Below are 144,179 nucleotides of genomic sequence, written 5' to 3' on the forward strand. Positions count from 1 at the left end.
GAACCAAAAAAAAACCAAACAAATTTAAGCCCACTGTTGCAAATCTGTATATGCATTTGCAGATCTGTGTACACATTTTTGGATTTGTGCATGCATTTACAGATCTGTACACTCATTTGTGGATTTTGCACACATTTGCAAATCTATCTATGCATTTGCAAATTTGGTACAGATCTGTGTATGCATTTGCAAATAGTTTTTCAACAATTACAGCTTCATCTTAATTCTGTTTAGAAGAACATCAGCCATTTCTATGAAGTTGTCACCCTGTGGTGTACAATGCAGACTTTGGGCTGTTTGTGTTTACATATAATTACAGCTGTGTTACAATAAGTTATCAAGCATTTATTAACTTTCTGTAATGATTTATCGGAGCAGTATGACTTCATAGTGTTTCAAAGACTGTTTTAAAACCACTAATTTATTGTTTTAAAGCCTGTATGAGTAAGGTTTAATTTGAATAATTCCTAAGAACTGTCTGAAACTGTCGCCAAAGAAAAGACGATGTCTGAAACCATGTCTGAACTGTAGTGGTACTGTAGGTATTTGGGTGTCAGAGTCGGTTAGACGTCAGCAGGTGAAAAAGGGAGATCATTATTCACATGTCACACTGACAGTTGTTTCAGAGATTCGCGCCGATAGCAGCTGATAATCATCCCCCGAGCGAAGCAACAATGAACTTGCCCTACCACTCCACTGTCTTCAGAACACTTCAAACATGCTCCACTTCAAACACAAAAGCAGCCGTCGCCTTTGATGTCATTGTCAAAAAATGAGTTTTGTTCCATCGCGTTTAAACTCCACCCCCTCTGCTGAAACCTAGACGGAGACGTGCGAGAAACAGATTTTTGAACATGAAAAGAGCAGCTGTGTTGTCTGATACGGCCCTTTATCCTCGGGCTGCCGTACTTCTCCCTTCACCTCCACAGAATAGGAAATACAGACGGCTGTGCATCACTATTCATGTTTATGTGAAAGATGCTCACTGCTCATATGGCACAGCGTACATTTTTATTAGTAATTCATTCAAATGTTATGCCCGGACTAGAAGAATCTACAGAAAACCAGGCAGTATTGTTGGAATATCCAGTCTTACATGGCTCCTTTACTAACAGGAGCTGGTTGCAGAGGCAGCTGGCTGAGCATGTCCGCTCCTGATGAAATCTCAGCACAGACACGGCCGCTTCATAATGACTATAATCACAGCAGATAAGCAACTAGTGCATGGGAAGGAGGGTGCAGATCAGAGGGCGAGAGAAATAGAAGGAGAGAAAAAGTAATTGAATCTTTTGGAGGCACATTCAGATGAAAGCCATTGGCTGTGTGGGAGATGCTTTTCAGGGAATGACATTTAGATTACAGAGGTGCCCTGTTCACCATCACGGTCAATACCTCCTTCTTCACAATAGCACTCCTAAGTCTCAGCAACACTGCTTTCAGAATAAAGGAGGGCTTTTTTACTCTTAGTGGACTGTGTGGAGATTCTTATGCTTTGGTGGGGAAATGCTGCAGAGTTTCCTTCATCATTTTTACTGGAGCTAATCTGTTATGATTCCTCATAATAGTTACTAAGAGTAGGACAAAATATGGATATAGTAATGCACTGAAGACTTGACTCTTGTGATGCAATTATCACATAACTTCTGCCAAATACTGTTTTTTTTTTTGTTTGTTTGTTTTAATTTAAAGCACTCTAATCAGATTTGTCTCACCACGTCTTTTCTTAATAACTCTTCATGATGGTGCTCATCACATGGATGAAAATAACATGGACAGAGTTTTACCAGCCAAAGACAACGCTAACAGCAGAATAAGAACAAGAGAAGATAGCAAGATACTGTCAGACAATTGCAATAAAATTTTAAAGGATAAAGTGCCAAAAAAACATCAATTAATGCCACACTTTACCTTTTCAGGGCATTTATATTATTCAGCTGGTTAAATACACACACGATTCTCTTGCAACTGACCAGTTTTTACAGCTGTGGTGTGTCATGTTGCATTGTTTAATATCATAATGTGTTGAACTGTATAATACCTTGTTATACCAGATTGTATTGTGCCAAATTATATCATAATGTATTTTATCTTTTTTATTTTCATTTAACCAGGAAAACCTCACTGAGATCAATAATCTCATTTACAAGAGTGTCCTGGCCAAGACAGGCAGCAGCACAATGAACAGAGTTATAGACATGAAATATAACAGTTTAAAACACAGATCAAACAAATCCTGATTCACAGAGCTCAAAGTCATTGGTCAAAACATCTACAACTTGAAGCATCATCCTCCAGTGCCTCCATTCTACTTTTAAAAAGATTTAAAGAGACTGGCTCCCCAAGACAAAGAGTCTACTGTAGCAGATTCCAGGCTGCAGGAGCAACGTACCTGAAACTCCTTTTACCCATTTCAAGACGGACTTTGGGAACAGAGAGTAAAAATAGGTCTTGTGACTGAGTCACAGAGCGAAGACTGTAACTTCCAGAACTTTTCACATGAATAAGATCACACGAGTATGATGGAAGCAGATTTAGTAAAGCCTTATAAATAAGGACAAGCCAATGATTTAGCCTTAGCTTTGATAAAGAAGGCCAACCAACTTGATCTTACAGAGTACAATGATATGTTAAGGGCCTAAGGTTCGTTATAAACCTCAGCACCCCATGGTACACAGTATCTAAAGATTTAAGGCATTGAGAAGATTGTTTTGTATTGTACCATGTTTAGTATTGCAATGTATAATACCATATTTTACTCTATCGTATTGAATGGTGTTCTATCTTATCATATGATGTTATGGTTTCTGTGTGTATTGTGTTGTACAGTATTGTAACATATGGTTACACAATGGTTCCTGGGTTGTGTCCCATCAGGCCCTGTGAGGAATCCTTTGAGCCCTACATGCCTAAATGCATGCACATGACTGTGCTATACTGTATTTGTGATTCAAATTATATTGTGTCGTATCATATCAAGGATTTTTATATAACTTAATGTCTGTATGTTTTGTTTCTCAGTATTTTCCTTGATAACCAAGTGGGTAGACTCATACCATTTATAAATTATATTGTCATCACAATCATTATTAAGAAATATTATGCTACATTGAATTGTAACCTATCATGTGTTGTGCTGCAATGTATCATTCTATGTCGTGCCATATTATATTGCATCTTATCATATCATGCTGTATTGTAATGTCCTGTATCAAATTAGTTTGCTTGTCATTTTATATTGTGTCATATCATCATGTATTGTACTGTAAAATGTGTTGTACTGAATCTTATCCTGATGTCCACCATAAACCTTATAGTCTCCTTTCTGTAAATTCAGTTGAAATATTTATCTACTGTAGAAGTAATGTATCCTTCTGAATGGTATTCTATGGTATGGTATCATAAGTTCCCCTACAATTTCCTAATCATTATCATCCTAATAATGGTGTTACAGCACCATCCCAAACTGTTCATATCCCTTCTGTGTATGGTCAGCTGAAATATTCATTGCCTTGCCTTATCAAAATGTAACCCACGGCAACTTTCCCCCACCAGCTTTTATCCTCCCTATCTGCCGTATTGACACAGACCAGCATATTCCAAATATTAGAGGGATCACATATCGCTCCTGTGACACACTTCAAATGTATCTCAGATTAATGATATATCACGGCGAGGGATCTACAAAAACCATTAGTAAGGCTGACACTTTGACATGAGATTTTAAAAAATTTCCAAGTAATCTTTTTGATTTATGAAAGTGTGTCCAGGTTCATCGGGAGTGATTCCAGATTTATCACATCCTGGTTAGAATTATTAATGATTTTCAATTTGTAAATCTGATGCTGCCACGTTCACAGGAGCTCCGTGGAATCACCAAAGGCTGATATCGGAGTCCGAGCTTTGCTCCTGAAGCGTGATTACTTTATCAAAATATTGCTACCTGTGACTTACATTTCACTTATTTTCCACTCTTGCAGAGCCTTTTTCCCCCCGTCGCCTTCATTTCTCTCACCTCACGTACGAGTGCCACACACATTTTTCAAGCTCGGCTCCTAAACACCACAGCAGCCAGAGCTTATGTCGTTGCTTGGCTAATCTTCTGAAGTTGGACGTTGCACTATTAGTTCCGAGTTCCTGACACATGCACTTTTAAGGGCCTACTGTGTCAACATGTCAAATGGGTGCAGCGTGCAGACAGCTGTACATTGCAATCTTTCTCAGGGTTGATGAGAGGCACAGCTAAGATCATCATCACTTTCCAAAGATAGCCAGCGATGTGTTGATGTTTGCTTTGATGTCATGTCAATGCATCAGTACGACTACTTTACTTCCACTTACAGAGAGCACTCAGTCACAAGAACCCACTTGATGTGGGGTGGCCTTTGTGTGGCATATGCCCACTCAGACATGAATAAGAATGGCACTTTGCAACTAAGCACTATGACCACATAACAAGATGTATGAGGTGACACCTTCTGCTGAAATGCACATTTCCATTGAGGCCCTTCAAAACAAACTAGTTGATGTGGACAATAAATTCATGAAAACCTCACAGCCTTGTTTGTGGGCTCACCTTAGTAATTACTTAATTTCTCTATTCCATGAATAATTACAGGATGACCACTTTCAGCGTTTCTTGCTAACCGCTGCTCCTGTTCTTACATTTGTATGGGGAGTTTGACTACATGTGCCAGACTGTTACTAACCTTCTGTACTCCTTCTGCTGTTCTTAAACTATACAATCCTTCACTGCATTTATAAATAAATGATTTTAGTGTCAGCATGAATGTGGTAAAAAAAACAAAAAAAAGTGTCTTACTTTTTCAAGAGGCTCAGTTGTGTTCTCAACTGTAAACCACAAACACTGCGCTAAATGTGATCAAATGCAAATTATAATTGTGTTTAGGCAACGAGTCAAAAGTCATGAAAACACTTCCTGTAAACCCAATTACCACTGTAATGTAAAGATATAAAAAAATGAGTTTTTACCCATCCTGCTCCCTTCTAACAGTAAAACATACGATATGTACACAAAGTATTCAGCCGCCTGACCATTACACCAGCAGGGACTGCAATGACGTAGTATTTAAATACATGTACTTTAATATGGAGTTGGCCCCCTTTTGCAGCTATAAAAAGCCTCTGCTCTTTTTGGAAGGCTTTCCACAAGATTTTGAGTGTTTCTGTGGGAATTTATACCCATTCATTCTGTAGAGCATTCATGAGGTCTGGCGCTGCTGTTGGACGAGAAGGCCTGGCTCACATTCTCCATTCCAGTTCATCCCAAAGGTGGTTGATTTGGTTGAGGTCAGCGCTCTGTCAAGTTCTTTTACACAGAACTCATCAAACCATGTCTTTATAGTCCTTGCACTGGGCCACATTCATGTTGGAACAGAACAGGCCTTCCCCAAACTGTTACCACACAGTTGGAAGCATGGTATTATCCAAAATGTCTTGGCATGCTGAGGCATTAAGACTGGCCTTCACTGGAAATAGGGGTCCTAGCCCAGACCCTGAAAAAGCCTCATACCATTATCCCTCCTCCACCAAACTTCACAGTTTGCACAAAGCAGTCAAGCAGGTAACTTTCTCCCGGCATCCGTCAAAGAAGCATGATTTGTTGCTCCACATAACATGTTTCCACTGCTCCACAGTCTAGTGTCTGTCCTATTTAAACATCCAACACTTGGCATTGGCATTCCATGAATCTCCTGCTGCACAGGTTTAACTTACATTTATGCCAGTAGAAACTCAGAACTCTTTAGCTATGGAATCAGCAGAGCGTAGATGATTTATAGGCACCATGTGCCTTAGCAGTTGTTGACCCCGCTCTGTGAGTTTGCATGGTCCTCTGCTTCATTGCTGAGTTGCTGTTGTTCCTAAACGCTTCCATTTCCTAATAATATCACTTAAAGCTGACTGTGGAATATCCCACTAGGATAAAATTTCATGAATCCTTGTATTGCAAAGGTGGCATCAATCACAGTACCACACTTGAAGTCCCTGAGCTCTTCAGAACAATTTATATTTGTATCACAAATGTTTGCAAACTGAGACTGCATGGCTAGGTTGTTTTATACACCTGTGGTCTGACTGAAACACCTGAATTCAATAATCAACACCTGTGGACAAATACTTTTGTCTATATAGTATATCATCAACTTTGAATCTTCGTTGTAGAAAGTCTAGAACAAGTCAGTAGCTGTTAATCGTCTCAGTGGCAGTGGGTACTACCGTTGATATAAAAATGTTCGTTCAGCCACTGATAGTCTTGTTTGTCTTCGTAGGTCACATAGTCACATCAGTATTAATTCAGTCTGTCTCATAATCACTTAAAAACTCTTAATACAGCTACTAGTAGAGAAACCTTTTAACATTTGGACAGAGCCAGGCTACATGTTTCCCCCTGTTAGCTTGTAGCCAGCCAAAGGCTAACTCCAGCTCAGCTTTTATAATAAAGATTTTAACTTAATATCAATTCTGTTACCTGTCTCAGAGTAGGAGAGAGAGACTTCCGGACTTTTTTTTTTTATAGTGTCTGTGGGATAGTTGTACAAAGTACACAACAATTTTTGCTCCAGCTTTAAACAAACCAAACAGCCCTTTCTTAAAGTGTTTTATTATCATCACGGAACTGTTAGAGGACATTATGCCCCTCCATGACTCCATTTTGACCTGAAATTTTCACAGCTCTCACCAACAATTGTCATATTTTTTGGTTAACTGGAATGAAAATGTGAGGACATAAGTGCTAACTTGTAAACAGACAACTTGGCATCCATTTCTCTGCTACAGTGCAACCACAGGAAACTCAGCCAGAGCTTTGTGTGCTTCACATTGAAGTTGGACCAAATTCACTTACAGACTGAAGTACACAATATTCTCTGTATTAGTCCCCCACGCTGCCTGCTGGGCAGCTGGCTGTGTTTTGAAATGATAGAAAACAATGAAGAAAATAGACAGTTTACTTTCTGCCAAAATCCAGCTCTTCTAGCTCAGCTTTAACATGTCTGCTTTTCTGCTTCATTTCTTTGGTAATATGAATGCAGCTGCATTTGTTGACAAAATTGAGTAAATCCTGAGTGATTTTCAAATATATAAAACAATAATTCAACAATTAAAGGTAGACTGAATGTGTGATATTGTTCAGGAAACCATTTTCTCTGTAATGTAATAAATGCTTTGTGAGATTTTGCACACTGTGAGTCAGAGAGCTGAATTATGTTGTGCTCTGTAAAAATGAACCCCATGTTTTAGCTCTCTATTGCTTCTTTATTAAATCACCTAAATCTGAGACAAAACAGATCCTGAATAATTTAAAACTCACTGTTTAAAAAGCTCAGCATAGAAAAGATGAAAATTGCCCTCTACAGACTTTAGATTGGGTTACATGCCAAATAGGTTAGCTTCTTTTTGCTAATGTGCTACTAAAGATAAAAGGAGTCACTGAGTGTAAAGAAAGGGCCTTCATATTGAGGATTAACTGCACAGTGCATTGGGATGAATAATGATTCTGAAATATTTATACAGGCAATAATCGGAAGTGTCAAAAGTATTCACATTCATTACTCAGGTAGAAGTATAGATACTAGGGTCTAAAAAGACTCCTGTAGAAGTTGAAGTATCAACTCAAGCTTTTTACTCAAGTAAAAGTATAAAGGTACTAGTTTCAAAACTACTTAAAGTATAAAAGTAAAAGTAATGTAAGGGGGGAAAAGCCATTAAGGACAAAAGCTTAGGCCATGCCTCAGGGGTCTATAGTGCACTACCCCACCTCCACAAAAAAACATTTTTCTAAAGGCCATAATGACTATATAACGTTATATTAAAATGTTAATGTTGAAAAATTTGGGATGCCCCTGTTTCAGCCGCATTTATGCCCATTGAAAATGAACACATTTTAGTACAATGCAAATACATTCAAGAACCGTATATGTGCACTGCCAACCTCCTCGCTGGTGCTTGGTTGGGACATTTCACTCCAGTTCTCTTGTGTCTCTGCCACGGACATCTTCATACTAGGCTATATCAAGCGGCAACCTCCGGTCCTGAAAAATGAAGCCAATGCGGAAGTGCAAAAAATTGCTAGTATAATTTAGTATACTTTAGTCTCAACTTTCAGTCCAAGCATTTATGCTCTTGCCTAGATCTGATACCAAATCATGTTCGCAGCAAACCTGGGGTCTTTCTACAGCTGAGTGGCAGAATAGCTACAAATGAGTTGTACTTTGAAAGATTTACACATAGTGGAGAAATACCATAGATTTTGAATGTCTGACAAAAACTGAATTTTATTTTAGTCTGGTTTTAGTCATCTTGACAAAAATCTAAACTTACTTTTAGTCAGTTTTAGTCATCAAAGATCTATTTTTGGCTCATCTTAGTCTAGTTTTTCTCATGAAAAAAAGGCAGTCGATGAACATTTTTAGTCATAGTTTTAGCCGACAAAGTTAACACTGCTGGCAATGACACTTAACAGGACACAGGGCAGCTGTAAGCTCTTAAACTCATCGGTACCAAAGCTAAGTTAAAGCAATTATGAATACTTCCATCAAGTTTTTCACAATAAAAGTCTGTTGTTATTTTTTCAGATGTTTTTATTGTGAATGCCCACTTCAGAAAATGGGCTCAAGCAGCTTAACACACCTCAACAGGATAGAGATGACACTTAAAACTATGAGAACACAGAGAGACTTAAAAATCTTTGTATTTTTTGTTACTGTCATATAATACCATTACTGAGAAGGGCAAGATAAATACAGTGATATGTAGGCCATATTGCCCAGAGCCCATATTAACTCATTGAGTGCCAACCCTTTTATAAAATGGAAAGTGGCTTGTGCCAGCATTTTTGGCCATTTTGAGTCATCTTTCAAGACCCACAGAATATTTTGTACTATGACTCCAAAAACACCAAATAGCTCAAATGAAAGAAGAAACTCTCTATTTCATCATGGAAAAAGACATTTGTTTGCACCTTGTTTTGTTCTTGATTTATCTTAAGTTGAATAGAGGCTAGTTTCACCAAAAAGACCACTTTTTTCTAGAAAGCTGAGAAAGACAGTCTGTCGAGCAAAACAGTGATTTGAATGTTATAATTTTGCCTTCAATGACATAAAAGACATGTGAAAATTGTATTAAAAATGTGATTTAATTGTAAAATGAATACAATGCTTCCAGTCACTGTCATGCCATCCACACTCTGGAACTGGACAGCCTCCACAGGACCCCCCTATACACCCACATCCTCCCCTGCTTGCGTGTCCCCTGGCACTGCCTGTAAATTATAGAAGTAATATAATAGCTATATAATATGTTTTTATATATAATATATAATCTATAATATAGGTTTTTTCTTGTTCTTACCTCTTTCTCTGCCAACAGACGGTGTTGCAGAACTGCATGGGGCTTGCTCTTCTCTCAAGTCTGCTTCTGAAATCACGGGAGCATGAGTGGTGGTTTCATTGGATAAATTTGGCTGAATAATCAGTGGGTTCCTAACGCTAACTTACCTCCATCGCTCTGGGACGGAGAACAAGATCCGGTCCGCTCACTTGGCAGCCATTCCTCAGAGTCTGGGTCGGACATGTCCATCTCTGAAGTGTCGTCGCTGTGTACATCCTGCTGGTGAGAGGCTGCCTTATTTCTACAATGCATGAGGGGGACTTCACAGCATTCTTTAGTCTTTTGGCCGGCCGAGGCAGATGAATGAAAGCGCTGATCCCTCCAATTGCTGTCATTAAGTTCAGTGTCAGTTTCAGTGAGTAAGTGATTGCTCAGGCAAAAGTTTAAAGTTTCTTCCAGCGTATATTTTAGAACTTTTAGCTCAGATTACCTCCGTAATGATCACTCTGCTCTTTGACCCCAGAGTCTCCACCTCTTATCTCTGTGGCTTTGATCTACCGTCTCTTCCGACTGTAGTGTTCCGACTACGTATCCCAGAAGCCTCAAAATTACTCACAGGGAGCGTGAGAGCGCCCTCTTGTGCCAGCCGTCAAAAAAACACTTTGACATATATATACATCAATGGCACTCAAGCATTGGTTTTTAAATGACGTATATATACCCAATTGGCACTCAATAAGTTAATATGTACAGATTTTCTATAAAATTCCAAAATGTTGTGCAGACTCATCATTCTTCCGTTGTGTTCCACTTACCTAGGAAGTCAGAGCTGGGAGTGGCGTAACACTGCATTCCATTCAGTTTTGGAACTAGTAAATTCTAAGTTAATGTAATCAAAAATGCGCCCTGAACTTGAAATTCCAACTTGAAAAGTTGAAGCAACCCAAGTTATGAGCTTGTTTTACATTAGTTTTGGTTATAATAACACATTTTGATCATTGCCTGCATGCACTGCATTGCAATGATGATATTATATTAAAATAAACTTCAAATAAATGCATGTGTGATTTTTGAGTGTGAGTTGCAAGAGAGTTTGTATTTAGTTTGTTAGATTTAAATACATATCTGAATTGGACCTCCAGTCATGTTAAGCTGCATGTAACTAGCCAATCACAGAGGTTCAGTAAAATAATATTTGAGTCATGTTGCCCTCTGACACTTGTTTCTTTAACTTCATTTTTTAAATTACTCTTAAAATGTGAAAAACTTTGATTTAACCAACATGCTGATTCTGAAAAGTTTTAGCATTGCCGATCAGAGCCATGGTTTTATGGTTGTTTTTTAACTGTTTCTTTCTGTTCTTGTGTTTGTTGCAGTCGTTTGCCCACTGGTGAACCAGTGTGATCCAGTGTTTATTGCTTTTTGGTAAAGAGCCTGCGGGAAGTTGTGTTTTGCTGTGGAAGTAATTAACAGAGATGGAGGGGTGGCAGCAGGAGAATTTCAAGAAAAAGGCAACAAACTCTCCACTCTCAGACATTTGAATTTTTCTTCTCTGCTGCTATTTTTCTGCTGTTTCCTCTTAATGCTGTTATTTTTGTGTGGACTATTTTTAGATCCCATATGACTACAGTTTACAATTCCATAGAAGCATCCAGTGTGTCAGTTGTTTGGCCAGAATAAAGAGGGGGTGCTTTCTGTTCCCTCTCATCCATTAGCCATGATGCCTGTGTGACTTGGACCTCTTAACCCTGAAAAGCTGAAAGTCTATTAAACTCTGTATGTAAAGAGGATCGCCATGCTTAAAGAATGTAGAAATACTTTTAACTTCTGCAAAAGACAAATAAGTTACACCTAAATCTGTGCATTTTTACTAAAGCGTAATCACAACTCTTTTTTAATATCATTTCGCGTTTTAACCCCTTCTTCTGTTTTACTTTGTGTTTAAGTTGTTTGAACAGCGATGTGCTGTAAGAGCCAGATGCTCCGAGAAAAAACAGAGACAGGTTGATTCCTCCAGGGGAGGAAAATGGAGAGGGGGAATATGTTCACACTATTAGTAAAGCCTGTTCTGAAACATAGAGGCAAATGTTACAATTGTATTTTGCCCTTTTGAATTTTTTCCTTATAGGTAAAATGTTTGTGAGTGGAAATAAAAAGTATATCCTTAGACTATATTACCTTTTAGTTTCATCAGAGTTCAGGAGAATACAGGCAGGATTAGAGTGTGGAAATCACATCGTTCCTGCTCACTCTGCCCTTCCACACCGTCCTGACAGCTTTGACAAAGGGAACTGCGAGCTAACAGACTTGACAACAAGTGCCGGCGACAACCATACAAATTAAGGATGACTTATGATGAAGCATTGTGGTCGGAGAGGAAGGACAGGAAGTAGCAGGACTTCATTTGTGTCAGAGTAGCAATGATGCTAATGAATTCCTGTGGTTTGGTGGGACTCTGTGCCAACAGCTTAAATTCATGCAGTGAAGAGTCACTAAAGATTCTAAGTATGCAGCAAATGCATTTTTTAATACCATGTTCACCTCTTTGTAGGAACCAATTCTCAAATTTGCCATTCTTGTTGTAAATAAGGATGCAAAGATACACTCAACTCCCATTACAATACAGAACCACAATACTGGATTCACATTATGATGAAGTCCTGATTTTTATTTATTTATTTTTATTTTTTTGCTAATTTTTATGAAGGCATGAGATTGAATTCAAAGTATGAATAAAGATGATTCTTTAATTGAAACTCTCAGACAAAAAAAGATCGAGTTAGCATAGTTTTCAAATATATATATATATATTGAAATGAAACATACAAAAAGTGGCACAAATCATATCATGTCACATATCCTACAAAGGAACAGTTTTAAAACTTTGGTTAATAATAAATGAATAATTTTGAACACATCACAAGTTGAATAAGAAGATGTAAAGAACAAAGATGGAAAATCTTTTAAGAGCTGCTGCCGGTGTTCCTGACAAGATTTTAAGAGACACTGAATTTCCTCTATTTTTTTGCCAACTTTTAAAGCTTTCATTAGAGTTCCGATTCCGATACCAGTATCAGAAATACGTCTGATACTGCTTAAAATGCAGGTATAGGTATCGGCGAGTACACAAGTTTATTCACTGATCCGATACCATTTGGTTTAGCTTTATATTTTGCTTGATTTAGCCGTACTAAATGTTAGCGCTATAAACCAGAAATCAATTCTTCTTCGCTGTCGGGTTTTAGAGCACCGAAGAAGAACAAAAGACCCCCTGCAGCAGCAGAGAATGGTGGCTGCGTGATGGTTTGTCTCTGAATGTGATCGTTAAAAAGCCTTCCAGACCAACATTGTTGTACAAGACACTAAGTGACACAGTTTATCAAAAGGTAAATAACTTTTGAACCTTTAATCATTGCCTCTTTCTTGATTTTCCTCTTGAATCTAGCCATTGTGCCTTCCCATTGATGCTACTGATGCCCTTTAATCCTGTGGGCAGCATGTTATCAGTGAGCCTGGAACTCCTGAGAGCCTGAGACTTTTCTGGACTGTAATGATTAAATCCACACCAGTTAACCCGATATTGAACGTCTTTTACCCATTTTAATCTGATTCAGATCATTTTTTACCGCTGGCTTGAATGCCAACCGTCATATTGTTTACACTTTGTGAGGGTCTGTCAGCCAGTTGCAGGCTGTTCTATAATCACGTCATCCTGCCCAAATAGAGCATAATGGAGAGAGAAATAGAGAGAGCCTGTGGAGCAGCCCCCTGTATTATTATTTCAATATTTAGCAGTAAAACTCAATAATCAGCAGAAAAAACAACTTAAGGGTCACAGAGATGCTGTATATTATGATTCTATTTGTTGAGCCATGTTCTGAGTCATATATAGGTCTAAAATAATTTGCTAGTCTGCACAGTCAGTCCAGAAAGTTCACACCAGTATCGGATCAGTACTCGGCATCAGCTAATACCCAACATCTTGATATCAGAATAGACATCAGGAAGGACAAAACGGTATTGAGAACATCTCTAGTTTCCATTAAAGATTTTGAAAAGTTTGTTCATAACAGTAACCTGTAATGTTAACCATCTACTATGATCTCTAAAACACCAGTGCAAAAAGTCATTTCCAAGGCTTTTGTTCTCTTTTCCACAAGCCCTCTGCTGTATTATGTTTGTTTTGTTATTTGTGTATTTCATCAGTCTCCTTCAGTGTGGCACTTTCTGTCTTGTTTCAGTGCACATTACAGGGTAAAGAAATACTGCACCCTCTGCATTTGAAGATTGCACAATCACATATTGCGATTGAATCCAATTTTTGGTTAAACCTTCAATTTCCACATACACTGGCTGTGCCGCAATCCACTCTAAAAGCCCACCGCCAAGCAAACTTCCCCCTTTGTAGTCAACCTTTGAAATTCCACTGCCTGCACTCCAGTCATTCTCCAGTGCGCCCAAGAAGTGCCACTATGCACTGCTTTGCTGAACATACCAGTCTATTTTCAAATAGCTGCTGTGATGGGAAAACATGTGTACCCTTGTATTTACAGAAGTTTTACATTCTGTGAATACAAGGGCGCACATGCTTTCTCATCACACTGCCAAACTACGTCAGTCCACACAGACCAGATTGATCAAAGGAGCTGGAAAAACATGCAACGTGTCCTGTCAACCTCCAAATACAACACTATGACTCCTGATGGTATATCATCACTATGTCAACATCATGTATCATCCTGCGGCACAAGTGAGATGAAGAACAGTTAACTTATGAGGAGAAAAACCACAGAATTCTACATAAAACCACTCATCCTTTATAGAAAAACATAGACCTTTTAACTTCATAATGTGTTCAGCCTTGGCAGAAGCAGTAAAATCATGGAATCATGTCAAAATGAAAAGCAAATCCACCTCAGGAGGGCAAAACAATCCACTGTTTTTCTGTTTCCATGTGAACTCGTAGTTCTCCTGATCTTGAGATCTTGAGTCTTGAGCTGCTCAGGGCTGCACAGCGTTCCAGAAACACTTCCTGTGTGCGAGATTGCTTGCCTTTGGTTGGAGCAAATCCACTGCAGCCAGTGTATGAGGAAAATTGGAGGTTAAGATCAAAATCATTCTGTAACCTGACTGTGAATGTTAACTTCCTACTGTAAAAATCACCATTTATCATGGGATGTGTCTGTGACAAAAGCAGGTAGTTAAATTGTCCATATTTCTATCTATTTTTACTTGTGTTGTAGGTATTGTTACCTTCTGGTAAACAGTGTGCTATATTTAGTCGTTGCTTTGACCACAACAGTCCAGTCCATTTGTGCGATGAGGTTCTGAGGCAATGGAGGGTGATCATTTTATCCATACAGTAAATGACCTTTATTGAGAATGTCAATAGGAGGATCTGGTTACCTATGTTGAGGCCGAGGGAGGAACTTAATTGCTCCCAGCGAGTGCAGTCTGAGGACTTGATTAGACCTTGAACCACTTCTCATGTTTTTCATTTGTGTGGTGACGACCTTCCTCCTGACTGAAATCAGCCTCGGCTCATTCCATGTCCGCCGCTCTCTGGAGATTCATGCCCCAGTGACTCCGACTGACTGCTGACTTCATTCTGGGGGAGGAAAAAAATCAGTTCACTCTTTAGAAAGCATAGACTTCATTATAACCACTATGGGAAAAAATAAGTTTTATTATTTAGCTCATGACCAGCAGGATAAAAAACACAATCTAAGTAAGACTTAGACACCTAAATTAGCCAATCTAACCTGGTTTTGCCTCTTTGCTTTTGTGCATTCTAGTTTGGTATAAAAGGCTTTATCATGAATCAAAAAAACAGTTCAACCAAACATATCACCTGAAAACGTTAAACTCTTAATGCTGACAGTTTGATTCTTTCTTTTAACTGAAAACACAATTGAATTTGCATATCCACAGAATGATTTGGCAAAGCGACAGCATTAACATGTCTTTAAAAACTGGTTCTGCTATTTTTATTAGATCAAGGCGCTACAGCGAAGAGAGGGAGAAAGAGGAAATCACAATTATAGCGCTCAACTGACCCACCTGCCATTAGCAAGATGAATTAGCCAGGTCCTCACTAGTGACAACAGCTACAGAGGGAAAATGATCCCGGTGCCGCACAGACCTGGGCTCCCAGACACCACCAGGAAGCAGACAGGGGCCACACGGACCCCAGAGACCCCAGGAGAGAGAGGAAGAGAGAGAGAGAGGGAGGAATAAACAAGATAAACACATTTACAGAGGCTGTGATTGTGCAGAAGAGTGATCGGGCTTTACTTCTCATGCAATAAAATAAATTATGCATCAGTGGTGCAGATTGTAGCACAGATCGCTCTGGTTCAGATGCTTTCTGAGGGGATTTTTAAGATTCTTATTGCTGATTTTGAGAGCACAATAACTTCTGTGTTATTTTCTCTTATTGATCATGAACAGCCATGTTTCTCGGTCAATATTCTTCATTTCTATGTTGTTTTGAAGATAAATCTGATGTCTGTGAGTGCAAATGATGTTAAATATGCATATAAGACCTCTACTAGGCTTGCTATGAAACAGAATTTTAATCTTTAATGGGAAACTAATAAAAATCACACAATACTATTAACTGTTTCAGTACCACACACACATGAATAAAGATCTGAGGCACCCATTTTTGAGAAATCCATTGTTTTTACCACTTTAAATTACAGGAGACCTCCTGCATACTGTCTAAATTGCACAAATTTATCAGCGATGCCTCTATACTAGAAGATAGCCAATCTACTGCTTTCACAGTCTATGCTCACTGTTTTTAAGTGACCTAAACTAACCTTTGTACCACTCTCTCTCTCTCTCAATGTGAACAAAGATATGTAGTATAATCTTTTTTGGTACTTTTTACTGCTATCAATTTTAAAAAATTGGATTGTTTTCATTTTAAAACATATGACAACCCAAGTTTCTAGCCATAAATGTGAATTTCATTGAAGTATTAGATGCACTGATTGTGAAATTAGGGCTTATACTGGAAGTGATCTTTAAAATGTCAATTCATCTGATCTGTGATCTTTTGTGTTTGACCATGAAAACTGACCAGTTTGTCCAACAGGTGACTTCCTCTGCCAAATAAAAATATCTCTCATTTGATACGGCAGCTAGACGTAATAGATGGCAGCATTAAACTGATTTAACACAGATAAAAATTCTACTGATATCAGCTCATGCAGCATTATTTGCAGATGGCTGATGTTTGTCAGCAAGGCCGATACCGATGTTAAACTGATGCATCCCTAAAAAATATGTTTTATCAGAAAGTAATATATGTTCGATTCATTATGTGACAAAATATGTACCTGTTTAACATCCAAAAATTATGCATAACACAGTTCAAGCATGAAATACTTTGTCGTATCAGAAGTGTTAGAGACTTCATTTACCATGACGCAACCCGAATCATACACATCTTTTATCAAATCAACATTTTGTGAAGAAACAATATGAACATTTGAACCTTTTTGTCTCCAAAGCCCAAGAAAAAATAATCCTGATGATTTCATTGGCTACTTAATCTGACTTCAGACAAACCTGAGTGTGCTTTAAAAGGTTTACAGTGTAATATCAGCCCACATCTTTACACAAGAGCAAAACCGCCCATAAGGGGGATAAAGAGGAGGGCTTTCTGGGGCCCAGCCAAATCAGGGGTCCATGGAGGTCAGGAAAACCATGGTTCATTGTAAAGTTAATCTGCGATAACCATATTTGACATTTAACCTGAATAATCACCACTCCTATCAAAGCAACAAAAAATGACTTATATTTATTTATGCTGTATGACAAAATAGACTTTTTTACATTGTAAATCTATTTTTTTGAAACAGAATTACCTTTTTGTTGGTCATATTAACAATGTGGATGGACACATTGCTAAACCATTAAACTAAACCATTGGGAAAGTAATGTCAGACCTCAGGACTAAGCTATTATGTGCACAAACATCAGTACACAAGAGAAAAAAGTAGAAGAATGTAAAATAAACAAAAACTGGTAGACATAAGTGGTGAAAGTGTTCAAAGACTGACAATAGTTGGTTAAAAGTGGCAAAAAAGGGATAGAGCAGCAATAGGTTAAGAAATGAAAAAGTGGCAAAGATGGGTGGGAACAATGGTGGAAGTGATAAAAATGTGGTAAAAATGTTCTACAAGTAGCAAATATGGGTTAAAAGTGGAAAAAAATGGCTTTAAAGTGACAGAACATAGGCTGAAATGGAAAAAATGGGCCGTAGAAATGGTGAAAAGCTGTTAAAAAGTTGCATAAATGGCATTTAAAGTAGTGAAAAGGGTTAAAAGAAGCAAAAATTTGCTACAAGAGGCAAAAATTGGTTCTCTGTAAAAAATGTAGCAAAATAGGTGTAAACAGTGATGAAAAGGGGTTAAAAAGTGTCATGAATAAGTAATCTAAACATCAGAACCCAATAATGGTTTGACACTTTCAGCTCCAAAATAAGGTTGTTGTCAGGACGCTAGCACCAATGCTACTGATCCAACACACATGCACTGATATCATCAATGGATTACAGCTGGGGAGGGCCCATTTACTGGGTTTTCAGGGGCTCAGCCAAATCTGTGGGCAGGCCTGACCTAAGATGGTTATAAATAGTGACAGTAACATAATTGTTAAGCAACAGAGGCAGTAGAATTGGGGGTAAAAAAAAGGGAAATTAACTCCCTTTTAGGGTGAATACTATTGTTAATAATATTAGCTGATAACTAGCAAAATATTTGCTATGTCCCAATTCAGGGGCTGCATTCTTTATAGGACATACGTTAAAACTGACTATGTCGCAGTGGCATGTTGAAGGCTGTCGCAGTTCGAAGCCCTCTTCGGTTGCTGCCCATAAAAGTGTCCTCTTTCCCCCAGCCGATGAAGGATGCATCAAGTGCACAATATATTCCAAGATTTATAAGACAACAATTAAAAGCTGTCTGACTCTCAACTGCAGGGTAATACATTTCTCTATGTAAGTGATTGGTTTAAACTCATTTTAGAAACTTTCTTTACTATTATTCAAAAGAGAGGCTTGAACTTGGAATTACCATGAAATATTCAGAGTTATATAATGCCATGTTAGCTAACAGTGGTGTAGCTTTTCAGGTTGCAACGCAACAGGGGCGGTGCCTAGAAATGAAAGGGTATGGCCAGTGACATCTGGTTATGCAAGTGCTCTGCAGACTGTAGGTTTGATTCATTTGAGATTGGCTTGAGTGGTGAGTGCAGTCTACAAAGGTCAAGTCCCTCAAAAGATTCTTTCCCTGAATTAAGACACAGCTTATATGCTTAGCTGAAATGGGCAGAGCTTTACATATAACCTGGTTGAATAATTTGACTTTTTTAGTGAAATAACTATGCAAAGGCACATCAGTAACAGATGTTTTAGGTGTGGTCCACCGTGTCAAATGTTTAAACACTGCTTTATTTTTGGCTCATTATGTTTAAAATCCGTTTACATGCCTGTTACTTCACTGCTGTGTATGAGAGGTTGTTATGAAGGCCAGATGTGCACTAACAGTGTGTTGGACGATGTTGCCCAGGGCTTGATTTTTGCACATCATTGCATTAACAGTGACAAGAAGCCTAAAAGTGATGATCGTAAATCTGTTGTAATGAAACAATAAAAGCGAGCTCTCTTTAACACGCTTCCTCATTGCTATCTCAAGTGGTCAATATCTTTATGCTCGTCAGGTTTGATGGCCAGAGGTGCTGGGATGACTGATGGCATGTTAAATATGACATCATGCCACTGGGCAGCTTTTTTGTAGCGCTGCACCAGTGAGGTCACCGGTCTCCTAATGACTTCCTCGGGGTCCAGAGCCGGCCTCTTTTCTTTGCAGCCCCGAGTTCCCCCATCCTCCCAGAGTACAGGGCTGTCGACACTTAGCCACTGCCTCTCTCCTCCATGTCCACAATCAATACCCCTATAATCGATAAAATAAAAGAATAACAGTTTATATTTATGAAGGAATACATTTTTTATTCCAGATTCAAAATTTCACATCACAGAAAGCAAGGTATGTTTATTTATAGAGTATTATTCTTTATAGAACAAGTACAAAAAGAACACTTAGAGCTCCATAAACCAAAAAATAAGACATTAAAATCCAAATATATCAAATTGAAGACCAAACATAATCATTTTTTACAACATTATGACTTTAATGAATGCAAACTGTACTTTTCCTCCCATGGTAGCTTTATCACACAACATCCTTTTTGAGTCAACTCATCTTGCACTTATCTGCCTGTAAGAACCTCAAACCCTTTGGTTGTATCTTATACAAGTCTTTATTAACCTTTAACTCTAATACATTCTCTAGAAACATGAATCCAAAGTGCGAGGCTGTCAGAACTTTCAATAATTTAATTCTTGATTGATATCACGTGTATTAAAATAATGCAACATCCAACAATCAAGATAGAATCAAAAAGTTGCAAAGCTTTGAAAAAAAAAACCTATCTGATTAATTAGACTCTGTCTAAAGTGCACACATATGTGGCAAATACATTGTCATCAATGCAACTGAAAGACTTTTGGTGTATTTATTCCGTTTAGAAAGCCTGCATGAGTTGGTCTGCAAGTTTCAAAAATTAAAAACAGAATTTTTCGTACTATTTGATATCCAGAAATTCTGTCGTTTTGTTGCCGAAATATCAAACACATGTAATTTTTACTAGTGTCATATAATAGTTTAAATTGTGCAATCATGAATCCTATTACTTCTCAAAAATACAAATTGGATTAAAATAAAGATTGATTTGAAATAAATTAAATGAAATTACATTTAAAAAAGTATATATTAATAATGATTATAACAAAAGGTTTTGCACCATTTGCCAGCTAAAAGGTCAAAGTTGGATCCCTCTTTAGTCAGCACCAGAATTTCTAGTCAGATAAAGTATTCATATATTTTCTAAGTTCAGGTCCACAATCCTTGTCAAACTGTCTAATCTGTAACAAAGCCACCCGCCACTTGTTGCCCCTGTAGCTGTTCTTAATGGCTACCACCACGCTGCTACAATGTCCTTAAATCCAGTGTAAACAACGGCAAAGTAATAGCAGTGATAGCATCTTGTAGAATTAAAAAAACAAAAGAACTATCATGAACAAAATGCTGTGCAAAAATGCAGAAACCTCTGGGAAATAGAGATGTTGTTTTTGGTGGCATTACATTGAACAGATGTGTCTAATGAGGTAGTCAATGAGTGTATTTACAAACTATTTACAAACTATGATTTTTTTTTATCATCTGTGGGTAATGGATAAGTAGATATTTATTTATTTATTTATTTATTTATGGTTGCACAAGAAAAGAATTACAATTTGTGTATACAGCTTTCACAAGGAAAGTACATATGTGAATTTGTGCAGGTGAGGCAAGGAAACCCAAGAAGGGCTTATAAGTAAACCTCAACATTTTAAGTGATCATCATTACCAACCAGTAGTGATAAGGGTTGATATTAAAAAAATAATGGAAAACAAGCAAGCAAAGTAAAACAGGGTAAGAAGCGAAGTAGTGCTGTGTACAAGCCATTATTTTCTTTAATGAGAGATAAGCACTGTCATAAAACTCACTGGTAAAACATCAATTCAGAAGCTCTTCTCTGATGTTCTCAACATGCGTTCACATTTTCTCTCTGTTAAGCTAGGTTATCCTAACTTTAGCTTGCTACCATAAACAGATAAGCATGACCAACACAACGAGGAACGTCATGATTCATGGACAGGTGGGTTGAATTGAAACAGGAAACTTATGGAATTATTGTTTACTTCACAAACTAGTAACACAAACTGAGGCAAAATGTTTGATGCTCTGAGCTCTTGTTCACGCTGATGTAAGAAGGTGAATATGGAGCGTGTGACATGAAAAGACTTTAAGTTTCCTCTTCTGGATAAATAAAGAACACAGACATTATGTTTAAGCAAAACCAAGGCATATTCCCTGAACTTTACCAGTGGAAATACAAGTGTTAACATCAGCCAACTTTTGGTTGGTTAACAATTATTTTTAATGAGATACAATCGCCCAATTTGGCCGACGGATTTATCAGTCAGGCCCTACTTTAGACAAGCTCCCTAAACTCTGTTATAATCTAGGATGTGAAATTATTCACTCAAAGGCACAGTACAATAGTTAAAATATCAACGCAAACAAACATGGTAACATTACACACAGGTCAAATGAACAACAACTTATCAACTGCAAAATGTATGCACAACACAAAACCTTGGCTGTGGTTTAAATATGGATGGGTCAGTTCAGTTTAATGAAGCAATTTTTACATTTTAAATTGTAAAAATCTTCAACACTGGAATTAATTTTTATTCTTTCTGTTTAAATAATCTCCTTTTTTGTAATTATCAATAGACCTAAAAAGACCCAGAGCTTTAACAATTTATCAGATTTCAGTCATTTTAAGTCAAAAGCTACAAGACAAAGAAACCATCTAAACTTAGCACAATTATGTTGACAGCACTTTTGTGCTATCTAAGCATTGTGCAGTGGTTTAGTCGCTTTTTTTGTATTAAAAACAATAAATTAGGCAAGGCAAGTTTTTTTATAGAGCATTACTCAAAAGCAGCGCAATTTAATGTGAGTTCAAGAGTTGAAAGAGCGGAAATACATCAAAATTCAACCTTAAAAAACAGTTAAGAGGAATGAAAGGAAATTACATTCTGCAAAAATAAGAAAAAAAAATGAATGAAGATGATCAAAATATTAGATCAATTAAAAAATAAATATACATAAATCAATTCTAAGAGTTTTTTTCAAAAGAGCTAAGAGGAGATTGAACTAATGGAAATGCAGCAGTAAATAAAGATGGTTTAAGACCTGTTTTAATTGCGCTAACTGATGTAGAAAGCCTCAGGTTGTTCGGAAGTTTATACAATTACTTAATTACCCAATTGATAACCACATATAGTTGGCCTAGAAGTCTTGTGTATATTGTCATGGTATCTTAAAAGGTAACATCATTTGATTGAATAAAAATGTTAATAAAATCAGAAATCTGGTATGATGATATCCCTGAAAGGATCAATTAAAGGGTAGATGGATGATGGAATTAACAGGATTTAATAGAAAATTAATATCTAAAGAAAATTGATTGAAAAAATGTGTTTGTGCTGTGTAGTAGGTGATGTAAATATGGAAGGTTTTTTATCTTGGACTTAGACAATGATAACTAATAATAATTTTTTAAAAACTGCTTCTCTGTGTTTTGTTCTCTTGAGGTGAACGTCAGTCTAGCTGCAGAGGTTTTCAGGGTCCTAGATGCAAGAGGAAGTGTAAAGAAATAGACAGCATGTTTTAATTCTTTTAAGTATGCATTGATTATGCATCCTGGTGGCCTATTAAGGACAAGTAGAAGCTCCTACTAGAGAAAACTGTGATGGTTTCCCTGCTCAAAGTGTGGTTGCTGGACAAATATGTCCTCGGCACAAGCGCCTCACATCTGTATTTGTTCTGCTCTGAATCATAGGTGGCCCAAAGCTGTCTTGATAAATAGCTACTCCAGGCAAGTATGGTGTATGCTCCCTGACACTATAGGTCACATAACCTTGTTGTCGGGACTAAGACTAATGCAATGTGAAGTGTCAAGTTATTATACTGAAACTAGACTGTGGAGCGGAACCTGAGCCACTGCCGTGATAGCAAGTAGGTGAAACAAGGCAAGGTGAATGTAAAAAGGTCATAAAGGGAGGAGACAGTGAGCAAATGAGAGGCTGAGGGAGGGAGAATATGCGACACTAAGTGGGTCTTGTTGGTAGTGAAAAGGGGCACTGAGGATCTTCTCCGTGTAGTCGACGCAAATCATAATTGGCTGCTCCGAGCCGGAGCGATGCAACACAACACAATGCTGACGTGGTGTAGTCGCACATGATGCCAGGATGGGAATGTGTTTGTTTATTTCAGGAGAACTAAATAATGCAGTAATAATCCTCCTCGCCGTGTCTCCCGAGCAAATGCCTCAGCACCTGTCAAGAATTTGCAGTATGTTGTCTATTGAGAGAGCAGCAAGAAGAAAACATGTTATTATTACAAAGCCGAGTAAACTAAAGTAATTGTCTGCAGATGGCAAAAACAAGCCACAGCTGTTAATACAGTGTGAAACATAAGATATGAAATATAAATGCAGCAGCGAGGGACTCAGAACAAACTGCATCAGACCAAAAGCTAATGACTTCCCATTACACAGTGTAGCCTATAGCCACACTGCAGCACACAGTGCATGGAGGAGGAGCGAAAATGATTTCAAGTGATTACCACAATCAAGGCAGATGGCTGCGAAATTTTAGCTGTGGAGATATTTTAGGGGAATACAGCAGCTTCATCCTGTATTTTTTAACTTTATTTTCTCTGAGAAATCACAATGAACATCAGACGCTATTATGTTGAAATCACTTAAATATCTCTCCTTTATTCATAGATTCCAGGCATGTGACTGACATGAAGAACAAAAAGACTTTAAGGCAATGGAAGCTACCATTGACCACTATGTGGAGCTGCAGCACCAGGCATTTCATTCTCCATCTCTTTAAAATGATGCTTTTTTTAAATCGCCTGTCACAAGCAGATATTACTGTATAATTTGAGATTGTTCTGAACCCTTAAACAGCAGCCTGGCTGTTATTTCAACCACAAAACAGCCAAGTCCTCACCAAAACTTCACTGATGTTTCCATAACAGTACTATTTAGTGGACTTACCTCACTGCCAGGATGAAAGCTAAAAAAGTAATAGACAGTTTTATGTATTATTGATGTTTTCAGGTGAATAATGCTGCTGTTTAAAAAGTAAAGGACAAGAAATTATTTACCATCATAGGAGTGGTGCTAATAAGCTACATTAGCTAGCATCGTGCTAACATTACCCAGTGATAGTATCAGGACTGTCAGTGTTCTGGGGGTGTAATGTTATTTATAATACAGACATATTTTACTCAGGTTGACACAATATTTAATGTCAAAAACAGGGGCTGTTTAGCTTAGATTAGCTTAGCATAAGGAAAGTGAGTAGAAAGAAATGCTACACTTTGTCTATCACAAATTTAAGAAAATATTTGGTGTCTGAAATTATGTTTAAATATGTTATATGGATAAAAGTATTTGGCCCCACCTGTTAATTATTGAATCCAGGTGTTTCAGTCAGACTTGTTACAACAGGTGTCAAGCACCCAGTCATAAAGTCTCCGTTAGCAAATATTTGTGACACAAATTGGGTCGTTCTGAAGAGCTCAGTGGCTTCCAGCGTGGCACTGTGATGGATGCCACCTTTGCAATAAGATGGTTTGTGAAATTACATTCCTGTTGTAAACTCTACAATCAACTGTAAGTGATATTATTAGAAAGTGGAAGAGTTTAGGAACAACAGCAACTCAGCCATGAAACAGAAGACCGTGTAAAGACACTGAGCGGGGTCAATGACTGCTCAGGTGCATGGTGTGTAAAAGTCATCAACACTTTGATTCCATAGCTGAAGAGTTCTGAACTTCCACTGGCATTAATATATGAACAAAAACTGTGCGGCAGGAGCTTCATGGAATGGGTTTCCATGGCCAAGCAGCTGCATATAAGCTTCACATAGATGGAGTGATGTAAAGCACACCAACACTGGACTGTGGAGCAGTTGAAACGAGTTTTGTGGAAAGTCGAATCACCCATTTCTGTTTGGCAGTCAGATGGATGAGTCTGGGTTTGATGGATGCTAGGAGAATGTTATCTGCCTGACTGTACTGGGCCAACTGTGAAGACTGGTGAAGAAGGGATAATATTATAGGGCTGTTTTTCAGGGTTTGGGCGAGGCCCCTTATCTCTAGTAAAGACCAGTCTTAATGCTTCAGCATTCCAGGACATTTTGGGCAATGCTATGCTTCCAACTTTGTGGCAACAGTTTTGGGAGCTTGTCTGGCCTGCACAGAGCCCTGACCTCAACCCGACTGAGCACTTTTGGAATGAACTGGAACAGAGATTGTGAGCCAGGCTTTCTTATCCAACATCAGTGCCTGACCTCATAAATGCTCTACAGAATGAATGGGCATAAATTCCCAGAGAAGGAGGCTGTTATAGCTGTTAAAGGGGGCTTTTACCATTTTGCTGATTTTGTTTTATACATATCTAGCATATACTGCATGAGTTCATCCTGCTGTCTTGTACCAGGCACGTATCAGTTCTCAAGAAACTACAAATTTAGATACATGTTTAGAGAAAACCATGGCATGTTTTTATGATGAATATATGGGGAACACTTCATACTCTACATACTACAGCTGATTTCTTCCTTTACAGCTCTTTGTACCTAAGATGATAAAAGTTGTAATGTCTTCCCAGATGACTTACTGCAAGTCTACGAAACAAAAACCAAACCCAACCAATATAATATGTTTATAAGACAGAAATAATGTTGAGCAGGCATACATAAATACTTACACGTCTACATATGTACATCGAGTACATTCAGCATCTTAGTTCACTTAAAGCAGTGATCTGTATCTTCACAGCTGAAAAAGGCTCTGAGATAAACAAAAACTGCTCCTCTCTGTGACTCCTGGAGGCTTTTGACTATTGAAGCAGTAAACAGTGATGAGGATTTACAATCAGGTTCATGCAGGTTATAAATCCTCAGATATGCCTGAGACTGTACCGAGTCTTTTAGCTCTAAACTTCTCTACTTCTTGAAGCTTTTGATAATCTCTCTCAGCGTGTAGTCGTCTTTCTTTGAATCCTCCCACCTCCAGCACTAGAAAGTGTAGGGGAATCATATAAAAGAAGCCACTTTATGTTTAGTCAGGAAAAAGAACATCAGAGGAATCTATTCTCAAACATGTTGTCACTTTAGGACGACCTGTCACTTTATACCTTCTCTAAAGGCTGTAAATGAATTTAGACTGTTGTCTGAGATACTTATTCAATGACCCACTTGCCTAATCTTGGATAACAAATTGGTTCAGCCGCTTTATCTTTTTTCCAGAAGTTGACAACAGGATCATTTGTTTTTGGGTGTCAGGATATATATCCTGAAAGAGACAGGGAGACAGACGAGACACAGCGGGGGAGAGAAGGGAGGTAGAGACAGAGGCTGGCTTTTGAACATTGGACATTTGATTTACATATTATATTTAGTCACTTGTTATTGATTTAAGCCAGAAGTTACATTATTATATCTATTAATGAACATGGAAACAAATTCAAATATGATTCCTGATATGTTGTATAAGGGGAAAAATGTTTGCATGACTCAAGAGGGCAGAATCTAAATTTCCTAAAAATATTATTCTTACAGTCCTTTACTTACCCATCATAAACGACCTAAATCCATGTTGCAACCTATCATTGCTCAGCCACCATCCAAGCAAAGTTTTAGGGTGTACCCATGATTCAGTATTAAAATATCACCCATGGGCACAGCCAGCTTCTTTTTGACTGTTAAACAACTACATTTTGTTAGCAATCTCTACAACAAATGTCCTTAACTTGTCCTTTGCAATGAACAAAGATGTGTTTTAATAAAACTCACACATTCTGCACGTCTGTGGTTTGTAGAATCAGATTTATAAGGGTTTTTTTATAAACTTGTTTCCCCTCATGCTTACAAAAAGAAACGGTACGTATCTTCAGTATGACTTTACAGAATGTATTGTTTGTAGATGATATGATAAGCTTACATGATAAATGTAGCTCACAAGAAAAACAAGAAATTATATTATTTATTTAGTTTATTTCTTTCTAAATGCACTGTGTATGTGTTGGAATCATCCCTTTTTTCATGAAAACAACTGAAAGTCTTTATAACATTTTAAACTTGAGTTGTTTACATCCTTGTTTGCTAACTTTTTTTCCTCTTTTTAATTGCCCTCTATCATTTATCATGTTCTCAAAGATGTGCATCCTCATAAGTAAGGTAGGTGATCAAACCTGGCTTCTTAGGGGGGCAGTTCTACTTTTCTGAGGACCTGAAAACAAAAGATAATTAGTTTATAGATGTGTCTATAGATGTGACATTGCGTAATTTTATTGGAGCACAAGTGCAAAAATTAACATCAGTTCTTGCAAGGGGGAACATGCACTCATTATCAATGAAACACATCAGCTTTGTTCATGAAATACAAACCAAAAAGCTGACAGACGGTCTTATACAGTGCATTCAGAGAGAGTTCCAACACCTTCACTTGTTTTTGGCTTTGAGACAGAATTTTAGAAAGTTTTGCAAATTTATGAAAAATAAAAAACTGAAATATCACATTGACATAAGTATTCAGACCCTTTGCAAAAAACACTTGAAATTTTGCTCAAATGCCTCCCATTTCTCTGGATTTTTGCTGAGATGTTTCACCTTGAGTCCACCTGTAAATTGAATTGATGATTTGGAAAGGCATACACCTCTCTATAGAAGGCCTCACAGCTGACAATGCATATCAGAGGAACTGTCTGCAGAGCTCAGAGACAGAATTGTTGCAACTCACAGATCTGGGCTGCATTGAAAGTTCCCAAAAGCACAGTGGCCTCCATAATTCTCAAATGAAAGAAGTCTGGCACAACCAGGACTCTTCCAAGAGCTGGTCATCTAAATGAGTGATCAGAGGAGAAGTGCCTTAGTAAGAGAGGTGACCAAGAACCTGAGGGTCACTCTGACTGAGCTCCAGAGATCCTGTGTGGAGATGGGACAACCGTCACTGCAGCCTTACACTGATCTGGGCTTTATGGCAGAGTGGCAAGACTGAAGACTTTCCTCAGTGCAAAATACATAAAAGCCCGATTGGCTTTCATGTGGAGTTTTTTGCAAACTCTAAGTGGGCTTTCATGTGTTTTGTTCTGAAGAGAGGCTTACGACAGGATCTCTGTAGCTCAGTCAGTGATCATTGAGTTCTTGGTCACCTCTCTTACTAAAGCCCTTCTCCCCCAATTCACACACTTTCTTTTCCTCCCCCCATGGCAAGCTTTACACATGATACAAGTGAATTCAAGTTTCCAAAGTTGTGAACCGTTTATAATGGAACTTGAAGGTTTTCAAATTAATGTTCTTGTCCAAGCTAGATGCATTTTGTAAATTCTACCACCAGGGGGCTTTCAATCAAAACAATAACAAAAGATAACAAGTAGAGACGTGCTGCTCTGCTCCAGTCACCTCCGTTGCTTACTTCTTGGTGGCATCTTTTCAATAAAATAGAACTTCAAAAGCGGTATTTCCTAAATAGTGAATCAGCATTCTGTGTTCAAGGGATGAACCTCAGAGTGAGGGAGAAAAGCTGTTAAAAGTGTTTTTTTCTTGTTTGTGCTACTTGCAAAGCATTTGCAAACAAAAAATGACCTAAAAGACCCTGTGATTCCAGACACAGCAGGATGCAAACTTTAGTCTGAGCTTTAGTGTAACTGGTACCTGTGGCACCTTATAGATACAGTCGGCATAAAGAGGAACGCCCACAAAACGTCACATCCGGTTTGCGCCGAGGGGCAAAACAAACCGCTTTCCACAATGTCGAGGAACTGTTTTGTGCCCTTTTGCATAAAAAAAAAATAAGTTAAAAAATCCAAATCTGAAGTTTTATATCTTACCAAATCGAAGCACAGAGCCGATTAAAAGAACGTGGTGCTTCAAGCGATGCGGCTGGTGGATGAGTTTGGTCGCCTGTGGGATCCAAAATCCAAACATGTACGTCTGTAGTCAGCACTTTATTACGGGTATGACAGCGTTATGTTCACCTTATTTAAACAGTGTTGGATTGTTTCGTAGTTAACATGAATGTTCAATTACTAGTTTTAAGAGAAGTTAACTAACTACTATGCTATGCAGGCTACCTTGCCTCATTACGAAAGCTAACAAGTATACAGTGTAATTAGTGTGTGATGAAGCACAACTCAGACAAAGCCACTTGTAAAAAAGCTCTGTGCCTCCAGGGACCGATAGTTTTTGAGGCTGTTGTGTGTGTAAATCCCTTTGTGATATACCGAGTCGTCAATAACCAATATGCACCTCATGATGGCTATTGTGCAAAAACAACCATTGTGTGGTGCACAAATTCACTAAAACATGCTAATTTCCTTGTCAGACACTGAAATTATGTGAAGTTTAATTCATCAGTAAACATGATTTTGCCTCTTACTGGGTGATTCAACCAGGTAGCAGAAGATGTCAGGGAATAAAACATCAGGCCATTGAGTAGGATCATTCGTCCACTCTTTAATAAGATACGGACAAGAACTGGATCCTGTTAGAGTAATTTTTTAATGTATCTACTGTATCTCTGTCAATTGGCTGTAAGGGATCAATGTATGACATATTAGCGGTTAGCATGTATATCAGAATTTAAAATCCGTGGGCTGACAATGCTGCGGGCGAGGGGGAAAGGATTGTTATCCCCTTGAAATGCCCCGCCCCCATCTATGACGCAACTGTGACGCGACTCGGACTGTATCTATCAGAGTTCCAGGTGTCAGATGTACATTGTGATAATGTATAATCCGACGTCCACAGAAAAACACCTCTATTATTTGTATATTCATAGTTATGATAAATGTAATCTAATTTCTCCAAAACAGAAAAGATGAAGTAGAAATTGTTCCAGATTGGACACATTTTCTCTACAGTAGTTCTATAGAGGGACAGCAGTTTAAATGTGTCATCACAGTTCACCTTATATTATTAAACCTTTTGGTCTTAATGCTAATCTATGCTGTATATCATAAACTATGTCAGTGATCAGCTTTGGGTGTCTTTCACACACTGTTATTTGAACTGGCTGGATTATAAGGTCTAAATGTGAAGGGCTAACATCTGTAATAATTGCACTAATTGACTTAACATAGAACGATGTAAATATTTATTCTGGAGTTCTGTGTGTAAAAGAGAAGCAGAAAATATAAAGAGAAGTGACATTTACAGTTTCTTTTTGTGTGTTTTTCCTGTTTTTGTCAGATTCAGTGTCACTATATCTGAGCAGCACAAAGGCAGCCCTTGCTTGCTGACACGCGTCTGCTAAGAGGTAAGGCAAACATCTGTCTCCTGTCACAAGCCTTCACATGCCAGCCTCTGCCCAACAAGCTATGATCCGCCAGCGCCGTTGAGGCTACGCTGTGATCCTAAAGCAATCTTCCTGCACCAAAATGAAGAGGAATGAAATTGAAAATGAACTTGTTAAGATGTAAGGAGAGCTAGGATCAAATGTTAATTAACTCCACTGTTTTAAGCTCAAAGGCCACTCAGGACTTATCTCTTAATAGAAGTGAGAGCTGCTGCAGAGATCAGTGCAGGAAGTCTCTGTTCCATTATACTCCTGCTCAGTAAATCAAACTACTGTAGTCCACTCTCTCTCAGGCTCGGCTCTCTGCCTTTATGAGCACTCGTGAAGAGAGCTCTAACAAAGCAAAATCATTATCTGAACGGGATAATGCAGGAGAGGAGAAGGTGTGTTAACCAGCACTGTTATGTTTGTCTAAAGCAGGACGGTCCAACTTTAAATACCAAGGGTCAACTGTGGCCCTTTGGTTGATTTTTAATGTGCCTACATCAGATGGAATAATTGGGCCAACAACAGAGCATGAAACCTGTGCTTGACTGTGGTGTAGTTCTTAGTTTCTACACTAGGTGGTGCTGTGTTAATTCTGTAAACAAACACTTTGACAATACTAATATGTTGCTACCTTCTGATTAAATTGAGACAACAACAAAAATAATTCTGATATCTGGATTTCTAACACTCAGATAAATAAAGACGAAAATATTAGCAGCAAAAACTAGCATGAATTATGCTCTTTTGCTCAGCTATCTGCTCTGTACCAAGGTTTGATTTACAAAACAGATCGTGCTAATCCTCTTAAAGCTCCAACACTTCTCTAATGTTCAGCAACTTTGTGCACTTTGCTCTCGTTTTGTGTCTAAATGAGGAGATGAGCGGTCAGCGTCTCTCCTCTTTGCTGCTGTTGTTCTCCTCCTGACTGGTTCCAGAGGTAAACTGGGCCCGGGGCGCCCTGAAATCTGCAGATGGCTGGCTATTTGCTTTATTGGGCCAATTGCAAGTCATACATAGACACGTAGTTTTCTGTATGTCGGCCGTTGTGAATAAAGTTTGGAAACCCCTGGTGTAAAACCTGGAACAGGCAGATCAGCCCTATTTTAATCCATTTAATATTGTGTTGGTCATAACATAAAATGATTTATTGCTTGTGTTTGTTGAAAAATAAGAAAGATCAGGAACTTAAAAAATAATTGCATATTAAATCAACAATTGCAATATTGGAAAAAAAAAATAAATGCAATTAGATTATTTATCCAAACTGTTCAGCCCTACTGTAGATCAACACTGAAGGTAGAATCTGAACTCTAACCCCTATTTAGACTCTGTATAATCAAATAGATGAGTTTGTTTTAGATTTGACTGAAAACAGAAATTAATATTCTCTTCCCCTAGATTTTATCCATGTAGATTTTCATCAACATGTAAATGACAAAGTTATATATTTTTAAAACACTGTTAGAATTAAGATATCACAGGTCTTTATGTACCTTCTGAAAAGTGCCTTTATGAAATGCTTAAACTGGGGTAAAACAAAAGCTAAAAAGGGGAAATTAGAGCGAAAAGTAACCAGATTTTTGACTAGTGGGAACTGCGTTTCTTTTCAGTGATCTGGGTCATTTGGCTTGACTCTTTCGACTTTCTAACAGCTCTGCATCTGGGTGCAACTTTGACTTGACCTACCAAGTTTAGCAAAGTCATGACACATGATTGATATTTGTGCTGGTATTTCACTCCAATTATGCTTATTTCTTTAATTAATGAAAATATAATGTAAGTATTTTTCAAAATGAACTGTTTCCTGAAAATGCATTGTGGGTCAGATGAAATCTGCTGTAGCTGGACTGAATGAAACACCGGATATAAAACAATGTTACAACATCAAGCTGGGGTTCCTAATGCATGCCATGCCTGCGGTAGAGCAGTGTGGGGAACAAATCATTCCTGCTAGTTAATCAAATAACACACAGACACACACAAAATATATAATAAGTAGAGGGGTAAAAAGAAGAAGAATAATAAAAAACAGAATTCTAACAGGATCTAGATCTTGTTGTTCACATAAAATAGCTGGCTTTCTGAACCGGCTCGGTCATGAATGACACACTCTTGTTATTTTGATTTTGCCTTAATGTCATGAATTCATGGAAATTCCTTGATAATGTGTGGCCCCTAACTAAATGTTACTATCATTTCTGAATGTAAAACAACAAAAGACTTGTACTTATTAGAAAATTGCACAAAGTGTATCACTATTATCATGGCATTGGGCCATTTTGAACCCTGTTGAAGTTTTCTGAAACTGCCATTTGATACTACCGTTTTGGTAGAAAGCATAATAGTCATGATCTGACACCACATTTTCGCTTTTTGAGTGTCTCTGATGTTCTGTACAAGTTTTGATGTTATTAATATTGTTATCCAAAGCACATTGTGTGTTATAGTATGAGTTAAAGATACTGCTCGTGATATGTGTTGTTCGCTCTGAGTTCATACATAAAACACAGATTCAACTCTAGCCTTCTATCTTGAATATTTCCCAAAATGCTTTTCTCCCTTTTGTTGTGCTAAGAAAGTGCAGAAACAGGAACAATAATTTAAAAAAGACAGGATGATGCAGGAAGATCTTGACCAATGACATGAGGTGACGCAAAAGCAATAAAGAAAGCAGCACCAATGACAAAGACTAAAATGACGATGACAAATTCAAACCACTCCTAGCAACTAAAGATCTATTTTCAACATATCCTCATGCTTTGAATACCCTAATATCTAAATGTTAATTACAGCTGCATATAACTCGTTGAATATTGTCTTAAACTCCAATCATATGAGCTCATTTTAATCTTTTTTTACATTGCTTCAGCTTTCAGACATGAGAATGATTTAACTCATCCCTGAAGTGAAGAGCAAAGTAATTCCAGACTGTAATAATGCTTTAAGGGCTTTATGTGTGCACAATTGTATATTGAATCATATTTAAGAATGAGTTAGAAATACATATGTGCTTATGAATATGTGTTTGAACCCCTTTATAATTTAATTGAGCTGCAGTGTGATGCAATTACAGCATTTTATACTTTAATATAAAGAGTCTCTGTATTGAAACACAGTATAACACGGGTCTGTGAACAATGCACTATAAGCTATAAATCAAACTGTGAAAAAATTACATTTTCTACTTAATTCAATATGAACTCTACCTTAATAATATAAATGATATCTTTCTCTAACTTAATTGGCACTAGCTCTGTGCATATTGCTAATATAACTGTGGATTTCCATATTTAATGATGCATGCTTTTCATGGTGAATTTTACTTAGAAAATGTCGTCCTTAATGAACCACAGAAAAATCTCTAATAGGCATAATCTCAGAAAATGTAACTTCTTTATTTAAAAGGTTCGGAGGCCAATTCTGCTGAGTACAGTGCTTAAAATCCAGCCGTTGAAGTCTTGAGGAGGCAAATGTATCTATTTGTAAAGGTAGAGTGAGCAAATAGATTGTAATCCAAATGGCAGAGCAGTGCAGTGCAGGGCTACTTTCTCAAGTCCTGTTACAGGAAATAAGTATGTGTATGCTCAGTGCATTTTTATTAGAAAAGGCTGGCTTAAACAGTGGCTATGAGGTTAGATGGTTTGAACATCTAGATATAAAGCACTGTAAAATGTAGAAATATCACTCTTGATTCAATTATTGTTAATTATAGTAACACACAGTGGTATGAAACTGTAATAATGCACTTTAAATCTAAATATGCATAGGAGAAATGGCTTCTATGCCTGTGCAATTCTTAAGCATGGATGTGTAAAATCAGGATGAAGATATGATGTACAGTAGAAGGTGTTCAATGAATTTCTGCATTGGTTGAGTGGACAAATCTGCTCTCCTGAGACACCGTCTGTGCTTTGTGCTTGAATTAAACTCGTGCAACATCTCTTTTTCCTTCCTATCTTACCTCACATGTTTATATAAAGAGAAACAACCCTTTAAATAAGCACACACACAACCTTAAGTTTAAAATTATCCCCACATCATGAAATAAGATATTCTCCATTTCCTGTTGTGGCGCTGTGATATTTCCTAAAGTCCAGGAGGGAGCGTGAGTGGGAGACATAGACAGTGGACGTGAGAGCAGGAGGAAGACAGGAATGAAGAACTCTGCAGAGAAAATGAGGATAAATGGATGTCAATCTCTGTGTGGAATTGGTAACCAATGATCCATTAAGGCAGCCTTTCCACAACAGACAGACGAAATAGCCTGAATTAGAAGTGCCTGACATTTCAGTTAATTGCACTAACCATGTCAGCTCGACAGTAGCTGCAAACCAGGTTAAGACTTTACCTTCAGCTCAGTGTGGATCAGGAGCTTGTATATGCAACATGGAGACAAAGATGTGCAGAACAATTGATACATTATAGAACCCTCGATGCATTACATAACCCTAAATACATTCTATAACACTTAGATGGCTCTAGAACTATCTATCCGGTAAATAAATACTGCATGCTTTTTAATATATGCCTGTTATGGACACATCACTAAATTGAACAAGTGCTCCTGCTAAATGTTATCTTTATACATTAATACACAAAAACAATCTATATTATCCAATGTTTTGTAGGCTATATGATGCTAAAGTGTCATCACAGAGAAACTGATGACCATTCAACAGTCACAGAGTAACTCTGATAACCATTCAACAGTCTCAGAGTTACTCTGATGACCACTCAACAGTCTAAGAGTTACTCTGATGACCATTCAATAGTCTCAGAGTTACTCTGATGACCACTCAACAGTCTCAGAGTAACTCTGATGACCACTCAACAGTCTCAGAGTTGCTATGATGACCACTCAACAGTCTCAGAGAAACTCTGATAACCATTCAACAGTCTCAGAGTTACTCTGATGACCATTCAACATTCTCAGTTACTCTGATGACCATTCAACAGTCACAGAGTAACTATGATGACCATTCAACAGTCTCAGAGTTACTATGATAGCCATTCAACAGTCTCAGAGTAACTATGATGACCATTCAACAGTCTCAGAGTTGCTATGATGACCACTCAACAGTCTCAGAGAAACTCTGATAACCATTCAACAGTCTCAGAGTTACTCTGATGACCATTCAACATTCTCAGTTACTCTGATGACCATTCAACAGTCACAGAGTTACTCTGATGACCAACAGTCTCACAGTAACTATGATGACCATTCAACATTCTCAGTTACTCTGATGACCATTCAACAGTCTCAGAGTTACTCTGATAACCAACAGTCTCACAGTAACTCTGATGACCATTCAACAGTCTCAGAGTTACTCTGATGACCATTCAACAGTCACAGAGTAACACTGATGACCATTCAACAGTCTCAGAGTTACTCTTTTGACCATCAATCTCCTTCCTAACCCCTGAGCCCTTATGGACTTTTCTGACTGCACCTGGAAAGTGAATGCTGAGGCTGCAAGGGCTCGAATTGTCATTAACAGGATTAGGACATAAAAAAAAAGATAAAATAAGTGTGCCTCACCTATAGGGCTGTTTCCTCCGTAGATGAAGACTGTTTTATCTAATGTTTCTCACAGAAAAACTTCCTTTGTTGTAGAATCAACGCTGATTTACCTTCCGCTCTTTTTTGTTTACATTTCTCTCTTTTTACTTCGCTCTTACAGAGTTCACTTGTGGGCTTCCCAAGGAAATCCCTGCCATATGTCACAATGCTATGAACTATGGGTAATTCCCTCATGCTAAGTCTGCAGACATGCACACTCACAGAAAGGGTATATAAAGGGCTCAAAAAGTCTGCAAGACCCCTCTTGCACTTAACAATCTGACAGTGGGACACTCCTAAGCCCTCATGGACTTAACGGGAATGCGCCTTGAAAAGACTGTGTGACTGCAGACATTGAGACTGGGCCACAGAGTTACCCTGATGACCACTAAAAAGTCACAGAGTGCCAAAAAATAGAACTTGCCTTAATGTACAATATCCTGCACTGTATCTTACTGCTTTACTGTTTCTCAAATAATGTAAGAAGCTCGCTGTGGTAAAATGCCTCACCTTACATGCATATTTGCACTCAAATATTAACTGTAACTTAAATCACTGTGGTAAAATGCATCACCTCATATTTGCACTGCACATTCTATTATCTGTGATTAAAATCACTGCTGTAAAGTGACTCGCCTTATATGCATATTTGCACTTAATCTATTAACTGTAAATTAAATCACTGCAGTAAAATGCCTCACCTTATATGCATTTTTGCACTGAACACTCTATTTTCTGTGATTTAAATCACTACAGTAAAATGATTCACCTGATATGCATATTTTCACTGAATATTCTATTGTCTGTGATTAAAATCACTGCAGTAAAATGCCTCACTTTATATACATTTTTGCACTAAATCCATTAACTGTAACTTCAATCACTGTGGTAAATGCCTCACCTTATATGCATTTTTGCACTAAATCTATTAACTCTAACTTGAAACACTGCGTTAAAATGCCCTACCTTATGTGCATATTTGCACCAATAAGTCTATTTACTAAGTACTAATTTTATCTATGTACTCAAATGCCGTAAGTAATCTATCTATCTATCTATCTATCTATCTATCTATCTATCTATCTATCTATCTATCTATCTAGTGAAGGAATCTGCATTTTTATAAAGGAGAAAGATAAGCATCGATGAAAAACATCACAATCTGCTGTCATGAAAGCAAAAGGTTTATTCATGTTTGAAATTACACAACTACCACAAGGAAGACTTTTCAGTCCAGGGTGTAGTCTGGTTAGAAAGTAACACTAAACATCTTTAATACATTAGAATCACTGCCACAAATCATTTGTCATGACTTTTTCAGTTTCAGAATCACATACAATAGAAAAAAGAGAAAAGAAGTTGGCCACCCTGTTGAACAGAGCTGAAAATGTACAGTTCTGAATACTGAAACCTCTATGCATTACACTTTTTATAGTCACTTTTTTCATTTCTTTTTTTGCATGATTTAGTAACAAGATGAGCAACATTCAAAATGTTTTTTTTTTCTTCTTCAGTATTTACAACAGTTTTACTGTTTGGTGTTAATTTATCAACAATGTTCATCGCGACCCCCCTTCGTAAAATTCAGACCGACAACATCCTCCCTGGCCCCTCCCTCCCTCCCCCCTGTCCATTTGTCATGGTATTAATATTGTTATCAGTTTTTTATTTTTGTCATTTTACGTCGCCGTGTGCAGCCACGGCATTTTATTAAAAGATTAAAATATACATTAGATTACATAGAGAATGAAGAGTTTACAGTGTTACAAGATGGAGTCAAAGTAACTACAGAAAAACATTAAATCAGAGCAAAACAAAGTGTGGTGGTGATGCTGTTTAGAGGTAGTAAGTGAGCACTCTAAGCTACAGAAATGTTGGAAATTATCGGTGTGTATGAACTGGAATGAGGTAATAAAGCTGCGTATTGATTGGTGGGATGTATAATTACTCTTAAGCTATATTATGTACAACTTTTCCTGTGTAACGGGGGCCGGCTCCTGCGTGCCGTGCATGACGGGATGATCTACTGTTGTTGGGGGGTTTGTTTGATAAGCAGTACAAAAAAAATGTTTACATATGTACATACTAAACATCAAATTATAAAATATGGAACGATGTCATGTTAAAGTCAAGCAATCAATTACACTCTTTTATGTTGCAGACTTTGAATAGTGATTTCCATGGACTAATGTATACAGCTGTAAGGCAAAAATAAATCTTGAAAGGAACTACAAAGCTGCCATGAAGCTGTCAGCCGTAGCATTGTTGAGTTGCTGGACAAGATTGCGAGCGCATTACAGTCAAAGAAACAGCTGCTTTAATCTATGTGTGGTATGACCTGAAAGAGAATGCAATTATCAAAGTGGAAAGCAGTAATTAAATCAAGAATTAAGCAAATAAAAGTGCCATGAATGACTCTGAAAGGAGCGTCATCTTGTGTTCAAAGTCCAGATCTGTAAAGTTAGCTGTTTGTTGTTTGTACATGTGTGTGTGCTTACCCCTACAACAAACAAACAGAGCGTGATGATTTTTGAAGACAGAAAAAAATCACTGAACAATCAGGAAACACTTAATGATGGATGATGTCAAACTGTAATTGTATGAACTTTTGAAGGTACAGGGAAACAAATCCGTCTTGAAAAGTCTTTTTTTTTTTTTTTGTTAAAAGAGTCCATTTGCCCATCTGGAGGCGCAGATGCATTAATAGCGGATCAATTCGAGGTATCGGAGTGCACACTTCCTGGTCCTTCTGTTGGAGATATCACAGAAGACGGAGTCGTTGCATCTTGCCACCCTCCATTAGCCTGCGACACAAATAGGAAAAGGGTTGAGATTACAATCACGTACAATCTCTGCAATCTGATCTTGCCACATTTTCCCTCCCAAAATGTAACACAACACTCCAAAGATGGAAACGAGACATGGAAGCCGGTTGTGTCAGCTGACATTAAAATGTTCCTCACACACACTGACGCTGTGTGATGACTCCTTTGCGTTACAGTAGCATCAGCAAAGACACCCTTGGAAACAAATTTGTCTCGTGTCCCGACCAATGGGAGCTCTCCCCCTGAAATCGGCGTCTAAGCAGATTTCTGCAACGGCCGACAGCTTGTCGCTACATATTCTGCTGTCAGTCAGGAGGAGGGAGGGCTCGGGCCGGGTGAGGTGGGGAGAGCTGAGTGGAAGTGACAGGGCAGGGCCTCTCCCAGAGAGCCAGTCTTAGCCAGCCTGACTCTGCCTCGCTCCAGGCGTGACCTAGCCTTTACTGGATCCTTCTACGTCACCGCCAACAGAGCTAAAGGTTAGGCTATGCTAATACATCTATAAGGCACATTCAGGTTTCTCTCCAACAAAACAGGAGCTTAAGAATGATTCAGATTTTGTTAACACAGTCTTCCTCTTGTTTTCTCTCTTTTCATGTGTCGGGGCTGTTCAGTGCCGTCAGTTGCTGTTTTAGTGAGGATCATACTGAGCCGAGCTGAGCCAGTGGGCACAGGTCTACACTGCGCATGGAAGTGAGAAACCTTGTGAGAAAGTGAAAAACACTTGATCCTGGTAGGAGTTGACATGTCTAAAGAGCTTATAGCAACGCGGCTTCAGCAAAGCCAAAATGACACCAAAAGCAGTGAACGCTGGCATCAGCCCCCGCCATTTGTTTACATAGAATGTGTTAATTTCTCTTCTTCATTTCCAGTAACACTGCTGTGAAACTTACGCCTTATTTTTGATGCTAAAGCTTTAAATAATATTAGACTGTGAATATGCGCGTATTATACCCAACAGGCATGACAATATGAAGAGAGCAAACACTGAGCTTCTGATACAGTGCGGAGAAAGCTGTCTGATATTATTCCTCTCTCCCTCGCTCCTCATCCTCTCTCATCAACCAAATTAATCTTTACCCTGATAGCTGCAGATTATGTGCTGCTGTACAAAAAGGCGCCATATCAAACCTCATCAAGGAAGATGGAATTCATGTCTGGAAGGAGCTGCGGGCGATCACATGTTCATATTTTATCATGGAGATAAGGCTATGGAAAATTCTGTGAAGCATTTCTAAACAGCTAAATGCAACAGATAGAGCAACGGAGAGCATTTTTTCTTTCATCCCAATTTAAGGCCTGAGTCAAACTAAGTATTAAAAGATGTTTATTTGAGTAAAGCTGGAGATTTCATTCACCTGAGGTGGTTTATTTAAAAATTAAACTTTGATTCATATCAGGCAATAAGATAAAATACTTTTCTTTAATAATAGCACATTCTTGGTTATTGATCTGCATCTATTTAGTATAATTAACGAATATTACTCTAGAGGGAGTGATATAATGAATATCAGCACTGCTGTGATTTGTTGGAGCTGCAGTGCATATATTTAGCACAACAGCTCGATCTCATGTGCTTTTACTGAACCAATGGTTCTCAAGTGGCAGGTTGGGACCCAAAAGTAGGCCGTGAAGCAGTTTTTAGTAGGCTGCAAGATGTGCCAGGAGAATAAATGTGGCAAAAGTCTATGATGTGCAAGAAGTACTAAGTGGACGTGCAGCACATCTATGCATTTTTTAGGTTTCCTGTAATTAAAGCAAATTTTGGTAATTTTCTCCAGATTTGAACTTATCTTTCTCATTTTCTCCAGATAAAGAACATGGTTTTCCCAAGATGATTAGGATTTTTCCTGAGAAATTACCAAATTTCCCTGCTGTCTTAGGAAAAAGGAATAAATCATATGTATGCACACAGGTTCTTCTGTGCTGTAACTTATTAACATGTTTTTTTGCCCCATCTTTATGTTCAAACATGTTTTGTTCTATTTACAGTCCAATCTGAAAAAATATCTCGAAATTAATTTGAGTGGTGGGTCCAGATGCCTGAAAAGTTGAGAACCATTAGTCTAAACTCTGAAACAGTAAGATTCAGCAATATCATTTAAGAGGGAGTGATGTTGTACTAAATATTAGCACTGCTGTGATTAAATCATAGGCACAAGGCTACAGAAGATAATCACAGCAGTGCTGATAGAATAAAATAAAGGTACTGTATGTTTAGTGATCCAGAGGTACCAGCTAGATAAATGAGGACAAATTTGTCTGCTCTAATAATAGCACACTGTCTTCAGAATTGATGCACTTTTTGATGTCCAATCAGAATACTTGGTTTGAATTAACTGTTGTATAATACAAAATAATGCCCATCTTCTTCACTGACTTTAATCAAATTAGGAGCAGAATTACATAATTTAACAGCTTTCATTTCACTATTATCCAGCTGTGATAAATAAACAAGCACTGTACTTACATTTAAGCCATGTGGACTGTACATGGTGTTGCCCCCCAGAGCATCATTGTATCCTGCCGTCTGACTGATAACATGGTGCAGGGTATCCACCTGAGGGGACAGACAAAGGTGGACAAGACGGTCAACTCAGTGTCTTCGAGCCGGCCGACACTAACTGTGAACATGCTGTGTGAAGCAACAGATACTGACTAGTGTGAAATCACAGAGGGAGTCCTGCAGCTAATGCACTAACAAGGCCAATAGATTTACTGACAAAGCAAGGCTTACTGACTCTACTAGCATGCTCAAATCTGATACATTTCTACAGTATGGAAAAAAATCTTACTAATGACCAAAGTCACAATGATGGCTGTTTAAAACCTGTGTTTATTTGACCTTAAAGCTCCTGTGAGGAGAGTTTAGCTGGCTGTGAAACAGACTGAAATTAATACTGATGTCTGTTTATGACCTAAGTCAGCAAATGTGACTATCAGAAACCAGAGTGATTTTTCCTAGATCCTTAATTTTTATACTTTAAGAAAAGCTGGCGCAGGGTAGGTGTCAGACAAAGTGAAAAACTATTACACAAGGGGTTAAATGACAACTAACAATACACTACATATCTGGGCTCATAAAATTGAGTTAATTTAAACTTTGATATGATAAGAGTAACAATTAAGCATTGTTGACTTCTGCAATAAAAAAAGAAGTAATGGATAACCAGAATTTTTTTTGAACCATTACTTTGATTTTTTTTTTTTTTGTGCAACTTAGACAAGTGCAGAATTTCGGATTTGTCCATTTTCTACGCACCTGTATAATGAAATAATTAATTTTTAAATGTATCAAATTGAATTGAAATTGAAATAACAGACTATTGTTTTCCGACATGTAATATTGAAGTATTGAAGTTATGACAAATTTACTGATGATACAACTTTATCGAAAGTTTTCTAATTTAACAAAGACATGATATTACTTTAAATTTATGAATAAACATTATAGTTTAATTTATATTTTCTGACAGTGAAAATCAATATTTCCTATTTTTCCCTATTTTTCTTGATTACTATAATAATTAAGAAAAAAAATTCATTACTGGTAGTAGAGCTGTCATGTGATAAAAAAATAATTGTAATTAACTAAGAATTATATAGCTAATTGCAATTAATCTCCTTTTTTGTGGCATTTTTAAGTTCCACTTTTTTACGTTTAAAACTGTTTTTGTTGCATTTTGGATTTTGTACTGTTTGAACTAACTGACTTCCTGTTTGACCTAATTTTATTCTGAAAGAAAGGGAAATTCAGGTGAATTGAAGATTATCACATTTACTTTGGAAAAAGGAACTTGTTATGGATTGTAAAGGAAAATAAGGGAGGAGAAAAAAGCTAAATGTTTAAGAACATCAGGTGCAGATGACTTTTGACTTGTCCACTGAGCTGTCTCTGAGTTTTTTAAAGTAAAATGAGACATTAAGGAGCATTTGGGTACTTAAATTAAATTAAAAAGGAGAATGCACTAATTATGGACCTTAAACGCATAGCAATTAATGCATTAATGCTGACAGCCCTGATTGATGGTTTTAAAAAGTGTAGAATTTATGCTCAAAAAAAGTAATACAGTTAAATGCTACCGTTTCACCGAATCACATCAAACCAAGAGCAAATGGCGCCCTCTACTGGTTTAAAAAGAATATCCCTGTATATATTATATATGTATTGGAATCTATCTATATATGATATATTGATTTAAAGCACCTGTATTTGTATCCATTTGTAATGCTGTTGTGAGGTATTGTAACATCCCTCATTTACATACAGGACAAAATCGTCAAAGACCGTTCTGTCCACAGTCCACAAAATCGAACAGACCATAAGTTTCTCACAGGAGCTTTAATCGTGACTGAGCTTTGTTATTTTTTTCCCTAAGTGCGTAGTTGTTATAGTGTTTATTGTGCAGCTGCATTAAACTAGCAGAATGGAAGACATCAACAACACACAATAACAAGATGAGACAGAAAGATAGCAATATAAAAATACAGACAAAAAGGGGGGAAAACACAGTACCAAAAACCCAATACCAACCCAAGAGTTCAAGTCAAAGCCAAATGCATTCACTAAATGTTTACTTTAGGTGTTTGGAATAGAAACCAGTGAATTGCTTTGTGGCGTGGGATCATATTTTGGCTGCCAAAATATTCCATCCAAAGCGAAATAGTCGGTAAACACTCAAATCGATCGGTGGTTTTAAGAGGCCTTGATGTTTATATTTTGAAGTGTGTTTTTTTCTTAATCATCTATTTTTGGATGTGCTTCAGACTGCACTGTGGATGGCTCAGTCAGTACACAGGCAAGACAAGGACAGCTCTCTGCACTGCTAGAGTCAGGAACTGTCCCCGATCGTGGATCCTACCTGTGACTGTACATTGGCTCCGACTTGTGCCCCTTGGTAAGAATCCCCATTCAGACTCTGCATGCTCAAGAACATGTCCCCAGAGTTTGGGAGGTTAAAAGAACCTGAAGAACCTGGAAAGGGAGGATGTAAGTAGCTGAATACATGAGAAGGCTATAAAGGGGGAAAAGCACAGACACACACCACGCACACAGAAAAATACACTGAAGAATGAATCCCATAAAGCAAGCAACTACAGGGAGGTGAAAAGAAACAGAAGAAATGCAGAAAGACTCTAGAGGATCTATTTTTTCATAAATGCGATGGACACAAATGAAATGAAATCACACAACACAAGGGGGACCAGTTCTATATGCGGGCTTTGGTCGCTTAAGCTCCCAATTGTTCCACATCACCTACTTCCAATCTAAAAGGTTTGGCAGGGAGGTATCACATGGTAAATGACAAGGACAATAAGAAGCTTATGAAAAGAGCAGTACCAGTAAACATGTTGGTTAAAAGAGTGTTTTTGCTCTCGGCAGAATCCAGCTGAAACTCTTCATCTTTCATCTGGAAGCCTGGGTGCAAGAAAAAGGGACCACTTCATAAGCTTACCACACCTGGACGCAGGTCAACCAAGTCCAAACTCAGCATTACATCACTCATATGCATGCCCTTTTAGGCCTCTATATATAACTCTAGTCAAAATAAAGTGCACAAATCATTTTGATATTCTGCTATTACTGTAGGTAAAATGCTCCCAGCAATCATGTTCCACTTTATTTAACAGAAAAACAACACGACTATTCAGTGGGGCTACATACCATTACATTACAAATGACATGAAGTTGACAGAAAGTCAAGGGGAAAACAAATCCCATGGCATCCCTCTGATTTTTTTATATTTTGCCAAAAATACATATGTTCTCAGTTCACAAGTCAGGAACGCTGTCTTTATGCATGAGTTTGCTCTGCATCAACTGTCTTATAGACAGGAGACACTGTGATCCCTAAGCTGGGAGCAGAGCCTGTCACTCTTCTCTGTGTGAGCAGTGCATGAGAGACTGAGGCAGGTAGGCAGCAGGTTAACAGCTGAGGTAGAGGGCACATCTTTTATTTTTATTTTTTTGTCTAGATGCAGAAAGGCCTACCGGAGTTGGGTGTGGTAGGGGAGTTGGCCTGGCTGTTCTGCACTGCAGCGGCTGCAGCATGCGCCGCGTTTACGGCGGTCTTGGCGGCGTACAGGTTGGCTTCTTCCTGAAACTTGCCGATATTTTTCTTGTACCGGATCCTTTTGTTGCCAAACCAGTTGGATACCTGTGGGCGAGAGCAGAGGGAGGAGGAGCAGACGAGTCAGACGTCAAGCAGCCACAGCAGCGTGCACTCAGCAGTGTGATTGTTTCAAGATGTCATGTTTGGGTCCATCAAGTACCCAATTCCCAGCCCCTGCAGTAATGTCCGCCGGGTACACGAGCTAATTAAGCCGTAATCAGGAGCCACTTGTGTCTTCTCATGGATGGGAGCATGACATGCTCTCAGATGTGTCTCCTGACAAAACTAAAACACAAGGGGCTCCTGCTGCACACACACACTAAAGTCATGTGATATATACAGGAGAGTTCTCCTATCAGGGCTGATTGTTAAGGATGCAAATCCCTCAGTGAGATATGTGAATGCTCTTATTTTAGCCTCTGAGGAATTCTCACTGATTCCAGATCAGTGCGTCTACATGACTGACACCTTATGTAAATGTGAGATTATGAAATATTATTGATAAAATACAGCCATAGTAGTGTACAGGAACATCATCTGGGTGGGAAATTATAAATAATCCAAAAACATTGCATGTCTATTTTTATAAAGCTTAAAAAATGGATGCACATCCAATGATAATGGAATAAACGCTTATTTTCTTTGGCTACCTTGGGCAGTTATATGCTTAAGTGTGTGCTAAAGCACACTAAATAATTGTAGAAGCAGTTTTTGTTGTTTGTACTTAATAAAAAATTGACTTAATGACACAGACCTGCACACATTTTGAGAATCAACACTGATTATCAGGGCAGTCAGTGTTAATATATGTGTGAAAATAAAAATAAACACTTAACCAAAGCTAAATGGAACACTAAAGGCACTCTGGATGTAGCATGGGGTTTAATGTTATGTCTGTAAGTGGGTACATTCGGATTTCTTGCAGCTGGAAATGCTAATTCTGTTGGATTGTAACGATGACATCCAGCATCAGTCAGACTGAAAACTTGTACCGGGGTGAACCTTATGTGTGAATGCTGGCTCTGCAATAACTGTGGAATAATAATGAGGTGATGCTTGTTTTTAATGGTTCTATAAATTAGAGTGTCTTGTCGTTGTGCCGCTGCCCCCCACCCCACCCCCTCCTCTCAGGCCCTGCAGCCCACGGCTGGACCAGCCAAAGAGCAGCTGCCCCTAATGACGCTTTATTTAATTTCCACCCATGTGCTTAAATTTTAATATCCCCAGCAGCCCGCCGATGCTGCGGCGTGAAAACTGACTGGATTTGCAGGACATCAGATCATTTCTATCCTGCACGTCTCTGTGCTCTAAATCTTTAATATCTAGGCAATTAAAATTAATGACCATTCAGCCGAGGCCCACTGTTGGCAGGGTTTCCTTGACATCAATTGTTTGATGGGTTTACCTAGAGGTTAAACTAACAAGCAAGGTTTAATTGGAAGCAATGAAAGCCCTGGCCATCATCCTTTTTACTTAACCTGCTTAGAGTGGATTGTGGAGCCAAAGACCAGGCAATATTCTCCCCTTTTAGACAGCTCACAAAGTGCTGTAAAGAAACCCTGGGAATCATAGAAACCAGGTTCTAAAGCTCATTCGTCTGTTTAATATACAAAATGTTTGTGCAAACAGTGGTTTAAACAGAACTACATTTATTAAAATGGTGCTTTGGTGCTTGCACATAAAAACATATTCGATTAAAGTTGACAGTGGTAGATTAGTTTACTTTTTACCATGCAGCAGTAAGGCCCTGATGCATGCTGATTCTACAGATTAAGATTAAAATGATCTCATTTTATGTGCTAGATTCCTCCTGTTTTCTACCACTACACAGTGCTACAAGCCTGGAGAGACTTTCCTGCTCTTTTCTGGACTTTACACCACCCTTCTCCGTCCTCCACCCGCTTCTCTCCTGCCCACTGAACTCTGGCTTTAGTGATTCTGGGGTTCAGCTAAATATTGAACAAATGCATTGCTCTGGAAGGTGTGGAGCACAACCCAATCTACAGAACTAATTCCCTTTTATCTTGTGGCAGGCCATGCATTCAATTGACTCCTATGTGTGGTGAGAAGCAGGTTGTGAGATTGAATTACCTGACATCAGCAGCCTCAGAGGCAGCGATTGTATAATGACCATGCAGACTCCGTGCAAGAACACGATATCCGCTGCCTACACTCCTGCTGCCCACGAGAGAGGCCGCCGAGCTGTGGTTAATAATTCAAACTATTTCACCCTATTTCAGGTCAATACTGCTCACTAGCCATTGTAAGGCAATGCATGATCTGTGTATGATCTCAATATATCCGAGGTTACAGCGCCCTGTGCCTTAAATACACATACAAAGGTGGTCTCACTGGCTGTGATACCATCAATTATACAGGCCGCATTAATAATGAATGAGAACTCAAGTCTTAGCTCCTCTATATTCACTGTGTTCTGAAATATTGAAAAGCGCCACTCTGGAGAAAAATGTCAGAAAACTTTACACTGAATCTGTCTTAATATTGAACAATTCCCATAAACCGTAACAAACATGACCTCTGCAAACCCTGACACAAAGCGTCCAATCACAGGCCTTCATTCAAGGGACTCAAATGCAACATCCTGCATTTAAACCACCTTTATGGTGATTTTAACAGATCACTGCACTCAAGCTGCTTTCTAGAGGTGGGACTCAGTTTAAATGACATCAGACACACAGATAGGACTATGGGGGGAAATAGCAATAGAGCAGAGGATTAAGATATTTTGTTTGACAATATTGTGGCAATAAATAGATGTCAGGTATCAGTCTTTTATAAACCAATTATCCAGTCATTATTTTAGATCCTTCTGAAACTTTTGACAGTAGAATAGTAGAGGCTGCTTTAGTTAACATCATAAATCAAAAATTTATCTGTTGCTGAAGGCATTGTACAACTTTTTATGTACAACTTGCATCTTTAAAAATACCTATAAGACCACACACGTTAGCATCCACTTGGGTTGGGCTATGTGGACCTCAGTGTGTTTTACAATCATCAGGTGCATGTAACATTTCTGAACACATTTATGACAGTGATAGTTTATTTGCTTTGTTTGCAAAGCTGCAATCAGATATATCAAAGTGAGATTAACTGACCATTATTAGATGTTTGCACTTTTTTCTTTTCTGATAATGTTCTCACAGAAACTTCTGACTGAAAAAATATTATTTGTGACAAAATAATTATTTTATTGTAAAGTATTGCATTGACAGGGTTCTAGCTATTTCCTCCCCTTACTCAAACATTGCTGAATTTTAAACCTGCAATACTCTTGTGTCTAATAGTATTTCATCGTATTATGCTGAATTAGTATGCTGTATATCACATTACAATGTCAAGGCAGATGATTTCCAATCTTCACTTTTTACTGCTAAATTGTAGAACTCTTTTTTTTTTTATAGCAGGGGTTCTCAAACTTTTCAGCCCACAACCCCCAAAACAGCAGTGCCAGAGACCGGGGACCCCCACTGTACCTATGGGTGGTTGAAGAATTGTTGAGCACAATCGTGCATATTTAAGAATAGTTTAAGTGTAGACCTACACTTTAAGGATTTTTTTAAACATTACTTTGATTAAATCTCACCAAATGACCATGTTTTTATTTTACAATTAACACATTTTATGCATGTGTTGTTTTAGGACTGGTTAAAATACACAATTTGAAATCATTTAAAGATATTCTCTATTTTTTGGGAGGCATCTGTTGACCTCCTCTCAGTGTCTCGTGGCCCACTGAGGACCACAATTTATAGTATTGTATGGTACTATACCGTATTACATCATATTATAATGTCAAGTCTATTTTACTCATATTAAGTATAATTTAAGTATAATTTTACTATAACTACAGTATCATATTATATCGTATGGTGTGGTATCATACAATATCCTTTATCATATTGGTACTGAACCGTATTGTATCATAAATCATATTGACTATCACAGTGCATATTATATTGTATATTGTAACCATGTAGTACTGTACTGTTCTGTATTGTATTGTATTGCATATCATATTGTTTCATATATTGTATTGTGCAGTACAGCATACCATAGCATATTGTATTGTACCATATCGTAAGTAATGTATATTGTTGTATATTGTATACTGTATGGTTTACAGAATCACACTCTCCATATTGGTATTATAATTTGTATTGTATATTGTATTGCGTATAGTACCATACTGTACTGTATGGTATTGTTTATCATATATTGTCACATACTGTGCACTATATCGCACCATACCATACCGAACCATATTGTTTGCTATGGTATATCGTATGGCTTATTGTATATTGAACAGTGTTTCCTATCGAGCCATATTATATCATTTATTTTCATATATTATACAATATATTGAACCATATCTTATACCATTATAGTACCATATCTTACAGTATCGTATATTGTAATGTACATTTTATACTGTTTCCTAGTATGCCCTATTGTATCATATCAGATATTGTCAGGAAATCTTACTGTGCCATACCCTACCAAATCATATTGTATCGTGTATTATAATGGTTTATAATATTGTATTTTATACCCATTAATCGTATCGTATCATCACATCAAACCTTTGATCCCTTATTAGACTGATTATTTAGCATTGATAGTTTATTCAAATGTAAATTACACTTGATTTGAACTTCAGTAATGTGTTTCGTTGAAGTCTCTCTTTCAAGGAAAGATGCCCGTGCATCACTTGTGCATTTGATGATCCCTGTTTCTACACTGATGCAGGGGGTTTCATCACTGATGATGTATTGAGCGTTTCTGCAGACTGATATTGACATAACGTTCACTGCTGATGGTTTTTACTTAATGAACTGAGCGTGCAATAAACAAAGCACACAAAAGAATTTTGGGGGAGTGTTTGAAAAATGACTTAGCAGATCCCACAGAGTGTCTCTGTGAGTCTGAAGGGGATGGGGCCCGATGAGGGATAACACACTTACAACCATCATGTTGAGCCTCTGACTTTGTTGCTCACTTAAAATGAGCCAAAGCACTAAGAATAAGTCAATAAGAATGTCTGCCATCGAGGAGAACGCCACTAATGGGGCCTGAGATGAGTTCAAGTGCATTTTTAAAAGCTCTCTAATTTCTGTTCGGACTGATTTGTTCTCATGGGAAATGGTACAGTGGCCCTCGGAAAACAGAGCGGAGCTCCATTTGTGAGGTCGGAGCCATTTTTTAAACAGCTACAAAGCACACAGTGATCACAAGCCTGGATAAGATAACTAAGAGTGAAGTTTGCAGGTTGAAAAGACCACAAAATTGGTTATAGCTCTACAACAAACAAAGAAAAAATCATGTCAACAATAGCCAAAAATAAACATTTGTACACACATAATACGGTGATAACATGAGTGTAGTTCAAAAATATGAATCAACCAATAATATTCCAATAGTGTTCTTGTGTGACTTAAAAGGTGGATGTAAATGCTAAAAATCTTCTTTTTTTAAGAAATATAAATCTAAAGTTTGATTGTTGCAACATATAATAGCATTAGCATTGTTCCAGTGGTGTGCGGGAGGGAGGGTCTGTGCAGTGCAAAACTGTGAGGCTAATACATCATACATCAACAAAAAGAAAAAAAATGAAAACAGTGGATCAGGAGAAGTTATGACATACCTGTGATACTGTGATGGTGCTTCCCACCCCCTGAAGGCAAAAAAGAATGGGCTTTTACAGTATCTGACTCTTCATGACTACACTCAATATACCCCTCAACACCCCCTCCCCACACAGAACAAAAAACACTGCAGATTATTGTATAGATTCATGTTTCTCTCATACCGTGTCTCATGAGGACAACCACAGAACAATAGAGTATGAAGGGAAAATCTAGTCACAATCATAGCAAGAAAAAGAAAGCACAGGACAGTAATGCTGTGGATGTGGGGGTTTGGTGTGAGAGATATTGCCTTCAGGTTTAGAAGCTAATCTATAGATAGAGTGGGAAAGTCTAAATCTAAAATATATCTGTGAATTAGCGGAGTCTTGCAAGGTCACTTGGACAGAAAACATCCTAATAAAAATCATCCAGTGTTTTTTGAAGCAGGAGACTTTAACTGCTTTTCTTAAAGTAATGGATGATGCTATTTTTCTTCCCCGCTTATGACCTGCGTGACTGACCAGGCACCGCAGAGAGAGCACACATGGTGGATGGGAATGAGGGGGAAAAATGGCAGGGGACCCTGCGTTAAGGAAGGACAGCATAGTGCTTTGATTGAGGCCAAGATGATATAGGCCTCCCCTCCCTGTGGCCCTGCTCTGACTGACTGGGACCAGCCTTGACTGAAGCATCATTAGGCAGCCACAATGTCAAGGTTAGCTAAGGACATTGTGTCTTGTCGGCAGTGCGACCTACGGTAACTATCCCTCTAGGCTTTCCCCACCCTGATTACCCACCAGCTACTGTTAAGAGGAGCAACTACCCACCTGGGAAACTGTGATGCTGCACTTCTTAGCCAGCTCCTCTTTGGCCTCCTCGCTCGGGTACGGGTTGCTGAGGTGTGAGTAGAAATATTCGTTCAAAATTTCCGTCGCCTGCTTGCTGAAGTTTCTCCTTTTCCGCCTGAGTTGGGAAAGAAAAAAAAAGAGAAAAAGGCCGAGCGAGCCCTATTAGCGGGGACCAGCATTAACTCATCCATTTGGATCGCACAAATTGCACAATCAATCTCACACATAAATGGTGAAAATAATGAGGAATGGGCTCCGAGGGCCCTCAGGAGCTGGATATCGTGTCCTGCTCCAAGAGTCTCGTCAACACACGGAAGACCAACCAGACTCAGACCAATAACAAGCACACGAGCTCAGCCACACAAACAAACACAGTCACAAAACACATACAATGTTTAATTTGGTCTGTTGGTTTGCAATCTCCAGTCCAAGCGTGTAATGTGCAGAGTTTAGTGCAGCGGATGGGTGGGCTTTGTGATGGAGCGCAAAGCCCAGTCGGAGTGCATCTCGGTGCATTATAGAAATCACGGCATGCACAGTTGAGCATTGTTCCTGAAGTGCCACAGCCCCAGGGATCTGCAGCAGAAACAAGCTAACTCTAACTAGATCTGGGTCCCCTTCTCTCCCAAGGGCACTACTTATCATGTTGTTGAGCATTTGCTTATTTTGCCTTGTTTGCTGCGCTTCACACAGGCAGCGGGCAGCCAATGTGCTTCCACTTGGCTTGTTTGGCCCCCAACTTGTGCCGCGTTTCTCTGCAGAGCTCCTCACTGCATCACGCTGTTAGTGATTAGATTAATCCCAAACACCTGCTGATGACCTCCCCTCCATCCATTACACACCGCTCGCCCCCCTGTTTCATTTGGCCCTAACTGCTATCAGGTGTGGGGGCATGATTGTCTTGAAAATGGATAATGCACAGGGCATGGGCACACTTGAAATCATACATCCCTGCAGTGCTCAAACTGTGTTCTGCGCCAAAAAAGTTAGAAGAAGAACAAAGTTCAGACCAGCTTTCAGTCTAAAAATGACCTCGCTCACTGGATTCTACTTATATGGGTCACAGAAAGCAATACAAGCTTCTAGATCCAAACACACACTATCAACTGACCTGGCATCAAGGAATCTGGAGCGCAGGATCATGACAGCCTCACAGGTGCTCTGTTTCAGCTGCATCTGGATGGAGCTGAACTTACGGTGGATGATTCCCACCATACGCTCGATCTCTTTGGGGGAGATGGGCCGCGTGCGGGACTGTTCCCTCAGCAGGTTCATCACGTGGGTTGTGAATTCGTTACACGCCTGCAGAGTGAAAAAGACACAATAGCAGCCAAAGTGAGTTCTAAAAGTATCTCTAATCAACTCAGAAAACAGCAACTCAGAAAAGCACTTGTAAGATATTCTAAAGTTATCCACCTTTAAAGAGGAAGTAGGTTAATCAAATGCAGGGTCTTTTTAGCTGAAGTGTGCCTTTTATATATTACTTTGATGACATAATCGGTGAAGTCATCCTTGAATATAAATGCAGATATGCAATTTGGCCAGTCCCTTAATGCAGAGCGAACTCAAACAGCTATTTTTTTTCGGTAAACCAGTAGTTCATACATGATTAATTAGAATAACTCATTTACGTAGTGCACACTTTAGCTCATTACTCTGAGTAAAATTCGTTAAGTATTTACATTTAGATAATTAAAACCTGGAAACACCCTTAAGAAAGATGCATTTACTCCCAGTGAAGTGTTGTGTGCCCCCACGTCCCCACCTCCTCTCTCAGAGAGCTGCGAGTAAATTAGTCTAATTTACCTCAGTGGCTTGCTGAGGCATCACTGTTACACCTTCTATTTTCACCCATAATGCCTCTGTGTTTAATGGCAGGCTCAAAGTGCTAAGTGAAGGAGACGATCATACTTTGGTTTAACATGAATGACGAAGGTGCCGCTTGGATATCTATAATCAGCTACAACACAGTGAATAATACTGCAATTTTTCTCCATGCCGCTAACACATGCATGCTCTCTGTAATTTCCCGCTAATGCACTGAAAGAGCTGTTTGTGGAGTTCAGCAGCAAAGTGGAGAAAAATGTACCACTCACTACCATGGGAGTTAAAATAGCTGGGTGAACTTTTTGGTGGTGAAACACCAGTAAAGCTATGTGATTCTTCTTTTCTTTGAGGGGAAGAAGAAGTGCATTAGAGGTGTCTAATTTACCCCTAAAAATTCTGGGTGAAATGAGTCACTCCTACCCAGGTATACTCACATTCAATTGGATGCTGTGTTTCAATGATTTGGAGTTCAAACAAGGTGTCTTTAGAAAGGTAACAATCTTCCAAGATTGTCAGACTCACTGTATCTGACGCTGGTGTTGAGTAATACAACAAAAAAATAACATATTTTTTTCTGTCTAGATTTGTATTGTGAAACAGAGGCCTGTAGATGACTATAGCTGGGAGGTATTAGCTGGAAAACTACTGGACCGAAGCATGAAGCCTTGGCTAGTTCAGGTTGATAACAGAACAGAAAATGAGGATTTTACACTTGTTTTTATGAGGAAAAGTCCAGGTGCTAATAGGTGCCTGGAAAAAGACACTAATACAGCAAATACAGTGGACAACCGAGAAGAACAGCAACTTTGAAATTCTTCAAAACCAGTCCATGGATCTTTATGGATACAGTCCTACTTTTGGACTAAAACTTTGACTGGATTTAGGTTGTGACTTTTGTTTGTTTGTTTGTTTTCTGACAAATAGGGGAGACCGGGTATGGTTGTAATACTGAAAGAGTTGTAACCAAGCGGCACTCTCCGGTCCTGAAAAATAAAGCCGATGTGGAAGTGCAAAAAACTGCACTTGAGGCCAGCTCGAGAAACACCAACAATCACATGTACAACACATGTTAAAAAGCGTTTTGTTGTTGTATTTTTTACACTAGAAATAAACTGGTTTACAGCCTGGTAAAAAAAAAAAAAAGAAAAACCTGTCTCATTAGCTAATGTCTTCATTAGCACACACAGTACAGGGGTTGAATATCTTTGTATCATAATTGTTTTGATTACATTTAGGAAATGCACTGATTTGCACATCTCATTTGATTGACAGGCAAATGCTACCTATCTGTCAACCAGAAGGCAGGCTCTTGTCTGCTGTTAGGTTGATCCAAAGTTGGGCTGAGACAGCGATTTCAATAAAGAAGCCGCCACAGATTGGCTTCAAAAGCTGTTTGAGTCCGCCTATTGTAATCAAACAGCCGGCGTCACACAGGTTTTGCCTAATTCTTTCTACAGTCTATGGTTTCAACATTATTTCCAAAAATCAGGGATAAGTTAGATGCGTAATTAGTTTAGTGTTTTCCCACTTTCTAGTCCCTCATGGTAATTTTCAAGGCTGGGAACAGTTGCATGTGGATTATCCAGGACAGATTAAGTCTGTTTCAGGCAAAAATGTTGTACATTTTTCCCACACTTATTTTAAAGCCATCATGTTGTTACAGCTAGCAGAAAACCGGTTGACAGGGGTAGGGTTGGGTTGTAACGCAAGTCTTAGGTGTTACAAGCATACCCTGACATACCACTATTAGCAAGTTTCTGATATTTATCATTTACAGGATCCTTAGGAAGTGGAAACAAAACACAGACACAAAGCAGAAAAAAACAGTCATTTGTACAATAAATACATCTGAGACTCACTTTTCTGTGTAAGAAAAGTGTGTACATCCTCATGAAAACATTTGTCTTATTTGCTATCTGGGAGCACACAGATGGCCTAGCAGTCCAAGGCCCAAAAATAAATCTTTATTTGTTATCTGGGACCTTGAAGACATAGGAAGTGGGTAAAATGTACCCAATGCATTCCCTAAGTCTACTAGGCCTACGCTCCAGGGTTACCAGTGTTACCACTATGATTTAGAGTACACACATAATGCTCTTAAACACAAAGTGGCATAGGTTCCTATTGGACCAGCAAGTTCTACTCAGGTTCATAGTGTGAACATTAGATCATAAGGCTTGAAAAACTGTTCATTAACTCTGTTCTTTTATACTAATTAACACACATGTGAGCTTATTTTGGTTCGACTTGTAGTAAACAAATGTGTGTACCCAATATAAAAGTTTGAGTGTTCTAGCTCAAATATTCGAAGCATAAAGTGTTACAACCATACCCGGTCTCCCCTATATTAATTGTGGCTGCTGTGGCGGTTTGCCACTGATATGGTTTACATGGTATAGAAGGATACTGAGAATCAGAGCTTTCCGGTGGTGCATGACATGTTATATTCATATTTTGTAAATAACTGAATAGCTGTAAAAACATCTGCTGGCCTACCAGTGGGCCCTCGGATTTTAATGGGGTTAAAGGAATTTCCCAAACATCCTCACCTGCTCATATTTCTCTAGCTCTGTGTGGTAGATCTGTCTGATCTGGGTGAGTTTGGCTCTGTAGTCGGAATGTTCAATGGAGTTATCGCCCGCCCCGCCAGCGGCTGCTGCTGCAGCTGCTGCGGCCGCCGATCCGCCACCTTTTTCTGGCCCCGCCACGCCCTCTGCCAGCAGCATGTTGTCTAAACGCATGAGCTGGGGGTCCGGAGGGTCCTCTTCCTGGGCTCCACGGATGCTGAGACCTGCAGGGACACATAACCGAGTCAAAAGGTCAGGATATGTCACAAAAAAACTCAAATATAACAGATAAATCAGATCATACAGTTCCAGACTGACTTTTTTGTTGCCATTAAAAGCATTATGTCTGCATAGTCTGCTATTGTGCGATGTTTCCCCTGAAGGTATGAACTGGGTGCCTCCTGTGCATGTGCTGTGTTCCTGTCGCCCCATGTCTATGCCTGTTCTCTTTTATTTACACACTGCGCTGCACACTGTGTGTACGGGAAGGCTGACATGACAGCAACATCCATAAACTGACAAATGCTCAATGGTGAAGTGGCACTTCTAGTCTGTGAGAGGATGCTAAACAGAAAACTATACCTCGAGTAAGTGTCTCTGTCTTTGACACAGTGAATGCTGGGAGCCCCAAAAAGTAACGACTGCCTTCCTGCTTTCTATTGGCTTAGGAAGACTGAGTCTTGTATTATTTTACAGTCCTGGTTTTGCAGTGTTCTGAGAAGTCATAAAAATGTGCTGGAGAAATAAAATGGCAAATGAGTTCAGAGTCAATTTTATGTAAAGTGCTCATTCATGTAATCAGTTTTTGCTCTCAGACCCTGCTGTTTTTCTGTCTCGCCAGTCTGTCAGCAGGTTGTAATCACCCAGCAGACACACACCTTGATGCACTGGCAATGCCAGCACAAAAAAAATACACAAACAAAAAAACCACACTGCGGGTCAGAATTACAACAAAAACAAGCCGGAGCAATCCGCTCCAATAAGTGGATATAAATGTGGCTCAATGGGCAGTAAATACTGAGTGGCTACTCGAACGTTATGATTACCAGAGTTGTTTCAATTCAATAATCCCTCCCGCAATTCAGGGATTTTCAACAGCTCATTACAGCTTCATTAAGATATGGCCAGCCTCTGGATTCTAAATAAGAAGATTAGTGGCTCTATTGTGTCAGCCAGTAGGCATGCAATCAGAGGAGCCCTTTTAGCACGCTTTGACCGACTGACCCTGCACAACATCCACAGGAGTAAACACCAGAGAGGGAGAAAATACTCCTGAATAAAAACAAATTAGGAAGCACATCATATTGTAGCCGCCCCTCTGATGTTTTCATCTCTGTTGGTGTTTTTGTTCGGCTGCAGAGCAGCTGAAAAACAAATTTGACTCTATTTATGGATGGGCTGGCTTTGAGTCTTTTAGGTGTAATGGTGTGAGAGGAGTGGATGAATGTGGCTATTTGTGTTGGAGACATTGAGATGCTGGACGAGGCTCCATCAGGCTTGCACAGAGCCAAGCCCATCCATGTGGACAATATGCCACTGCTCCACTAACCCTTATCCACATCACACTGCATCTGCAACCTAACTCCACCCAAAGCTCTCGTTCTGGAGCGACTCGGCTGTTTCTTTTCCAGTTTGTGCAGCGGGAAGCAAAATGATTCAAATGTTGGCTGCTTGGAGTCCTGGCTACAAATCTCAATGTGCTCCAATAGCTGGTGGTTTGTCTGCCACTAAGGTTCATTTTTTCCTAATTCACTACTTACTCCCTCTCTCTGATTCCACACAGGCGCAGCAGGCTGCACCCTCTTTGTGCTGTGGGTGGTGGTAAGTAGGTAGACATGTTTTTCATGTCAGGTATATTAAATATAACTCTGGGACGCAGCGTACATTTCCACACCAAACCCAGTTGTCACTTTCACTCCACTCACTCTGTATCCAGGGGAAATGCAGCTAGGGGAATTTACAGGGCTTTTCAGCTAAATGGGCATAAATCACCGGTTTCATTCAAACTAAATAATCACAGACCATAAACAGCTACCAGTCTCTTACCATATATAACCACCAAGTTCCTGTGTGCAATAATGTGCCCATTCACAGCGAAGGAAAAGCCAGAGCGAGACATTAGAAAGCGACATGTAATTCTGTTAGTCTGGTGACATGTGGAGTGGCCGTGACATTTTTATCATACGTGTCCATTTCTATTTGGGAAATCAGCGGGATAAAAATGATTACCGCACTGCCCCGAGAAGCAGACGGCCCTGCAGGAGTCCACCAGGGTGTATTTGTGCCACTGCAGCTGCAGCTGGCCATTCATAACGCACATGTAGGGAGGGATGACGTGCCCGTCTCAAGCGGATAAATACTAAAAATTAAAAAAAAAAAAAGGGAAGAAAGAATACAGACAGGAAAAAAAAAACAGGTGGAGCATATCTCAGTCTGGCTGTCTGTTTCCCTGCACCTTTGTTAGAGCGGCTAAAGATTGTGGATTCACTGTCTAAGCTCAGCATCATCACACAACTTCCACAAAATAGGCTCAGGCGAGATAATATCTTTAATTTGCTGTGTGGTTGACAAATCTGTATAGTAACTTGCAAAGCCACAGTCACATTCTAGCACTACGATGCTGCTCGCCTGCTCAAATCCTTATCCTGTTTTTGTCTGATGATATGGGTATTAAAACAAGTTTGGGCACCCGAGTTGAGCTCTAATCCACCTCCACAGTCAAAGTGGGATTAATCTCAGTGCAAAGGGAGAGTGCGGGAGTCGTGTCACCTTGGTAAAGCCTGCGAGCAATAGGAACTTAAGAATGAAAAATCTATATATGGTGTGGTATTTTAACAAAGCTCTGATGAAACTGGCTCACTTAATTACCAGCGTTTAATGATGTAAAAGGAGAAAAAAGTGAAATTGTAATAATAATGTAACATGTCCTTAATCAGCCTCATTTGTCACTCAACAATGCAGGTGGAGGAGCTGAGGAGAAAGCACTTGCCTATATGATTGTTCCTCATTCCTCCTGTGTGACTGAGACAAAAGGAGACGCTGTGATTAATCCATCGCTATCAGTCAGGGGTGGTTCTTCTTTTCATTTTTTACAGGTTTCAACGTCGCTATCAGATCCACGGAAGTAACAAATTTGACAGATAAAGACAATGCGGCCCCTTTTCTCTCATATACTCTCCCCTGTTCTCTGTTTATAATCATTTCCGGTCCTGGGCTGTTGTCTCGTACATCATTCCCTGCTTGAAGCCCTGACAGTGATCTGAGCACCGCCTCGGGCCGCTCTCCTTTTTCCTCCCACCTCTTTTCCCCCCTGTGCCCTCTTTTATTCCGTGGGCTTAGCTGACCTTTGGCCCGCTGCTTGTTTACTCTCATCACTGAAGTGTGAGCAGGAGAGCCATAAAGGCAGAGCCCTGCTGGGTTAATGTGGCCTGCTGAAGAGGGAAGGGCTGGCTCTGGGCTTCTGCAGCTCATTCTGCTGCACTGACTGCACCGTCAGATGCCAGACAATACACTGGAAGAGAAACACTTTTACAGATACAGCCAGAGTTTTTCTTTAGATGTTACTCTTTTATGTACCAACTTTTTAGGTTTTCCGACAATTGTTCAGTGCTTACGAATGTGCACTGCATAAGAGTGAAGCCAATGACTATTTTTCCTTCTCTGAACTGATCCTGATATTTAGACTAATATAATTACCAAAGCCAAACATTAGAAAATGAACATATGTAACATTGGTGGAAAAGGGATTGATAACATTTGCTGAGTGCTATGCTAGTGTTGGAAACTATTCAACTTTTCAACATAACAATGTACCAAAAATTAACTTATATGTATTTTTCTTAAGGATAATCAAAGTCTAGACTGGAACCAATACCCAATGTTAGCTGCTGTAGGTTCAGATATTGATATCTGTGTTGATATCTTCCAATATTGATGTCAGTATTGATATCTGCCTACACTGATACCATTGCAGATTTATTGCCTGTACTCATACCAGTACAGATAATTTTGCCCATACCAATAACATTGCAAATAACTGCCTGATACCAATATTTGCTTTTACCAGTACCATTACCAATAATCCTGAATACCAATAACAATATGTGCTTATACCAATTCCAGCATCAGTTATTCTCCTTATACAAATACCAGTACTGGTAATCGGCCTATTATTATGATATCAGTGCTAATATCTGCCTGTACTGACACAAGTATTTGCCATTACCAATACCAGTACCTCTAATCTGCCCATTACAGTACCAGTACTGTACAGTAATGTCTAATGTGCTAAGTCCAGTATACCAATGGCGATATCAACCTACTGACATCCAGCCCACAGAATTGTAACTTATTTTGACTGTCCATTTTTGCCACTTTTAACCCATTTTTGCCACTTATCAGCCTTTCATCATTTTACACCCAATTTTAACCCTTTTTTCTTTCTTAACCCATTTCTGCTACTTATATCCCAATTTTGCCTCTCTGTAACCTTTTTCTGCATTTTTTTTGCCATTTTTTAACCCTTTTTTGTTACCAGTGTTCACCTGTTTTTGCCCCTTTTTGTATTTTTTTACGATTTATTTTACCTAAAAGCCTTTTTAAGTTCCTTTTACTTTATTCTCTGGCATCCTGCAATTTTTGTACATCACTGCTTAGCTATGAAATCTGACAATGCTTGCCAAATGGTTAAGCCATGTGCAAATCCACATTCCTTATGTTATAAAAAAAAATCTGTTTTAAAGGGGGAAAAGGGGTTTACATTCTGAAAAAGGCTATATTGTACTACAGCATAGATTAAAAATATGTTGGGTTTTTTTTTGTTTCTTTGATAAGAGTGATCAATATTCAGGTAAAAAATAAAATGATAACATATGGTTATCACGATTAACTTTAAAATGGACCATGATTATGCTGACCACCATGGGCCCCCTGTTTAGCTGGGCCCCTGAAAACTCTCCCCTTTATCCCCCCTTATGGACTACCTTCCCTTCTGATACAGCGATTAATTAGCCTATACTGATTAAAGTATCAATAAAAGCCAGTAAATATACCAGCTCTTTTTAATTCTTTTATTGGTGGGAAATGAGTCAAAACCCACTGGCATACATGTAAACTACACTGAAACTAGTACCAATAATTTGTCTATACTGATACCAGTAATGGTACCTGCCTATAGTAGCAGGCTTGACAGATACCAGAGATGACACTGGACTATCGGAATACAGCACTGGTATGTGCCCAGACAGATACCAGTGATGACACTGGACTATCGTGATACAGCACTGGTATCTGCCCAGACAGATACCAGTGATGACACTGGACTATCGGGATACAGTACTGGTATATGCCCAGACAGATACCAGTGATGACACTGGACTATCAGGATACAGTACTGGTATATGCCCAGACAGATACCAGTGATGACACTGGACTATCGGGATACAGTACTGGTATAATTTGTATATGTGGTTATTTGTACCTTGCCTCTCTCTGTAAAGCACTTTGGTCAGCTAGTGCTGTTTTTAAATGTGCTATATAGGCCTAAATAAATTTGACTTGACTTGACTTGACTGTATGCCTGAACAGATACCAGGGATGATACCTGCTTATAGTAATACAGTACCAGTATAAGCCTGGACAGTTACTGGTGTTTTATACCTGCCTATAGTGATACAGTAGCAGTATATGCCTAGACAGATACCTGTGTTGATACCTGCCCATCGTGATAAAGTACCAGTACGACTGATACCAGTTCCAATATCTGCCTATATTGTTAGGCCCCTACTGGCCTATGCTGATGCCATCATAAATTTCTTTTTATAGGAATACCAGTATTAATAACTTCCAGTACTGATACCTGTAAAAAACTGATCAACATTGCACTAAGGTGGTCTGGCCTTGTATTTTATTTGACAACACACACCACGACTCTGTTACTTCCGCCACTGTTTCCAAAACACCCTGTTCATTACATGTAACCCTGACCTCCTGCTGCTCCTCTCCTACCTCTAGTGCCTCTAGCGAACAGCCCCAGCCACGTATCGACACTCTGTTCATCTAATTGCATTGATCCGCAAAGGTCTCCCAAAGCTAACCAATCGAAACAGAATTTATTTTCTGTCAATATTTGCAAAGGTCATCTCTCTTAAAGCCGTGGAGTAGACCGTGTGAGCAGAAAGGAGGAGGAAGAGGAGGAGGAGGAGGACCGTGGCATCTAGCCTGTTACTGAGGCTCGTCCAAGGTGAGCTTTAACTCCGGTTTGGCACTCATGATCCAAGGCTTCTAATCCACCGTGTTATTAAAACCCGCTGCCAAAGCAACACACTAGAGACTACAGAGGGCTTAGAGTATCCATTTCACAAAGAGGCCAGTGTCACTACAGCCGCGTTCCACGTCTCCTTTGACTTCATATCATCTCCTTTGTCGTGGCGCCTGGATCAGACTGACTTTCAGCTGCAGAAGCGGGGGAGTGGGATCAAATTACCATTGAAAATCTTTTGTTCTGACAAATGAAACATAAGGATCCTCTTTCATCGACATTCTTAAAGGCTTTTTTAAGCTTGGCCTACATCCACATGGCACAAAGAATCTGAGAGAATGCCTGCGGGCTCTCTCTTGCATGTACAGTAATTAACATGCCATTAACACATTAATACACATTAACTATTCCCAGTGTTAATGGCAGAGTAATTACCATACCTGATACCACACTGTGGGGAAGCCAAAGCACATTTGCCACTTTGTGTTTCACTTTCTTTGTTGAGTGAGATGAAGAGAGGAATATGGGAAGATGGCTTATGTTGTTCTCTAACCACAGAATATCAATGTCTGTCTATAATGACTGAGTACAAGTTAAAATCCTCATTGAGTGGTGGGACGTAGCCACACTGCACCTGTTGGTTTACCTCCCACCTTATTTGAAGCTTTGAATTCACTTATTTTCATATCGGCAAAAAGTTTGTCTTATTATGATACCAGGAAGTCACCGATCCTTGTTGACAGATACCACATAGCATTCACTGGCCATAGGAATTCAGATTTTTTCTCCCAAGTTTAATGTGTAATAAAGGTAATAATATGAGACTTTTGACCCTGTAGATGTAGCACTTTGGCAACAGTCTCTAAGACTAAAACAAACTCCTTAAGTGTGCTGCCTCCTCTTCTCCCCCTGCCGCTCCCTCAGTGTTTGTAGGACTAATATCCACTGAGTTATGATCCCAAAGTTGATTCAGTTTTTATTTTGCTTAAGTATTTTCAACCAAGAAAGTCTTTTCCTTCCACCATGGTTCAAAAAAGGTATATGAAACATGTTTGAGCCTTTGTACACTGAGTCCATTGTTTTCATCAGAAATTTCCGCATGTAGGAAAAGAAAATCAATCTCATGTTGTTCTAATCATGTTTGCACAGTGACGCAGAAACTCGTTATCTTTTGGGAACAGGTTGGATCACATGCAAACTTTTGCATCAGTCCAAGTTCTATAGATGGTGATTAATATGTCAAAACCGCGTCTGCTGCTTTCTCTTGCTCGCTCACCCCTTTCTCTCTCCCTCTCTTGCACCAAATCTTCACTTTAAACGCTGTCATTTGCCCATGTATTATGTGGATGTTAACCATGGAAATATAGTAGATAAAGTCATAAGTTTGTTTTCACAGCCACCTAACAGAGACTGAATTTAAAGCTGCTCCCCATCTCTCCAGTTTGGCACAGGTGTGATGTACGAGCTGGTGCTGTGAAGCTCTCAGTCAGGATGCAAGGATCAGGTGGGATTTTTATGGAGTGACAGAGCCACAGGCTCATTTTCACTGCTTATTTGCCCCTATCCCACAAAGTTTTGCTGTGAATACAAATGAAACACAACGGACTCAGTGTGCATAGTTCAAGTGCGTGACATTATTTATGGATAAGAAACAAAAAAACACAAAATGCATCTGAAAGAACCCGACTCAGTGTGCAAAGCCCCCCGCTCCTCCGAAGGGTTTTGAACCCCGGGTTGGAAACCAATGCTCTGAATGAATCATAGACAAGCTAAAGGCAGTACTTTTCTGTCCGTGTAAACACAGAGCTGAGAACAACAAACCCAGCAGGATTCTTAAAAAAATCCTAATTTTTAATTGCAATCAATCACAGAATTTCTGAGTCAATTAGAATTAATCTCCCCATTTTGAAATTCCACTGCTTTACATTTAAAACTGTTCTGTTTCATTTTGGATTTTCGTATCATCTGAGATTAAGATATCTAACTTCCTGTTTGGACACGGACCTGCTTTTATTTTTGAAAGAAAATAAGGAACCTCAGGTAGATCTAAGATTATGATATTAACTTAACCACAGAAAGCAGAGCTTGCTATGGATTGAAAATTAAAATAAAGGAACTTTAAAAAGGTTGTTTTTTCATAAATTAAGGTGCAAGTGTACTGAGAGGGACAATGAAACATGCCAATTATCACAATTTTTAAAAACAGTATGAACCTTAAGTAATTGTGATTAATGCATTAATGCTGACAGCCCTAGTTGGGATATATACGGTATTTGACAAGTACATTATCAATGTTTCAAATACCCCACATATCACATTTGATACAAGCCAACTTGCAGCCAGTCAACTTGTTGCAGATGTAAGGCACTTCTGTATCAGCTTCAATTATAAAACCAGCCTTAACCCACTTATTATTTACGAACTAAAACCTCAACACATAACAAAGCTGTCTCCCTTTATGGAATTTTCCATTACAGAAAAGTTAACTAGTACTTATCTCCCTCTTCATTTATCATTCGTTCCCTTGCAGCCATTCAGATAGTTTTCCTTGTCTAATGGTTCTTTCATAGGTTAACCATTCATCAGATTTTACTAAACATTTGACATAAATAAAGTCATGTTTGTGAAGCCCTAGCTGTTGGCTTTAAAGTTGTGTCTGCATACAGGAGGGGACAGAGTCTGGTGATTAAATGCAGAGCAAAAGCAGACAGGGAATAGGCCTAAACTGGGGAATCCCTGTCTAGAACGATGATGTATTTCCTCCCAGTGCGGTGAGTGATAAGCTAATCAGCCGCGCTGACAGTGAAGTGTTACAGCCCCTCAGTGCTGGGTCAAGACTTCTCCCATCATACACCACCAGCACACACTAAACAGACAGCGCATGGAGGTAGTCGTGGGAGGACGGGTGGGGGGGGCAAAAAGTGGCTCTGGTCAGAAAAGAAGATCTCTGTCAGTTCAGGTAGCCTTTGTCCCTCGATGATGATGATGATGAGCCCCCCTCCCCTCAAAGGAGGAGGCTGTGACAGCAGGGGGTGAGGGGCGTGATGGGAAGGGAGGCGGAGGAGGAGGGCTTGCCACTCTCGACCCACGACTCCAAGACATGCGGGGGAGCGGGGGTGGGCGAAGGGGGTGGGAAAAGACAACCCAAACAAACATCTTGAAGACATTTTGCCAAGCACACCAAAATTAATCACTGTCCCATGGTGGCACTGACATTTGTGGGAAGTGACACACAACATGACAGACTAGAGGGAGAGGATGAAAGGAGGGTGAGTGCGGAGGGGTAGGGAGGGGGGTGCTGGGTAAACAAGGGCCACTGTCACTCGCTGTGATCATGTGTTTATATGTGGACTTGTGAGAGCTCGCTTTGTTTCCTGCCCTCTAAGACTCGATGTGGGCAAACGGCCAAGTGGTGCAGTGATGGCTGACCAGGCCTGGCGGTGGCGGCCGCACGCAGCGGTTGGGGGAGACCGGCCAAATGAGTGGACAGGACCTCCGCTACAGATCAGCACACTGACTGACCCTACAGGACACATACAGCATGGGGCTGCGACGTTCGGGCTCACATGGTTCACATGGTCTACTAGTCACAGAATGAGCCGCCATCGCTGAGACACCAAGGCTGTCGTCAAATGTGAGAACATAAATGAAGTCAAAGAATATTTACATCTCTGTGCTGTAGGTAGAAATAGGGCTCAGACCGCCTCAGACGTTCATTGTGACTTGTGTTCCAATATTTCATTTCATCCTCCTATATTGTGTTAGCATGCTTTGCTTATTCCTTTTCTTCACTTTCATTTTATATTTCATGTATTGATGGTCTAGCTGCTAGCCTCAATTTGCTGCAAAGGTAGCCTGATTTGTTATTCAGACCCCAAGCAAATAATGCAAATGTGGCACTGAAAGCCACTTATGAAATACCCAAAGGCAACTAATCACTCCTCCTCTCGTTCCAGCCTTTCTGCAGCCTCCTAATTAGAAGATGGAGATTGCATGAAACCAGGTCACACAGCAGGTCTTATACACACCGATAACCAGGCAAACACACGGACAAAAACTTCATCCAGACACCAAACCAAGCATGCATTATTTTAAAGGCTAGAGGTGAAGAAATAATGCTATTCAGGTTATTAATCCCATATATTTCACTGTATGCTCCCAAAGAAAGGCTTTAGGCTTGAAGCAGTTTGTGTATGTGCTCTGTATTTGCATGTTTCTCCATGCCTATGTGTATGTCTGTGCATACGCTCACGTCTGCATGTGTGCGTGTGAAGGCTACACGCTCGCATAAACAAAGAAACGGCATTGGTAGCATACAGCCAACCATGATCCACTGCCAGAGAGATTATTCTTTGCAGTGGCATTTCTGCAAGAGAGTTGACAGTCCATCATTTAGATTTTGCAGTGTATCCACGAAAAGGCTGCATTGCCTGGAGCAGAAGGAGCTGCTCTTTCCTTCAGTGTCTTTTATAAAAGAGAATCCAGCTCCAAATTGTAGAGCCAGAATCCTTTGCTAGCCTTACTAGCGTGTAAGGACTCTGCTACGAGGCAACTGAGGTTACGAGACCGGAATAAGACTGCGCTTGACGTGCCGATTCTCAGAAACATCTCTGGGTGAGGACTGATAAAGCTCACAAAAATGAAAAAAAAAACACACATCCACCTCCAGTGTCTTCTTTTTTGCACGCACCTGAACAAGAGTGCTGCCTCTGCAAGCATCCTGATGTTGCAGGTTAGTGCTAGGTCTGCAGAGTGCATTGCAAGGAGTGGCTGGGCAGATCAGGTCCAGGCCAAACAACAGCTTGTGACAGAAGCAGGCCAAAGAGGATGTTGAGACACGCAGAGACTGAACAGGCAGCCGGCCTGCCATCCACTCTTTTTCAGCTCTCCTTATACTCAACACATCACTTCGGATCCGTCGCAAGTGTCTCTCAAAGAACACAGCAGGAAGAATTTCACATTACCCTAAGAAAGGAGTGATAGAACTATGCACTTTCAGAAGCACAGGAGTGAATTTCATCTGCCTCAGTTTTAGGGATGGACATTTTTCAGTTTTTTTAATATGGATACTCCTCTATTGTTTGGTGGAAAGACAAAATTATTATAATACATTTACAACCAGTGGTACAAGCTTGACTTAAAAGTTTAAAAAAGCTTTGATTCAATCTTTGAAATCTATTTTATATCCGGAAAAACACAAAATTCATCTTCACAGCTGTATTTATTAGAGCCTCTCATTAAAAACTTAATTTTTAAAAATTATTTTTTAGGCATTTTTTCCTTCATTAGATAGGTCAGCTGAAGAGAGAACATGGGAAGTCATGCACCAAACATGCATTGAAATCAGGAATCAATCCTGCAAGCAGTGCATTGAGGACCACAGCCTCTGCTTAGGGGTGCCTGCACCACCCACTTAGCCAAACTGGTGCCCACATTCATATCACTTACTGAGTGGCCCTGAATGCATCATACTATCTCAGCTTGATAATTTGGCTAATAACTGTAATTCTGACGATCCTATCATGGATGTCTAGACTGGATCAGTTTTTTTTACTAACAGGAATTGCTCTAACCTGACTCGCCAGATAGACTGTTTTAAATCTCTGCACCGCTGTATTTCATATTTATAAGGGAAACCTCCCCTAAAGCGTTTGGGAAGGGCAGGTCTTTTAAAAAAATTCTTGAAAAGTGATTGCAGGATTATTCTGTCTTTCAAATTCATGACGGACCAATCAGAGCAAGACAAAAAGACAAATGCATGCGCTTCTCCAGTGCTGACAGGCTACCGCTGCTGTAGCTTTTTGAATGGCGAAGCATCAAGGTGAAAAAAATTTATGCCAAGGCCGATCAGGAGATGTGCATTAACATCCTCTCTAACAACCTAAGCTTTCAGTGTGAGTCTTTGCTCTTGTGTTAATAAAGAGATGTGGTCCAGTTATGACTAAACTTTTGCAGTGGCTACATCCGTGCTAATCACCCCACTAGCAGCCATTGTATATACCCACTCTCAATTAACAATTAACCCCTACATTCCTGTAAGCTTTCAGTCTTTATTTCATACAGAAACATGGTTCAGTTCTGGTAAAGCTGCTCTATACTATAGCTAAATCTGAGCTAATCACCACACTAGTAGTAGCCATTGTTATCTGCTTTCAGTACAACTAATCCCCGCCCTTAGCTACCACCTCATTCTCCTTAAACAATGCAGATTGGTCCAAACAGTGCCCAGGTTGGCACAAACTTTGTGGATTGGAAGTTTTCAAGATGGATTTGCCTGATGCCAGAGATGGAGTCTAGCCAGTGTCATAATTGCATACTTTAAGCTGATATTTGAAGGTCCTGCATTTTGGTTTAATTTGATGCACAATGCTGATGTGCTGTAGCTCATGTTCTCCTTGCAGGAACTAATCTATGTTTGCACCATTAATACCACAAAATGATGTTGCGTCACAGAACTAATACAATTCAAAACCAGTCAAAACCATTTGATTTTCAGGGTTCTGAAGATTACAGACCTTGGTTTCGATCTCCATCTCTCCTAACTGTACCATCTGATTCGCTATTGTTCACCTTCTGATGATCCTCCACCTTCTTTTGTTGTCTGATACCCCCGTGAACAACGTAGCAAAAAAGGTTATTTGGCGCTAATTATTCCCAGCATGTACTTTACACACCATTTAATGAGTCAGACTGGAGGCATGGCCATTGGCTGTGACTCCCTCGCCCAGTTATCCAAGATGAACCATGCAATCTCCCTCACGTCACCCCTGTCATAAGCGCCGAGCCCCCCTTTGCAACCAATTCCCAGCTAGAGCTCCACTGGAGCAGAGACGAGACGCCGCTGAAGCAACACAACAGCTCCCATAGCGTCTCAACTCAGCGGTGAGGGAGGGGTTAGAGCTGGGAGCTCGCTCTCATAATTACAATAATTAACAGTTGCAGATTTAATTGGAAGGGATGGCATTAACAGGAGGAACATTGTGGCGGCGCGTGCAGAGGGAACCTTTGCTGCGAGAAGCTTTTGTCTCTTCCGTACCTAATGGTGCCTCGGCTGATGGTTGGCGAGTGCTGACACAACACAACGCGACCGAGCTGAGGGTTCAGTCGAAGGGGGCTTGTCAGGACTCAGAGTGGAGGCAGATAATTAGGTGCCAGGTTAATGAGAGCACAGGCTCTTGATGGCATTTGGTTACTGTATGTGGGCAATTAATGACTTTGTTTTTGTGTTTTTATTGCCCACTTGAGTGGAAAACATAATGCATTATTCACCTCAGGCTTGAGTGTGGCGTTTGATGGAGTGGCGGCGACTCTGGCTGAAGAATCAGTTCCATTCATTGTGGTGAATGGTCGACTCAAAACAATGCTGTTCGCTATGTGGAGTTAGCGAAATGAAATCTCAGTTCACTCATGGCTGCTGCACCGTGTGACCTTTTCACAGCGTATTGCCTCACGGTGGATGTCAGGCAAACAGTCAAGTTTCAGGTCATGCGCAGGACAACTCAGCCACGGTGGAACAAAGAAACCGAAGCCTGTCGCCATAAGTGTTCACTTAATTCAGCGTATCAGGTTTCATAATGTATTTGTGAAACTCCATACCCCTCCTAGAAAAGCCCTGTTTTCATTCCAGGGGATTTATTGGCAATGAATCCACTGAGAGGTCTTTAGACATCCTCTTCTTTAGCCCAACCGCTAGACGCCTCCTATTTTGGACTTAGTTGTTCTCCTGCCTGTGGTGGCCAATTAGAGCGCTATAAGATAAATGGGCGCCCACAACTTTGATGTCCATCTTTTTAATAAGCTTTGGTTAAGATGACATCTGTGTGAAAGAGTTCAATATCTTCACAGTGGGAGAGAAAAGAGGTTTATTCTAAAATGAAATATCATCTAAATACTGCTGGAGGTTTAGGCTGGGTGGGGGGGATCAGAGCGTCGGCTGTGACTCGAGTGTAGCATTCATTATCTTCCGCCGCAGTTGTGCAGATTAGTCAGCGAAAGATGATTTTTAGAGCTTCGTGAAATCTCTGCTTTTATACCTCCGAATCAGCTTGGGAATAAACAGGAAGAAAATATTCCTTCATGCAGTCTTCAAACAGAATTTATCAAGGAGTTTGCTACTTTTCTGGGCAAAACACAGGAAGGTATAGGCTAAATATGAAGCATTCAAATGTAGATATAGGAAGCTGTAATAGGAGGAAAGCATCTAAAATGGTGGGTAATAAAATGGTGCACCAGTGTGTATGAATGTAAGCGAGAAACAGAGCATATATCTAAAGTAGCCCGCGGACGTGCTGCTTTATACGTGTGTGTAACTCAGTCAGGAATAATGTAAATGTCTGGAGAGTCTTAAGACGGAGCAGGCCTCCGTATAAAAGCACCCTGTTTCAGGCTAGTAAAACAAGTCAATAAATACAGAGGAGAAGCCGGTGCTGTCTGCTGCACTCGGCTGAATGAAAACAGAGGTGAACTGCTTATTTTCAGTCAGGCACCGGAGGTTGACAGGCAGCATAATGTGCGCTCGTACATTCTGACTATCACTCGTCACGAGCTATATCTGTCAATAATGTTCTCTGCTGCTTTTCCATGTAAAACAAAGCACTCCAAAGAAGGAGTATTTACGACTTTATGTGGTTAGATGCTGAATAAACTCAACGGTTCCCACACTGACCACACTCCTGACTTCTCTGTCAGTGTTGTTGATCCTCTCACACAGAGCAAACACAGCCTTCGTAAGCCGGCGCTGGCTCTGTGAAAAAGGCAGATCCGTCCCGGCCCCGGCCTGCAAATGGGAAGTGGATGACACAGACTCACACAAAATGGAAACACCATTATGTAGGCAAACACTTCACCGCGATAACTGCTACCTGATTACAGCGGGAAAGTGCAGCCCGTGCTTCTCCTTTTTTTTTTTTTTCATACTGTGTCAACACTTTGGGAAAGCAAATATTTCAGTGACTCCCCTCCTTGCGCTTTAATCCATATGGTGCGTTCTGTTTGTCACTGCAGATGTTGCACTTTCAGAAAAAAAAGGACTCTTCTACACGCTGCGGGCTCACCTGCTCCTCGCTGCACAATGAATACACAGAGGTCACACACAATATCACAGCAGGGCCAGCGTCAATCCTTTATTAAATTACCTAGCTATCTTCTTTTCTGTCACCGCGCTGATATGAGGGTTATCTTTTTCATTTACGTACCGGATTTTCGGGGGGATTATGCATGAAAGATTAAGGGTGTGTATACCTAACACCTCAGCACAACAAAATGCAATAGCTGAGACGTGTGTGAGGCAGAGGGGAGGTGCTATAAAACAAATCTTCAGCAGCCAGAAGCGGACAGGGTTTATTCTCCTCAGACAATACAAGCTGTGACTATACAGAATGTTTCAGCCCCTAAAATACTGTGGTAAGCAATACAAATCCCTTGGACAAAATGAAATGTATTAAACATGTGGATTTCATAAATCTCCCTCTCGTCGGGCTGGGTCAGAGGTATATTCACTGTAGAGCTCAGCAGGCACTTTTCCCTCAGCATTGTTACCCGGAGTCGCGAGTGCTTTGGAAATGAATGTCAGCAAAAGCTGCACGTGTTCGGCAAACAGCAGATCCTCACAGTAAAACGGTTCAAATCACTTACCCTGGCTACTTTATAAGAGCATTACAGCGGTGTGGGGATTTAAAGGTCTGCTATAGAAATATTACAGCTGGAGTGGTGACCTAGGAGCTACATGGTGGATGTAAAACAGGCTCTGAAGATGAACAGTTCTCCACTGCTCAGATGGTGTCAGAAAAAAAAAGACATTCAGACTGTTAAACACCCAACTGGGATCCTTTAACCTTGAGTAGCAAACCAAAGGTAGAGGCAGCCTGGGGCAATGGGGGGGACTGGCTACCACAACTCCCAGTGCCATGCTGCTCCACAGTGGGGGCCCAACATGGCCAGATTGCCAGAGAGGCTAGCAGAGGTGGAGTAACAGAGCTAGCAGGAACGAATCATTCATCTGATGCAACATTCATTCAGGTTCATCCATTATCTGTTTGTTGTTTTCGCTCCAAATGAGCCCTGTATTGGCCACTTGCTCAGTCCCTCCAGGATTTCTGAGGGGTTGTTTTGTAACTATTCCCCTAAAACTCCAGATTTTGCAAATTTTTTAAAAATAGCAGTTTAAGTTGCAATGGTTTGATTTTTGAGAAGACTGAATTTGCTGAAACAGTTGCAACCATTGTGAGTAGTCTAAGCAGGCTTACAAACTAGGCTCCATGATACAATAATTCTAATAAAATTTGATTTACTTGCATGACATCATGATAAATGTCTGTATCATTAACAGAAATGTTATTTTAGTACTCAAACATTCATCTATTTATATCAAAAGATTACACACTTGCATCTCATTATTTTCACATGCACCTTAATAACTTGACTTAAACATTTACATCATGATTAATAATTTTAAAGTAATAAACTTGTCAGCTTTTTTCTTTATCTTTCTCTACCTGCATGTATGCACACACAAAAAGATGTATCACCATCCATGTAGGCCATCCTCCTGGTGTTTTCTAGAGCCCGACTGATATGGGATTTTTGGGGCCGATGCCGACACCGATATGGGGGGGCTAAAATAAGCCGATATCCAATATATCGGCTGATATCCAATATATTGGCCCATAACCAATATATATCAGCCGATATATGAAATAAGAACATTGATATACACAGGATATATACTGTACATGAACACAGATTTTTATATTTTTATTATCTTTGTTTATTTCACAAAGATGCAACTTAGACGATGTTAAAACACTGTAAAATAGACTTATATTAGGTAATGGTGGACATGTGAATTAACAGTTGCATTTATCATTGTTTATTCTCTACTCCTGCGTCTCTACTCCTCTACGCAGTAGAGACGCAACTGGTCAACTACAACTCCCACAATGCTTTCCATGTCAAACAAATATGGCTGCCCACTGAAGAAAGTCAAAGTACATGATCGAAAATGGATTAAAAATGGATAAAAAGATGCTTTTTATTGGATGTAACGCTGTGGATTTAATCTCCAAAGACCCCAAAAAGTCAACAAAGTTCCAGGCTCGCTACAACGGCATCCTTTAGCTACGGAGACATCGATGGTAGCAAACGAATGCCAAAATGGTCAGCTTTCAGAGGTACAAAAGAGTAAGTTTCTATGACTTACAGTTCAAAAGTTATCAACATTTTTATAAACTGTGTTACGTATTGTATAGGACAACACTGTCCTCAGAGACTCTAGAAAGTCAGCCAAGTTCCAGGCTCACTAGAAAATGTTCTGTAAGAGCTACGAATGCTTGGAAGACATGATCGGAAAGGCACAAGGGATCCGTGCCGCGTGAGCTCTAAGGGTTAATATATCGGCTACATATAGGCCGGTGTTGATTAATCTGTGATACGCTATAATCGGCCCAATTAATCAGCCCACCAATCGATCGGTCGGGCTCTAGTGTTTTTTGCACCACAAATGAAAAATTACCATCATGTCACACATCTCAGCTAATAACACAGAAAAAAGTCGGCTGAAGTTCATGTCCCATAAGGCAGGGTGAGGGGCAGAGGGATAAGACAGTGGGTCATAGTTGCAGAAAAGTTGTGTTGAATGGACAAAATTGAAAAGATGCTGAGAACTTGAGGGGATTGGTTTTCCATGGATTGCTCCACTATCAATGTTGCACAAAAGAACCGTCTATTCTGTAAGCATACATCCATGCATTGGTGTAACACTGATACTGGCTAGAGTTGTTCCGAATCTGAAACCAGTGGTGGAAATGCGTACGATACTGCTGAAAATGCAGTATTGGTATCAGCGAATACAGGTCTTCATGCACTGTTTTGCTTAACTTTATATTTTGCTTTATTTAGTCATGCTATGTTAGCGTTATAGACTGGAAATCCATTCTCCTTCTCCTTCTTCAAACACGAGATATCGTTCATAGAGCAGCGAAGAAGAACCAAACAAGGGAGAAAACAGGACCCACTGCAGCAGCAAAATCTGGAGGCAGCATGACATTCATTATTCTCTGTATGTATTCATTAAAAAAAAAAAAAAAAACCTCTTGTAGACTGGCGTTGTCAAATACGACAGAAAGTGACCCAGGTTATTAAATAACTTTTGAACCATAAATCATAGCCTTGTACTTTTATTTTCCTCTTGGAGACATTCCATTGATGCTATCCATGGCTTTGCAGCCCTTATGGAAACTTTTCTACTGAGCCTGGAACTAGGGCAAATTTTTGGGGAATTTAAAGATCAAATCAACACACTGATTTTTTAATCCACTTTCAAACCATTTTTGATCATTTATTTTCACTAGCCTGAATGCTAACGAATGCTAACAGCCATATTGTTGTATTTTGAGGCGTTGTAAACCAATGGCAGGCTGTTCTGTTATCAGGTTATGCTTTGTCAAACTGTGCATGCATAAACATGCAGTTCATTATGGAGCAGGCCAAAATAGAGATTAATAGAGAGAAAGAGAGAAAAAGAGCCTGTGATGTGGCCCTCTTCGTCATTGTTATTTTAAAATTTAGCAGTCAAACTCACAATAATTAGCAGGAAAAAGAAATTTGAGTATCACAGAGAGGCTGTAGTCAGTCCAATCAGCCAGCCATGAAAGTTTACACTGACACTGGGATCGGTACTCTGTATCAGAAAATATCAAACGGTATCTGAATCAGTATCGGGAAGGAAAAACGGTACTGGGACATCTCTAGTATCAGCTAATATCAGCCCTGCTGGCAAACATCGACCATCTGTAACTAACGTAGCATGAACTGATGGCAGTAGCTAGTGTTTATCTGTGCTGTCAAATCAATTTAATTCAGATATCTAGCACACCTAACTGCTGATTCAACAAAGAGATTTCAACCGGGCACAAGACATCACATGGACTGATTAGTTTCATTGTCAAACAGAGAAAATGCGGCGTAGAGGACATCTTACACCAGAGATAGAAATAAAAAGAAATGAGTATCTGTACGGCAGTTGGCTAAATTGTTATTTTAATTATCAATACTGGTCCTAATTTTCACAGCTGGTGCATCTCTACTATAATGACAATGTTAGTAAGACCTCCCGCCATCATTTAGCTACATTTAAGCGTTATACACCTATGCATATATCAGCATATAACATTTCTGTGGATAGAGATGGCACTGGTCCTACATTAAACTCACCATTATTCACTTCATAATCTGAAGCATTGTGTTTGTGAAGTTTTAAGCAGTGCTGAAGTTAGTTTTCTTCTTTCATCCTCATTCCTTAAACTTTAAAGTGGTTCTTAGGACTGAAGTTTTATGTCTGAACTCCAGCTGGTTTGATGTTCTGTTCCTGAGCAGAAGCTGCTTTTTGTGTTATTTTAAGCACTTTGTTAGGATTGTCTCAGGGAACCACCCTGCAAAGCTGTCATTAAATAAAGGGAAGTAATTTTAATTTGAAAGTGTAAGCGCTATAAAAAAGGAGTACCATCTTTATTTTGTGCTCTGTAGAGCTCACTGGCTGTCAGCAGGTTTGCAGCTCTTAAAATGGAAAATGAAACTTGATTTATTGTTACACATTTTGCCCGGTATGTACTGTACATGCAATCCAAGAAGACTCCCACTATATACCCGCATTTTCTCTCTTATTTGACCACGGAAACAGATCAAAGTTTATCTAATGGATAAAAAAACTCTTTGAGTCAGTCATTAAGTGTACTAAATGTTAGCATTTATTTGATAAGATGCAACACATAAAACACTGGCAGCCATCATCGGTCCATGCTCCATTAGTTACTGATGGCTGACATTCAATGGACACTCTGTAATGTTATGACAGCCGTAGAACAACAGAGAGGGAAGGAGGGGTGAAAGAGAGCTGCTGTCCTGATTAAAATGAGCTTGGACAGCTTATATTTTTATTATAAAACTAACATGAGATGGTGGACTACAATCAGTTTATCAAGAAGGCACGAAGTTGCAGCCTTTTCTCTCTGTTTATCTGTAGAGCCTGAATCAGACACCACTCACAAGGGGAGAGTGGTTTTTATCAGTAGACGATCTCATAAGGTGGTAGTTTATGAATAAAAAATGCAGACAAAGTTTGCAAAATAAGGTGAGATCCCCGGCCTTCATTAGTGTTGGTCCGCAATCTGTCCACACACTCTTTAACTCAGCTGCTAACTGTTAGTGACTGCCACTACCGGTAGCTTAAGGACATATAAGGGGGGTACAAACTGTCAACGAGTGTGCAGGAGGAATTTCAAAATAAAAGCGTAGCTGAAAGGTGATGGTGTAGACTTTTTATTGACCTGAGTGGATAATTAATCAACCAGTCAATGTACCGATATACAATGGATCATTACACCTCTACTGATGAGCATATAGTCCCATTTCATAGAGGAAGATTTCACCAATATCCCTTGTTACTGTTTATCAAGGGGTGAGGGGGCACTCATAACCAAAGGGTAAGGGCAGAAGCTGGAAATGGAACAAAGACTTTTACAGTTTTAAAGTGTATGCATTGGTATCAGCAGAGGTAATTTTGGAAAAATTTCCAATTCAGTTACTGACAAACCTTATGTTGTGTATCCTTAACAAAATGTGACTACTAAAGATCAGAAAAATGAAGACAAGATTTGGACCAATTAGCACTGCTTTCCAAAAAGTGAGGGGGCTTTAGAAACTAGCATGGATCCACAATTAAAAGAGCTTTCTTTTAAATACTCTCCCAGCAGTGCTCTTGTATTTTGATCTCCCTGAAAATAAAGGTGAGTAAACAAAGTATGAATGATGTATGAGTGTTACACTCAGTTCTGCTCTGTGTGGGGGGCCTGGGAGGAAAGATGAATAAAGATGGAAGATAAATTAGTGTGTGAAAGGATATTCTTACCCTCAAGCTAAGGCAAAACAAATACCGAAGCCTACAACCTACGAGTCACTTCAGTCCCATTGTAGAATTCAATCATTTCAGTGACAGCTGACGATTACTTCATCATCGCATAAAGACAGATTAAAAAGTTGTCAGATTAAATATTAAAGAGGGTCTGCAGGCAGCGGTGAATTTTTAAAGGAATAACACAGATTGGAGATGAAATGAGGCACCTATATGCATATTTTATGCCATAGGGAACGAATGCATATATTTTCCTCCAGGCCACCTACTTTGTAATAAAGAACAGTGAGTGTATAGATGTGGTAATGCAGCACAGCGGAAATGATACGAAAGAGAAATTGGTTTTACATAATGATGTCAAAAGGAATATGGCTCTGCATGGTCATGCGGAATAAAGATAAGATTCTCTTTCTCCGTGTGAGTGAATATTTCGCTAATGGTTTCTTCATTTCCCCTTAAAGAATAAAGAAGTCGGCTTTGAATGAACCTTGAATGAGGTTTCCAATGAATGAAGTTAACATTTATCTTTCAATAGCGCGGGAGGGATCTGTTGGAAACAGCCATGCGTGGAGCAGAATACTGAATGTAAAAGCTTTGTCATGTGTTGAAATAAAGAGAAAGTGACAAGTGACAGTAATGCTATCACATTTTGAGCTGGAGGAAGGTTTGAAGAGGAGAACAAAGCGATGCAAAGAAGAGGGTTAAATCTCTATGAAGAAGAAGAGAGAGGAGGGAGCGTTTCACAAAGTCAGCATCGATTGGAGTAAACAATGACTGATCAATACACACATAAAAGAATCCTCCTAACAAAGGCCTGCATGTAGATTTCATACATCATATCTCACAAACACATCATGTTTACTGCAGCCTGTTGAATTAGCAGCACTGCCTCTCCTTCTCCTTCTTTTATTAACACTGTTTGCTGTTTTTCCCTCAGCACAGATACGCCGCGGTGTCCGTACACACTTACTCATGCAATAAGCATCATTGTCACAGAGGCTTCCTCTCCAAACGGTTCAGCCTCCACCATCTGCAGGCGTTCCCAGACACACCGCTCTGAGTCTGCCATAATGATGCATGACTAAGTACAGTTAAAGTGTTGCAGTCTGTTGGCAAAAAGCAGTCAAGCACTTTGCTATAGTGTCACTCCGGATAAAGCGCACAGCTGAAGGTTGACGATGGATAAAAGGCAGTGACAGGCCTAGTGATGTGACTCTGTGTGTGTGTGTGTGTGTGTTACTGTGGATTCTCGTCTCTGACTGTGGGTGTGTGTGTGAGGTTAGAAACCATGGCACAGCAGATTTGTAAGTGTACTTAACTAGGATGGGAAATAGGGTTGGACACAGTGACATAAAATGCTGTGCAGGAGTCTGTTGAAAACTGGGACACGCTTTTAAAAGTTATTCCCGCTGCCAATAAGCAGAAATTTCCCTCTGCTAGTGTGGGTTTAAGGGAAGCACAACCTCATGGATTTACTTAGAATGTCTGCCACACTCATTTTGGGAAATTTTAGTAAGCAAAACATGAAAACTTCAAAATAAATACCCACGTTTTCTTTCTGTCTGCATTTGGGTTCAGCCATCTAAAACTACCTTTATTTTAGATCTTTATTACAGATTATTACAATTGTATAACTATTATTACACATCTTTTCTCAAGCCGTAGTTCCCTTGCAGACTGAATAAGATTGTCCCGGATTTTCCTAGATTTTGCTGCATTCATTTTACTGTCTTCCTTTACATGCCTTCCAGGCAGGTTGCCGAGAAGCTTCCCCACAGCATGATGCTGCCACCACTGTGTTTCACAGTGGGGATGGTGTGTTTGTGGTGATGTGCAGTGTTTGGTTTCTGCTGAACATAGCGTCTTGTTTCGTGGCCAAAAAAGCACCATTTTGGTCTCATCAGACCAAAGAACTTTCTTCTACTTGACCATGGAGGCTCCCACATGCTTTTTTCAGACTCTAGTTGAGATTTAATGAGTTTTCTTCAACAGTGGCTTTCTCTTTGCTACTCTCCCATGAAGTTTTTAACTGGTAAAGAATCCAACTAATTTACAAAATCAATAAAAGGGTAAAGCATCCAAGGGGGTGAATACTCAGTATAGGCACTGTATAGTTTAACTTGGCTCTGCTCAAAAGATGCTCCCTTAGTTAGAAGCATGCTTTGACTTTCCAGGGAGTGAATTGCTAGAAACCCCTGTATAGATATATATACAGTGCTTAACAAATTTATTGGACCACCTGTCATATTTGTCTCAGAGACCATCCAGCATCATGAAGTGCGTTAATACGGACTCCTTCATTTTCAGTGAGCTCTCCACGTTTTATCATTTTGAACAGGAATGAGGAATTTCAAACTGAATTCACCTTTTTATATCCAAATTTGAGCTGGCTCACTGGGCTTCTCTGAGAAGTCAAAAATGAATCAAGCATAACATTCAACCACTAAAACGATTTTTTTTCTTCAGGAATGCAAGTACATAACTATAATTTGACTAATTAATCAAGAAATAATAATGTGCTTTACTATTTTTTCTTTTTTTTTTTGTAAATCAGTAAATTAGAAAATTCACCATACTTAGAGTACTCTCACTTGAAAACAGTTCCAACTTTTGGAGCAGCACTGCACTTGTCAATGTCAGTTCTCCCTCACTGGCCAATCAAAATTATTTTATACTTCTGATTATGGCTGAAACTGAAACAGTGCCGAAACCATATGTCAAGATCCTGAGGCTCTATGGAAGCCCTAAGAGGACATGCATCCATACATTTTAATGCACCCTTTATTCCAGAACAATGGGAAAATTTGGGTTATTCTTTCAAATGTAATTGAATAATCTTGGTATCTCAGGGTAATCAGGCTGATATGATAGCGATTTTATTTTGCCTGTTTTCTCAAGCTTTTGCTAAATGAACCTGCCATCATGGAAAAACCATTGTTGATTACTCAAGATAACTAAGGGTTTACAGTATTGGAGCTTTGCCAACATCTGCTGATATGAACATTTATTTTAGCCAATACCAGTGTCGATAGCCATATTTGAATATAGTTGTGGCCTAAAAATTTAGTCATTAAAAGGCACAATTTAAAGTTTGAGGATGAACAAATTAACAAATTTCTGTCCTTATAAAATGCTTTAAAGTTTAAGGAATAAGGGTGAAAAAAGTAAAAGATTTCAGCTGATGTAGGTCTGTCTGTCCAGCCTAGAACTCCACAGATTTATCAGTGCATATGGCCAATATTTATAGCTTATACAGGAGCTTATTATAGCAAATATATTTTGGTTGAAATATCCAGAAAGATTTTCTTATCTGCCGATACTGATGTCTAGCTTTTGAAGCTATTATCTGCCAATACAGACATCTTTGCAAATAATATTGTGCATCTTTAAAGATAACCACCAAAATATGTCAAAATCCTATGGTTCTGTGGAAGCCTTAAGAGGGCATTTTAATTCACCCTTCATTTTTCCTAGGAAATTTGGCTTGTTTGCTCAAATTTAATTCAGTGTGGTTTCTGCAGGGTAGCAATGCTGATTTGATAGCGAGTACATTTCACCTTTTTTCTCAAGATCTGAAGAAATGAACCTGCTATCATGGAAAAACAAGAGCTGATTACCCAAGATAACAGCCAAGATATGTCAAGATTCAACGTAGTCCCCATTATTAAGAGAAAATGGGGTAGAATTAAATTCATGTGTGCATGTCTGCTTGGGGCTTCTGTAGAAGTGTAGCTTGGAAAAAGAAGCAATTTGAAGACACTTTTCAAAATCAAGACATAAGCACATAAAAGCAACAAATCCTCATGTATAACCAGCTGGAACCAGCATCAAATCAGTTTGAGATTAGTTTTGTTAATGCATTAACAGATTAGCAGCTGAAGCTGTGAATGTTTACCCTGTCCAGCCTCAGAACAACCCTCTTTCTTTGCCATCCTGGGCCTCGTACACCAAACTCTTTTGGTTGAACTTAGCAATAAGGGACTCAAGCCTGGCTCTCAGCTCTAACAGCGTCTCTCTCCTCATTTCTCTGTCTCCTCGGGTACTCTTCAGGCTACATTTCCAGCGCACAGTGAATTCAGAGGAGACAAAGAACACTCCATTCTACTGTACTCTGTTTGCCAAAGTCTTTAGTGTCAAAAACGCTCTGCAGACTTTGCCGCTGCTTTGTCGAGGTTCACCGCTGCAGCCGCTTTCATGTAAATGATCTTGAGTGTTTTTTTTTTCCTAAAGAATTCATTTTAAAGAAAAGTCCTCATTTCTGCCTCTGCATCTTGTCACAAACCCTTTTCTCTCCTATCTCCTCCCCTCCTCTCCCCTCCCAGCCGCAGCCGCAGACTGCATAATTGATGCAAATACTGTCACATGTGTCAGGAGTGGAGGCTCTTCTGGTTTACTTCTGTGCAACACTTTATCGCCGAACATTAAGTGGAGAAAGCAGCCTCATGCCGCGGGTGGAAAATCAGCTTGTCAGTGGTCTCATTCATGCAGCCATTGCTTCAGGATTGTTTCATCAAGGTGATTGAGAACAAAAAGTGCGGCGGCAAATTCCAGCTTATGTTTGGAAGCCTTGGCACATACATTATTTATATTTGTTGCCCACCCCAGTCTCTACAGTCATCTGAATACATCATCCCCTAATTCTCAAATATTTCTTCAGATTTCTGCTTTATCCTTTCCACATCAACCATTAAGCTTGTGGAAAATGCTTCTTGCGTGTGACACGGACCTGAAATTATAGATGGCTGCTTTCAAAAGGGGGGCCAGGGCATGATGGGAAAGGCTGTAACGGCTGTGGAGTGACTGGAGTGCAGTCAGGATTTCATTTACAACAACGATACAGGAGGAATTATGTAAAATGGTAACATTCCATGCCATTTAATGAGCCATATTCACTAATGTCTAAGTCTAACGGTAATAAAACGCACCGCCTGCTACACTGTTTCTGTCTATTTCCAGCTCTGCATGAAACAATGGTGCATAACAGAACAGGCAGACATTTGCAGTTCTTTACCCCGCGAGTGAATGCTCTGCCCTCAGACAGAGTGAGCCGCTTGTCTGCCTGCCTCCCACCCTCCCCCCCCTCCTCCCTCTCCTCTCCTCCGTTTTTTTTTTTTTTCTGGCCCGAGTCTGAGCTACAGATTAAGTGACTTGATCCTGCAAACATCTGAAGAATTCAGCTCCACAAAGGGGTCAGACAAAGGCCAGGGGATAGCCTTACAGGTCCTCCTCCATTAGCAGATCCACGGAGGTGTCATCAGCACAGCTCTGCAGGCAACAAAGACGCCTCAAAAAAAAGAGCAAATTGCCAACTGATGTTTATCTCTGGGCTCATTATTAAAACGCCTGTTCTGTTGGACAGTGAAGCTCCAGAAGTAATAAGAAAAATTGATTAGCCTGGCACTTTAGGAAGAATTTTCTCAAAGTCATAAATTGAATGCTACATATTTGTTGCATTTCAAGTCACCCCTTTCTGCAAAAACAGTTTTTTTTTTTTGCACAAACAAGATCTCGCTTGTGAACCGCAACGCTCACGCCAAGTAAGCTGCAAATGCTGACTGTCTCTTTGTTCACATGTCTCTTGATATACACAAACAAAATAAAAAAAAAAATACCCCATATTTTCCAGCATTCACAAAGAATATCTGGGGCTCCTAGAAAAACATTTCAACTGTAATAAGCTTTCTCCATGAGAGTCTGAAGCGTTTCAGAGGGCTCCTTTGAAGCTCTCACTGTGTTGACTCTTCATATATAAGACAGTGCTTAGAAAGCCGGAGTGCCATATCGCTGTAACCTCTCAGTGCTTCTGCATTAATAATTAATTGCCAATGTGAGTAAACACCAGTGTAGATACAAGAATGCCCCTAACAACACAAACTCTGCTGCTCCCACTTAAAGCTGTACGCACAACGAGGGAAGCATGCTAATGCTGCACACAAATCCAAAAATCATGCAAAGTTTTCCTGCTCCATCGTTCATCCTGCAAACTCTCAGACCTGCTCAGGAGGACATATGGAGGCGTTTCTAGTGTGCAGTTACCCTTTAGCTTACAGGCAACATGCTGTGAGTTTACAGCTAACACAGCCTCATTTATATTACTTATAGTGAGGAATGTATGTGTAGAACATGCTGACCTTGTCACTGTTAGCAGCATCTCGCCGTGCTGGTGAGGAGCCTCGCCGGTGTTCAGGTACTGTTACCCAAACACTCGCTGCACGCCCTCCTCCTGTTCTACATAAAGGAGAAACTACGAGCTTATTGAATGGCTGAACAACATAACATGCCCACTGAGCTCTGATTAAAAGATTTTATTACACCCATGCATATCATAGCAAAAGCAATATCTGCTTTTGAACGCATCTGGTGCTTGTTATTGAACCTAATAATAAGAGGCAATGCAATATTTAATATAATGCAAACACTAATCTTATTACTACAGCTGTGTATGCATCAGCAATGAGTTTTATTTAGCTTCCAGTGCTGGAATATGAGCAGCTATTCAGAAATCCAAGTGCAAGGAGAGCGTCTTTTATCTTACTATAAATCCTCATTATTTCTAATAGCACTTGTGAAGGCTAAAGAGTAGAGCAGAGCATGTTCTCTTTATTCTGCACTCACTGACAGACATGGCCAAGCACTATGGGTTAATGTAATATCACAGTTGGATGCATCCTCAACTCACTTACATTCCCTGTTAGCTTAAAAGTCCTTCTGTGAGGGGGAAAAAAGGAAAAGTCTGCAATGCATGAGAGGAGGTGGCGACTGTGGGAGCACAGGCCTGCAAAAGTCCAAGTATTACTCCACAATATTCCAGAAAATAAGACTTACAGATTACAATAAAGCAGATTTTAAGGTGTAAATAATGCCTAAAATGCTTCCCATCTGTGACATCCTTTCTCCCATTTTGCCATGGAGAAACGTTGGTCTAAGAATAGAAAAATGGACTGTAAAAAGTCCATGGTTCATCTACTGAGACTGGCATATCAATTAGGATTGTGAATAAGAGTGTAATTGAAAGCAACAGGAGCAGAAAGAAGCGGAAATTCATCAAGGCAAGCATGGAAAAGCACAAATGAGTTCCGAGGCAGACACACAGAGCCTCGTCCCCATTCTTGTGCTCGCTCCGTGCTCAGAACAGATCGCCTCTCTGTCCATTAGCAAACAATGAACTCAGCCAGCAAACAACTCTGCCCGCTGTAGTTTCCTTTAATAATTCTAAGCAAGGCTAATTGTTTTACCAGAGGTGCAAATAAATATTTCTTGGACTGTCCTCTCCTCGCAGCCACGGCGGATTCATAAACTTGGTGTTAACAGCACATTGGGTGCTAAAGTGTGCAGCCTCGGGGACCCCAATAAGTGGTAAATCTAGTTGTATAAAAGTGAGAAAAAGGAGTTCGATGTGTAACCAATTACTGTAAGCTCATCAGTCACTAGCAACACTTCTTTGAGTGTAATTTTGTGCAAACTAAGAAATGTAGGTGATTGTGAGCTCAGAGGTCAACTTGCTGGGACTTTTATTGGTGACTTTTATTGTGTATGTGCGCCTGTGATTGCTTTCCAGGCCTGAAACCCTCACCGGCCAGCAGCATCTGTGTCTTCCTGCACTCTTATCTCTCCTGGCAAGCGGGCGCACCGGTGCAGGCCCACCACACAATCACCGTAGCACGGCTCTGCTGTCACTAAATGGCACGTTCTCTCAGCCCCAGTCCTCCTTTTCCTCGGCACGGGCTTCTCCAGCTGCAGCCTAATTTCCTGTGACTTGCCTAATTACTGTAATTAAGGATTAATTGCCATTAATTATTCACACATAAGCTCATCGCAAATCATGGGGTAAATGTCTTATGAAAGCTGCCATACAAGCCATGTATAAACACACTAGGATGCTCCAGGCTGCTGAATCGATCACTCAGCCCTCCAGCAAATCTCCACGCCACACTTAGGAAAACAGCGATAACTCTCCCCAAAATCAACAGCCTATCCAGGTGATGGAGGAATCAATTCGCATGCTTTATTTGTCTCAGAAACAGTAGTGCTTCCAGAAGACGTGAAGCAGAGGAAGATAAATGCTTACAGAATGTGCTGTAAAGTTGTTCTAAAAGGGGGGCAAGCTCTTGAAAAGCAAGATAATGGAAGGGATAAGGCTAATTTTCCTCATAGCAAATGGATCAGTTTGATCTACTATCAAAGAAACGGGCTGAGGAACATAAAACTCTGCTGACATTTGTCAGATTTTGTCATATTTGTCATCATTACCCCAAAGAATGCTTTAAAATATAAAAATATGGGTCTTTGTTTCTCTAAATTCTTAAAAGTCCACTTAATCAAGATTAATCTTAAGTCATGGAGATAAATCTCATTAAGCTCCGCCCCCTGGGAAAGCTTTTATCTCTATTTATGATGATGTCTGAGCTCGGGTTCCTTCTTCTTTTGGTGTGAATAACCTCAGTCAGACACAGCGTTTGCAAATATTTACTCTCGCCAATATGATTCCCAGGCGTTTTGGGGTTAAGTTGCTAAGGCTTGAGCATCATAAAATCATAATAATGGCCCTAATGTAAATCCGCTGAGTATGAAATGCCTTCCAGGGGGGCTTGCACGCAAACAGTATTTAAAAAAGAGACGTTTTTACAAGTCTGTAAAACAGTGGTGGAGCCGTGTGTTGATAGAGAGCGAAAGAAGAAGAAGTAAACCATCTGCCGGGTCAAATCAGGTCTGATACCACAAAGTCTATCATCATATACAAGAGTGACAATTATTCTTTGAATCCTGGTGAAGCTGCAGCCTCAGCAGTGGCCACATATCTGCCTCTGCGTGTTTCCTCTCGCATAAACACTGGTCACTGAGTGAGAGGTGTTTGGGACAGGGAGGGGACTAATTGTTGGCGGTGGCAGATTAATGCAGGAAACATCTTCATTTTGGGCGCATAAGTCTGTGTGTCTGATTTAAACATTTATGTAAATGGGCCTTCTGGCAGCTCTTTAATGCTCTACACTCTCTTGTAAACAGCCTCTTTGCAAATCCATCACTGGGCCATCCTGCAGGAAAAAAATCCTCGCTGCACAAGGAGAAGGGAACAGATAACACCATTCCACATCAAGACAAGAGGATAACAAGACTTCAGACGTACTCAGAGTCGGCCTGAGCCAATGCTGGCAGAATTTCTCCTGATCAGCATTATTGCAGCCAGAGTTTAATTTATAGAGCTGAGCCAGTCCCATTTTATGTGTTTGTTAGATTAATGTGCAGAGCTATACTTTTTTACAGCTATAGTCTTTGATCAAGTTCAATTTATTGGGATTAACCCGAGGTTCAAGCATCGTCTATGAAGCCTCTATTTTCTCCAGCTGTTAGTGAAACTTCTAATGAAAGTTTAAACTGTCAAAGCTGTCCTCAAACTATGACGGTTCCTTCCCCCATAAGGTATTAATTTCTTCTTATTTTGAACCAACTTTTAATACCTTTTGCCTTTAGCGACATGCCCCTTAAATTAGCATGTGTTAATTGTTACCTTAGCGCTGTGATAAATGCTACTATTCACCGACACATGAGTGAATTGTTGTGGTGTTAATGCTGAAACGTGTTGTACAGTCAACGTGTCACCGCGCCACATGTCAGCGTGTGAGTTACAAGACCCCACAGCCGGTGCAACTTTCCGTGGACCCTGCTGCCCCCACGCATTTCACACTCCCACCTCCCTCCGTGCGACACCTCCCTGCACACGCGCATGCATCATCGCGTCACTGATGCCTAATTGATACTTCTCTATTTATTGTCACCTTCCCTCTCCGTCAGCTGACGCGGTTCTCCGTGTCGCTTTGCATTTATGGACTCCCGGCTGCCTTGATCTCGGTAATTAGAGTTTATGTGCTAATTGGTGTAAATACAAAGATGGGAGTTGCAGGCGAACACTTCACACCGTGGCTATAAATTGTGGCTCTGATAAGTGTGGGTGGTAGTGCTGAGGGGAGAGCAGGAGTGTCTCCAGGAAACTGAGAGTTCTGCCACCAGCGCTCGTTTCTTCTTTACACATTCAAAAAGAAGTACAGCTTGGATAATTTTTGGACAGCTGAAGACATCATTGCATGTTGTGGCTTTGAGAGTCTCATTAACCAATGGATGTCAAAGGTCGAACAAACTATTTCTAGAACAACGTCACCTTCTGGATAAGTCTGCAGCCCCTTATAGTGAAACTGTGGATGTGACAACCCAACTTTACTTTGGTTAAGTGTAATAATTTCAGTAGAAAAGATCCAGCTCTCACATAAACACATTCTATTGATGATGCTGGTAATATTAATGGGTTGATATTGATTAGTTTCAACACAATAACATTATGCAACATGTTTCTCTTCAACCAAAAGATAAACATAAAGCTGTTTTTTCACCACTTAATTGGCACAAATAAATGTGAGAGTAGCTGTTAGCTTGCTTTAGCATCATCTTACTGCATCAAAGTAGCACAAAGGAACACGAAGCTCAGGTTTCCCTTTAATACGTCAAACTAGGGCTGTGAATCTTTAAATGTCTTACAGTTCGAGGGTCATGATTTCATTCAAAATCAGTTTTTGGTTCAAACACATCTTGATTCACTATAGACACATTCTATACTTGTCTTAAAGGAGGGGATATTTCAGGATGTTGCGCTCTTAAAAGCTTCAAATTATCATTTGACTTCAAAAGGAAGAAATAAATATGTTATGAGATAATACAGCTGATTGCCATGGTGCAAATACACAAAAGAAAACCATAAACATATATATCTGTGCTTAAAATGCATAATAGTTTAACATAAATAAAACGTGTGTGCTTGAGCCAGTCAGTTAATAACCAGAAACAATGAGAGGATTGTAAATCTAACGCCTTCATTGTTGTGGACTCTGTTGGAGAGCAGGTCTTTAAAATGAAACCAGTGTTGGAACTTGTTATTTAAACTGTCCATTCATTACTGGCTGATTGATCCCTAAAGTGATGGTCGGAAGTAGTAACCTGTTTTGCTTATTTTGACTCATATTACATGGGCTTGTTCAAGTGAATCGTCCGTTAATCATTTTCATTTAGCAAACTTGGCGTACACGCAGTGTCAGGCTTCCTCTCATTTCAGAATCCACAAATGTGCACTAATGCTTTTTCTTAAATGAAACCAGGATGGGCTGAATATCCAACATCAGTGAGTCAGCTCTACTTTACATTACTGATGCTGAGAGTTAGCACTGCTAATGTTAGCAGCATGGCTAACAAGTCAGGACCAACACACACAATGCTGCATTATTGTACTTAATGGCAGAGAGCGAGCTGAGAAGAAGGGACAGCAGTGTGTCTGCTGGATTTAAAGCAGCTGCTGGTGAGAGTTTACTTAGGAGAAAAGGTCTTTTAAAATTAACAGTACTTAAATGCTGTGAAAAGTAGTATTTGCTATTCTGGCTTAATTCAACTATGAATAAAATATATAACTGCTGAGTGACAAAGTCTTACTTGTTTACAAAAAAAGACATTCTGATGAATTTTACAGCCCTGCAACAAACTGTTGATTGCTGAGAAGAAACCTGATATTATCTTCATAATGACGTGTTTTAAACATTTGACATCATCATAGGGCTGACAGCGTCCATTCAGTTGGTCGGTTGTTTGGTTGAAAAGCTTTTCTCTGATCAAGATCACCCTGGTTGGCGAGGGGGGGCCCCCCACCCCCCAAATGAAACTGAATGCAGTGAAAATAATGATGCATTTTACATTTATGGAATGTCACATTGCGATATAATTGCTGCATGCAACTCAATAGTTAGGGATCAATCAGGTTGTCATTCCGCTATTTTTCTCTGATAATAGTCCATGATAATCTTGCAAAGCAGATAGATACACCCCTTTCCTTGTTTCTCACTGGCGAACCCATCTTGCAAAGCTCTCGTCTGAACCGTTTGGGCCCAGTTAGAAAGTGACAGGACCAATCAGCGATGAGGGGCAGTACTTTCAGGCACGGCAGAGTCGTGACATAAGCAAGCAACAACAAGAGGCCAGTGGAATTATGGTGGAAGACATGAGCGTGGATGCTGCTAAAGCACCAGTTTTACCAGAACTTGATGATATTGTTCAAAGAAGAACAAAGAACGGCAGTGAGTTGTTTTCTTTCCAAGTTGTTTACTGACATGTCTGCAGTCACCATGGTTTGCGTTCTGCTGCTCTGTATGGAGTTTATTCCTCTGTAGCTGGCACTTGCACCTCGGTAGTAGCTACGACGTCTCGTATTTTTGTAGCTCTGATTTGCCCGTAAAAATGTGACAGAACGTTCATCCAATCACCCCCTGAGTTTTTTTTGTCAAAGGCTCTGCCATTTCCCAAATGCTGTCTATCAGAGGTTTACCAGATGTGTGAAACAAATCCATCTGGCATGCCAGGCTAGGTCCATGATGCATCCAGCTTACTATTGCCACAGAGAGTTGAGGTCACACTTTCCAATGATAGCAACTCTCAAAAGTCCAATTAGTTGGTTATATAGGTTATAGCACTCTGATTGTGAGTCTTCCAATTCATGCGCATTTTCCTCTTTGCAGATCAGAAAGCTATGACAGCAATGCTCTGTGTAGTTCTTGAGTGTGTAATGTCCATCATGTTTCCAAGTTTGCACACATCAGGACGTTGAGGTACATCAACATCCATTTACTGGTGTCACTTTCAAAACAACATTAGGTGTTGCCAAAACAACAATGTTAGCTCTCAGTACTGCATGAGCTAATATAACATGAATCACGTTTTTTTTTTTTTTTTTAAAGTGTGCATAATTGCAATCACAAATAGTGATTTACCAACACTAGTTTGCTCTGGATTAGTAAGAAGTTGGCAAAATTGTCAATAGGTATGGCTGATAAAAGTCACAGTTGCACTTTTTAGGCTTTCTTTGGAGTTCTTAAAAGATTTAAATGCAATATTTAGATATAAACATATCATTGAGTCAACAGCAGTCTGAAAGGTAAATAACAGAACAAAGAACAGAACAGGCTTCACAGTAATACAGTAGACATCAGTGGACCTTGTATTGAGATTAAGATGAGGTATAGTAGCTGCTTAAGCAATATTTCACAAGTATAATGTGATTTTATTTTGTCATAAACCAAAATTACCCAGATCATCTTGCAGCTAAAATAACACATGTGCAACGTCAGAGCATCAAAAAAGCTATCGAGTCTCCACATGACTGTACAGCATCTTTTTTAAACCATCTGCTTCAAAAGCTTTGTTTTACTGTAACATAATACACAATTACACTGATATCAAACAGCAAACTTTTGCACTGATTACAGTCGTGTGCTTTTCACATGCAAACACACAGATGTATGTTCCCTTCCCTCCTTTTCATTTTCAACTTGGTTCTTTTTAAACCCAGTGTTGTCAGCAGATGTCCTTCTGACGGAGACAAAGAAAATGAGAGGGGGCTGGATATCATCAGCATAGAAATGAGCCTCCTCTCCATGCCCCTTCTAAGGCACAGCCACAGCGCCGCTCCAGCCACTGCACTACCTTTTCAACTTGCAAATGACAGTGTCACCAAATGCTATCCTTCCATCAATCAAGTCGAGGGGGTCATGAATATACAAAAGGCAAAGCGGAGACTGGCTGCCTCCCGCAGCTCTACTTGGCCCAATTATACGGGCTCAGCTTTCTCCTGCGAGCTTCCACTTTTTGTTTCAGTCTAAAGGGTACAGTCCTGGGAAGCCCCAGGCTTAATCAAGGTAGGTCACGCATACTGGACCTCTCAAGTGGACTGAAAATGCAAGTTAAATGTGGACACCAAATGTCATCTTTCTTTTACATCATTAGTGCTGGGGGGCAAAGACAGCGGGGGTCAGCTCTGCACCCCTTTTTTCGTGCCACATCCCATGTACAGAAGTCCTCCTCTTTACCAAAACACAGGAGCAGAACAGGCCGCTGCAGCCCCCTCCTCTTCTCTCCCCTCCTTTCCTCTTCTCTCCTCTCTCTGCGGCAGCCTGCTTGGCCCTTTCTTTACCCCAGCTGTCAGATCATAGTAGTGAATTAGCATTCTAACGGATACGCCTCAACCCGGGGATGAATTAGCACACAGGAGTAACTAATGACCTCCCTGCTGAAAGTGGACCTTATAATCCATGGCACAGCTGATCAATATCACTGGCTCAGCCTGGCTTACCCTCTCTTTTCTCTTATTCAAATCCTTTCACAGCTTTGGGAAATATGTAAAAGACAGTTTAATACAAAATTAAACCACAAATTTCCATAAAAGTGGCACTAATATTTAAAGAGGAAAAACAATCTCATCCAGCACCTGAATGGATTCATGAACACAAAGCACATTGGTCAATAACGTCCCATTGTTACGTATTCATTATGATGGAGAATGTAAACAAGACAAATCCATGTGTTAATGTAAGTAATGTTACCTGATTGCATCCATCACCCAACACAGCCACTGCGTTCTTGCTCTGTGTTGACTAAGTGTTGCAGGAGCCGACTAATCAATCATCTCATTAAAACTGATGATTCTAATTGTTTTTGATGAGTGTGGCACTGATGCAAAGGTTAAGACCATTTTGTTCCATTGAAAGCTGGCTAGTTAAATGAACAGGTTATAAATTTGCCACGTTGAAGTGTGACACTGATGAAGCAGGACTGTATTTACTCACTAGAATGTCTTATTTCTGATCGAACTGACACTGCAACCTCACCTTTCTGTCTCAGATTGTAAAAATATGAAAGAAACTTGTCGTCAAATTTGTTGGCCCCTCTGTAAACAAACCCACGGATGAAATATGCTCTCAAAATAGATGCGACAAGCTGTTTTGAACGTGCTTTGATCAGCTTTTCTGATGTGTTAATGCGTCAACAGAGGCGCAGCAATCAAGCCACAATAAGTCTCAGAGGAGTGTGAGAAAGCAGAGGGTTAATGTGGGCCTACGGCTGGGAAAATAAATAACTGTAAATATGTAAGTGGATGCTGGAATGGGCCCTGTAAGAGCAGAGCGGGTTTGGGTAAACCAACAGTCTGTCTGCTGTAATTTATAGACAGCTATGATAAATACTATTTGTCCATGACAGTCACATGAAATAATAAACCATGGATGGCGATAAACATTACTAAATCCTGACACTATTGATTTATAATGTCTAACAGTGACATCAAACCAAACAACTGACAGAAACAATGCCAGGGCTTTAGGAGCAGTTTGTCAACTATTAATTCTGTCAAAGGGGGTTTCGCTCTAAGCCGAGAGAGCTTGTCTTGCAGTTGTCAATCCCTTTGGCTGGAAACGACTGCAACACGTCCGCGGGCGAGGGGCCCTAGGCGCTGCTCCGTTAGCCCTAATTACCCCCATCCCCGCTTTGGCAACGACAAGAGCAGCCTCTATTTAAAATGCATGTTAATTATGCAAATTATTAATTGGGCTGGTGCTTGAGGATTTGTGTTTATGCCCGGATTAGAGTTAATAACTGTATCAAGCTACGTTTTAAGCCTGACCTATGACAAGTAATGCTGAGGTGCTGAAAGGGATATTTTCCAATACATTACCCTCTCTTCTCTTCCAAGCCCATTCCCCATTACAGGAGACTGAATAAATGACACACAGATCCTCCTAGCTGGTTACAACAACCAGACAGTTGAGGCCTACACTGTGTAACATGTAACATCATACAATGCTGCTGCAGCACTTTGCTTTATTAATATTCTTGTACAAATATTTTGTACAAGAAAAAAAGCTCATATTTGATGTTACTAGCGCGCACACACACACACACACACACACACACACACACACACACACACAAAGCTAACCTCTTAACACAGAGAGAGTCACATAAACAGTCAAGGGTCTTATTTCATGGCAATCCAGGGCTAGCTGTCAGGCTAATTGCACACACCTGTGATAGGGACCACACATGCTCCGTCACCACCTGCCATGGAAAACAGTCAACAGCAATTTGCACTCAGGTCATCCAGTTGTCATCAAGTTCAAGACAAAATCATAGGTTAGCAAATATCTTGTACTGTATTCAAGTTAAAAAAGCCTTTCAACCTGTTTGTACTTGACAAGAAGTGAAAGATGCTGCAGCAGTACCTCTAGATGCCCATAATGCAACTATATCTCAGATTTCTCCTTATGCATAAGTGCTGCAGTATTGTGAGTCATTATGGATTTGCCTCTGCAGCTCCACACAGTCCTGCACATCCTGTCTGAGCTTGCCAAACCTCCAGGAGCTCTGGGACACGCTCCCTTGATAGGGTTAAGCTTGAGTTTGTGTGTTGACAGTCATGCATGAACGCGGAGCTGCTACACAATACCCAAGAGGTATGACAGGAATATCAACTGCCAAAACCTTGGCATTAGAGCACCAGGTAAACACTTCATTTATCATTTTGTGCTTTCTTTTTAGTTTTTTTTTTTTTCAAGTTATGGTAGATCAAGGCATGTAGTGGCATGTAACACTGATTTAAAAACACAACATGGTTGGTGGGTAAAAGACTAGCCTTCTTTAACTGTGCAAGTTTGATATAATCCCTAATAATGTTAAAAAGCAAAATTAACTGTTGGCCACACTTTCCTATGATGATTTCCATAAGCTAAGATGGCTGAATGAAGCCTAAAATAAACCTAAACTCTGTTTCACCCTGCGCCTGGGCTACTGTAACAGTTAGCTTACTGAGAACACCTAGGCTACTGTAACAGTTAGCTTACTGAGAACACCTAGGCTACTGTAACAGTTAGCTTACTGAGAACACCTAGGCTACTGTAACAGTTAGCTTACTGAGAACACCTAGGCTACTGTAACAGTTCGCTTACTGAGAGCTAGCTTTCTAAAAACACCTAGCTTATCATAAGAATTAGCTTACTGTAACAGCAAAAAAAACTAGTTTTGTCACAATAGTTAGCTCACTTAGACATTTAGGCTTTTGGCTAAAAAAACCATTTACAGCTTCCTTATTTAGAAGAAAAAGAAATAGTAAAAATGGTGTGCTTACTTTAAAAACACTATCTTCCAACAACAGCTAGCCTAATAATATGAACTCTCTTTTACCTCATTCCCTTCCACTCTTTTTAAGCACCTTAATTTTTATTCCAGAAATTGAGTTATTTTTTCTTTATTTAACAAAAAATAGATTGCAGAGGGATTCAGCCCCGGTGTCAGCAGTCTTTCCCCTTCCTGCCACGACTGAAATGGTTAAGGGCGCATTAAGCTGTTTTGCTCAATGGCCCTTGACCAATATAAAGAAGTACTGAGATAGCATGTTCTGATTTATGCCCTGTGAAGACATTATGAATGCATGCAAGCACATGTGCTGGTGCATGAACACCAACACACAGTTGCTGAAAATAAGCAAGAAGATAGATAGATAGATAGATAGATAGATAGATAGATAGATAGATAGATAGATAGATAGATAGATAGATAGATAGATAGATAGATCTGTGAATCGGCAAATCAGTACAATTGCAGAAAGACATACCATTTATTTTCAACACAACCTTTTGTTTGTTGGTTCTAAATTATAGCTTGATTAGAGCCTAACGGAGGGCTACAGTAAATCCTGTGTGAATGTTTGCTGCAGTTCCTCTAAAATGGGAAATATTGATTAGTATGATTTCCCTGGGTACTGGGGAGCTGTAGAGGAAGAGTGAGAGACATTATTTAAGGGACATGGAGGCTAAGTTGGAAAAAAAACGAGGGATGGGGGATGGGGGTTAAAACGTGACATTATGGTGTATGCCTTGAAACATGACTTTGTCTGAGTGGCCTTTGATGCTAAGGCGAAAAGGTAGTTCATCATTGTCTGCATGGGAACCAGGAAGGTGGTTGTCTTGTGTTGATTTTACATTATTAATTTGAGGCGCACAAGGTCACTGGGGCCGCTATAGTCATGAGAACCAGTTGTTATCTTAACACAGCTGTCGAGCTGAATCTGCATTGACTGATTATAGCATTGATTGGTAACACTGTGAGACGGGAGCCCTGGATGGTGCTAGCCTTTTAGTGTGACTGTTGCATTTTGATACTGAAAGCATTGCTTTTAGCAGTTGATTCTTTAATTCAAGTCTTGTATACTGCAGCTCCGCTAGTATTGTGTGACCATGTCTGAGACACCTTCAATCTGCTGTAAGCACATCAAATGCAAATGTCAAATTGTTGCAAACATATGTTAATGGAAAGGAAAACCTCACGTGTGAGAGAAGAAGGGGGGTGAATTTAAATAAATAGAAAATAAACATTACAAAAACTGTGAAATCTTAAACAAAGGGGGGTTGAATCCTGAGCAGCTGGCATGGAATGAACTCTTCTGGAGAGGGAATGCCAGTTTCAGAGCGCCCCGAGCATCGATTTGGAGCCAAGGCAGTAAACAGCTTTTATCAGCAATAATGATGGCATAATCCCAGCTAAAGAGGAAAGTAGCATATGGTGCAAAGCTTACAACTGCAATCCCAACAAAGTAGGGGGGATTTTCATCACTTTGTCCACTTGAAAGACACTCTGCCAATTTATTTTTTTTCTCCTTCCAAGGATCATGATCTACACAGTAAAATTAACAAGACTTGTGTAAAATACAGACATTTTTTTCTCATCTGTTGACTCTGTGCCAGTGTGATATCTGAATCAAGGCTTTTACAGGCCTCTGAGTTGTAAAATTTTACTATAATGCTACAGTAAGAACATATTTTAGTACAAGTAAGCTTTTTAAGGTCAACATTTGGCCTGTGATCTTGCAAGAAATCAATTAGATTCTGTTTTAAAATCCTGCATTTATAAAAAAGTCAACCAAGAGATGCAAATTGAAAATGAATTTCAATGATGTGTGTATAGCCGCCACCTACGCTGAAGTCAAACACTCCTTCCCACAATGTCTATATCTCAGTTGTCAGTTCCATCGCAGCCCCCTTCATTAAACCCATCAAGCTTTCTTTTTGATCAGACAACCACGGCCAGAAGACAGCTCTTTTCCAGGAACAGTGTAACGCTGCCAAGTAGCACTCCAGACTGGCTTCAACCTCTGCCATTGATTTTCCTCCAAGCTGTGACCATTCATTGTTTGTGACATTCTCCTGTCGGCTCTTTAACACCATTCAACCAAATCAATTTCATATTTTTGTCAATGCCTCGCAACTGGATGAGCCAGATGGGAAGGGACGTCACATGATTTAGGGTGTCGATTTTTCTGGCAACGGTTTTATCTGCAGTTTTTACAAGAGTTAGAGAGCTGGCACAATGGGTTTATTTAAGGATATGTAATGGAGGATGAGAAAAAGTAAACTGGGGTGCATTATTGTAGAGTAAAAATCATTCAACTGACTGACAGAAAATGAGGCAAAAAATTTTTGAGTTGATTTATCAACTTTTTTTTTACTAGGATGTCAAATTTGACCTTGGTCAAACTTGTAAACAGTGTGGATTTGATTCTTTCTTCATTATCATTTATTTGTAAAGTTATTTTGCCTTTGACATAGGTTACATACATGGTTATTAGAAAAGCACGTAACTGAAAGCAACTTAAATGAGATTGTAAGAGTTAAATGTACAACAACCATAACAATAACATTTTACTTTGGCTGAGCTATTATTTCAAATTAAATCATCATTTACGGTTGATTTTACAAAACCAATAGGTCCAAATGTCAATTTTTAACTTCATATTTGAAAACTTAGTTGCACTGCAATAAACTAAAACATGTTATAGTGCCACATTGTCAAATGTAAGTCCAAAAACATCGAGGCAAATGAGATGTTTACTGATTATTATTAAACAATCATGTGCAATGTCCAATAATCAGCATATCTTTGGTAGATGACTGTTAACATGAGTCTGGTTCTGCTCAAGGTTTCTACAAGGAAGGTTTTCCGTGTCACTGTAGCTTTGCTAAATGCTTCTTAGTGCTGAGCTCATGCTACATTAATGTTGGGTCTTCATCAACGAATGAACAGATATAAATAGATCTGCCCTTTTGTTCTGTGTCTTGAGATAACCTTGGTTGTGAATTGGCACTATACAAAAAAAGACTGACTCATTAATATCTAAATTCATTTATACTCTTTATTTTTACTCACTCTGACAACAACAAAAAATGAGCGTCTACACTCTTACATCAAAAACCTGACTGCTTTAACCAGAGTAGTAAAGAATTGCATTTACTCATGTCACTGCAAACATTTAGCTTTGTCAAGTAATTGAACTAACCTAAACAGTTCTGAAAGCAGTAATTTTACTCAGTTTTGATGTAATTCATTAATTATTGAAAATTGTAAATAAAAGTAAACAATCCAAGTCTGTCATCATTTGTATGAAACTTGTTTGGCTTATGCTACCACATTAGGGTTAGTATAACCCTGACTTCTAAAATTAGATGATGCACTCAAGACAGTCTGGCTGCAGACCGTACGTCTCTGACGTCTCTCACTACCATTCATCTGTGACACTGTCTCTTTCAGAACAGGAATGTTGTAATCTGCCGGTACAGCGTATTTCCAATTTTCATTTTTTATTTTTGTTTTGTTTTTAAGAAATGCAACATTATTTATAAAAAAATTATGGCAGTTACATTTATGAAACAGCCACATTGCAAACATTACAGACTAAGCAACTTTTCATAAATAACACAGAGGAAAAGGTCAGCAGTCTAATCCCTGATCAAATTATCAGCTGTAGCTATGCTAAGAAAGCTATGCTAGCTACGTAATTAAGGTTATTTTATAAGCCAATGCAGCTAAGTTAGCTTTAGAGACCAGAGCTTTAGCAAACTTAAAGCCAAAGTAGCTACGTAGATATTGCAGCAACATAGTTTATGTAGCTGCTTTGTGACGCTTGCTTTAGCTATGTTAGCTATGTAGCTAAAAAGATAACATTAAGCTACATGCTACGCTCATTGTGTCAGAGTGTTTTAATGGGGGATGAGCTTTTTTCCTGTAAGCAGACTGTTCACTGGGCTTTATTAAATGTTTTGTTATCAGGTATGCAGGTCAGTTCATTCACTTTTAACTTGTAGCACCCTAACCCTTACTTTAGCCCTTACACTAACTCTAAACAGAAGTTTAATCTGGTTTTACTTTGAAAGTTTTAGCATGTATTTCTGTTCTGAGAGAGACGATGTCTCAGATGAATAGTCTGTGAGATTGGCTGTGTGGTCTACAGCCAGACCCCTCTCTGCACTTTTATTACAAATGTGTACCTTTAATTAAACACTCTAGTCAGAGATCTTCATGTGCTGCATATGAAGAAAAGAAATGTCAACTTCAATGTATAACTTCAAGGTTTAAAAAATAAATTCTTATCACTTGAAATAAACATTAAATTAACAACTTTCTACATTTACTAAAGTAGTTTTAAAGTAAAGTAAATACACCTCTACTTAAGTAAATGTAAATCAACATAACTATTCTTTTGTTTGAGTATATGTTGGTGTTACTTTTCCACCACTGGTACTAACCAGCTAACATCATGGGCACCAGTTTAGCTCAGTTGGTGGAGCAGGTGCCTACATATAGAGGCTGTAGTCCTGGATGCACTGGTCATGGGATGGATTGGCACTGTTTGGTGCATGTCTTCTCCCACTCTCTCTCCACATATTTCCTGTCTCTCTTAAGCTGTCCTATCGGACTGAAGGCAAAAAGCCCAAAAAATAATCTTTAAAATAACAACCAAACAAAATCATCTCTCAGAGAAAGGTGTATTGTTGTTTCATTAATGCTGATTGTTTTTGTTCTAGGTTTTTGGTGGTTTTGTTGCTGTCATAGCCAGTGTTCACAGCAGTAACAGTCTTGAATGTAAAATGGAAACCAAACACTTCTTTCCTGAAGTCTAACAAATGGCTGAATTTATTCTTTTCCTTTTCATAAGCTCAGCACACCATCTGCTTTGCCCTCTATTATACCCTCAATATCGCACACTAACAATGACAACAATAATAGCCGGAGTGACCTTGACTTCCCGTCTGGACTCTAAGAATAATATTTGATAGCAATATTAAGTGCAACAATAATGAGATGAATATTCCCCATTTAGCGTGGACAGCTTCAGGACAAATTCTGAAGGGAGAGCTGCCTGCTGCAGCTACATGCTGGTCACTCTTAGTTGTCAGGGCTGATTTATTGCCTCCTAGCTGTTCAATTTCACATTTTGTCCTCGTCATATCCCCGACTCATGATCATTCTGCACTGACCCTTGTAGGGCAGGCAGGGAATATTGATAAAACAATTATCTGCTTGCCGTTCATTTGATTTTCCATTTCAATTACGGATTGGAGGAGGCAAAAAGAAAAGATTGCGCCATTGATTTTCTTCCCCCTACCTTACAACAGGAAGGAGGCAGGCTTTGATGGGATGCTTTGGTGACATGGAATAGAGGCAGGAGGAGTGCACTTTATAGCTTTAGGTGCATTGGCTCTCTTTTGCTGTTGTAAAGGCTTTGCTTTATGAGCCGTTAGGGAAGTATGTATGATTTAGCATCGCAAACGTACAGGACTGTATAATGAAAAAGGACACACAAGCTCTGAATCCCTATCAGAAACATGCAATCTGACTGAGTAATATCTGATTATTGACTCAAATGTGATGATTCAAATGTGGTGCGTGCAACAAGCCAGGCTTCCCTCCATTGAGGAGGGACAGTCGTGTTCACGCTGCTGCTGACCTGAGGTAAACACTGTGTGCCGTGCACTCTGGAGGCCAAAGCACCCAAAGGTCATAGCAGTTTGTCAGCGACACCATTCCACTCTCTCCCCCTTTCTGATGGTCTGCCACTGTCTATTTGTCACTCTTAAATGACAACTGAGTTGCATCATACTTGTTTTTTCCTGCAGCACTGACACAATGCTCCAGCACCTCTACACTGTACAATAATGCACTGTGATGGAGAGCGGGGTGTGAGGACCATTCGAGGCAGCTGTAGCAGATAAAAATAAACCAATCGTAGAGGATACAGTAAGAGATTCAATTGGGGGAAAGTGCATGTTAACTGCTGATTTTTTTCCCAAGCAAGCCATGTCAAATGAATCCATTACCACATAAAGTAAATAGATTCTTCTGTAAATGATTTGGAACATTGGTAATGGGTAAAGACCTAATGGGAATCCTGGTAAAATAGCCTTTGGGGAGCCTGGGAAAATCTGCCTCAGTGAAGTGGCCGGCTCTTGGCCAAAAGCCTGAGTAGAGGGGAAGAGGGGGGAGTGGGCTCAGACTTCACAGAGATGACAGAAATGGAAGGAGAGAGAGAAAAAGGAGAGCAAACTCTGGAGGAATCTCCACCCATGGATGATGTTAAGTTCCACTGTTGAGCATAATCGCGCAAAAATGCTGAAGACTTGAAAGGGCTGATGATAATGCTATTGCTGTCCAGTGATCCAGCGCGGTCACAGGCAGCAGCAGCAGCAAGGCAAGAAGTGCTGTACTACTTCCTATACTGCAGTCCGCTTGGGCGAACACGGCAGCTCCCAGGGGATTTCACATGGCTGACCTTAAATAAGTTTGGCTTTGATCAAAGTTTAGCACGATCGCTCCGCTTGCTACAAGTCAGGGGATCTAGGGAGGGGGAGGAGGGTGAGACCTGGGCGAGGAGGTCCTGGCAAAGATTCCTTCCCAAAGCTCCCCTTCCAACACTGGATTATGTCGGGCAATTAAGGTAATGAACTGGCTAACGTAACAACACATAATGATCCTTTTTATCCTCGTTCTCCAAGGTGTCTCTTGCAGTTTCTTTGACGCATATTTCTCTGGATCACCTTGCTTCTCTTTTTTTGTGTCTCTGCTCTAAAAGGAGATCATAAAAACACTGCCTGGATTGTGGAGGAAATCAAAAGTAGCACCTGTGTGGACATGCTAACCTGCACTAGCATAGCATCCAGGCCTCATGTCTATCCATGTGGCAGTGCGAGCCTCTATTCCACTTCCCCCCAATCAACCTCCCACCCCATCAGCGCACAACTTGTCTGCCTGCTCCCCTTTTCATTCGAACACATTTTCTAGCCAAAAATTTCACTTCAATCTCACCTCATCTCTCCATACTACATTAACCCCTGGCAATTGCCTTCCAAATGACCCCATTAAGCTGTAATTGCCTCAGCAGGCCTGCTCCCTCGCTTGTAATTCTGTGCAGCGAACCCACCAGACGTTCCCCCGGCATTGTTTCATGTTCTGGCTCCCATCAGCCAGTTCAGACACTGACCCAACCCCCCCACCCCCACCACCACCCCTTTTCCTCTCCACTCCTCTTACTCCCAGCCTCCTCTCTTCTGTCGTGGCCGGAGCTGTTGGTGCTCACGGCTAGCAGTGCCACCGGCGGACTGTCCTCGTCTGCAGTGAGCTCACACGGGAGGTGCTGTGCCCTTAGTTCCTCTCTTACTGCTGTACTCAGAGTCAATAACAAAAACAAAATCAACTCTTTCATATGTCACCCACAGGCCTTCATTTCATCAAGTCCTCACTATTTCAACCACATATTTGATTATGGCTTCTTCAAGGATTCCTTCTTCATTACAAATCAATTTAATCAGCTCAGGGCCATTCGGGATGAGTACCGAAATCCAGTACCAACTCATCTCAGATCTAGCTGACCGAATTACAACACAGATTTCTATACTTCATTTTGGTACTCCCCCTTCCCCAGACATGACCCCTGCTACTCCTAATGAAAGGCATGAAAACAGGTGAAGTAATTTAAGTAGACTTGCTTTATTTAAGCAAAGCATGAATGTGTTTTAATTATTTTGCCATCATAAGCAGTGTCTGCTCTGACACATTTACTTTATTGTGGGTTTTTTTCTATTGCAGTGACTTTAAATGAATTATGCTTGAATTGCTTACATAAAGAAATGACACCAGTTTCCTTTTGTATCCTTTGTTCAATTAACATCTCGTAAAGACAATTCTCTGAATCATTTACTATACTAAGACAGCTTTAATTCACTTGAAAACCTTTAGAACTATTAATTCAGGTGTGGCAATAAACACTTTTTGTTAAATGTTAAAATATCAAACTGTCAAAAGCAGTGGAGTAGTGGAGGGTATACACAGATATACAGAGGATACCCACTTATTTTTAGTCTTCATATAGCAGTGCTTTCCAAAGTGTGGCCCCCAGAGCTGCTTTAAGTGGGCTGCAAGAGATCATTAATAATAGAAAAAAAAATTAAATCAGGTTTTAAATGATCAGAAAATAATTGATTACATGTTATTATTTTAAGACTTCAAAGTAAAAGTCAGAAGTTCTAACTCTTCTACTTGTCATTTATTTTGTCTGATGCATCCAACTGGTGTCACGGTTCAACTGGTGTTGGTTTAACCACTGGCACGACGTATATACTGCTTGTTTCTGATTATAAGAATCTTACAGTGTCTTAAGAAACATTAATTCTTCTTGGGAGAGTTTGCTGCACAACAATGTGTTTTAACAGAGATGTAGATTAGAAAAGAACATTTCAGTAACTTTGCAGATGCCTCATTAAAAGAAAATTAAATGGCAATGGCTCATTAATTCTACTTTATGACCCCACAAACACTTCCTGAGTAATGTATATGTATCTGAAAAACAAGCATTTACATTGAATTCCCTGTTTATGAAACAAACATAGTATAAACAAAAGGTAAATATGCAAGTCTCGTGTTACGTGCAAGGCTTTTTTGTGGGCCCCAGGAAAATTTTTAGGTCTCAAATTGGGCTGCACCATTCTGAAGCTTGGGAAAGGCTGCCACAGCGTATACCCACTTCTAAATCAATAGTATACCCAAGAGAGAGTTTATAAATTAAGAGTATACCCACTTCTGCATGGACCACTACACCACTTGATAAAAGTATACATGAAAGCTTTATCACATGTGTGTAACAATGGTACTTTGTAAGTCAGGTTGTTCAAATATTTTAGCCCTGTTGTGATATCATGTGCTTTAAACTGGTAGTTCTCAACTGGTCTACCCTCAGGATCCACCAGTTTCTTCAATGACATTTTGACACCCGAAGTTATTATTATTATTATTATTATTGTTATTACTATTATTATTATTATTACAGAAATGCACTTTACTTTAATGAATTATGTTAGTTTGGATGTTGGGTGAAACAAAATATATGAGTGAAAAAGAGACAGGACATATCTAACATGATTTACACCCTATTTCCCTATGATTGCATGAAATTCTTTGCCAATGTCCAGAGATCTTGAGAAAATAGCTTGATCATGAGAAAAATAGCTGTGATGTTGCAAGAAAAGGAGACAAATGAGTTGTAAATTTGAGAAAACATTTAAATTTATGATAAAACAAAGTGAAATATAATGTGTGGATGTCCACTAAGGACAGCAGTACCTTTTCTCCAGAATCACATTAATGACCCACTGAAAATGGCTTTGCGACCCACTTTATGGTCCTGACCCACAGGTTGAGAACTACAGCTTTAAATCACACATCTGCTATTTTTACGTTTGATAGGACAGAAAAGTACCAAAGCTACCAACAAATATATAAATATTCAAAGCCTCTCATCGTCCAAGTTGGCTATGAACATATCACAATATAACCATCATTCAGCTCGTTAAGTGTGCTAATTAATGCCTAATTGCTGGTTTCAATGCGGATTTTATTTCAGATTCATATTTTCAGCTAACCAGATTTGCAACAAAGTTTGGGAGTGCTTTCCTGGATGATCTGAGCAGATGAGGAGCAGCTAAAGCCAGTGAGTGCACACTACTCCAACAGTTAGGGTTTCTTCTCTAAGCTGAAGTTAGGCTTTGTGCTGTGCTGCAGATGAGTCTTGTGTTCCTCAAAGTCTGAGTTGACCTGTGGGCTTTTTTTCCATTCACCTCAGTGAACAATCCCTGGTAGCATGCTGTCTGGACATTATTTAGTGTGATATCATGGCGTGGCTAGTGCTAACATTTTTAATGATAGTAAAAAACTGACGACATGATAATGGAGGAAATGTTATCCTGGTTATCATTAAAACCATTTCATCTGTAGTCATGTGTCAATACTGGAATTAATCCTGACATGACATGTGATGTTGACAATCACCCTCCTCTCCAGGTGTCATCAGGATCCTGTTGGGTGCAAAGACTACAGCCGCCAAACACACAACTTCACCTTTTATGTTCCCGCTGGGGAGCTGATGTCAGGGCTGCTCAACTTTTTGACGAAGGCCTCGGTGGATAACTAACGCACAAATGCGGATAGGTGGAGAAAGCGATCCTGACAGTGATGTATTGCAACTAGTTGCAGGTGTCAGGAAGAAGACGCTCTGCCAGCCGTTGGCGTGCATGCACTGTGTATATGCATGCATGCACACGTCTGTGCCCCTGCATGCTCTTCTCAATGTGCACATCTTGTATGTGTGTATACGTGTGCGCTTGCAGATGTTTGACTGTTCATGATGCCTCCAAGCCTTTACATGTGACCTGCTGGGTGGGGTGGGGGTGCTCGGACTAATAACCCATTCAACACTCCCTCCATCTCAAGCAGCACATCCTCCCTGCCACCCATAACAGATTGGTGAGCTCATAAAGGCTAGCACAGGCACCCATACTGCCTCTATCTGCTGGTCAGGCTGTAGTGGAATAACGCCATCTCTTAACATTTACATTCACACATTTAAAAAGCTCTTTAGGAAGGTTGGACAACATATCGACAGGATACAGTAACACCCGTTTTCCCTTTTCTGCTGCAGCCATTTACTCTGATTTGAAATGTAGTTTCTAAATTAATTCTAAGCCGGAGATACACAAGCTTTCTCTGAACACACAAACCTTCAGAAATGCTTTAGATCATTGCGTTCTCTCGTCGCCCGTTTATTTAAATTCATCCTTTTTTTCCTAAGCAAATGTTCCCAGGAATATCAAGGTGTTTTTGTTGCAAAGCTCTAACTGATCCGGGGGGATTTGCTTCCAACAGCCTGTCTCTCCCTCGCCTTTCAACACAAAACTCTGCGCTCCAATCAAAATGAACCACCAGGGACCCCCCTCTCCCCCCTCCCCCCTCCCCCCTCCCCCCCCTGAGCTACGCCTGCTCCGAGTGCTGTGATAGCAGCCTCTCTGCCATTGATCGCGGAGTTTAGCACAGAGCATGCATGCCACCGTTAGCAGAAAACAAAGACCTCTCTCCCTTTAATAGTGGCGCACGCCGCTAATGCAGCTAACGTCTTGTGCTTCCCTCTGCCCTGAAGAATGAATGAAAGAAAGCAGATAGCAATTAAAAAGGTTAACGAGGGTGCACGTCTCGTCACAACTCATCTTTTTCACACAAATCTTTTTAGCTCATAAACAGATTGATATCTTTTGGGGGAGGAGGGGGATGCACGTTTGCTTGCCACAAGTGATAAAAACAGGCATTCATGTCTTACTTCTAATTGTGTTCCACGTTACAAATCTAATTGTAGACGCTGAATTCAAAAAGGAAACACAGTGTTATTGATCCACCTAACACAGAGCAGGAGGATCTCATGAATTAGGAATGAGATAAATCACCATTAACCCCCAAGAACCCAGCTTGTGGTCGACCACTGACATACCGCACTGATCCTCTTTTTTTAATACTCTGGATAATTCTTCCTGGCAATGTATAAATATAAGTCTGCAATGAATACAGCATGTGTCTGTTTATTTAATCAAGGCCTGATTTACTTGTGACAGAGAATAAATTCTTCTATTTTCTGTGAGCTGCTATAAAATTGCCATCATTTTTAATTAATTCTTAATTAAAATATATTACACCACAGCTTCTACCCATCTCTCTTGATATTCTAACATAATCAATTCAGAACCATTTACATATCATTAATTAAAAGCTTTCCTCTCTCATCCTTAAAATCATAATGAGGGCCGATTCCTCATTAGTAACCTATAAGGGAGAAAATAACAATACAGCAGAGAATGGATGGCGCGTTCCACAGTGACTCCTTTGTCTCCCAGTTTCTCAAAAGCATTTTTTTTACGCTCCTCAATTGGATTTAAGAATTACAGAGTCAATTTTGGAGACTCAATGAAAATAAGTGAGGCAGCACTGGCTCTCTTAGTGTTTATTTGCTCTCGCACGCTGCTTTAAAAAGTGAAACAAAGTCAATCAGTGTCACCAGTCGTTCTCAATAATTTTATTTTTAAATGAAAATAGCCTTTTTGTTGCATTATGCATTTATGCATTTTTTCTGTTTAAAAATATAAATCCTGCACACTTCCTGTGCATATAAATATGATTTATCTTCCACATAATACACCTGTAAACACTAATGTTAACCTTAGACTTGGTTTGCATTGAGCCTACAAACATGCTTTGAGAAATAAACAATTTTGCATGAACAAAAAAGCCACTTCAGTGCTGCATCATTCAATTTCACTGCATTTTTCGTGCACATATGCAAACAATGACCTCCCATCATTTATTATACGCATTAAAAAAAACCACACATGTGCGCTCTATCTCCCCATCTTGAGCTCTCCCTTAAAGAAGAGTAATAATATCAAGTAATGATAGGTATTGTTATGCCGAGGATCAGGCACATCCTGATTTTTATCGCCCGTCTCTCACAGGTGCTCGGGCGCTACTTGTCAGGACTGCATGTCTGGGTCTTCCACATGTCAGATAAAAATCGCTGCACTTGGTGTTTCGGCAGCCTGACAGCAATTTATTTGAATGTTTTGTCACACTGGTGTTGGTGCATTTTGTGTGGGCTGCTCACCGGAATGGCAACAGCTCGTAGCTCGCTGACACTTGTGCACACGCTCACATATATAGACATGTTTTTGTAGCACATTAACACACCTGGAGTGGGACAAAATCACACATGCTCACTGCATGAGCTGCACGACTACTTTGGTTAATTAAAACCAGTGTGTGTAAAAAGACAAAATAAAAATAGGTAAACTGAACGTGTTCATTAATATTTAACACCCAATAAAGCAGGTGACACTGCATTGTTAGCACTCCTTATCCTTTTTAAATACACATTTCCATTTACACCTCCATGACCACACACTGCACCTTATATAAAGCTAAATAAAAGCAAGAAAAGGGCTGAAATAAATGAAAGGTGCATGTAAAAATAAGGAATACATTTGCATGCCTGTTTTTCTTATTTTTCTGCAGAGTCTAATTAAATAACACACATGATTCAGAGCACACAACCCTCGGTGCAATCTTGTGATTCTCCGAGCTGACATGGAATATTGAGTAAGTTAATGAAATCCTCTCAAAGACAGGAACTCTATTTTTACACCATGATAATTAAAGTACGACACAGTTATAATTTACAGCCCTGGCTTAATTGCATAGGAAAAGTAAAATGGGAGAGGTCTATGAGACGAGATTAAAAGTGTGTGCGGAGAAAAAAAACACACTCCTTGTGTGTATTTACTCACAGAGCTTCCTGTGCATCTAAACAGCAGGACTGTATCTTTTTAGCATCGTGGAACGTATCAAAGATTAGGTAATGAAATATGCACCGTCCTATTTTTCTGCTGCCGGGCCCTTTGACAAATCGAGTACAATCCAAAATCTCCATAAATCACTATTAAAGACAAGTATATCATCACCAGCGCATATATCTTCCCCAGCCTGACCTGTAGACTAATGAGAAAAGGCCCAGACTATCTTGTCTGATTAATTAATTCAAAATGTCGGCTGTTATTCAAATGTGAGGCTGGTGTTATTTGAATAACACTTGACAGCGACGCCTGAAGAAATAATTTCTGGTTTGTGAGGCTGCTGCGGCATTACTGATGATGGCTCATGGAAATGTTAGAAGCCGAGGAGTATTTTTTCCCTCCCTCACCTTCTCCGTCATGATAGCTCCAAGAAGTATTTCATTACTTCAACCAACCCCCCCTTCTCTTCTTCTCCACAATTATGGCTCTCACTGTTTTTTTCCACTGTCTGTCCTCTCTCTCCCTCTCTCTTTCTGTGTTTGTATTCCCTCCCACAGCCGGCCCAGATCTACGGGGCAGCGCTCTGGCTCTGCAAGAGACATGCTGGCAAAGAGGAAGGTCATGGTTTTTACAACTGCAGCTCCCCAATGCTGACAGGGCTCGGCGCTGCCAAAGTGACACACTCTGTTTGGCTTTCCCACGTTCATGGAGCTCCACGGCACTTCGTCTTTATCACAGGGCACGCCATACACACACAAACACGGAGGTTTAATCAGCATCAGAGCTGCGTTTTCTGTCCATATTAGTACATCTATAGACAACAAATTCAAAAGTTGGACTTAAGATTTGTCTCTGGTCTGGGTTCTGCACTCATCATGGTGTTTTGTGTGAGAAAGTTGATCTTCTCACACAACAGAAAGATGAAACACTGGTGCATCTTTCTATACGAGGCTATTTTGCATAAAGTGCCTTCTTATCTATGCTTTCTACCGACTCTGAGAACTGTTAGTAGCTGTAACCATCATTCTCATGGATTCATCATGGATGAAACTCCTCAATATCAGTCATCTTGATCTAAGCAACAGGGTCATCTTGAGCTTGAGCGCTGCATTAGTTTAGTACAGTGGTTCCCAAAGTGGGGTTGGGACACCCAGGGGGGTCACAGGACACTAAGGGGGGGTCACGGAATGCTTTCCAAAAAAATCAGAGACATTTTTAATGGTTTGAAGTGGTGTATTTTATCCATTATTGTAAAAATATTCTTAAATTGGTTCAATTTTAAATAAAACAATGATTTTTACATGAGATGTGTGCTTAAAAGCAGTAATGTGCACAAAAACGCACTAAAATGTAAATTACTACTTGATGCTTTAATGACCTCTCAGGGCTGGTGGGGGTCCTCAGTCTTGGGGGTCACAGGCTGAAAGATTTGGGATCCCTTGGTTAGGAGATTTTAAAAGCAGCATAAGAGGATGTTTGACCAGTGAAAAAAAACATGTTTTCTCATGAAAACTGATGATTTATGCAAAGTTTGTAGTTTTTATCTTTTTTTTTTTTTTTTGGTCACATGTGTGGAACTTATTATGCTGCTGTCCTGGCCAGGACTCTGTATCTCAATGGGAGAACTCCTGGTTAAGTAAAGGTTTAAAAAAAACAGGGCAGTCAAAATATTTATATTTTCAATTGCAATTAATCTCAGACATTCTGTAGTTAATCACAATCAACTGCATCCATTTATCCCATCTTAAAATTCCACTGTTTTGCCGCCAAAGCTTAACCCAAGTGTAACTGACTTCCTGTTTGGATACAGATTGGCTTTTAAAGGTAGATTGCAGATTTTAACATAAACTTAAAGACAGAAAAAGGAACTTTTTATGGATCTCAAATGAGAAAAGAGAATGTAAAAAGGTCAATATTTGATAACACAAGGTTCAGAAGACTTTTGACTTTGAGTTTTTTAGAGTGAAATGAGACATAAGGGTGCAATGGTGGACTTCCCTGCAGGTAGATGTTAGTGTGACTTACATGCTTTTAAAAATCGAAATTAAGACTTTTTAAGAGCTGGAGTGAGAAAAATTAATACGAATTTTTGCACAGTAAATAGTCAAAAATGGAAGGCATGCCAAATGATTTTGGCCAAAATACATTTTTTGGTCATAAACGCCAAAATTTGATGATTTTTGGCCCTATTAATCCCTCTATTCCTTTAATTTGTTGTATAATGATATTCATCAGAACACATTTTTGCAGATGCACTGAGCTGATTCTAGACAGTTTGACTTTTAAAAGCAGAATAATACTTTTTGTCAGTTAAAACCTGTTAAAATAAGGGTGGACTGCAAGGATTTTTGGGAGGGTTAACTGGTAGCCCAGATGTTAGAGAATAGTAGTAGTGTTTCACAACAGTACAGAGTTTATTAAATCACAGTGAGACAGAGAAAATCAGAGAGGAGGAACTTTAGAACATCAACACTGAATTTGGTGAATTATGGAGATTATTTGTGCAACAATTTGTGAAGGAAGATGATTAAAATCGTATAAGGTTGGCTTGCAAACAAAGATTGGATAAGGACGTGGCTTAGTCCAAAATGTAAGACCCCTCACTGGTAAAATCAGACTTTTTAAGACTTTTTATGGCCTGAAATTCAAAATGAGCAATTCAAGACTACAAGACATTTCAAGGATCTGCAGGAACCAAAAGTGGGCCTAACCAAAGTGTTGAAAAGACAACAAGGCATGCAATTAATGCAGCTGAAAAATATAAGTGCACTAATATTTGAGCTTCACGATTAATGCGATTAATCTCGACAGCCCTAGGAAAAATTTATAAAACTGAATAAATGTGAGTGGATTGTGTCAATGATCCCATGTGCATTTTTCCACATTTTCTTCATGTGTTTTTTGTGGATTTAAGAGGGAAGAGTGGAGGAGAAAAAAAGGCACCAGAGAAAGAAAACCACGAGTGTACGTGCGAGGGCCTAAGGGCAGTGCGCACCCCGCTATCGCTTCCCTCATCAAGCATGGATTCTAATCAGGGCTGGGGAGATATAAGACGCTCAGTCATTAAATAAATTAACTCTGCCACTCCATGCTCTCCTTCAGCACCCGCGAGAGGCCCGCCGTGCTCTGCATACTTACACAGGCTGCGAGCATCACACAGCTCACCTTCACAAACACACACAGGTTAGGAAGTCATGTGAAATATTTAGAGACATAGAAACCACGCCTCCTGTTTTTGGGAGCTTTTACATAATTGCATCAAAACACCAATAAAAGGGGGAAGAATGCAGATGTGTCCTGTAATTCGGCATGAGGAAATCTTTGTATGTGACTGATAAATAACCTCTGAGGCTCGATGCTGATTCACAGTGCTGGTGAGACAGCGTAGACATGAGTTTTTCTGAGGATCTGTTCAGCCTGCTGCCATTCATCAAGAGGCAGCCAGAGCAGTGACGAACAGTAAGAGAGCTCAGTGTCGGCTCGGATCACTGACACAAACAATCAAAGCTGACACAGTCTCCGTATAGCACCTGCCACTCCGGCAACACAAATAGATCAATATGAGGGGGAACTGGCTCACTGTTTAAAACTCATACCCTCGCACCCACATCATCTTCAGGAGCAGCGTGATGCAAAGAAAAAAAAAAAAAAAAAGGCACGCTTAATACATATCAATCACTCTGACGGTGGAAATGCTTATTTGAGGAGCAAATACGCCGTGTCAGCAGAATGTCCGTTGTCAAAACTTGCCATTTGAATTTCCAAACGTATTGTGTGGTAGACAAATGTCCTTAGAAAATCCCTTACATTGCAATTTATATCATTTTAATGCGCGCTTTAATTCTCCATTACTTAGGGAGGAAGTACCTGGGAGGGTGGAAACGCATTAGAGAAAGTAAGAAATGAACAGAAGGGTCTGGGGATCTCTGGAGCAGACACAATTAAATATTCATGCGTCTCCTCCTAGGACACAACAGATACAGATCATTATCATGGCAACAGCACACCACCATTTTGTTCACACGTTTGGCTCCGAATCAATGTGTGGAGAGGATTTTGTATGAGAACATCCAAATGATAAATAAGTGCCTAATTTTAAATAAAATCTCCAATGATCATGCTGTTAATCCAAAAGTTAAAACTGCAGGTAATGTGAGGATTGTGTCTGTAAAAGTGGCTCACAATCGCTCCAAAATTCTCCAAAACGCCTCCTGCTTGAGGTAAAAAGCAGAGAAGAATAGCAGTAATGTACTCTGGATGACCTCCACTTTCTACAGAGAGGAGAAACCAGCGTTTCTTTTTTTTTTTTGCTTTTCAATCCCCATCAAAGAGGAGCAAAAAAGGAGGGACAGCATTCCCCTGCTCACCGTCATTAATCATAGCTTTCTGGGAGCAAGCGCATATTAATTTCTGTCATCCCAAACATCATTTGGTATTGTTAGTCCACGGCTTAGTCCTCATTGAGCAGCAGACGCCGGCCGTTCCTCCTGGTTTGAGGGAAGACAGGGGGGCCTGTGTGGCTGCGTTTCAGAGCAAGAGGCCTTTATCCCCGGGGCTCTGACACCAATTAAGCCGTTTCACCGGGAGACGAAAACAGGGCCCGCCGTTTCACTGTAACATGAGCCAGCACCTAGCCGCTGGCCCCTCGCCATCTTTCCATTACCTCAGGCACAAAAATCAACTTCAAGGACTTAAGAAAACAAAAAGATGGTATATGGCGAGTAGTCGTTTTTTTAGTGAGAGCTTATAAATTTAAAAAGGGAGGAATCGTTTTCATATATAGCACTGATCCACACCAGATTCCCTTATTTTAAACATATTTTTACTGACTGAAAACACCGAAACAATGTGATTGTATTCTTCCACAGCTGGAGAGGAAAATGCTCAGTGTGCAGTTCCCTTTATATCTTTTCTGTCCCCACAGTTGCCTCCTGGCAGGCAGCAGAGAGCAGATTGTCTCAGGGCTAAAGCAGAATAATGCAAGGTTTGTTATGAATTAAATATTAGAAATCTTAACACAGCAGCCAATAAGAATTATTTGCCTTATTAAAGCAGCAGAAGACGCTGATTAAAATTTCATTGCATTGCAGTCTTTTTCCCATTTCAGCCTTCAATACATCATTCTAATGTATGAAACATGTGAAACAATGGCATTAGGAACAATGGGGAGAGGGGCTTCTTTTCCAAGCCTGCAAATGAGGAGAAGACAGCACAGATTGCTTTTTTCTGTTTTTGGAAAACAGTGAAGAAAAGACGTTTTTTGTCAAGTAACAAGCTACAGACTGCAAACATGTCAAGATGCTACAAATCAATTTTAAAACGTGCACATTTCCCGACTTCTGCTCCTAATTCCTTATCTACAGAAATCCATCACCTGTAGGAGTAACCCCTCCACTCTCAAAAAAAAAAAACCCTCACATTTGACTCCAAAAATGTAACTAACAGTAAATCTATCATCAGGATTAAATACAGAGGAGGTCACTGGAGCACAAACTAGTGACAGGAGCCGTATTGTTTTCAGTGCTTGTGCTCTCACAAACGACGGGTCATTTAGTTGTCCACATGTAATGTGTACAGAGTAAATGAACATGCTGGTGTCTATTGTCCCAGGAGGAAAACTCTTCCCTGAAACACTAGAGCTAATGAAATAGGGACCTATAAATAGCAGAGTCATTACTGAGAGAGGAGACGCGTTTGCACCAGTCTTTCACTCCGACCCTTTTTACACTAATAACCGCCTCTGTGGCAGAATATGCACACGGCCAGAGACGCACACAGTCATAACCATCAAGATGCAGGAGAATCAGGGGAAAAACATGTAAAAATTCATACTCAGAGTGTTTTCACTTAGCTTTAAATACATATGAGCTACAGCTGAAAGTAAATGTATATTTTTATGATCATAATTAGCACTTTAAGAACTGCACCAGCACTTTAAGAACCTCATTATATTTAACTTTTAGAGATTTCTGAAATCATCTATTAATACTCACCCTCTGCTGTTAAATGTTTTACATTTCATGTGTTGAAAGTTGTTTTTTAGGGCTGCAGCCTGAGTAGAAGATAAAGTTCATCTTTAATCTTGACTTTAAAAATTAAGCTTTGCAACCATGTAAAACCAGGATGGGTTTTTGCATGTTATCTGATGCATAAAGTGGAAACAAAGGGTTTATTTAGTGCTTTTAAAAATGTTATAAGTGTCAGAAGTGTGCTTTGTTGGAAGTGACTTCATCTAAGTGAGCACTTCCAATTAGCTTTTTTTCAGCTGAACTGAAATGTTATTTTGAACATGTAAAAAAAAAAATCAGAATTGCAGACAGATGTAAAAATATACATAAAAATAAAATGCAAAAAAGAAAAAAAAGATCATAATAGTGATTTGGTTTGCATATCTAAAAGGAGTGTGTAGAAGTACAGGCTTATTAAATCCATAATTAACAGTAAATTATTTACTGTCATTATTGACACCCTACATTATAACTGATTCTCTTAGACTTGAATTGTATTCATAATCCAATAAGAACATAACTTTATTATTATTTTCCTGCAAAAATGTACTTCATTAACATAACTAGAAGCCTTTCTTGTGTTTTTTCTTCTGCAGTGAACTCTTTAAAAAGCATTTATTGAACCTTATTTTTAAAATTGTGTCCAAAAACGCTGCTAGCAGAGTTATGACAAGAACCAAAAGGTTCGAACAAATCTCTATTTGGCTTCATTTTCTGGCTCCAAGTTAAAGAAATAATTAACTTTACAGTTCTAGTTACTGTTTTAAAATCTTTGACTGTCTCACCTTTCTATCATGCTGCACACCTGCTCCCTCTGATTAGCATATAAAGGTCTCCTTACTGATCCTAAACTTAACCTGATCTAGGGTTCCTACACTCTTAACAAGATCTAATTTAGACTTTTTAAGATCTGAGCTGGTACTCTGGACCGAGACTAAATTTTCTGTTTTAATGTAGTGTTTATAAAAAGTCAAATGGTATGTGGCAGAGAAGTTTTCTGGTCATAAAACCCAAAATTTGATGATTTCTGTCACATTTAATGCCTCTATTGCATGAATATACCATATAGTAATATTTAAATCATATTACTAGCAGTTATGCTGAAGTGATTCTAAACAGTAAGGGTGTGTTGTACAAAGATTTAAGTGTGCAAACAAATAATCCAAAGGCTGGGGAACTGGACGAGTGTTTCACAACAGTACAAGGCTTATATGACTTTGATAAAGCTTTAGCATCACACACTTTATTCCCCACATTCTAATGAATATTTATGAAACCATTTATGGTGTTAGAAATATAAAATTAGTGATTGATAACAAAGCAGAAAGCTATTTCCTTTAAAAATCTTGAAATCTTAAAGCAATGAGCAAAAAAAAGGATGATTAAAATTGGATAATTTTGCTAGAAAACAAAAATTAGATAAAGACATCAATCTGGCTTCTAAAATACAAGATCTCTAACAAGTAAAAATCTGACTCTTTAAGACTTTTATGGCTTTAAATTTCAAAAGTCCAGTCTAAGACTTTCCAAGACTTTCCAAAGATGTGCTGGACCCCTGTTGATCACCCCACGGTTTCTTCATTCATCTCTGTAATTCTTTACCACAGGTTTACAAGCCTTCATCAGCCAAGTCTTCATTTAAACATAGACTTAAACATGAATTTTTCACAAGCTTTTGGCTAAATCTTCAATTATTGGAGTACATCCTGCACTTTATAATTACTATTAATACCACTGTCACTTCTATTTACTGTGGTGCCATCTCATTGTATGCATTACTTTTATTTTTTTTATCTTTTGTTAAATTTTTACAAGTTTTTCTCATGCATTTAAGTTACAATCTTAAAGCACACTGAGGCTGTGGATGCCATATAAAATGTGTTTTATAAATAAACTGACTTGTGAGATGGTGACTGAAAATAACCAAGTTGAAGTAAACTTTATTTAAAGCAGCAAAGCTCAATACTAAGACTTTTAAAAAGGAGAATTGTTCAACTTTGTCTGACTGTGTGAAAAGAATCAAAGTTTAAAAAAATCCTTGCAAAGTCACACTGCAAGACAACAAGTTGTACCATTCACATTGTGGCTTTCTTCAGATGGACTGCGGAGTAAAGTCTCATCTTAAAGGGTTCAAAGTAGCTCCAGCTTTATACATTTTTACCTTCAGCGACATCAAAAACAAAAAGTGGCATTCAGAGATCCTCCAACAGCCCCGCTCCTCCTGCTGTAAACTCATTTCAATCAATCCTTCCTTTTTGCATCCCAAGCAGCCTCTGCTGGCTGCCACCGCCTGAAGATAACTATTTCACCACCTCTGTCATGCCTAATTAACAACTCAGATGTACAATTCAGAAATTTCGCAATTAACCTACTAAAATATTGTTGGAGGATGCTAATTGTTATGCCAGTTGCCATAAAGACTCATTTGCATAACGTATGTGCAAAAAACAATTATGAGCTGTTGATCGCGCAGGAGCCCGCGGAAAATGCTCCAAGCGATGGAGTAGAGAGGGGGGGCGAGGGAGACGTTTGCAAGATGGGGGCTCGTGTGTGCAGATGGAGGGACAGCACTGAATCACCGTGCACGAAAGCAAAACAAAAAAAAAAAACAGATTTGAGGAGCCGTGCGTGCAGATAGCAGAGAGCTCCGGCACTGAGGCATCTATCTGCACAGCACAAAAGCATTCTGCCTTCCAAATGAAACTGATATGTACACTCTTGTTTTTCCCCCCTCTCTCTTTCTGTCTGGCTCTCCCTCTTTTCATTCTTGCTGATGGGGAAATGGAGGGTATTTGGGAGCTACTTAGATAATAGCCACATCTTCCCCGGTCCCCCTTGTGCTTTAGAGGAGGAAGCACTAGTGGCCCTGCCATTGAGCCAGTCAGGAACCCAGCTGTGCGCGAGCTATTCGCCACAACACTATCTAGTCTCTGCAGCCGCATCACTGGGGCTCTGTGAGACAAAAAGCAGCCAAAGTCAATTGTCTCTCTTGCTGAATGGCTTTCTGTTCTCTGTCAGGGATTTACTGGAGATTTTGCAGCATGAAAAAACCTCTAAGGTGCACAAAAAAGTGAAGTAAAATATCTTTTTCTCTTTAACTGCATTTTAAATGAATTTGTATTAATAATTATAACCCAATTGGAATTAGAGGGGTCATTAAGTTTGTCAGGAAATATTGAAATTAATGTTCCCTGTAGATTTGAGAAATGCTTACCTCCTCAGTCCTAACTCTATTTACTGCAGGTAATGCTTTTAGTCAGCCTTGCATGTGGTTAATTACAGGCTCATCTTTAACTCCATTTAATCAACACACTCTTTTCCTACCCGAACAGTACACGTATATCCAAGACAAGCCCATGAAAGCATGTTTAGCACTTTGCAGAACATGTGCCACAAACACATTGGCTCCGACTCGCTTTCTAATCCACTGCTCTGAACACTGGGTCGGAGCATTTATCAGCCTGAATCTGCCACACTCCCCCTCTCCCTCCCCTACCTCTCCAGACCCCCTGTTTCCGAACCTGACGAGTCAAAGGTCAGCAAAACAACAAGTCAATACGCAGCCAAAAGAAGCGCCGTGCAGCTGAGAGAGCTGTGGAGAGGGGGCTAAGCCTCTCTGTGGCACTCCGTGATTTAGCCTGTAATAGTTTTCTGTAATCTCTTTCTATTGATTAAACCTCACATCAAAGAGGAGTCCTGCTACAGAACCTCTCTTTTCCTGGTCAGAAATACCATATGGAGGTAATCTTTCACCTTTGTTATTCTTGCCGCTCCCACTGCTGCTGCTGCTGGGAGCCTCTCGTCCAAGCCAAGCACGAGAGCAGGACGAGGCAGCGGGATAAAACAAACCCCGGCACACAGGAATAACTGCAGAACTCATCGGAATCATGGGGAAAATTTACCTCAATGCGGTCATTGTCCTCGTATGCAGCCTACAGGGGGAAAAGGTATGACATGAATGCATCCTTTGTCCCGAAACATGAGGGGATAAAACATTTAATTCCAATTTTTTCACAAAGAAAACCCCTCTCACTCTAAAGGACAAAGAGCAGCACATGCCAGCCGAAGCTCACATTCAGCTTATCTAAATGCAAGACCAAGAAAATTTAGGAGAAAAAACCCTCCTGCTAAAAACACTCAATTTAGTGACAGGCAAATGACTTCATGCTGCCACTTAATCTCATTTCTTGCATAATGCTCTCTAATTAGCATATCAAAGTGAATTAATACTTCCAGGGCATTAGCAATGCAGAAATACGCTGCAGCTCTACAATAACACTTAGAAGAGTGCCAGAAACTTCTAAAAGTCTTCTAGAAAAAGCACTCCTCTACCTCTCTTCTCCTCAGAAAAATGACACAAACAAGAGACTCTTCCCACCACTTTGATTCCCTCAAACTCAACATTTAACACAAACACTTGTGCAGCTTTGAAGCTGAACCCTGGACCGGCTTTTCATCCTCAATGCCAGACAATAAGGCTGGATAACATGATACATGCGTGCAGTAATTACACCCATGGTTCTTGGAACGCTTTCAAATTTATTATTAAAAGCCATTTTCAGCCATCCCAGGGTCCCACGGCTAAAAGAGACAGCAGCCCCCCACCCGTGCCACCCGAACAGACATGAAAGGGCCGAGGATGCCCTGAGAACGGTGGAGCAGGAGCCGGTGAAAGGCTCGCTGTGTGCAGCAAAAACAGGCCGGTCAACAAGGCCACCAGACCAGCTGAGCTCTGTCAATGACTGAGGGGGGGGGGGGCTGTGACTCTAAAGCACAGGTTAACCATACGCACAATTCTCTCCAACACTCACACATGAACGTTAACATACTTTGATATAAATTTTTGATCAGTTTCATTGACTTTCTCATGACACTTTTAGCCATTTGCTGCTATTTGAGAGCCTATTTTACATCAGAGACACTATAAATACACAAAAACAGATAAATCATCTGATTTAAGAGTAACAATGACACCAGAACAGGAATTTTCTCTCACTTGCAAGTATTTATAAAATCTCTGATTTCATATTTTTTCACTTAAGTCAACAATCTCCACATGCAGGAAAGTCCTGAACCGGGAAATACTTCAAATCAAACTACACACGAAATAAAGTGTGCATAATGTTTGATCTATCTCTCTCATTGTCTCCACACACATAAAGGAGCTCAGATTGACCGTGGACCCCCTGTCTTCCCCTGTGGACCCCACCTGTGTTGGGAAGTTCATAAACTTTTATGATCTCTCCCGAGCCAGCTTCCTCATAAAGTGCACAAAAGGTCACAAATCTGACCAGGGATCAGGCTGGTTAAATGACACCAAACCCACAGCAATATTTAATTTTTACTGGCATTTTTCTTACTAAAAGATCACCTATAAAGTGAAAAAATCAGATTAAATCAGTGACCACTGGAGTCAAATTCAAAGAGCAGAATAAAAGAAAAATACAGCACATAATAATCATGCTACATTAGAGTAAAAAAAGATCATTTTTGCTTTCATTTAAAAACTATCAGCTTATTTTATGTTATATATTTTATGTTTTATACACAAAATACTGAAGTGTAGAAATAGCAATCTGCACAGAGCTGACTTTTTTAAAAAAAAGTGCTTCGAATCTAAAGTTGCAACAATATGGCAAAAAAAAAAATCCAGCATTTTGGCTCCAAATAGGCATTACCAGTGATGATAGGAGTAAAAATCTGTGATTTACCTGATTTTATTTTTAAATTGTGCATACAGTATGTGCGCTCACTTACTGAAAGTTTTTAGCCTTAATGCTGCTAAATCTGTGGATTGATTCTGATAAGAAACAACTGCACTATGTGCAAAAAATCTCATTTGCACACTTTTGCAGTCATTTTCAGCAATCTAATGAATACATTGATTTTGACCACAATTAATTGACCACTCTGTAGGTCATGAACTGCAGTATGGTAATAAATAAATGCTTTTGATGCCGTCTTATGCTGAGTGTGGGATTTGCTTGTATTCACCTATGTATAACATCCTGCAGGATCTCCCCATCCTGAAAACCAGAGCGCACTTTTTCTGTTTTGAAACCCAAGCAACCGGTGTTGGAGAAGCTGCTCCCGCAGAAGCAGCTTTAAAAATCTACCTGCAGTGTGACAGCATGCTGTTTCAGTTTGACACAATGACATATTTGGAGAGGCTTCATGTGCTCAGAGGTAACCTGGATGTATTAGATCACTGGGAGGTCAAGTGTGTGTGCAGCTTGGGTGTGTGACTCTTAGTTTGAAAGTGTTTTGGATGCAGATCTTACCTGTTTTTTCTTTGATTTCACAGAGAACGCTGAAGAGTGCTGGTTTCATTCTGTGACAGTTCAGTCCATGTTTCCTGTTTCAGTATAAGACAAGATAAAATACTGAAATAAATTCACTGAAAAGCACATGCTGCATATTAACACCTGGTTGAATATTTCAGATATTAACTTGACTTGAAGCTATGGCATGTCTTGTAATGCTCCAACACAAATTCTCCTGTGCATTAGTTAGAATAGCTTTTTAGTTGGGCTTCATCTTTCTAAATGTAGCCCCCAATGACAGCTAATTATGTCATAAGCATGTCTACGTGAATTTTGAGCAACAGTTTGAGTTTTAAAGCAAAAAGAAGCATTTACTTTTTAGGACATGTGTGCACAAACTTTTAGAAGAAGGCATGCTTGCACACAAATGCTCCTGTTCCCTCTCTGTCAACTTTCTCACACGTGTTTAACACCCCTCAGTGTAAGATTATCATTAAAGCCACTTCAGCCCATTGTTATGCATGGGGGACTTAAGTTAAGCGGGCCACATCTCAATAATGATGTGTTCAGCGTTTCAGGGAGGGGGGCCAAGTTAATAAAACATATAAATCAACCAACTTTGCTTGCGCCTCGTCCAGACTCTGATCAGTTATGGTCATGATTTGATGCAGAATGTCACCGATGTCTTGCTTTCTTCCGTCTCCGTCCGTCCCATCGTGTCCATGTGGAGGCGGCAGTGCCATGCCTCCTTGTACCGAGTGGCCGGCCAGACTCACACCGCCGATCGGCTGCATGATCCGGGCTTGATCGTCCATGGTGGCCGCTAAAGAGTCTGTGCACTGAGCCAAACAAATTGAAAAACTCATATACGAAATGGGCTACAACATGTGCCGCAGACTGGAGGGATGTACGGCTGTGGGATTCTTCAGCGATTCAGCGCACACGCGTGTATTTTCTTTGAAAAATCAACACCGAGCAGGGATGTTTTTTGGCGTGAATCTGTGTCCAAGTTCTCGCTGTCCTCTCGCTATTTTACGCGCGGTCCAAAGTGCCAAAACGCGTGGTAGAAAAACGCGTAAATCTTCTTTGAAGACTTCTTCGTCAAAATTGCCGGTCCATCGTTTTTCCCCGCGCGGATCCTCGTGCCAATCTGTCTTTTCTCGTGGATTTGACGGCTGCTAGAGACAGAAACGCTCCTGGTGATCTCTCATTTATTAGCGCTCTTCGTGGGATTCCCGGCGCATTTCCTCTCCAACCAAAAAAAAAAAAAAAAAAAAATGTCCAAATCCTCCTCGAGAAGCACCGGCAAGCAAAAATATCCAATGTGGAAACGTGTAAACAAATACAAAAAAATCTTGCAGGTGTTGCCAACTATAAATGTGCAGAAATGATTCCCGCGACAACTGACAGGATTAAAAAATATACACAATCTGCCGCGTAAGGTGTCCAAATGTGACTATAAAAAATATGAAATGTAAAAAAAAAAAAAGTTGTTTAAAAAATGTAGAAGAAATTAATGAGGACACAACGCTGTGGAAAGGCGATGCGCAAAAAAATCTGTAGCCCTGCTGAAATTTATGAGCTCCAGCCTCTGCCTGTGTGTGTTTTATGTTGTTTGATGGCAGCGGTAGTGAGCGATTGACAGTGTGCCAATGCCACTCACTCAGTGCAGACGTGTCAGAGCAGGGAACAGGGCTAGAAAAAAAATAAAAAAAATACAAAATACGGAATGAAAATGCACGCTCCGCCCTGCAGAGGAGGGGTCTATATTCTTGTCACTTCTCGCCTGAACACCGAAAAACAAAATGTTAAGAGCTAGTACTTAGGATGGTGATTATAATGATGAAAGCACGCCACAGTCCCCCTCTCTCTTTCTCGCAGCAGCTTCAGCACGATATCCTCGTTTCCTCACGCGTGCACGTGCAGCTATGTGCATATTCTCTAGCAATAACAAAGATTTAGCCCTGCAAGCACACAGGCAAATACATAATGAGAGTTTTTATACACTTTGATGTAGAACTGCATAGTCCCTTGTAAGCCCTGCTTCCAGTCAGGCAGGCAGTAGACATGTTTATATTATTGGAAAGTAAAGCTCGTCGACCAATCACAGCCCGGAGTGACGAAGACTGACGATCCGCGTGCCCTATTACTGGCAGATGCATGATGCTGAGAGCCCACCCACTCCATCCCTCCATCTTCGCACCGCTTGTACAAAAGGACGGGAACTTCTGATTGGTCGTTGCCACGAGTGACATCCATTGCACAAGCAGGCGGCGCTGCTCCGTGCTCCTCCGCAGTTGCTATGGCAGCAGACAAGTTGTTGAGCTGGATGCAAGGCAGCAAATGTGTGCACCTCTACAATGAGCGAGAGGAGTACGGCTTTCTGAAGAAAATGTCAAAATAAGGACTTTTCATTCATTCTGGGAGTGTATCATGATAACAGTGCAGGGATGGAGGCTGTTTTCACTGCTCTGAGAGTCAGCCTGTACTTAATAATAATGAGAAGGTCTTCATGCTGAAGTTTAGTTTGATAAAGGTCTGATGATGGATGGCCATGACATCAGTTTACAAAATTAGGATTTACAGACTTACTTTCTCTGCCTCACCAGTGCTCTTTCTCTTTTTTCAGATTAAACATATTTTCCAGCAGAATTAACAACCACAGTGGAACTTCTCTAAAACTAGACTTACGGCTAACAGGTGATGTTAGGTTACCTTATTAGTCATAGATCTCTCAGTGAGTCAGTCAGCCTCCTTTTAAAAAACAAGCAGCACAGGTTTAGACACGAGAGAGAAACCAAAGAATGTGGCGTAACTCTAAAAAGTTAACCCAAAGTCAGAGGTGGACTTTACTATTGGGCAAAGGTGTTACCCAGGGCCCTTAGACTACCAGGGGACCCCTGAACCCAAAACTAACTTAACCCTTTCTCCTGCACCAGTCTGTATTCTGGCACATTCATTAAAGCATGAAATATAAAGTAAACCTGGTCATGTTAGTGTGGTATTTTATAAAGCCTTAACCTTTATTTTTTTTTAATTAAAAAAAATCAAAAGCAAGTCATGTGGCGTAAACATGTATGTATTTTACTAAATATTTTATGAGAAAAATTATACAAATATCTTAATAAATAAATAATTTTGGCCACTTTTTTGGAGGTAAAACATGATCAAAAAAATAGTTTTGCATACACTGTAAAATAGAATTAGCTAAGCTCACTTAGAATAGGTAAACTCAACTTGACTTTTGTAAGGTCACATAACTTGTTTATTTAAATGCACTGCAAGTATACTCCCTTCATATTTCTCAGTAATAAATATTGATGATAACTCAGCTATTCTAAGTCTGCAATACTAGTTAAAAATGAATTATTTTAAGTGTTCAAAACTGAGTAAAATGCTAATTTGAGTGTAACCCTCTATCGCTGAGGTCACTAAGTAGCAGACTCAAGTGGCTCCCTACACTGAGAAAAATGAATCTGGGCAAAAGTAAATTTAATTTAATCTTCAATAGCCACAATAAAAATCAAAGTTTTTAGCTTGACATAAGTAAATCTAATTTTGTTGTCAGTTTCTTTTGTTAAAAATACAAGACATTGTGATTTTTTCCCAAAACAAGAACAATTCAGGTAATGTAAGCCAATCTTCAAAAAGTTTATCCACATAATAAAGCCTGACTTTGTTACCTTTACTCAGTTTCATTCTGTGTTTCAAAACTACAAAAAACCTGACACGGAAAACCTTCAATAGTAAGTGTTTGAGAAAGGGCAGAGCCTTTGAAAAAAACTCGGAGTTTGATTGGATGAACGTTCTGTCTGTCACATCTTTACGGGCCAATCGGGCAACAAAACACATGACGTAGCCACAACCGAGGTGCGCGTGCGCAGCTACCAAAGGATAATGTGAACCATGGCAACCATAGACATGTCAGTACGCGACTTTTGTCGTTTTTGAAAAGAAAACAACTCACTGCTGTTCTTTGATTTCTTTTAACAAAGAAATGTTATCAAGTTCTGATAAAACTGGCGCTTTAGCAGCATCCACGCTAATGTCTTCCGCCATAACTGCACCGGCCTCTTGTCGCTGCTTGCTTACATCATGACGCCGCCGTGCCCGAAAGTACTGCCCCTCGTCGCTGATTGGTCCTGTCACTTTCTAACCGGACCCAAACCTTTGCAAGATGGATCCGCCAGTGAGAAACACGGAAACGGGCTGATCCATCTGCTTTCCAAGGTTAACAAAATACTACATTATCCATGAATAAATGCCCCCTGTGATGCATTGTGGGTATTCCAAAATAGTGATAAATGGCTTTTCTAACAGTCAGGAATAGATGAACTGCTAACTGAAGACATGGCAGTGATGATAGATCAGATTGGTGGTAAACAAATCTGGGGATATGTAGGCAGAATTTTCCCATGATGCCATGGGGCAGAGTGTTTATATGTGTTTAGATCTGTTTAAATGTGATCAGGTGAGTTTAGATGTTGAATGTTGTACAGAGATCACTGCTGGGATTCCTTTGTTCATCTTTCTGATGGATTATTGTTGTTTTTGATGGTCAGCACTTTTGCACCGTGAGTGAAAAGAGGACTTCCTGAAAATGAGTTTGACTGCCTGACCTATATTTGTAGACAAAAATTTAACTGCTCTTTGTTAGTTTCATGGGGAAAATTGAAACAGTGCAGAAACAAATGCAGACATTTCCTTTGCAAGTATTGTTACAGGTGTTTCTAATGAATACCACCAGTGGGAGGGAATCATGATTATATCACTCATATTATTGTGTTAGACTGCAGTGAAAGCATGAATCATTTTTACAAGCTGAAAATAATTGAAATTACATGTATTTCAAAGAAAACATTAAATTAAATAAAGTCTTGTTGAATCTACTTGTAAATGTAAGTAAATTTCACTTCAATTTTTTTGTTGTTGAACTAAAACAGAGTAGTAGTTTTTATGAAGATTAATCTGATTAATCTACAAAAACATGATGCAAAAAGTTGCCTAAGTTTTTCTAAGTAGATTGGGCTGAATATTTTTATCAGTGTATCTGGACCTGTACGTGCCTGTTATCTCAACCTGTGCAGCTTTTTTACATTCACCGTTATCTATCTTGACCATCTTCACAGGACCTACCTCTTAAAGGCAGTGGCATGTGATGCTACTCAGCCAATCAGACGCTTCACTCAGACAAGGAACAGCGTTAGTGAAGAGCAAGGACTGCAGGTCTGTGAGCAGCTCGCTGCTGCAGAGACACTGAGAATTTAGGGGCGTCTCAAAAACAACAAAGAGAAAGTGAATTAGGAAAGAGTAGAGATGCTCTAATTTGAAATAAGAAAATATGGTGATGCAAAAGAAACTTTTTAATCAAAAAGTTAACTCAAGTAGTTTTTTTACAAGCTTCAAGTGTTTGGTCCTCAGTGTAGCTCTGATGTCATTTGGTTGCCAGATGTCCATTTAGTGTCTCCAGATCTGTTGGGACATTTCTGTTTGAAAAACTTTGCTAAACAGTCATTTTTGGTTGGTTTTTACACCAGTTTACAAGTAGGACGTTCTTTGATAAATAAAAAATTAAAAGCGATGTGAAGGGCTCCATGTCTGTGCTCGCCTAGGACCCCAAAATCGCTAAATCACTGCCCAAAGTAAAACATGATTAAAAAAAAAAAAAGCAGGTCAATAAGGACTAGATAGGGATGCTACACAGCAAAGTTTCTATAAATTCAAGTCTGTCCTCTCCTCCTTTTCTCTCTGGTTTTCCACAACCCTCCCTCCCACCCCGTTACTCTGTTTCTCTCCTCACCCTATCTGTAGGATAGAAGGGGTTAGTAGTGCCAGGGAGCTACAGTGGATTCCCAAAGTTTCTCCAAACCAGCAAATGTCACATCACTGCTCAAAATAATCATTCCAAAATCATCAGTAAATAATCATCACAACTGTTGACATTGCATCCTGTTAATGGTGAGGTCCTGCTAGTGAATAGATGAAATACACCATCAATTAATAAAACAGCAAAAAGGTTAAATAGTCAGTAAATAATTCAGAATTCTCTCCTACAGCTAAAACAGTGCTAAAACTTGTTGATCTCTTTGGACTTACCTGATAAAGAGCAGAGAGAGAAATGGCCTGAAACTAGGTTCAAAGGTGAGCAGTAATTGTTGGTGCAGCTTTAGTCCAGTCTGTAAGGCCTTGGGTTGGGAAATGGTTGGTTGTCAGTCAGGGGCGTAGCCAGGGGGTGGCCAGTGGGAGCACCATGGCCACCTTAGAAATCGTCTTCTTTTTGAAATTGATGAATCAACATGAAAAGGTACATTCATTAAAAAGAGGAAAAACAGAAACAAAACAAAACGCACATATTGAAGGCTTTTTTGAAGTCTCTTTGTGTAGAATTTTACAGGGCAGTTATAGAACAAAAACAAACTGTATATCAGTGATCATCAGCTGGTGGCCAGATGAGGCCCCCAAAGCTCCTGATCTGCCCCACAAAAGATGATTATATTTGTAAATGTAAAGTTTTTTTGTTTGCTTGATATTTTTTGTCTTAAAATTCAGATGTCTAAATTAAATCAGCTTCAAAAGGATCAAGATTTCTACAGTCTTATCAGGAATGACTTCATGTTTGATCTGATTTTTACATAAACCCACCAGCCAGCCATTAATTGTAAATATGCTACATAATAAACACATACGTACCAGTTCAGTTGTCATCAAATATGAAGTTTTCTGGTTCATATTTCCACTTCAGGCTCTTGGAGAGTGTGATTTTCCTGCCAGGGAATCAAAACAAAACACCTGTTCCCTGCATGTGTTATTGCCAATACTAAAATCAACCCCAGTGATGGACAACATGGCAGCCCAAGAAATATGTCACCTAAACATTTCAGTCAGCTCCTGGTGGCTGGATGCAATAGAGGTGACAGTGGCTGATCCTACAGCCTAAAAATTCCTTACAAGTTGAAAGAAAATACAAATACTCATACAATACTGTGATTATCAGATAATGTTTTAAAATGTTTTAGTTCACTCAGGACAAAATCTGGCCCTTTCACAAATGTAGTTGACACCCTGAGCTGTATATTATAATTTTTAGACCTTGATACATTTGTGTACTGAGTAAGGGCGATCCTAGAAATCTGACTGGCCACCCCGTGGTAACCCCAAAGATCTAAGTCATGATTGGCTATGTGCCACATGTCAGAGAAAAGACATTTGCTCGTAGGTTTCTATGCAGGGCTTTTGTTACTACTTGAAGTTGTGAATTCTGAAATCTTTTCAAGCCCTTAAAAATGATGCTTACAGGACTTACAGTAAATGTTATCACTCTGTTGTGTTACATAAGAAGTTAAAATCCCTATATCTATATATATATATAAAATCCCTATAAGGAATCAAAGATCTCTAGTATACTTTGGTTTTAGTATTTAATTAAATATGTGAAATGAAGTCTGACAGGCTAGATTAATGTAATTCATTTTTGTTTGTGAGCATGCCACAGTTCAGCAGCCCAAGTCAATACAACTCTGGTTACGCCACTGATGTAGGTTCAAGTCCCAGTTGAGCAAAGACTGGATTTTCTAATGGTGACTGGAGATGCCAGTTCTCTTCCTCAGCACTACTGATGTGTCCTTAAGCGAGGCACTGAATCCCCAAACCACTGCAGCCTCTTCTCGTGAGTGCATCTCCAGGTTTCTGTTAATGCATGTGTGTATTTCAGCATGTTGTTCATTATCATGCATTTCAAGTATGAAATGCATGCTGCTTTTAGGGCTTACAGGGTTTTTTTTCTTTGTACAGTTCTGTCATCAAACAAACAGAATATCATTTCATGCTGGGCATCACAGACAGCCTGTGATTGGATCATAATGGACTGCTTACTTTGTCATATAAAAAAAGAGGAAAACACCAACAGAACAGGCATTTTTAAAAATTGCTAACTTGGAAAAATATGTGAGGAAAAAAAAAACGTACAAAGCTGTGTATCGGTGCATAAGAGCATCCTCTTTATGACAGAGAGCTGTGGAAAATCTGTCTTTATAAAGTCCTCACATTCCTGAAATAGAAGCAGTTTCTTAAAGTATAATTATTATTTTAGTTGTGTTTCAGCTGCACAGTTTGATCGCTAACCCTCATGAGACCAAATCTTACTTTTAAGAGGAAAAAGCAGGTGCAAACACTCATAAAGTAAACTTTAATTCATTATCTTGGTTATTTACTTCAGTCTGTAAAGTCACTGAAGCTCCTTTATTTGGGACGATCTTCAATGCAAGGCAGACCTTTTTTCATTTAAAAAGAGACAACAACATTTTAAATCCACACCAGAAAGTTAGGGTTAGTTTGTTATTGTTAAACAAGTTAGATCATACCTATTGTTTTGTAAGACAGCCTGTCTATGCCAACCTGCTGCCTAGTTTAAATGTCTTTAAACAGATCCAGATCATGCAGGAGACACTGAGGAGTTTTGCTCACATGCTGTAGATGCATATTAAGCTACTAATAACACCATTTAGTCTCTCTCAGGCAGATAAGGTTTAACTTTATTGTTCATGTCATGCTGCTTTTGCTCCTTATTTTTCACCTGGGCAGCTGTAGCTCAGCCTGTAAGGACTTGGACTGGGAACTGAAGGATCCCTGGTTCATGTCCCTTACAGACCAAGGTCTAAAAAATTGGTTTGGCAGCTGTAGAGGTGGTGGATCAGGTGAGGTGCTTTTGAGCAAAGCACAGACCACCAACTGCTGTGGGCAGGATTCACTACAGCAGCCCTACGGTTACATCTCTCCATTAGTGTGTGCCAACAGGATCCTGTTTGAGGATGTGTTCTAGCCTATGTGTGTTTAATACATGTGGAAAATAGAATTTCTCCTTGAGGGATAGATAACAGTTATCCACTTTCTTCTACTTTTGAGATACTGTATATCAACAGTAGAGACAGATGGGCCTTTAATTTAGATCTGCACTAGTTTTAAATGTGCAGCAACAGCGGGATGGGAAAAAGCCTGGGACTTGATTTGGGCTGGGCTTTTATTTTGAAGTTTTATAGTAAATGAGAAATATTACTGGTTCAAAAAATTGTATTTTATCATATATTTTTTGTCATTCTTTTTTAAAAACTTTTTTAAAAATGCTGATCAAGTTGAGTTTTTATTATTACTTTTTATTAGAGATCATTTTGATGCTTTTTGCCTTTATTCAATAGGACATCTAAAGAGCAACTGGAAACATGGGGAGAGCGAGTGGGGGGAGATATGCACCAAATAACACCAGGATCAGGATTCAGTCCTGCAACTAGTGAATCCAGGACTGCAGCCTTATTATATTGGTACCTGCTCTACCAACTAAGGTGAACCAGGTCCACGTAAAGTATACTTACTTCAACATGTTAGCCAACAACACTTTAAATACTCTATGGTCTCTAGTGTTTGAATAGACAACCTCCCGGTCTTTTCTATGATTCATTCTTTTATTGTATATAAGAGAAAAATATTTAAAAGGGGGTAATTTGCAGCAAAAGAGGATAAATAGAAGTAATTTATGATGAAATAAGTCACTCTGCTGGTATTTGCCCAGTCTTCAAATAACAGCCAAGAAACTAGAAAAAGGTGAATATAATATTTACTGATAATGCAGAATAAAAGTGGCACAGTTTGAAAGAGACTCAATGCAAAAATCAGGTTTTAAGAACATAAAAATCCTGCAATGTACATTACAATTAATGTTTTTATTTTGTCACAAAGAGGCCACTTTTAAGGAATCTGAGATGTTTAAAAATCTAAAAATCTACTTCACCATATTGGCTAAAATGCACCATTACAAATTTAATTCCCGCAGGTTTAATAAATGGAAAAAGCCGAGATTTTCTTTAGCATCCTGTGTGTGTTCTGCTGGGTTATTTGACCTTGGAGTATGGGAGCAGCACACATTTGAGTTTAGCGTCTGGGAGTCCCAGGACTACTGCATTTATCACTGAAATACTGAGCTGTCAAGTCACACTGCATACCTGTCAGGCAGGGCTCAAAGGTACAGCTCGGGCTCCTCTCCTCTGTTGCAGTGCATGATTCTTCATTGCATTGCATAGCCGAGCCTATTCACCGCTGTTTTCAGCCATATGTCAACATAATTCATTTCCACATGTGACAGCTCCTTACAGTCAGACGCTGTGGCGCTACGAGTTCACAAAACCTTGTTTACGTCACCGAGGAGATGTGCTACCCAATGTTTTCAGTCGGCTTCATTTTAAAACCTCACTTCTGTAAAGAACAATGGCATGAAAATGCTGCAGGTCACGCTCTTTGAAAAGGAAATAAATTACATATAAGTTGACAAGTTGTTTCTGCATGCTCTATACATTAGGTGAAATAAATTGACAATATTTTTACAAATGAGCCGAGCCAGGCATAGGAATTAGCACCTACGAGCGCAGAGACAACACTTTGTCATCATGCTTCTCGTTGTGACATCTGAAAAGACCCACAGGTGCTGTAGAAAGTGACTGTGTTGTCATATTTCATTTAGGCATCCTTCTGCAAAGCTGTAATTGCCTAATTAGCTTGTTAATTAGGAGATTAGCATTTACTGATAGAGTGGCTTGCTCTGTTGTGATGAGAGTAACACAGATTAAGTGAGAAGTTATGGGTGCGTGATTTCACAATTTTGCTGTCCACAAAAAGGGTCACAAATCATTAAAAGATTTGTGAAGTCGCTGCGTGTTTTACATCTGGAGATGGTGCTCGCCTTTCCTCTCCTTCCATCAGAGTCGGCGTTGAAGGCGCTGACGGCAGCCTGTCACACGGCAGCGGCAGAGCTCCTGGTTTGAGCGTCGCCTGTTTGGTCCCCTGGCGCTCGGGGAGATTGGAGGAAATGACCGAGCAGACGGTGCCAGAGACATTACTAACCCAATTATGAACAGTCTTTCATTTGGTTTGGATGCTTCATTCATATTTATTTCCTGGTATTTATCACTGGATTGCATTTACCTTGTCTTCAATGTTGTACACGTAAAAGCAGAAAGACTTTGGATGGTTTTTAGTTGAATCTGCTGCTTTGTTTTAAGGAGTGGATCCTTTAAGGACTCTGGTATTTCAGAGCTGATATTAAAAACAGAATCATGTTTTTCATTGTGGACAATATTCAGAGAAGTTTTAAAATCCTCCACTTACAATAACACATCAAATAAAAGTCCCATTACAGGCATGTATTGAAGTCACTAACAGTATAGTAACATGGACAATGCCCGTCTCCTTCTGTTGTACAAAAGTGAAGCCAAAATACCCCTGACATACTGCACGGTGACATAATTTTGAGTCGACATGTGCAGCAGGGAGCTGGTTGGTCAACCTGCATAAATGCTAACCAGAGCACATATTTAACTCCCATATCAAACAGGTCTGTACAGTCTGGAGCAGATTCTTGCTAAGGTTTGGAGAATTCTGTTTCTTGAAAGTTTAATAAATCATTTGTTAGTTTTCATGTGTACTCTTCTCTCCTTGTTTTCTCTGCTTATCGAGCTGAGAATGCTACACAGAGCCTCTTTTGTCAACAGACACAACTTCAGCTTTTTTTGTGTCAAATGAGAAATTCTTATTTCGGTAGCACTTTATTTTAGTGGGCCCTTATTGCCTATAGTAATAAGTGAGATAATCTACAAACGTCTCAAGAATAAGGTCTAAATACCAAGTAATAAGTTGGCATTTTACCAAGGAATATTAGGGAAGTAATATTAAGGAAATATTCACCCAGTAATAATGTATTAATCATCAATAATTCCACTTAATATTGTGGCAGTTCTCTGGTAATGAGATGGTATTTTACCCTAAACCTCACCCTCTCACACTTACCCTAACCCTAACCCCCTACTCCTTACCCTAACCCTCCAAACACTGTGGCAATTCTCTGGTAATTAGATGGTATTTAACCCTAACCCTAACATTCTAACAATTACCCTAACCCTCCTACCCATCACCCTCATAATATTGTGGCGATTCTCTGGTAATTGGGAGGTATTTTAATCTAAACCTAGCCATATAACCAGGGCTTGACATTAACTTTTTTGCTCACCAGCCATGGTGACTAGTGGTTTTGCAAACTTACAAGACACTCAGTATTTCCACTAGCCACAATTTGGTGTTTGGAAACTATGAGCTATATGCCAAATTTGGTACAAAGGGTATGATATGACACACATGCTCTACTTTCCTTCATCAATGTGATCAATATCAGCTCTCCACTTAATAAAGCACTTCTCCCTGTACACAGCACACTACAGATGTGTCATACTTCACTGTTAGAGACAGTCATCTAAGAGTCAAGACTCTTAGATTTTTATTTTCTTCAATGGATATTAAGTTTATGCTAATATTAAAATACTGTTAATTGGCTGTTTATTAGGAAAAACTACCGCAGATTACAAGAACATCTCTAATTTTCACTCTGACACAAATCTCCACCAGAGAATGTTGACTGCCAAACTTCTCCTGTCCTCTGCTCTATTCCTTTTTAAACTGTATGGTGGAAACGTCATCATAATAAAAATATCAGTTTAAATAATAGATGACTTACATTTGGTGCATGAAGGTCACGTTTGGAGAACATTAAACAACTGTACTGTCTGTTGTTTTATATTAGAAGGAGAAAAGGCAAAAAAGCAAAATCACTGTTTAGTTGAATTCTGTTTGACTCCTAAGTGAACAGTTACAGACTTTTATCCATCTGCCTCTGTTTCTCACTGCCTCAGTGAACTGATTTAAAGTTTCAGAGTTTCTCTTGTCTTATAATTTTGTCTTGTTATTATAAATCCGTTAATTATCGATATATGGCAAATCATTATACAAATGTATCAAAGGTTTTGATAACGTGTAAATTATGCTCATATTTGCAGAGGTTTTATTATTTAGATCGCCTTTAACAAACAAAGAATATAGATGGAGTATTAATCAAACAATGTTCAGACACACGACACACAGCTGGAGTGCACACACATACAAACGGCGCTGGCGCGCTGATCCGCATAGACAGAGAGAAGCTTTAAAGCAGAAGGAGAAAGTTCAGGTCTGAGCTTATATTCCAACGTTCTGAAACATTTTCCCTAAACAGATAGAAGCCTTCAGTCTACATTACCAACACATCAGTGCAAGTGTGTATCAGTATATGTTTGTCATGCAGCATAAAAGCCCTTGCCGCTGAGTAAAAACACACAAATGGATGAAGCGACCAGCCTTTTCAGTTATTTTGGAGGGAAATTTGAGCCTTTTGTACCTCTCTGCAACAAGCCTAAATCATAACGGCTAACAGACAAGCACGGCCAGAGTGAAGCATTAGTTGTGACACTGATAAATTCAACCCGCCATCGTGGCTAGTTAGAGTCAGGCTGCTACCCGCCACAGCTGAAATCCACCCGCATTTGGCTAGTTGGGGTTGTAAATGTCAAGCCCTGCATCTAACCCTAAGCCTTGCAATATTGTGGTAGTTCTCTGGTAACTGGGTGGTATTTTAGTCTAACCCTAACCCTTACCTAGCCTTGTAACACTGAGATAATTCTCAAGTAATTTCTTAGTTAAGATGATAATTTTCTATAGAAGTTGCTTGATTATTTTATTTGGCTCACTCAGTTAAAGTGAGTCCTTCCTGAACAATTTTCAAGTAAATTTTTGGGGTTAGGGGGTTAGGGTTAGGCTAAAATCCCTAACCAGAGAATTCCCATAATATCACAAGGAATTACTTGATAATCAACACATTATTACTAGATAAATACTTCCTTAAAATAACCATATTTCCAAGCTACTGCTTGTTAAAATGCCAATTTATGACAGGGTACCTACTACTTTATTCTCTAAGGTAACTAAATAATGATCACTTATTACTGTAAAATTTCTAGGTAATTAGGGTCCACTAAAATAAAGTGTTACCTTTATGTCTTATTATTCTAATCTTTTACAAAGAAAAAATACACATTCAGAAATTATCATGACAATTATCAATAAATGTGACAGAATCTGAGTTTGGAATTTATTTTTGATGTGTATCTATCTACTTCGACCCATGCCCCATCTGTTAACATGGAGGAGGTAGGCTGCAGCCAGTCAGCAGGGAGAGTTCAATATATTTTGGCTTCACTCCCAGGTAGCTGGTTCTCCATCCATCTTAATATACAATCTATGAGAATGTTCTAAGAATGTCTGATCCTGTCTACCAGGCATGGAGAAAAGAAAAACTGAAGTATTTTAATTTTCCAAAATGATAAAGCTATTTGTGTATTAATTTTCTCAAATTATATCTGTTCTCTCCACCTGTAAATACTCTACAAATTGATACAGTGAGGTGAACGTTAATGTGGCCCTCTAGTGTAAATACTTCCCATTTCTACTTTGAATTATTGAATTTATAGCAATACTGTGTATGGCATTTTTGGAGTTGATCAGATATTCATGTGTAAAATATTAAACTACAAAATAATTACTTTTTAATGGTTGTCAGAAAAATATAAGGGCACCAGTTTTGCTCAGCTGCTGGAGCAGACACCTGTACATAGAGGCTGTAGTATCGATGCACTGGTCATGGGATCACTTCCTAGTCTCTGCACTAAACCCAGATTGTTTTCCTGACAGCCCTCTTGTAAAATTTCCTAACGTCAGGCTGAGGGAATTTGTGAACGCTGCAGAAAATATTCAAGAAAATTCACTGCAAGCTTGTGAGAGGTGGTAACAACAACCAGCATCTCCATCCCCTCTGGCATTGTGAAACAGCTTGAGTTCAAATTCTACTGAATTTAAAGCAAAAAGTGGCCTAAAGGTACAAGTGCATTGAATTCACACTCCACATACAGTATTTTTGCACCCATCTACAGGTTGCACATTCTGTTTTGGTGCTTGAAAGGTAGATAACGATGTAAGAAATATTGCATCTGCTAATGAGTGTTGTTAACTCCCCTTGTGGTGATTAAATCATTTCAAGTGTTAGTGTGGGAGGGAAGCTAATAAACTGGTAAGATGTTTAATGCACAATTAGAGAGTTGAAATGTCTCCAGGATGTTTGTGGGACAGGATGGGATTTATTTGGTGACTTTATAGGTTCTTCTGTTTGTCTTATATTCTATAATCTGTAAAAAAATATATATCTTTGACATGTGTGCCTGTCCTTGAATGCATCATCCAAATGCCCTTTAACAATTTCCCACTGTAAGCTCAGCTACTCCTCTGTGCACTTCATCCATGTGTTTAAAAGAAAATCAGGATTTTCCTCACAAACTTGACCTTTTGACAAAGTTCTAATCCCAGGAGTGAGAAGTATCATATCAGAGGAATCTGTTTCTTAAGGAAGTCAAGACAGATGTGAGAGATCAGGAGCCGGCAGTAATCGGGGGGTGGGTGGGTGAGGAGGGGTGGTGGGGTACACAGCTACACCGCTCACCGCGATCAATCATACTCTACTTGTCCTCCCTCGACTCTCCGCCTGTTACTGTCTCCACTGAATGCACTTCTCTCTTTGCTTAAAATTATTACACAGGCCATAAACCCGGAGAGGTGAGTGTCCTGCTAATGTGGGGACATGTAGTGGTTGCAGTAACCTTTAAGATGAGCTGCTGCCGCTGGTGGTGGTGGTTTGGACACGGACCATATACTGTGGTCAATACCAGAGACACAGATTGACTGGAGAAGGCATTTTAAGGCCTTACATTTTAATTGTCAAATAGGCTGCAGCCCAAATTGATTGCCAAGAGTGAAATAAAATCAGGCCTAGACTGCAGTTTTAATTTTAAACCGTATTTTTGTCTGAAAGATTTTAAGGAGGTATTATGTAAAAAAAGGACTGGAAAAAGTTGTCCTGGAAAGAGATATCTTGATTGCTCTGCATATCTGGGCCCTGTTGGTCATAGAATTGAATCTGGATAAATATAGTCTGGATAAAAGAAGCACCAGATAGTTGAGCAGTTATGTAGTGGTAGTATGTAGTGTGGCAGGTGTTGTGAGATTCCCTCCAAAAAAAAAAATTAGAAATGTAAATTATTTCAATTGGTTTGTTTGCAAATATACATACAGAAAATTGATTTTATTCAAAATAGATCCAAAATACTGGCATTTCCCCATTGTTGCAACTCATTCAGTCCACACTGGTAGCCAGCTGCAGCTTTCACCCCTACAGTATATTCTCAAAAACATGAGGAAAAACTTGCTGCTTGAATGGTCTTTTTTCAATGAGGAATTATTTAAACAAATCAGGACAGTAGTTTCAGGTCTGCTGTTGACGTTGTTGGACGTTGGAGATGCTTCTTGAAACACGGTGGGCAAAGTTTACACAAAAAGGTAAGATTTTTCCCACCTGGATCATCACTGACCTTCTCATAAAATTCTTTTAAGTAATCATATAAAGATGCTATATTAATCGTGGAGGCAGAGTCTGGGATAGTGCTGCTGTCTCCATTAGTTTTTGCCCCCATGCTTCGCATTTTGATGACGCAAGCAGCGGTGTGACTCTGTGGTGGCTGGTGTTGCCAGATTGGGTGTTTCTCCCCCTACATATAAAGGCCCGTTGACAGTGTGTTTTAGCCGGGTTTTTCACCTGGAAGACTCTATGGAAATCTGGCACTCTCTTGAACAAAGTTAAACTGTGAGAGAGTGATCATTTTAACCCTAACCTTACTGTTTATCTCCTACAGAGGGGCAGCAGCTGTTGGCTAGTCATCACAGCATCTCCCTGTTCCCACAGTGATGGAAATTTCCACAAATCCCTGGACACTGCTGATCCCAATTTTATCTCATTTCAGTAAAAAATATTACAGACAAATCAAACTGATCTTTATGATATCTTTAAACTATTTACATTACTTTTCAATTCATAGCACAAAGATGGATCTGGTTTTGCCTGGTCTCTTAAAAATAAGGAATTGAAATGAAATTGTAGATTTTAACTGAAGCTACAAATATGCACACCTGTCCAATAAAATCTTCAAACGTTAACTTTTTTCCCTGCAGAAAATACTTTTTTTTTTAACATTTCCTGTTTAAATCTAAGCTGAAATGGGTGCATATACCAGGAAGCTTCAGTCCTCATCGAACTGCAGCGAGCCTCCACAACACTGACTTTAGACTTTATCTCATATGCTTTATCTCCTTCATATATTTAATTGTAAAGATTTAAACATTAAATTTTACAACTTTTTTCCTCCCTTCAACATCAATTTGTCTGGTAATGAAGAGAAAATCTCAGAAGAGGTCAGGGTGTAGCGTGTCTAAATCACTGCGGCCAGACTGCCCTCAACTCAGCTGGAGTATTGACATTATGCCAGCCATGACACCATAACTCAGCCCTCTGCGATGGTCATTTGATAAATGGTATCATAAATTGTTGACAAAACAATTTGTGATGTATTATGTTACCGATGGGTTGTACTGCTTATCAAATCAAGTAATCTGGCAGGGCTCTCCATTCATCAGCAAAAAGCAAGCGCTGGCTGTAGATAGTGATGACTTTGTTGCTTCGTCGACATGCAGTTCAAACGTAGTGTTGTTGGAAGCAGAGGGAGCAGCAAGCAACACACTTTCATTATTTTTATGAGGCTCTTATGGAGTGGAAATGCTGCTATCTTTTTTCTCAACTGAGGGAGAGCGTGTAGCATGAGCCATATATTGTGCATTGTTCAGAAATAGCCTGTCTTATCTAACAACATCATTATACTGAACATCCTTGAGCATGGAGCAGGGGCTGCAAACGTCACACTTTGGGTTTAAAAAATAATGAACAATAACAAACAGAGGTACAATGGGAGCTTTTTATTCACCTGACAATGCTTTCAACATTGACATAGTCAGCTATTCAAGTTTTGGCATTTTCTATCTCGCCAAAATTTAGGCAAGGTGATTGAAAGTTCTTTATACGAGACACAAATAAGCCAAACGCAGCCCCATGATAATACAGGCACTTTCAGGCTTTTAAATAGCAACTAAAAATTAAACAGAAAACTTTCAGAAGTGCATTATGTCATCATCTGTGGAGAGGATGACCCAGTGAAATGTTATTTATTATGTGAATACTACAGTGAATCATAACTCTTCTGTCCAAAGTTTAGAGGACTTTTTTTTCTAAATGCTTTTGTTCCTTTGTTGTTTTTTGGGCCTCGGAGATTCTTCCCATCTTCTTGAGTCCAACTACAATATGGTACAAGGTCCCTACAACATCAAAATGTGTCAGGTAACATTGACCTTTGACCTCTAAAATGGCATTTCACCCTCAAGTCCAAGTGTAGGACTGTGCCGAATATGACAAAAATGTCTCAATGGACTCTAGAAATATTGTGATCTAAGGTCACAGCAAGGTTTCTGTTAGATTTTTTGTCTCTGGCCAAAATGGCCAAATACCATCCTCAACTGATAGCCCCAATAGACTGTCCCAATAAATAACTAACCAATGCTCTGTTAACTAGACACCACCTTAAAATGAAAATTGAGTCTTACTGGATATATCATCTAATACTGATGATCTCAACTGTAACCTCTGCTAAAACTGTGAAATCCAACTATCGTGGTTTCTTTGGAGTAGTCCTGAAGAAAGACAAAAGCATAGTTCAGTACAGTCCTCCTCTCGTCAATGACTTTTCCCACACTGCTGCTGCTAATCAGCCAGGACTACCCAAGCGGGTTCTGTGATTGAATACAGCTCCTCTTCCTCTTATAATTGGTCATAGTTTGATTCACCCACTCATCGAAGGCCTGTCCTTTGCCTAGCGGCTGCATCTATGTTTTTGCTGCTCAGCTATCAGCAATTCCCTTTGTTTCAGCTTCTTTAGTACCTGCAGTGATGACTATTTCTAAAACCTTCCAAACTGCTGATTCACCCGCTTAGTTTTCAGTGAAGTCCCCCAGAGATAGGCTTTGTTTGACATTGTCCATGTTGATCACATGAATATTCACTGCCTCAATTATCCATGTGCTGTGTTGCTTACATAAACAACCCCAGCACTGAACTAGAATTGGGTTGTAGTAAAATTACTTTGAGTTTATGTTAAAGATACATACAGTGCTTAACAAATTTATTAGATCACCCTAACCCTAATCAAAGTAAGGTTTATGCCACAGCTGCCCTAAATCAACAGCACTGGTAATTACCAAAATCATTTTTTATGTTTCTGCAATGGTTAATACACCAATATGTAGAAGCTCTTTGACCGAAATTATATTTTTAATGCTAAAATATAATTATTATTGTTATCCATGAATTTTCAAATTTACTGATTTACGAAAAAAACCTGAAAAAATAGTGAAGCACATTATTATTTCTTGATTAATATGTCAAATTATAGTTATTTATTTGCATTCCTGAACAGAAAAATTAGTTTTAGTGGTTGAATATAATGCTTGATTCATTTCTGACTTCTCAGAGAAGCCCAGTGAGCCAGCTCAAATTTGGGTGAATTCAGTTTGAAATTCCTCATTCCTGTTCAAAATGGTAAAATGTGGAGAGCTCACTGTAAATGAAAGAGTCCGCATTAAAGCACTTCATGATGCTGGATGGTCTCTGAGACAAATATGACAGGTGGTCTAATAAATTTGTTAAGCACTGTATATTCTAGGTAACACAATATATAATATTTGATTATTTACCATGAACTTTTTTGGTAATTGGCACATTTTTAATCTGGACATTTTGGCTGTAATCTGCCAGACTTCTGCCTGTGAAACTGTCCAAAGACTAGTAAATGCCAGTTTATAGACTCTGGTTCACAGTGAACTAACCTTGTACCTTGTAAAATATGTTCATTACATCAGTGGTCACCCCCCCGTCACCAAAGATCTTAGGAGGGGGACTGCCCTGAGGCTGCCAAAACCATGATAAAGCAGTAGTTTATACAAAGGTCTTTTGATAAGAAAAGCATAAATAGGCCTCTTTTTTTAGGGTTTTATCAGTGTGGCAGTGTGGCACTTTTCTTCTCTCTTTGGTCCTGGGGGGGTCTCCGCTTTTCTTAGGTACATGTAGGAAGGGCTCCAAGGGAAAAATGGTTGAGAAACACTGCATTATATCCTTGGTTCAGAGTGGACATTTGTGCAAAGTTTGAAGAGCCCCTGAGACATTCTTGAAATACTGCTTTCACAAACAAGAGAAGAATTTGAGGCCTAAAGACCTTGGCCTTCAACTTCAGATTTCCAAAGTCTAATTAGTTTATCCTGAGTCAGAGAGGACATTTCTAAAATGTTCGAAGAAATCCACCTTTGTATTTTGCAATTACATAATGCCATCCAAAGCAAAAGATAAACATAAGGCCCAATGACCTTGACCTATGACCTGCAAAATTAGTTCAGTTCATCCTTGAGTAAGAGTGGACATTTTTGCAAAGTTTGAGAAAATTCCATTTTGTGTTCCCAAAATATTGTGTACTTTAACAAGACATAAACATTAGCCCTAGTGACCCTGACTGCTGAGTTATGACCACCAAAATCAAACTATTTCTCCGTTGAAGGAAAGTGGACATTGGTGCAAAATCTGAAGATAATCCCTATTTTTGTTTTTGAGTTATTGTACTTATAATCAAGGGATAAGCATGTTGCCCAGTTACCTTGACCCTTGACCTATGATCTCCAAAATAAAACAATTTCATCGTTGAGTCAGAGTGGACATTTGTGCGAAGTCTGAAGAATTTTCTTCAAGGTGTTCTTGAGAAATTGTGCTCATAAGTAAGGGAACATCATGAGGTCCAATGACCTTGTCCTATGCCATATGACCTCCAGAATCCAATCATGTAATTCTTGAGTTAGAGTGAAGATTTGTGTGAAGTTAGAAAAAAATCCCTCAAAGTTTTCTCGAAATATTTTGTACTGTGCGAATGTACCCAGTCAGATGTACGTACGAAAGTACAGGCATATGGATAGATAACTTGAGAAAGTCTAGATAGACAGACTTTGCTGCTTTCTTTCCCTGTTCACACTGTGCTTTATTGTAGCATAAAGATAAACGATTATCCAAGCATTGCTTTAGCGTATTTACTATAATGTCAGATAAATCAATTTTATTTGTTTTAAAAATCTGCAAACATTTCCAACAGAGCATTGTAATGACCCAAAATGAGCTGACTAAAAAAAGAACAGGCTTGTTAAAAGTTATCCTCAATGCTTTAACAGAAACTCATAAATTATTATCTTGAATTATATTTTTAGAGTGATAAAGAGGTTTACTTTTAATGTTTCATTTTGACATGCTGACACACATGTCAGGCTGTAGTTGAGACAGTTGTTTTTCCCTTCTCCAAACATTTGTCATCCTGCATTTCTCATAAAAACATGCCAGATAGAAAAAATCCTATTGTACCTTAAACTCAACAGTGGGTTCATTAGCGATGGACTGTGACAAGCAGTGGTGCGAATGTGACCGTACTCACCAATAGCTGTCTTTTTTTCCCTCTTAAGTGTCCTGTATGGAGAGCTCAAAGAAAACAAAAAGAAAGCAAAAGAAAGATCATGTGTCTGGAGTAGTCAGCCTGGTTTCTGTAATCAGGAGCTTTTTAATAAATGCTAAAAGCAAATATTCTTTATTTTTAGCCTCTATGAAGTCATGAGATTACACTTTTTATTGTCAGCATGCTTCAAACATCTCCAGGTGAGTATGTCTGTCTGTGTCCCGCTCATCTTGTTAGCAAGGCATTCATGTGAAAACATACGCTACAATATTTATGAAGTACACCAGCACACAGCCTCTGCTACAGCCAATTTTCCGCTGAAATATTTGATCTTAAAAGCCAATGCTCAACAGAAGCCTCGTGCTCTTGATCAAGAAACAATGTTGTGTCTTTTCATCATGGCGTGCTTTGCTGGGAGTTGCTTGTCCATCCGTTCTCTGACAGTGTGCGACCCCTGGGCTTCAAAGATACATTGAAGTTGTGCAAATAATCTGTCAAAACACGGAGACCAGCAACTATAACAACATCTGTCCGGCGCATTTCCACCAACCTATTCATGAATGCAACGTTTGTTGTTGGCATGATGGAAAATGTTTGTTGTCATCAGAGTATTTTAGCATGCTGAAGCCCTCAAACTCAGCTGCTGCGTATTCCTTATCATTGTTTTAATGCGGTTTGTCGAGGAGTAGGGATTAGATGACCCACTGGTTTGTGACATTTAGTATCCGATATCTCAGTGAGGAGGCGATGGGATTTATGAAATGGGTCATACACATGCACATGAGTCTTACTTAAGCCTCCCGTTAAAGCCACATGACCTTAAGAAAAGAGGGAAACGTATCACTGGAAAATGCTAATGTGGTGCATTTGGTGCACATTAATTCTGGGAGTGAATATGACACATATTTCACTTCAGGAAAAATAAAAATGAGGCTTTAGAGTGATGCTTTCTCATTTTAAACATTAAGGGAATCTGCTCCTCAGCAATTAGGACATTATGTAATTTGTTAACTGGTGATATCATAAGACTATAATTATTTTTCTGGTGATGGTGTGCGAATTAGGAGGAAATGCTGATTTGGATGGTTTAAAGTATGTCAGCAGAGCATCTCTGAGTTCACTAATCAAACCATGTGTCGGTCCCTTAAAGAAGCAGCGCAAAGTTATATAGAGAGGTGTTGTTTTTGCACTGTTTCTCTGAGTACTGCAGCACTTGACCTGATGAGTTTGGTAAGAACTGTTTCGTGTTTTATCTCAATTTTCTACACAACTTGCGAAGCCAATTTCTCCTGGATGATCTCAAGGTTAATGCTTCTTGAGAGCCTTTACCTCTGGCCTTCTGTGCAGATCACAGCAATTAGGCGTTTCACATGTGAATTAAAACAGTATGAAAGGAAGAGGTCAGCTTTTATCATCTGACCGTGTGCCCTCAGAGACGAGGATAACACACAGTTCAAAGGTTTCATATTACACACAGTCTGAGGGGTGAATAATTTGACATGCACACTTTGGGTTTTGACTGTTTTTCTTGCAAATATGTGCACACTTTTGGAGGGTGAGTCCATTCTGTGATAATTTGATGCCCTTAATGCAATACCCTTTTTTAAAATTCAGAATATACAGCATTGACTAATGCTAGTGCTGTGACAAGCAATATAACTGCAGTAAGATTGTGTTGAACTTTTTAAAAATTCCCATTATTTAAACTTTTTCTCTTTATGAACTCATAAGAGAAAGACCTAACACTTTGTTTAAGATACTTACATCAAGCCTTTAGAGATTGTGATTCTGAAACAAGTTGAATGTCATTATCTCTTTTACTTAAGTTGCATCAGTTGGTCCCTGTGGCTGTAGTTTAGAAACCCCTGGACTGTCTCTGGTAGTAGATCAGGGGCAGAAGGCCTTCACACCATCATTCAGACTCCAGGAGTTACACTTTGCAGGTGAGACATAACAGGGGCATATGAACTATATGGACAAAAATATTTGGCCACACCTGTTAATTATTGAATTCAGATGTTTCCATCAGACCTGTTGCCACAGGTGTTTAAAATCAAGCACCTAGCCATGCAGTCTCTGTTTGCAAACATTTATTATAGAGAATGGGTCATTCTGAAGCTTACTGACTTTAATGGTGGTTATGTGATGGATGCCAGATTTGCAATAAGACAGTTTGTGAAATCTCATCCCTGCTGGATATTCCACAGTCAGTTGTAAATGATATTAGAAAGTGGAAGTGTTTAGGAACAACAGAAACTCAGCCAGAAAAAGGAAGACCACATAAAATCACAGAGTGGGGCCAATGACTGCCAAAGACATCATCTGCTGTTTCCATGGCTGAGGAGTTCTGAAGTTCCTCTGGCATTAATGTAAGCACAAAAACTGCGGCAGGAGCTTCATGGAATGGACTTCCATGGCCCAGCAGCTGCATGCAAGCCTAACATCTCAAAGTCAATTTCCACATGGAGTGGTGTAAAGCACACTGACACTGGACTGTGGAGCAGCGGAATCGTGTTCTGTGGAGTGACGAATCCCATTCCTCTGTTTGACAGTCAGATTGGCAAGTCTGGGTTTGACGGATGCTGAGAGAACATTACCTGGTTGACTGCATTGTCCCAGCTGTGAAGTTTGGTGGAGGAGGGATAATGGTATGGGGCTGATTTTTAGGGTTTGGGCTCAGGCCCCTTATCTCCAGTGAACACCAATCTTAACGCTTCAGCATACCAGGACATTGCTTCCAACTTTGTGGCAACAGTTTGGGGAAGGCCCTTTTCTATTCCAGCATGACTGTGCCCCAGTGCACAAAGCAAAGGCTATAAAGACATGGTTGATGAGTTTGGACTGGAAGAACCTAACTGGCCCGCACAGAGCCTTGACCTTAACCCCCTCGAGCACCTTTGTGATGAACTGGAACAGAGATTGTGAGCCAGGCCTTCTCGTCCAACAGCAGTGCCTGACCTCATAAATGCTCTACAGAATGAATGGGGACAAAATAGTTGGATCAGAAATGATCAAGAAAACAGTGCAGAAAGAAATTCAACATATACTTTCATTGTATGAACCTTTGGTTCCCCTGCAGATACCATTTTTGAAAGGCATTTGGCTGCAGACCTCCTCAGTGGGGTGTTTTAGGCTCATCTGTTGCTGACTTCTAGATTGGAGCAACCTTGACTGTGGGGTGGGAAGAGATGTAACCCTTGTTGGGCTTTTCCATTTGGGTTCAGGTGCCCAACCCTAGCTTTGTTTGGGTT

General features: G+C 39.6%; 1 protein-coding gene across 7 annotated transcripts; it reads right to left on the reverse strand.

The window, feature by feature from the left end:
- Positions 1 to 37,588: 37,588 nt before the first annotated feature.
- Positions 37,589 to 121,273, reverse strand: pbx3b (pre-B-cell leukemia homeobox 3b). 7 transcript variants are annotated; one of them, XM_041788615.1, is made up of 10 exons: positions 120,176 to 121,273; positions 119,576 to 119,655; positions 55,764 to 56,005; positions 52,499 to 52,689; positions 51,367 to 51,502; positions 50,557 to 50,586; positions 44,771 to 44,936; positions 44,120 to 44,197; positions 41,249 to 41,338; positions 37,589 to 38,760 (listed from the first exon to the last, which is right to left on the reverse strand). In XM_041788615.1, the coding sequence occupies exons 1-9, from the start codon at positions 120,421 to 120,423 to the stop codon at positions 41,292 to 41,294; spliced, it is 1,218 nt and encodes a 405-aa protein (XP_041644549.1). In that variant the 5' UTR covers positions 120,424 to 121,273; the 3' UTR covers positions 37,589 to 38,760; positions 41,249 to 41,291. The 7 variants fall into 7 exon arrangements, with proteins under 7 accessions (XP_041644549.1, XP_041644550.1, XP_041644551.1 ...); XM_041788616.1 differs by having other exon boundaries at positions 119,576 to 119,649; positions 120,176 to 121,271; XM_041788617.1 differs by lacking the exon at positions 50,557 to 50,586 and having other exon boundaries at positions 120,176 to 121,272.
- Positions 121,274 to 144,179: the final 22,906 nt, after the last annotated feature.

This window comes from Cheilinus undulatus, linkage group 5 (assembly GCF_018320785.1).
Source record: "Cheilinus undulatus linkage group 5, ASM1832078v1, whole genome shotgun sequence".
Lineage (NCBI taxonomy): Eukaryota > Metazoa > Chordata > Actinopteri > Labriformes > Labridae > Cheilinus > Cheilinus undulatus.

What these genes read in the sequence shown, in the direction of transcription:
- pbx3b (XM_041788615.1), bottom strand. Translation starts at nt 120,423, where the DNA reads ATGAGTTTTTCAATTTGTTTGGCTCAGTGCACAGACTCTTTAGCGGCC. An exon ending in TGAAATCAAAGAAAAAACAG is followed by an intron (nt 56,006 to 119,575) that starts GTAAGATCTGCA and finishes GTGTCCCTGCAG; the next exon opens with GTCTCAGCATCCGTGGAGCC. An exon ending in GCACCATCACAGTATCACAG is followed by an intron (nt 44,937 to 50,556) that starts GTATGTCATAAC and finishes TCTCGCCCACAG; the next exon opens with GTATCCAACTGGTTTGGCAA.